Raw genomic sequence first — 144,179 nt, 5'->3', positions numbered from 1 at the left:
CGTCAACCGCAGCCCAGCAGAAGAAAAAGTTGAGGAGCAACATCCAGGAGATCCAGGTCATAGTTCCTGTGCGCAGTGGTCGGCGCGTCCCTGTGTCAGAGCCTCACATCACTATAAAGTTTTGGGGCCATTTGTGCTCCGGAGCTGATCTGAGTCCAGCGCAGAGGAGGCAGATGGAGCTGCGTTCTTCATCATCACAGACTCTCGAGTGCAGAGTCTCCTCTCGGAATACAGGTTTGTCAGGAATGAGCCGTGTCACATCTCCGGGAGCATCTCTGCCTCCAGCGCGCGGACACAGTCACAGTCAGAGAGGAAGAAGAAGAAGAAGCGGCCACTGGTCCACGCGATGGAAACCACGAATCCGTCCAAAGTCCCCTCAGAGTCCGTTAGACAAGTTGTTATTCTTCAACGAGCCACGAAGGACACATCCAGGGACTTTTAGGACAAACCTTGTACTTTCCATGGCAGAGAGTCTCCAACTGCCCTCAACATTTTTTTGTAATGCTTTACAGATTTTTGTTTTGTCCCCCTCCCCCCCCCCCCCTCCCGCTTCAGAGGCGGAGGTATGGAGGCAGAGGAGGGACAAAACAAAAATCTGTAAAGCATTACAAAAAAGTGTTGAGGATATAAAGATTATAATAATTAGTTGTAAAGTGTAAAGAGAAACAAAAAAATCCAAATGTTTTTGTTTATTTTTCACATCTCTTTATATATAACAAATGTTTAAATATATATATATATATATATGTATTGATTGATTTTTTTCACAAGCAAATTGTTGTATTTGAACACTTAGTTACCACAGCTGTTTTTCAAATGTATAAAACTTTATGTTTTAAAGGGGCAGTGTGTAAGCTTTAGGGGAAAGGTAGCCTGGCTGCCAGACGAACTTAGCCCCGCCCACAACATTTTTTGGTCTGGAAGTTCGGTCTGGAGTCGCTCCGTTGGCGAGCTATTATCTCCGAACAGAAGCTGTACGGACCAATCACATTTTCAGGGCGGGCTTTATACGATGATGGACAGATGATCAACAGTTACGTAATCAACTACGTCATCAAAGAGCACTTGGGTTGACTTTGTTTTCCACAAACATGCCTGCTGCTGGAGAGCTGAGATGTGTAGATGCTGCCATTGAGTCTGTAAGTTCTCTGTGTATCCTTAAATTATTTTACAAGACCGGCAAAAATCGTTCTTCATCTTCTTCTTCTACTTCTTCCAGCGTGCATGCAGTTGAGTTCTGTTGACAACAACTATGCGTCGCTCAACATACGTCACATACTATGTTGCTCTGATTGATTGTCTATCCAATTGAGCGAAGAGGCATTTTTTTTCCTGATGCGGTTGAAACACGCCCCATAATCACAGCCCAATGGAGCAGTCTCAGACTCATATTCTGACTAGAATCATGAGTATGACAACGTCAGGCTAGGGGAAAGGGATCTAAAGGCAGAAATTGAATATAAAATAATCCGAGTGACGTTTTCACAAGTGTGTTTCATCCAAATTTTACAAATTGTTTTTTTCTTTACCAAGAGAAAACCCAACACACAAACTCCACCCAGAAAGACCCCGGCCATCCAAGCTGACAACGGACAACTTGGACAGGTCTCCTACGTGTCGTCAGCTAATATAATGTAATAATACATATAATATTTTATACACATACAAAACACTGTTTCAGCAGATTGTGTTTTCATATTTGTACGCTCAGAAAAGAAACACATGAAGACCTATATTTAAACCTTTTTTTAATTCATGTTGACTCTGTTAGCAAAGATTCATGAAGCTGATTACAGAGGATGAGATATTCAGATGTTTCCTGTTCAAAACTACGAAAGTGAAGAAAGACAGATACACACGTAATGAACAGATGTAATTCATCAAAACACTTTATTTTCAAAAGAAAATCTCTGTCTCTGGGTTTATTCCTGTCAACCGTTAACCAAATTAAGCAGCAGATGTTGTCAGGTGCAACGCTCAGATGAAGATCTGTGAGATCAAACCTGTCAATACATTTCTTTTTGTTACATCGTCTCACACGTATGGTCTGCTTCCAGGAGACATGAGAGGGAAGTGCCCCTCACATGTTAGCACACGCTGTCACATTTGTTCACCTTCTTTTTTCGAATGAACATTGTGCATTTATTTCTTATTATTGTCCCAAAAACCCAAAAGCCTCCATCCAGTAAAGCAAAGAGCCTGCCTGGTGACTAATTGACAGGCTCATGCATTTAGTGCGTATGCCAGCACATGCATAACACAGTGCACAGCTTCCATGGATCCTGAGCATGTAATAAGCGTGTAGAATAAACCATTTTCCAACCTCACAGTCATGAGTAGAATGGAAAACACTCTCATTGCAGTGTTGCAGGAATAGAAAAAGATCCTGAGAGCCTGTGAATTCTCACATGAAAAAACCTCTTTGAATTGTCCGTGATTAACGTATGATTTTACACCGAAGCACTCATAATTATTTCTCTCGGCACAATTAGTCGAAAAGATCACCGCCTTGTGTTTTTCATCATAGGTCTCCACACAGAGCCGGAGCGATGGCCCTGGCGGGTTCAATGTATCTGAACCTGATGAAACCTGAAGTGGCGAGAAAACTGTAAACGAGTGTTCGTGTGCGACTGCTCCTGTAAAGCTCCTTTAGCTGAGACCCAAGCCTGAATCGCCGCTCGCCTCTTTTCACCAGCAAATTACAGGTTATCTCTAAAGACGCTCGCTCGGTGGGAGAGGGGCTCTATGGACGTACAAAGTGAGGCAGCGCTGTCAACACTTTATCATAATGCTGGGAACACAAAATAATCCAGCAATTTCAAAGTTGAGGAACTCTCATATTGTAAGAGCAAAGAGGCAAACTTCGCAGAACTTTTTCATTTATGTTCCAGTGAGAGAGACTATTAATCTCTCTTTCTCTCTTTCTCTCTCACCTGGACTGTGATGATTATAGTGAGCTTTGTCTATTGGGCATCACTGAGATTCCATGTCTGGGATCTAAGTGGATGCTGCTTCATTGCCTGTGGTTCTCCCACAGTTACTGTTCATATGGCAAGTGATTTTTAAAACTCTATAAAAGAAAGATACATATGCACACACATTCTTTCTACATATATTGCTGGGAGACACGGCTCCGTTAACCCCAATGCAAACTAGTGCAGTACATTTAATGTCAAAGCTAAACAGCTTTAAGGTAGCTGCCTGGATTTAAAAAATAATAAGTGATGAGGAAGGTGTAACTGTTACTGACAAGCTCCTCAGCGAACGCAGCGTTGTTTTGCATCTGAGTAAATTGGCGTTCAAAGCCTGACAGACACCCAGAGAGCGCGGCTGCTCGGCTGCTTAAACTTCTGAGTGGCTGAGATGAGAGAGGAGCTGATTGAGGCAGAGTGCTCGCTCGCCTCGCAGCATGGGGGTTGTTTTCCAAAGATATAAATTAACATGGTGGTGGCGTGTGCAGGAGCGTCTGTTTGTTGTCGCAGTCGTGTGACTGAGGCATTATATAAAGCTTCTTAAACATCTTGCTGAACCGCAGTGTAATAATTATTTTTAATTCTTTGTCAGTCAGCGCGTGAGAAGCCAGGAAACAAACACTTCATTTTCAGCTTTGAGGAGAAGCAACACCGGTTCAGTTTTCTCACCTTCCAGAGAACACCTCATTCTACTCAGTGGTTGGATGATCACCTGGAACAATTCTTATTTCAAACATTTCCACACATAAGAGATAGAGTAGATGGCTGTTATGCATCTTGGCCAATAAACCGAACAGAGAAGAAGAAGATGCACAACAGGTCTGCTCTCAAAAAGTGAAACTAAAACATCTTAATCAACCCCTGGTGGCTAACTACACTACAGTACAGGAATATGGACTGAACTATTGATAATCTCTGGACATTACACGTCTGAGTTACACACTCCGGATATTGTCCAAGTGAGATTGCAGCCGGAGAATCTCTGCAGGATTCACAGAGGAATTCATACCTTGTGTCCTGAGATTTCTGTGTTGTTGTGAAAGCATCTGAGGAAAGAATCTCCTGCTTCGTTGGTCATGTATAAAGAAAACTCCCGAGAGAGTTTGGCCCCAAAAGTGTGGATATTCGTCTTTAATGGACGGGACATGATGGAAATAACTGAGTCAAAATACACATAAGAAATACATTTACTTGATAATGCTTTCTGAGATAGTAGGCAGCTGTTGTCACAAGTGTTTTCCTGGAAGTTTGTATTTTGATTTGAATGAGTCATTCTGTGGTGTATCAAGATCAGCACTGTGCAGAGTCTGGCTCTGGATGATGTCCCCAGCACAAGAGTGTTTGCATCTGGGATGAATCACTGCTTTGGTCCTAATGAGATCCGCTGAATAATAAAAAACACTGCTTCTAGTTTCCAAGAAATATTGATTTGAGGTCAAGGGGGACATGGTTGTAGATACTTGTTTCTCCTCTTCAGCTCTGTAGACGCAGCTCACTGAAGAGGCCTAATGGACGAGAGGTGAAGTGTATCAACCTCATGTGAGCATTTCAAATATTGGAATATAAACCTGTGGCCGGTATACCTACTCCTCCTCTTTCTTTCTGTACAGTGTAATACAGATAGGATCCAGTTATGTCCATCTTCGAAATTGAAAGACGTCGGTTCACGAGAACAAAGATAAGCTGCAGACTGAAAGACGACAAAGCCCCAGAACAGCAGAGGGTGAAAACCACTCTCCTCCGGAATCAGCTCCTTCAAATGTCACACAGCGACGAGCGGAAGACGTTAAGTGACCTGCAAGAAGAATGGCAGCAGGGGGGAAGTATACATTGATATAGTGCTTTCCCAGTCTTATTGAACACTCAAAGCCCTTTAAGCCTATTCATCCATTCACACACGTTTCTATTTGCAGCGCTTTCTCTATTACACACCACTCACAGGCGGTCGGCCCGACTGTGACGGACAAATTGTGGGTTCAGCCTCCTGCCCAGGGACACTTTGCAATGCAGAAGAAGGAGCAAGGGATCAATACGCCGACCTTCTGGTTAGCGGACGACCCGCTGTACCCCCTGAGACACTGACGCCCCAACTGCTCCTCCAGGGCCGAGTCGAGGACGTGTGGTGCTATAAGAAGTGCCTGGACTCTCTGATATGATTTACATGTTACATTTTATTTTTATTAACACATTTATAATTGTATCTATATTGTATGTGCAGCACTTTGAGCTGCATTTCCTGTATGAAAGGTGCTATACTTTACCTCTATAATATCTATGTGCAGCATTTTCTCTATCACACATCAATTTAGATAATGTTGTTTCTGCCCAACATTTCTAATACAGAGGACTTCTTGATCCCTTTAACTGAATTATTTAAACAGCATCCATGTTGGAACGCTTCTGTCCCAAGCTTTGATCAATACAAAAGATTGATCACTGTATCCACTGTAGCTGGACTGGGTCCAGGAGAGGCCACTGGGAGCCCTGGTGAAACCTGAGATGATCTAGGTCCGTTCAAATGTGCTGCAGCACATGTTAAACAGGATTTTTCTTTGTGTGGGACTTATAGTGTTTCTCTTTAAACTGTTCGTCAGTATTCATGTTTTTATTCAAGTATTAGTAATGTTATTTCTATGGAGCCCCCCAGGGGACACGGGGGGGGGGGGGGGGGGGAATGATGGGTGAAAAAAAAAAAAAAAAGGCCGGACTTTCTCGAGATCTCGAGAAAGTTTAGGACAATGAACATCCGGCGGGGCGCCACAGAGCAGGGAAGTATTATTATATTATATTATATATTATATTATAATGACTACGACATAAAAAAACAAAAAAAACATTCTGCCTGCCAATCATCACCCTTCATGTTTAACAAAAATATATATATGTACCAGCTGTGATGGAGTGAAGGAAGTAATTAAATAACTGATTATCTCTAAGGTTTGTTTATGTGACAGAAAATAATATACAATTATATCATCATAAAAGATTATGCATGTGGATCTTATTTGCTGCTTTGGTCGGCTGCAATTAATTTTTCCTTAGACAAAGTGATGAGAGTCTTTTATAGGATGAAACAATTCAAGCTGCTGCACAGAAACTAATTTTCTCAACATTTACCTGACAGTCGTCTTAGTAATGTAATTCCAGTCAATCACACCCTCTCAATTTAGAACTATATGATGGAACTACTTGAGTCTTTTCCTTTTTTTCATTTATGTTAGTAATAACATCTAATTCGGAGGAATTCATTTTACTTTCTTATTCAAAAACTTTAGTTTAACGCTGATTTGCAAATTCCCTGATGCTCTTCAGACCATCGCAACTAATAAAACACACAGTTGTGACACCATCTTTGACTGAATACTAATAACATAGTGTAGATCCTGATAGAAAGAAACACGTTTTATATAGTCTAGGACAAAGTGTGTGTGTGTGTGTGTGTGTGTGTGTGTGTGTGTGTGTGTGTGTGTGTGTGTGTGTGTGTGTGTGTGTGTGTGTGTGTGTGTGTGTGTGTGTGTGTGTGTGTGTGTGTGTGTGTGTGTGTGTGTGTCTGTGTGTGTTGCTGTAAAGTGCATGTTACGATAAGTAAGAGTCCAAACCTGGATTACATGAACACATGTTGGGGTCTGTTGCACAAACCTGAAATATTGAGCCATGCAATCACTCACAATAGATGTTACAAGTGCTTTGATTAGTGATTGTTGCCATGAATCTACCTAATTGTATTATGCAGTCTGTGTATGACATAGGAAATATTTTCTTGATTATAAATGGAAATAAATGAACATGATTGTAAAGCTTTCAGTTTGTATTTGTGTGAGATTTTGTTTCTGTGTAACTGTTTGATGAATAAAGTGGCTTTTGTCAACCATGTAAAAAAAACTGAATCCAAATGAACGGACAATATCCGAGTAATATTTACGTGTGTCTGTTCCACCAACACATGCTGGGGAGTTGATTTGTTTAGTAAAGGTTAGGGCCAGACAATACATTCTTAAGATCCAAATAAATTCAGATAAAGCTCTTTCAAAAAGTTATAAAAAAGAAAGCAAGGCTGGCAGCTCTGTGATGATTTTGCTGTAAAGGTTCTGCTCCTGAAAAGTCTGCCCATAAGAGTCCGGGCAGCGTGTGGGAGCTTGTACAGGAACACAATAAATACACAGCAGAACATGTTTTACCCCCCATGTAAAGAGAGAGGACATTTACAGTTTTTCACAGTTGTTAACACACAAAAAGCAAAAATTCAGCACAATTTGCACAACATTCACTTCATGTACCAATAGCTTGACCCAATTTGGCACTACTTCACACTCCCTTATCTCATTAGACTCTGACTTTCCTTCTTTACACTCTGATTTCAATTACACATCACCTTGTTGTCAAAACACTACACACAATGTTCAGTTGTTGCACACACTTCTCACCCTAAAATATCAAAGCATCAACCTACAACACACAAATACTCAAATCTCTAAACATTCAGGTCTGTTGAGCAATTTGCAATCAGGATTGCAGCATAAAAGTGCCTTCAGCCTCTGTTTTGTTTGATGAACAATAGAATAGAATAGAATACAGTGTGCTCACAGTATTTATATTTTGCAGGACTGAAAGAGAACCACACCGTGGAGGAAGAACACGCATGTTCACAGCCGAACAGGAGACTGAAATTGTAGATATGGTTCATGAGAACAACGCTATCACACTCAGACAAATAAAAACTAGGATCCTGGCTGACCATGCTACATTTAGAAACGTCCAGACCGTCAGCCTCTCTACATTGGACGGTATTCTTCACAGGAATGCCATGCGGAGGAAACAAGTGAACAGGGTCCCATTCAAACAGAACCCAGACGCATCGAGGAGTTACGGAGAGAGTTTGTGCTTGTTAGTACCAAACATTCAGCAGTGACACATGCATGTATTGTACCTGTAATCCAATATTGTTCCTTTTCTACAGTGTCTCACTGTAGCCCACTGTGTTGACCTCTCTGTGTCCATACTGTAACTTGCATAATCATGCTGTCTGTGTCAGTACTGTACTGTTCTCTGTGTGTACTGAAATAAACCTTTTTGTGTGCTGTTTTATGTTTGACTATGAAAAAAGTAGGCCTACACTGAGACAGTTTACAAAAGGAGAAATGGCTAATTCTCCAGAGTCAGTCATTCATATGGTGTGTTCCATTTTGATGATTGTGTTTTCAATTTTGCACTTCAGTCTGCTGTAAATGCTTGGAAGTGTGTAAGCAAATGCTTAGTTGTGTGTTCTCAATAAATGGTATGTGTGTGTCATTTGAAAACATGGCTGTGTGTACCAAATGAAAACACGAGTTCCATTTTGATGGCAATGAGTCATCTTGCAAAGGGAGTGTCAGGTTTAGCATTTTGTGTGTGAGGTTTTCAGTTTTCTGTGTGCAGTTTTGAGAAAGCCGTTATTGTTTTGAAAAACGTGTGTTAACAATTGTGAAAAACTGTAATCTATAACGTGCTGACACCTAGTGGTAACAACCTCAAATTGCACTGATAGATGGCACAGAATCACTCTCTGTGTCACATTATTCCAAAGGTCATACATGAGGGGGTCCCTGGAATATTTTCTATTTTGTAGGGGGTCCATTGCTGAGTAAAAAAATGTAAGAGCATCTGCTTTAAAGGTACAAACTTACTTCATGTGACTAATTCATGTTTACATCCTGTTTGTTTAGGAAATTTAACGTTTATTTCATCTGTCTCTCTGCTGCTCCTCAGTGATGCTGCATATCCCACATTATTTATTCAGGTAACTTTTCTGATTAAGTTATGGTTTGATCTAAGAGCTGCTTCAACTTTCACATAAACAACAACGTGCAATACCAATTACCCTAGACAAGTGTTCTGCTGTATTTAGTTTATTTAGGCAAATTTCACATGTTCTTCCTTTAATCCCTGGACTTCCATAAATCTTACAAGCTGATTTAAATAGATCCACTTTGAAATACGTAACTTTAAAGTTAGTAAAGTACTTTCTTTTGACAGGAAATCAGATCCATCTACTTAGTGACACCTGAACACCACCTGGCAGCTCTTGATCCTCTTCTCCTGCTCAGCACCTCACTGGGAAAGAGGAGTGAATGTAAATCCAGCAGCACAGATGCAGGACCTGCTCTCGGTGCCTCGGCCTCGCCTCACTTCCCCCCGAGGGACTGGAATCAATGAGGCAAAATGGAGCTTTCAGCACTCTCACAGTGTCGAGCTCAATGGAGCCTGACAGCGCCGGAGATTAATGAGGGGAGCTTCTGCTGAACAAGCAGGTCGCCCCTCAGAAACTACGTGGCCATGTTCAGCACAGCTGTCGAACACGGCTCAGATAACGAGTCCGTGTGCGTCCCTGCATTTTAATGTCATGTATCCACACAAAAGAATGAAGCAAACAAGCAGTCACAATACTTGTGTGTTTTTTTTTTATTGAAATATAGTCGAACCCTGAGGCTAGAGAAAAAGGCCACAGTTTGTTTGTGCCTCGTCTAGCTCCTCAGTCTGACACAGTCAGTTCCAACACAACAGACCTTTATCCAAAGACACACATTACACAACGGGTGGGAAACTCCAAATGGTGTTTGTTTGTTTTGTTCATGTTGCCGTTTACATTGGGCTTCACATCTTGACAAAGTTCCAGGATAGACACGACTCCAACCAGTTCAAATCAGTCAAGAATCAGTTTCTGTTCGAAAAAGTCACGCTGTCTCTTCGATGACTGAAAACAAAAGTGCTCAATTTGAGCTCACATATGATCCAGGGTCAATTAAACGGTTATTTACAAACCTGTGCATCAAATCAGAACGTGTGTTTGAACGGGAAGGGGAAGTGTAGGGAATTGCTCAGTTAGATGAGAAGAGTAACACTGTTCTCCTGTTAAATTATAAGTTTGAACTTAGTCACTTATCTGCACACAAATCATTTCACCGACTCTTTAGTGTATTTCTCAACATCCTGACAAATTGAATTTCCCACTGAACAACAAAACATTTAAAACTACAAGTAGGATGACTTTTCTTTTTCCCTGTTTTGGTGTTTGGTCGATTACGTTCTCATCCTGAGGCCGACCACATGAGCACACATCCTTATGTTTTCTCGTTTTTTTTCCTTTCTGGCTCAGGACCCATTTCAGTTTCTTCATCACAAGTCTTTTCATACAGGGGTTTGAAGGAAAAGGCCTTTCAGCCGCTGAGAGTCTCAAAGAAAAACCCAAAAGGAAAATACAAGGGGGGGGTTCAGTTATTTTTTTGTTTTTTTTTGTCCAGGTATGGGACACACTGAGGTAACATAGACAGTAATAAATTATTCAGTCGTTTAAAAAACACTTTGAAAGAATCATATCAATAATTCATATCAATAATACAAAAAGGTATCAAACATACATAATGCAATATTTTCATCAATCACATTTTTTTTTTGTTTTATACTTTTTTCCCCCTCCCCCATGGTCCAGAGTTTGTTGCTTCATTGTTCTAAGCTCAGTACTTCATTGTTTTCAGTCCTTCTCTGGAAACTCTCTTTGCAAGTTCCCTTAATTACCAGTGGGAGCAGATCGATACCTCCTTCTTTTCTGCTGAGGTTGATTTTTCCACTTTCATGCTGAGGTGAAGTTGTCCGGTATTCAATGTGTGAGCTTCTTCACACTCAACCTCCTTCACTCGTAACAGAGAACCCTTCAAATGGTTCCCATGTACTTCATCTCCGTTACAGCCAAGGCAACAGGCACACACAGGCACACAGGGCTACAACGCCAGGCGCCTATCTGCTCGTTTGTGTCATTCGATTTTTTACATTCAAATCATTTGTTTTCACCGTGTCTATTATTTCACCTGCGGATTGGAACCAGGAGCAACATGCCAATAGTAAAGTCAGAAATTGTATTAAAAGTGCAAAAATTTATATTCTTCCTTCCAAGAGACAGTTTTCATCCAGACGAAATAAAAGAATGCACCGAAAACTTTAGTGCGTTAACAGTACAAGCCATTTCATAGGTTATTAAATGGTACATTCCTACCCACCTCACGACTACAAACATGAAGACACTGAATGTTTTGTTGTGTGTGGTTTTCCTACAACTATACATGGTCTGTAGCTGGGTTAACATGGCTTTGAGCCCCGGGAGCATCACATCTGCCTGTTCGGGAACCCCCCCCCCCCCGACTCTGCTGTGGTCCCGGGGCTACAGTCTACATCCCCTCTCTGGAGGAGTGTCGTCCTTTACTGAGCGAGTTTTCACACATAGTCCTGAATTCAGTGGTGCCGTCTGAAAAGCCCCTAGATTGAAATAAAGTGACATCACATTATTTTGGTTAGTGGCCAGTGCAAATCAGCTTCTCCAGCCAGTTTCAGCTCTGAAACATGAAGCTCTCATTATTAAACCTCATCTATTCCATGAATGATATCCTACAGATTTGTAAAACAGCATTGACTTACATTGCCACCTATAATTCGATTTTTATAGCACAAATATAATTGTCTCTACGTTTAGATAGAAAAAGAAAACATGGAAAGTATATATGTGTAGACAACTTTTCCCATTCTGCCCATTCACTGGAATGGGAAAGTGGTCTCAAGACGTTTGGACCCCACTGTATTTCCCAGGGCTGTTGTTCACACAGTACTGATGACGACTGCACACGTCATGCCATTGAAGAGGACTGACGAGGCGAGCTGAGGCCCGGGCCACACTGTCTGCTGCACGCCTGCAGCCGGGCTGCTACATGAGGTTTCTGGCGTGACTGAAATGAAAAACAAGACGTTCCTTGTCGTTCCTGCATCCAGTGCAACCCAGACGTAAACTTAGATACTGTCTGTGTGTATGGGAGAATAATCCATGATACGAGTGTGTGTAAACATGGTTGCTGACACATCAGTTTTGATAAAAACCCTGTTACGTTTAAAGTTAAACACCATACACGACCGATCAGACTCTGCTCTACAATTAGAATATTCAAACACGTGTTAAACAAGTTATTATGGCCATAGCATTCACCTGTCAATCATTTCCTCAGCATCACGTCACGTTTCTTTCACTTGCTACAACACGTTCTTTCCAGCCTCTCCTAACTGACTCAAAGCTGGAGCGTCACATGACCACGAGGAACACGCTATGCTCACAGAATTGTCTGCTCACCCATCGACAACACCGCACAACATCTATTTCCATCACGACAAAAATCACCGCTCCCGTGTTGATCCCGCCATGCTCTTATGAAGACAACCCATCTAGAGATCACACAGGTGCTTTTCTCCAAGAAACCGTAAGAGTGTGAGGACAGACGGGTGGTGACCAGCAGGTTGTTGGACGTCCATAATATATGAAGCGCCATTTTTGAGCCAGTTCCTCCCTTTTCAATCCTTTTATCAAGAAGTCAAAAAATCACGACATCAGGGTGATTCTAATATCCGTAGTTCCACTTCAGAGTCTGTCGCCTTGTGCCGCATTTGACGATAAATTCCGAACTTACACTTGATTGAGAAACAGTTCCTCTGTGTTGAATGCGGATGGACAGAATCATTAGATCTTCAGAAAGGGACTGTGATTGAGAAGGTGACCTCACTCATTCCAAGGCATTGTGAAGGGCTGAGGGGACATCGGTCCATTGTTTCACATCCACATGTCCGTCTGGATCCATCCAGCTATTCATCGTCACCCCCCCTCTCCCTTTTGTGCTCCAGTAGCTAACCACTGCTGAGGAGTTCCCTGACATCCAAAGGTACAGTCTGTGGGTGTGTGTGTGGGTGTTCGAATGTTAAGAACGATTTAAAGGAACGAGGGAGGTCACAATATGGCACACTGGAACCTGTGGGCGCCTGTGGAACGTTCTGCTCTCCACTTCATCTTCTTTTTCTTCTTCAGGTTTCGCTCCGGGACCTGTTGTCTGTTGGTGTAAGTGGAAGGAAAATAAAAGCAGAAACAGTTTGAATAAACAATCTTATATCAAGGTTCACTAACTTATATAACAATCCAGCCATAGTTATCATGTTGGCTCATAAAATTGTATTTATAGGGAAACTATTATGAAAGACCAGTGCACATGTTTTCATCTACTCAATATAGCTTTCTACAGTCTGGCCACAAGAAGGCAGTGTTGATTCATCACTCTGACAGAAGAACAGTTCCCTCATGTGTCAGTTACACAGCTGGCATTGGAACCACGAGGACTCTCCACTACTCTGTGGTTGGTTTTCTATTAACAGATAAAGTGGTGAACAGAGCAGTCCTCTGCTGCTGTGCACTTGAGTCCTATAATACTATGACCAGACAACCTGTTGCTGACTGGTTCTTGCAACAAGAGACAGCCTTAAATACGGGATGAGACCACATAGAAAGCTTAGACACGAAACCAAATTCTTCTGAAATTACATGTGTGTCAAGACAGGAAATAGCTCTGGGATTTTTATTTTCCTTTTCCACTCTTCCTTAAAACAAGTTCGCTCCCCTCACACACCAACCCTGTCTCAGTGCCTAACCTCTAAATACATTGGAAGAAGGGGAAATGGATGCATTGAGACTATTGTTGCTATCCTGGAACAGTTAGACTCATTTTAAAGCAAAGAAATCGGTCTCACAGTAAGTAAAATAAGTTCATTATCTCCTGGAAAAAGGTGACAAATCAGAAGTGAACCTGAAATTACCTTATGACGCGGACGAGCTCATGAAAGGCTTTGTCCACATTCATTGGAGGATCCTTAGCACTGGTTTCAATATAAGTTATCTGAAGAGGTAAGCAAAAATACCCAAATCAGTTCATCACTAAACCAATAACTCCATTAGAGTGCTGCATAAATCAGAGGGATCACAGAACAGCAAGATATAGTAATAATTAGCATTTAAATACTATATTGTTGAGAAACAAAAGGGGACATAAATAACAGCTGTCTGATGACTTGGAACTAATAGAGAATTACATGAAGACATCATTAATTAAGTCTCACCTCAGACAAAGACTAACTGGCACAATGCCAGACTGCATGAATACTAATTACACTAAATTAGAAGGGCCCCTTGAATCCAAAAGAAAAAAAAAACAGCATGAGATAAAAAGTCTGAAGTTTATGTGTGTTACAAAGTGTGTGTGTGTTATTAAGCTTTCTGTTAGCTACAGATTATGTGCTATTGTGAGTACATCATTGTAGATTTGTAAAAATCACATGGAGATTTAAAAGTAGATTTCAATTTGAGTTTTAACCTGGCATCAGACACAAACCATGTTTTTTTCCTAACACTGCCTTTAAAAATTAAACATACACACATAACAAAAAGAATCAACTGGCTGCAGAAAAGAAAAGGAGAAGTACTTAAGGAAACTTTAATACTTACATTATGTTTTGCTGCCATCTCTTGACCCTGTTCACTGGTGACCTTTCTCAGGTGGACCAGGTCAACTTTGTTTGCCACCAGCACCATGGGGAAGGCCTCCCTGAGAACAACACACAAGGGACACAGCATTGGTTTGACAGGAGAGAGAACGAGCATCATGTGCCACACGATCTGTCTATAAAACGTCAGCTTTCTGCAGCACTTAAACGTTGCAGAGGAGCCAGCTACAGTTGAGCAGCACCAAACAAGGACAGACAGCACCTCGCTTTGTCTTTGCCTCTATTTTTGTTCCATCTCTAGCTCACTTTTATTGGCTGCTGTCAGAGAACAAGCACTTATTTTCTCTTTCACTACAAATTTGATGTTTGGCCAAACTGGTCTGCAGCTTAAGAAACCTCGGGTGAGGAGGAGACTCTGATCATCATTAAACATTCTTATGCAGAGCGATATGACAACCAGTCATATGTTTCAAGTATTCCTAAGCCTCTGTAAAGCTTTGACTTGCCTTGTCTCGGACCAGTGCTATATAAATAAACTTTCCTTGCCAGTTAGAGCAGACTTTTCTGCCGAGTCCACAAAACTCCAAACTGTGCTGACTGAGGCGGAGAAAGTTTGGCTTAAATGTCTTGCAGGCATCATCAATTTAACATGTTAAGAATTTCAGTGTGTGTGTGTGTGTGTGTGTGTGTGTGTGTGTGTGTGTGTGTATACCCAGTTTAACTAATCGGTCAATTTGGACTCAGGTTTGACTCAAGTTTGCCCAAACAGATTTATTCAGTAAAGATGCTATTAAACAAACAGATGTAACTAAATGGGAAAAAAAAAGGTTCTTCCTGAAACAGGAAGGGGAAGTCAAGCAGATGTCATTGCATACTTCACATCTGCAGAGGACTTTTAAGTGTTTAAAATCTAAATCAAAATGTCTGATTAGCTCGACAAGTTGAATTCACACACCACATTTTTCACACATATTATCAGCTATGTGTTTGTAGTGTGAGCCCTCCTACACACAAGGCTTTTCAACTGGTTTCCATTGGCTCAGGTTCTTGATTTCATTGTTCTCTTCATGGGAACAATTCAAGATAATTTCCTTAGATCTAGTTTTATATTTGTGCATGGACTGACCTGTCTTTGACCCGTAGTATAAGTTGATGGAATCTGTCAACGTGTTCAAAGCTGGCCTTGTCCGTCACAGAGAAGACGATGAGGAAGCCGTCTCCTGTCCTCATGTACTGCTCCCTCATCGCACTGAATTCTTCCTGGCCTGCTGTGTCCAGCACTGGGTAGAAGGAGGGAGATACATACATAACTTTGGTTCACAGACTGGGACAATTGGTAGAGCTGTACACGACACAGACCAGGAAAAAAGTTACATCGATAGGTTAAGATCCTCACCTTCTTTTTAATTAAATATAAAGGAAAACGACACAGGGTACCCACAGCAAAGAGAGATATCTTTATGTGAGCTTTTACTCTATTTTACTCTATTCTCTAGTATTCAAGTAATTTCACTTAAAAAGTTATTTTGTATGGTCTGTTGATATTTTGGCACTTTTAACCCAAATTTTAACTACAACAGGTTAATTTTACTGTTGTCGTGTACTCATTAGAGTAAACATTTTAGCATGTGTTTAAATAGAATGACAGGCTGATATTTATGATGCTTATTTTCGTGACTCAGACATTCTCAGAGAGTCTTTCAGTTGTTTATGCAAGTAGGTCTTTCCTTGTTTGGAAGGACCTTTGACCTAGAGAATGACCTCTGACCAGCAAATGGATGGAGGTGAAGGGAAGATCCTTGACCACTGTATTTTCATCTTCATGTACAAAACACGTCCTTATTAGGAGGCCTTAGGTGGGATGACATGTTACCCGAAGTCGTGGGTGGAACTAACCTCTCTATATAATGTGTGTGAGACCACAGTTTTCGAGACTTCACCATTTGGCCAGGGTGATTTCTCCAAGTTCTAGAGCTTGTCTTGACCTGTACTACTTTGTGTAATAAACATTGTTATACTTGTAAGTACTGGGTCCGCGTTCCTTTCCTTCATCATCAACTTCTACAACAACACGGCGACCTCTCGGCTACCCAGAATACACTTCACTGTATTTATTGCATCCACCCTCTTTTTATGTATGTATGTGTGAACGCCTGAATGGATCTATGGTCTTTGTCAAGTGCCTTTTTAAACCTTTTTTGACATGTGCTTTGCAGCCACAGACAAGTATTGAAAACCTCAGAAAAACGCATTGAAATACTTATTTACTGACGAATGTAAAATGACTCTGAGTCTGAAGGAATCATTGCACAATGAATTGTGTACATTTTTGTTATTGACATCTGTTTCAATTTTCTGCAGACGTAAAATGTCAGAAAAGGAGGGTTTTGTTTTCTCCTCCAGGGAGTTTGTGTTCTCGCCCCTTTCTTTTGGTCTGTTTGTTTGTTTATAACACAAAAAATAAGCGATTACATTTTGTGGTGGATCTGGACAACAACAATCTTTTATTACTTTCTTTAACATTGCCAGACTGCGAGGAAATGCTTTGAAAATTTCCCCCGAAACATTTATGGATCTAGATGAAAAAGAGAACTCATATCTTCGAGTCTGAGCAACTCGGTACAGTTTGATTGAATTCATGGGGGCTGTTGGGCCTTGGCGGTGGTATGCATTCCACTGAATACCAGTCTAGACTCCCCGGTGACTGTGTGTAATCACCTCCACCCACACACTTTCATAACTGAGCAACACACTAGTAGAAAGTGGCGGCCTATTACCACAATCAGTGCCACGTTTCAGCCAAATCTGATGTTATAAAACAATTATGTCCACTCCAAAGAGTTCTCCGGCCTTTGCAAGGGGTGAGTAGATTTCAATGATTGATAACAGAGTTGACACAAACACGCTTTCACAATAACTGGGAAACTGTTTTTTCTAACTCTTTCCAGAGTTTTGTGTTTGCCGCAAAATTAAGACTTCATGGGGGAAATAATACATAATTTCTCCCACATGCAGCGACCATGAAAGTGCTTTCTGTCTTTAAATGTCATCAAATCTTTCAGGGAGGAGTTTGCCATTTCATAGCTTACTCAGCGTGGGAAACAGCAACATAGAGTATGTTTGCTTATTGGTCAGCCAAAATGAAAATATATATAGAATAGTATATGAGCATTGACAGATAAGATCATGTGCAGCTGCAAACGTGCACACATTTCTCTACTCACCATCCAGTATTGCCCACTGCCCATCGATCTCTGTGTGTTTCAGATACGAGTCCTCTATCGTGGGATCGTAGTCTGGCACAAAGATCTTCTGGAAGAATTGGATGGTGAGGGCGCTCTTCCCGACACCACCATCCCCCACCACCACCAGCTTGTATGTTGGCAGGTTGTCACTTGGCACGGCGCTGGTTGCCATGGTGACCTTGACAGTGGCGGTAAAAGGCTAGAAGGTGGCTGATGAGACACACCTGGCTGAGATGGAGGACAGAGAGAAGGAGAGAGAGATAGAAAGACAAAGGGATTGACCACAGAAAGAGGAGGGAGCAACAGAGAGACAGGGGGAGGACAAGAGAGAGAGAGAGAGAGAGAGAGAGAGAGAGAGAGAGAGAGAGAGAGAGAGAGAGAGAGAGAGAGAGAGAGAGAGAGAGAGAGAGAGAGAGAGAGAGAGAGAGAGAGAGAGAGAGAGAGAGAGAGAGAGAGAGAGAGAGAGAGAGAGAGAGAGAGAGAGAGAGAGAGAGAGAGAGAGAGAGAGGTGTTTTAGGTTCTTTGTTACAACTGCTTTTTCATCACCATGGTGATAACAGACCACAGCTTGGACTTGCAGAAAAGCAGAAAGAAATAATACAAAAAAAATTGCGAGGGCCGGAGACAAAATTCAGCAATATTTAGATTTTTCAAATATGTAGACATGCCATGATGCAGATGTCCCAAATGCTCCACACTACATAAGTATTGGTTCTGCAGGGTCACAGAGGGTTTGAAACACTAGATGTCGTCATGAAACATGATCAACCCAAAAATGTAGGCCAATATTTTGATGAATGTGATAATAAATGTGAAATCAAAACAAGCATTTATGCTTTCATCATGTAAAAGTCGTAACATTTTTGTACGATTTTTTATAGCTGTTATATAATTTTTTACAGTTAAAAAAAAACACATTAAATGTGCAGTACCTGTTTAATGATTGGTTTTGCTAATATGATTGTAAATGTTTGTGTGTGGTGGACATCGGCAGGCACAATGGGTGTAATCAGAGAAAACTATCGTGGCTTGTACTATTGTACAGTAACCAGTTCAAAAACTGAACTGGTTACGATGTCGGACATGAGACAGAGTTGACACCTGATTTATTTTTCCATAGAGCTGTCGTACTCCAACCAGAAGGCCGTCCCCATTTCGCATGTCAAAATGTCCTTGGGCAAGATACTGACCCCAAAAAATAGAAAATAGATGCACTGTACGAATGTGTGAGTGAATGTAAAACTGTACTGTAAAGTGAGTGGTCATCCAGAGTAGAAAAACAGTACCGGTATTTAAATACACACCATTAAGCAGTAAGTAAGACAAGCTTTAACATGAGCAGGAGTTGTGATCGTTTGCGTTTCTGCTGTAACTTTAAAGCAGAGGAGTCTCACACTTACACTGCTGTGTTCCTCCTCTCCCTTTCAAACAGATAACAGCCTCACTGTTGTCCCATCCACTCTCCTTCAGCTATATTGGAGCCATATGCACTTTCTTAAGATGCTGCTAATGCAAACCCGAACATTTCCTGCAACTTCTGTTTCATATTAGAAGCTTCCAATAGACAAACCGCAAAAGGATTTTATTGTGAAACTGCTGCAGGAAATTAATCATTATCTGTCATCAAATCTATTGTCTAAATGTCTTTTTGAGGAAATACAGTGGCCAATTCGGATTAAGCATTTTTCAATGTTTAAGGTAGAATGGAAAAGCTGCAACAATAAGCCGGGTAATGTGAAGGTTTGTCACCAAGAGATCTTATTTTTAAATCTATATTAAACTGCCAGCACTTAAATCATAGGTATTGTAACATCTGACATTGGCATGTTGTCATCTTGGCTATTGTATTTGCTAAATTTATTTAATAAATAAAGTGACAGAAAAAAAAATGGCTTTCTGTTTGAATGAAGGAAATGAAACAACCGGATCTCTTCATTCATTTTGTGGCCACTGCAATATGATTATGGTTTAACTACCAGCAAAATGATGTCCTCATTGTTCAAACGCAATCCTGTCAGCCTCCGTCTTTAAAGCTGTCTCAACTTCCTGCAATTGTCCGGAAAGTCCGAACTATCCCCCCAAAAAAGGTCACACTGCAAATGATTTGGTTCGTGGTTCTTTTGATCAAGACCGAGACCAGCTCTGTTGAATTTTAGTCCGTCCTTTCTTTGACTATGTTCCATCCAAGTTTCATGGAAATCTGTTCAGTAGTGTTGGCGTAATTCTGCTGCTCAACCAACCAACCAACAAATAAAAATAAACAAATAACCTCCTTGGTATAGCTAATTATTTTAGTCAAGCCTTTCACAGTGTTGACACTACCACCTTACTTTGAAAACCCTAGTTTTATAGATTTTACTGTAGCAACAGTCAAAAGCCCAAAAAACAAAAAAACAAACATATATTCCCCAACTGCAAGCATAACAAACCAACTCCCACCCACCCACACACCCATTCCTCCCTCATCCACCAGGAAACAGCTGTCAGCTGGCTGAAGTCCATCCTTTCCTGCCCAGCACAAAGAAGGGAAGGAAGATGTTTCCTTCCTTTCTGAAGCCAGCCAGCCTATCAATCAGTCTGCAGCAGTCAGCCTGCCGGGTTGGGCAAATAAATTGAAGCCAAAGAAGCCAAATTCCTGATGTTAAAAAGCATCTTCTGTCTGGTAGTTGTGAGGCTGTCAGAAAGTCACTAAATAGACCTCCTAGCCATTATTCTTATCAGAGGATTTTCAATACTGTACAGGAAAACCAATACAACAGCTTGAGAGGCTCTCTGAAATCACACAGCCTACCCGCGGTTTTCACACCAGACTGGCTGAAGCCAAGTCAGGTCACAACCTTGTAGGGTGTGTCAGCATTTCCCCCTGCAAGTCTCGTTGGTGGGGTACACACAGTTCTCTGAAAACACAGTTGGTTTCATTCTGTGAGACTAAAATAATACACACCAGTTTGAACCAGATTCCTTTGGGAGTGGAAACTTACTAGAGGAAATTTACTATGTGTCCAACCAAAGTTAGTCATATAACCAATGTGGCAGCTATACGGCTTTACAAACCACAAAAATTCAGCATGCCGACCGAGGCTGCGCAGTGAATACTCTCAGCATCGTGCACAACACTCAGGCTGTGTCCACACTAGTGCCTAAGGATCTGAGTGTTTTCCTGCAGGTTTTGACCTTGAATTCATATCAAACTGGCACGTTCCAACACTGACAACTGGGAGGACAAGTTGGAAATCTCCAGTCTCATAAATCTGACACATACAATATGTCCTCGCTCTACGGTTAATAATGTTTTTATTGTGCATGCGGACGGTCAGACATCATAGTTTCAGCTGCTGCTGTGGCCTGCAATGCAGTTCTTTCTCCAGCCACAATGGATGAATCAAATTTATCCACAGCATAGACTGTATATAAAGTATAAAGATGGACGTGGTGTCTCCACATCCAGAGTCTGCGCACTAGCAATTGGGGACGGAGCCCAAGTAGGGAGGCCCCTGAAGATACATGTGCTCAACCAATCTTTATATCCACTCTAGATCCACAGATGACTCTCCTTGTTACAAACTCAATGTTTATTGATCAGACATCTTCATTTTAAATTCTCAACACTACGTTCCACCACCACATTAGTAGAGAACACATCACAGCTATTATGCGGAGTAATTGGGCTTCATGTTGCACACACACTGGACGTGTAACAGTGATGTCAACAGGACCATTAAAGATGTACAGGATTCTTTTGTGTGTTCTCTCACTAAATTCCTTACCTACAGAGCTGATCTCTATGGCTTTGGTTAACCAGGAAACACAAGTTTCTTTATATCCACTGATACAGCTACAAGACCAATGAAGGGCATCATCCTTTGACATATTTCGTACATTTTCAGAAAACCTGTCTACGCTGACATATGATTATCTTATGTGTGAAATACATAAAACAGCTGAAGCGGGTGTGCTTTGAAGCTCGTATTTATCCTCACAATGACACCATTAAAGGCTCTTGGGGCACTTGAGTAGCGGCGAGTTGCTGCCTTGGGAAAGGATAAAGGAACTTCCCTCTTCACATGGGAACAAAGCAGCAACAAAAGTCACAGAACAGGAATAAGGAAGGACATGGTACACACTGTACTGTAGCACTGATAGCAACACTCACACTTGATCATTCAAAAGGAGGTGTTGAGACATAAGTTCACTGAGTTCACAATGTACCTTAATTTTTAAACATGGATTGTGAGCAGAACAGACTGTTTTAGATGGTTTATGATATAATTTCTAAACAAAGAGGTACTTTTCTCTTAATGTTGTAACCCTGACTTTTTGTAGGAACATGGTTTTGAGTATTAGTATAAGCACGGCTCTGGTTTTTGTCATTATGACAACTGAAGTGTCAGCAATAGTTCACCTTCAAGGCATGAGAGAACTGAGGGGAAATATAAATGGATTCAAACAGTTCCATACCAGTATGGGTATTTCTTTTTAATGTAGTAGAATGATAAAATTATATATTTATTATTTCACCATACTTTCCTGTACTAATCTGCCCATCAATTACTTGTGTAGCAGTTGGCCCCTCAAACGACTCTGTGTATTCAACACTCTTCTTCAACAAGCAATTCAAAGTGTAGTGTGACAATTGTGAAACAGGAAGTCACAAATACAAAATATAATTTATAATACTTCATATTAAGTTAATTTATTCCAGAAAACGATGTTGTTACATTTCCTCCAGTGATGACAGACTTCACACCAAGATCTTTAGCACCTTGTGCAGCGAGAACAAAGTACAAGCAGCTAAATAAAAGGCTCTGCGGCTGATCACATGATGGTGGGTCATCATCACCAATGACTAACTCGACAGTTTTCAGTCTCACAGCACCGCTCAAAAAAACTGCAGTGATGTATTTTTCACAGTGCACCATTGCTTTTAAGAATGTCTCTGTAAATGAGGCTGCAATTCACACACAATTATCATACATAATCCAACTATCTCACAAATGCACAGTAACTTTCAAGGGGCATTTAGACCTATGACCTTACCACTCATTAATTTAGATTTACTTAACACTGATTACTTAAAATTGCCTGTTTTATGTAAACAGCTAATTCCCAGTTGCATTTGGTGAAAGAGCAGATGCAATGAGGTAAGCAGATGAAAACAATGAACCCTATCTTACAGTCCACGAAAAGTTGTAGATTTGTAGTTGTTAGTTCCATGCTCAACTATTATGAATCGCTAACCTGTTTGGGTCTATGGCCGTGTTAGTCTTAAAATGAGGTGTGGTCAAGCACATTAAGCATATCAATGAATAAAATAATTTCCAATACCGTTATATCAGCCCATATATATATTAAAGAAATTACAATGATTGTTAGTGTTGTTAATGTTAATGAGAACAGGAAATGGCACTCTGATTGGTTTGTTGCATGCGCCCGGTGCAATGGGCCTTTTTCTGCCAATAAACTTGCAAACATGGATCTTGACCAATTCTAAAAGGTACTAACCACATTAAACCATGTGCTTAGATCACTTTTATTAACAATAAACAAGTTTTCAAGTTGATTGTAAGATACATATTTCTGAATGAAAACCACCACATAACCCTACGATTACTTTTATCTCATATGTATTAGACCCAGCTGAGGGCAGTCGTTAACAACCAACAAAAATAAACCACATAATAAAAAGTAGAGACGTTTTGTAAATATACGATATACACACTGCATCAAAGTTATTTCCTGGTCAGGTTCAAGCCCCAATAACTTCTATACAGATACACTATATAGTTACAAACAATAACACTTGAAATGTATAATGTCTTGTCTTTTTAGCTCTTGATCATTTCATGGGATAATTGCTGTGCCTTTGCCCCGAGCTAACTCTACAAAAGCAAAACATCATCCATCATTTCTAATTTATTTTGTTGGCCAGTTTTGTCAGGGCTGCCAAATGACTGAACGTGCAACCTTGTGGTCACAGGCCAGCTTTTCCACTCTGTCAGTGTTAAATGGCGAGATGACACACATACAGTAAGAGTCCCCAGCTGAACCTTGTGGGGATCGATATCTAATAAACCAATCGCACCAAACGCTGCATCGTCACATCATCCACATGGGCACTTCCTCCTGGTCAGAGGTCACAATTAAGCCATAGGAAAATCATGAAACAATGAGCAAAAGTCACCTCACAGGCAACATCTTCATCCTCCTCATCATCATCATCACCATCAGCAGCAGTGTTTGACATTTCCATTAAGTTGTGGTGGAGGGATAAAGACACATCTGTCTCCAGACAGCCAAATTATCTGGTGATTTCACCTCGCTATTAATAGGGATGAACGTGTGTCTGTGTGTGTCAGTGTGTGTGTGCGTGTGCGCGGACTGACTGGTGCTCCTGAATGATCTCATCCTATGATTTGACAGATAAAGAATCCCTCTGTTCTCTCGTGCACCAGCTGTTTAATGTGCACACCACCTCCTTGCACAGCTGGACGCCGCGCCACCGTTTGAGTGTGTGTGTGTGTGTGTGTGTGTGTGTGTGTGTGTGTGTGTGTGTGTGTGTGTGTGTGTGTGTGTGTGTTTGTATACAGCTGCTGCAAAGTAGAGGAAAATGATGTAAACACATATATGTATATAAATCCATATACAGCGAAATAAAAATAAAATAAGCACTGTGTGTTTTTGCTTCTTCCCAACGAAGACGCTTCACACACAGAGGCAAGGCCCGTCTCTCTCTCTCCCTCTCTATATGTGTGTGTGTGTGTGTGTGTGTGTGTGTGTGTGTCTCTCTCGCTCTCTCTCCATGTGTGTGTGTATGTGTGTGCCTCTCTCTCTCTCTCTCTCTTTCTCTATGTGTGTGTGTGTATGTGTGTGTTTGTGTGTGTGTGTGTATGTGTGTGTGTGTGTATGTGAGGCCGAACTGAAGACCGACAGTAGCCGCCCCTACATAACGGTTCCCCTGAATAACGGAATCCTGCGCTCTCTCTCTCTATCTCTCCCCCCCCCCCCTCCCCCCCCCCCCCCCCCTCTCACATTAGCGTGATTAAAAAAGAGCTAGCCCCCCCGTTAGCATCTCGTCCCCCGGAGGAAACGAGGACAGCTAACTGTCCTCCACTAACTTCTCTCTCTCTCTCTCCTCACACTACTTCGCTCATTTTAGGTTCCCCCCCCCTCCTCCCCTCCTCGTCCACTCACCACTCGTCGCTTTCCGATGGGGGGGCTCCCGTTGACCGTGAACACACACACACACGGACACACAAAGAACCGTGTCGTCCTCCTCACGCCGTGGTGTCCCTCCTCATCTCCGGCCGGGTCTCGGCCTCTTCGCCCGCCGCCCTGTCTCCGCCGCTGGGACCGAGCTCCCCCACATCTGACGAGCTAATCTCCGGGTTGCAACAGTTGAGGCTATATATAGACGAGCCGCCAGGGGGGTGGCCGCGGTCTCTGTTTCAATCTAACACGATTAAATGTTGAGTTTTGTCTCATAATTTCCTATCTTTAATTTGTTCTAAGTGTTCATGTATTTGTGTGGTTATGTCGTTTTTGTGTTACAGTCCTGAAAGCTTAGGGAGCATTTTGAGAACACCCCCTTTTTTGCTGGAATGGACTCTTCCCCCTGTGTAGCGGACGGCTTTAAAGGGATAGTCCTGTCAAATGATCCCTTCCTAATTTAGGGGGGAGTTAAAGGGATTAATTAGCGTTGGGGGTGTTATAAATCACGTGTTTGTGTGTCGCTATGTTTCTAAGGTTAAATCAACTTTATATTAATCTAATCCATCCATCAATGGATTATTAAATAAACAAAAATCAGCAGTACATTATATGATTTGACATATCTTGTTAGATATTTATGTTCCTGTTTCTAATTGAGAACACCATATGTATATAAAATACAGAGACCCACACATTTAATGAATACATGTGTAATAACCTGGTAAGAACATGTAACAGGTGGAGGCTGCAGAGAAGGTGAAGAAAAGTGAAGTTCCAGCTCATTAGTTCACGTTCCAAGGTTAGATCGATGTCACTTGATCCACTCTTGTGGGTCACTGCTTCAGGTCACGTTAGTTGACTTCTCCATAGCTTAAAAAATGCAGCCATTTTAATATCCTGACTACTAATGTTCATTCCTACACCCAGCAGTGTCACAGGAAGCCATGGCACAGTAACAGCGAGCCACGCACCCTGAGGCTGAAGCAGCTAAATGGAATTCAACGATCATTAATCAGCTGTTATTATTTTGTCTACAACAGTGCTTTCCCTATTGTGTGTGTCTAAATGTCTTCTCTGAAAAACACAACCCTTGCTTTCAGGAATTTTACATACTGTATGTAACGCACATTTCCACATGTTTGTCACGTGTAAAGGAATACAGCATGTAGAAAAATCCATATTGCGAAATATGGACTCATTAGATTTTCATATGTGAAATGTCAGACAATGCATGTGTGCATGTGACGACAGCAGCCACACATGTAATGACAGGGAAGTGAGTAATCATATGCCATTTTAAGCCATATATAGACATGTTTTTTTACATTATTCATTCAATTAGAAGGAAAGAGTAACTATAATCATTTTGTGAAAAATCCTTATGTCATAATTAATGACTCAAGTTTAAGAGGCAAAAACTCTTGTTTTTCTTCTTGGGTGAGCGGGTAATGTATATTATTTATCAACAACATATTGTATTATAACACAGTCCTATTACACCTTTTTCATGTCCAGTAAAGGAGGATATAGTGATGGTCTCCTTGTTGGTTTGAGCTAGAGGTTAAGGAGACAGATAAGGATCTGATCAATCAATAGAATTGAGAGAGAGAGAGAGAGAGAGAGATAGAGAGAGAGAGAGAGAGAGAGAGAGAGAGAGAAATAGATGCTGTGGGCCATAATAGTGACTTATTAGTTACTTACTCACACAGCTGGGGGCCACTTCAAAGACCTGCTTCCCAGAAAAACCTTGGGATTTATGATGTTGTTTGCCAATGGATGAGTGTATTCTGAAAATCCACTACAGCCACTGAGGACTTAAGTAATCACATGAGGTATTCCTTTACAGATAATACACACACACACACACACACACACACACACACACACACACACACACACACACACACACACACACGTACACAACAATCATTATGTGTTGATACCAGGTGTGAACAGGGTCTATGTATTGTATGTGACCAGGAAAACTAAATACACATGCACACCTTTCCAACATTACTTTATAGACTGTTTATGATGAGAAGAATCCAGGCATTATATGTTTTTTATGTCACGTTACAGTGTCTACATGTTGGGAAACAAAGTGGTCACCAATCATCCAAACAGTAATTCTCTCCCTACATCATACGTGATGAAAGAAAGACAAGGTCTTCAGGGTTGTTTGACCCTGTTTGACATAAGCTACTATTGATTTAGGCTTTGGAAGACTTGTAGGCGGTGAATTGATTGACTGGGTTACAGATTTGTTCATTCTGTGAGTGTTCACCCAACGGGATTGGACGGCAAGTTAATGGGATCTTAATTTCAGAATTGATTTCCCCTGAATACTCCTTGTTTTTCTTCACATGCTGCAGGTGTTCATGAGGCAAGGTCAGGCAGAGTGCAGCGTGAGTCTTTCTGATGGCAGCCATATGCCTGCAGTCACTCACTGCACACATTCATAGTGGGCTAAATGTCTAACTTGTTTATCCTGATAGGAATAATTTTAATCTTGAGTAATCGACACTCAGGATCACGGATCATTAAGCCCCAGTGGCGATAACTGATGACTGACATTGGTCCCGGCCTAATTCTTTCCCCAGCCTCATTCAAAAACTCTTAAAATATGTGGTTTTCTCCCAGCATGCATTGTGCTAAAGAGAACCATGAAATGCTTCTAGTTCACCACAGGTCTGACACAGCTCTATATGGTCTTTATTATGATAATGGAACATGAATGTTATGAGCATTGAAAACTGAAAACGTTCCCTTGTATGACTGTGGCTGCTCATCTGTAAATGGTTCACATCTGGTTATAGAATAGGATATAAAGAGTATAGAATAGAATAGAAAACTGGATTTTTCTATGTCTTTCTCTTCAAACACACACACGTTCCGCACAAACACATAGACACACTCTTCCATTGCCTCTTGCCTGTTTCCATGGAGACTGCAGCGAGCTCTTTCTTTCTGCCAAGATCAGACCGTCTGACATGAACACAAATGTTGGGACATGGTTTTTGTGCAAAAAGGCAGGCCTCTCTTTCAGGCCTGTATTGGAAGTCAAAACCTGAGAGCACATGGCCTTTGTCTTGAGAAAGCCACAAGCCGCATGGGCTGGAGAATACTCAATCTCCCAGAGTGCAATGTGTTCTCTTTGTACTGAGAAGGTCAAATAACTCCGTCTCCCAGGAGGCAACATGTCCCCTTTGTTTCAGCATCTTCGCACATAGGTGCGAATATCTACCAGGGTCAACTCCAATTGGTCAGTCTGGTCCCATGACCAAGGGGCAACCGGGTCTATAAAAGATCAAGGCTCCCCCAGAGTCACTCTCTTTCTCCAACCCCTCGGAGGGCCGAAGGCTGCTCCAGCAGCGCTCTTCTCCACCGACCACCACTGAGGACAGCAGGCCGCTGGCCTTTCCTCCTGCATCGGCGAGTGGAGGAACCGGATTCCTCCAGCTCAAATATTCTCTTTCCAACAACTGGAGGTCAAAGGTCGAGCTTCCAGCTCATCTTCTCAAGAAAACCTCCACGCATCTCAAGCTTCTTCTAAACTCCTTGCAGCGACTCGGTGTCCTGCAGGTAAGAACTACGGCTTCAATAAGCAACTGAACTGCACAGCTCAACAGAACCGCGGAAGCAGAGACCACACGAACCAGAGACTCCAAAAGCCTGAACTGCTAACCGAACTGCACAGCAACTTTCTCCCTGTCCTTGGACTGGTAACATAATCTGGGCTTAATAATTTTACTAGGCTAAGCAAGACTGTTTATTTGATTCTGTGTGGAGTTTATAAGTTTGATATATGTGGTGATATTGTGTTACAAGTTAAATCAAGGTTAATGTAAGTCGGGCTCAACACAGACCCTGCCATTTTCTGATTAGCATTCTCACAGACCCCGCATATCTCTTCACCTACTTAGCTACGTCCCCCGACCAGAAGGAGGGGGGGGGGCCTGCTAGCTTAGAGATCTTAAAAGATCACAGGAAGGTGTGACTCTCTTTGTTAGCCACCAGCGAGACCCTCACACACACACACACACACACACACACACACACACACCCACACACACACACATCTTTATTAGTTAGTATATTGTTTAGTAATTGGTGTTTTATACTTATTATGTTTATAATAAATGCTTTCTTTTAACCTTGTCCTGTCATTAATGTTGCATAAGTGAAGTTTGCCAACCTCTACACTGTCAAGAACTCTATAAACCTTAACTGTTCATTATATAGTCTTTAATAGTAAATATTAAGATTTCTAATTGAACTAGATCTAAATGAGACTGATCTTAATCAATAAATTGGCTATCTTTTCCCTTCTATGAAGGGTGGTGCCCCGCGAGAACTTAGTCAAACTAAAGATATGATTTAATATTAATATTTTAAATATTAATGTTTTATTTTTCTATTTTTGATAACCAAATTTATTGAACGCCTAAAGGCACACTAGCTTATGGTATCACTCCTAACCATTATTGCACAACATTTATGGTGCCCCGTGTGAGGCAGAGTACAGTTGGCAAAACTTCATGACTATGCAATATTAATGTGTTTTTCAGTTTTGGCCAACACCAGAAAGAACTGAATTTGGAATTTGCAGTCAAGCTAAAGGTTTGAATTCAATTCCACTAGTCTGCCACCGGAGTAGACATTCAACCGTATTTACAAACAAGTGCATTGTGGTCTAAATTTAATTTACTCATAAATTAAATGTTTATTAATAATTAATTATTAATAACTACCATTTCAAGTCCCCATACTGTTACACTAAAAGATTGCCTGTTGCTAATAATTCTAGTTGAATGTTCGTTGTTGAAATTTTGAGAATTTCTTTTAACATTTGAATATCACATATTCAATGTTAACTGGTCAAGCTGCGAAATTTCCTGTAACTATTAAATGCTTTTGAATTAAGACATATCGTGCCACCGGCCATATGTAACAGAGCTTGTACCTAGCTGCTACTGCCTAGCATATCAGCCAAAGTTGGATAAAGAGAACCTGAGAAAGAGCCACAGCGTGCTTCCAGCCCTGTGAATTTATAGAATCCCTAACTCTTACTGCCTTGCATATCAGTTAGTGCTATTAAAAGTTTGGTGAACTATTTAACACACCATAGTTTCGGTTAGGCTTGTGTAAGATAGAATCCACACTACAAGGTGTCTGCCATCGCGACACAAAAGCCAACCACACGCTTTTGATTTATAAACTTAAATCTAATCCTTAAATTTCAGTTTCAACAATGGAGAACCCCTGTGTTGAACAATTTGTTTTTTCCCTAGCACAGAGCCTGACCCCTGGCTATCCTGAATTCATCAGCAAGTTGAACTTCAATGAGTGCATTAAAGAAATAGATTCACTTCTTAATGACAGGTGTGATGCACAAACAGCATCAAAGGGCCCATTGTTGAGATGTATGATCCTAAATTTCCACAGGCAAATCAACCTTGCCTGTCAGAGCAAAGCAGCCATGGAACAGGAGGTAAATTCCCTGAGAGCACAAAATGCTTTTCTCCTCCAGGAGGTCCAGACTGCTAGTAAGAAAACTCTGCACTATTTGGAAGACCTGCACTCAGCAGAGTCAGATCTAATTTCACACAAGGAGGAATTGTTAAAACTTAGAATAGAAGGCGCGGCCTCACATCAGTTTTTGAACCAAAGTGATTCTGGTTATTCCGATTCAAACTCCTCCGATAGTGTACGGTTAACTCCCTCTTCACTCCCAAGATGGGACAGAATCCCATCTGACCCGAAGTCTTTGGGAATTAAGTCACCTTCTGATCCTCCACTGACAGGAGGAGGTAACAGCTTCCTAACTTCCCATCTCACTGACTCTGACACTGACATTGATGACACATGTAGTTTATCTTCAAGAACACATTGTGCCTCATACACTTCTCATCCACTGATGCATGACACATTTTTCCGTGCACAACTCTTGAAAGGGGGGACTTCAACATTCCAAAATGTTTCAGCACCTCCCCCTCAACCAGAGAGACCTGTAGCAGGTGATGCACGCAGCCGGACCCCACAGTGTCCGCGCTTCGAGTTGCTTGAGTTTCTAGCTAAAGATATTGAACAATTTGATCCAGACAACTGTGATAACAACATTGACAATTACTTTAGGGAACTAGATCTCAGCTTAAGCGATGTGCCAAATGCAACAGAAAGAGAGAAGGTTAGACTTGTGTTAAAAACCAGCTCTACAGCTGTTCACAAGTTTATTCAGTCACTTCCTTCCAGCGTCGCATGTAACTACACAGAGCTCTGTCGAGCACTAGTCGAAGAATTCTCTTCTACTCCTGATGTGATAACAGCCATTGTTACAGCCTCCCAAATTAAACACTCACGTCGTGAAAATCCCAAGGATTATTTCAAACGCTTGAGGCATGTTTATTTTCAAGGAAAGAACACACCAGGACTAGAAGAAGATCCCACCTTCAAGACTATTTTCTTACGTAACTTACATCCATGTATACGCACACACGTTGTACTGATGACACAGGAAGGAAAACCTTCAATGCAGCAGATCAGGAAGATGTCACAGGTGGCTTGGGAAACTGTTGTCTCTGTCAAGGCAGCAGTTGGTGCAACCGAGCCTGTCAGAACAAACATCAAGGTGTCAAATTTGTCTGCAGCCTCAAAGCGCCCCCCTCACAACAAAAGAAGGGGGGGTGACAGCAAACAGCGTGGGGACACAGAGTGCAGGCGCTCTGTTCACCACCTTCCCAGAGATCGGCATTCCCACAGTAGAAGCTGCAGGAAGCCGTACTCTGACATTCTGGCCCAGACATATTACAACCACTCAGAAGATGACGACAGCATCTCTGAGTACAGCTCAAAATATGGTTATGACCGAGCACACAGTGACAGCGCCTCTGAAGTCAACTTAGAGTCTGGCCCCGCAGAGCGTTACAGCCCCGAGCCACGACACAGGCGATCCAGAGCTCGACCCTCACGCTCATAACCAACACAGTTAAACACTGTACTGACAGTCAGTAGTAAGTTTAATGCAGTTAAAATAGGAAAACTGTTTTGTTAGCAACAGCAGCAAACTCAAAACCTTAATTCTGATTAAAACTTACATACCACTGCCAACTTTGTAAATATGTTTGGATCGACTACTTTCATTCCTCAATAAATGTAGTCCATACCACACAGGTTATTACATTAGCATATTATTACAGAAACAATGATACAGTCATTTGAATTTTGAGATTTTGAAAATTATGACATCCTTCCGCAGGAAAATTGTTAAATCTAACAGATACGACTGAGTACTACATTGAGTAAGACCCAATGAGTGAACAAAACTCTTGGACATTTCAAAAATGACCTTATCATTGTACGCGTCTCTCTCTACATCTTATCTTACAATTTACAAATGTCACATTTTCTGTTTTCTCCTTAAACCTAGTGAAGAGCACAGGTTATTCATTTTGTACTGTTACTGTAACTCTGAATGATTTGTCTAATTTGAATCTTGCTTAGCTAACTAGATAGTGTATACAAATGCCCAGATGTTACAGTCCAAATGAACTGACAATTGACTTTTCCAGCTTTGCACTAAACATGTTCAAGTACGCCCTCAGGAACACACGTCAGGTGCGATCCTGACGCCGCAAGGGGGATGTTGGGACATGGTTTTTGTGCAAAAAGGCAGGCCTCTCTTTCAGGCCTGTATTGGAAGTCAAAACCTGAGAGCACATGGCCTTTGTCTTGAGAAAGCCACAAGCCGCATGGGCTGGAGAATACTCAATCTCCCAGAGTGCAATGTGTTCTCTTTGTACTGAGAAGGTCAAATAACTCCGTCTCCCAGGAGGCAACATGTCCCCTTTGTTTCAGCATCTTCGCACATAGGTGCGAATATCTACCAGGGTCAACTCCAATTGGTCAGTCTGGTCCCATGACCAAGGGGCAACCGGGTCTATAAAAGATCAAGGCTCCCCCAGAGTCACTCTCTTTCTCCAACCCCTCGGAGGGCCGAAGGCTGCTCCAGCAGCGCTCTTCTCCACCGACCACCACTGAGGACAGCAGGCCGCTGGCCTTTCCTCCTGCATCGGCGAGTGGAGGAACCGGATTCCTCCAGCTCAAATATTCTCTTTCCAACAACTGGAGGTCAAAGGTCGAGCTTCCAGCTCATCTTCTCAAGAAAACCTCCACGCATCTCAAGCTTCTTCTAAACTCCTTGCAGCGACTCGGTGTCCTGCAGGTAAGAACTACGGCTTCAATAAGCAACTGAACTGCACAGCTCAACAGAACCGCGGAAGCAGAGACCACACGAACCAGAGACTCCAAAAGCCTGAACTGCTAACCGAACTGCACAGCAACTTTCTCCCTGTCCTTGGACTGGTAACATAATCTGGGCTTAATAATTTTACTAGGCTAAGCAAGACTGTTTATTTGATTCTGTGTGGAGTTTATAAGTTTGATATATGTGGTGATATTGTGTTACAAGTTAAATCAAGGTTAATGTAAGTCGGGCTCAACACAGACCCTGCCATTTTCTGATTAGCATTCTCACAGACCCCGCATATCTCTTCACCTACTTAGCTACGTCCCCCGACCAGAAGGAGGGGGGGGGGCCTGCTAGCTTAGAGATCTTAAAAGATCACAGGAAGGTGTGACTCTCTTTGTTAGCCACCAGCGAGACCCTCACACACACACACACACACACACACACACACCCACACACACACACATCTTTATTAGTTAGTATATTGTTTAGTAATTGGTGTTTTATACTTATTATGTTTATAATAAATGCTTTCTTTTAACCTTGTCCTGTCATTAATGTTGCATAAGTGAAGTTTGCCAACCTCTACACTGTCAAGAACTCTATAAACCTTAACTGTTCATTATATAGTCTTTAATAGTAAATATTAAGATTTCTAATTGAACTAGATCTAAATGAGACTGATCTTAATCAATAAATTGGCTATCTTTTCCCTTCTATGAAGGGTGGTGCCCCGCGAGAACTTAGTCAAACTAAAGATATGATTTAATATTAATATTTTAAATATTAATGTTTTATTTTTCTATTTTTGATAACCAAATTTATTGAACGCCTAAAGGCACACTAGCTTATGGTATCACTCCTAACCATTATTGCACAACACAAAACATATGCATACACACACACACACACACACACACACGCACACACACACACACACACATACTCTGACGCACACACACTGTAAAAAGTGTTACATTCTTCAGTTTTACCCAATCAGTCTTTACTACGATGACTGTTATAGCAGTGTCCTGCTTAGAGCTCATATCTACATATACAAGGTTATTACATATTTGTAATATATTTGTTCTGTCTGCATATTAAAAGAGCATCACTTTTCATATTTCTAGAAACAGAGGGTGAAACTCTGTCAGACAGGAGTGCAATGACTTCTGAGGGGGATTAGGGTTTAGGAGGATAAAATATGTTTTTGGTTTTGTTGATGTTGTCCACCTTCCAACTATTAAACATGCTATTGTTCAAGCACTAGATTCAAATTACTGTTATTAAAGTTTGCATGCAGTGAGATGATCAAAGATAATGACACTGTTATGTCACAAGTGTCTTAAGCAATAGCACAGCTCTCACTTCCCCCTCAACCAGTGGACCATGTGCAGCCATGTCACCAATGTGACCATCTTAGTTTGATTTTAAAGATGTTTTTAGTGACATATTTTCACCCCCACTGTTGGCCACAATGCAGTTGGTTTGGTTTCCATCGTGTAGAATAATAAATTAATAAATAAAGACACTGATGAATAAATTACACAGCAAATTATTCATGGTTGTGAGAGCTTATTTCCACATTTTCCATACAATTTACAATTCATGAAGGCTACAGCTTCATGAAGACATGAAGACAAGAAGCTGTAGCCCCTAACACCAAAAAATAAAGATGACAGTATTTTGCATTACATGAATTTGCAAACGGGTTTTGTTGTTCTCTGTGAGGTTTACCTTGTTAAACTTTGCAGGTAAAAGTTCACCTTTGTCTCAACAGAAAAAGTTATGATGCATGTACTGTTTGAAAAAGGAGAAGTCGGACTGGCAGTGTGCCATAACATCGTTTTGTACAGTGTTACCAACAGACTACAGTGTTGCTCAATAACAATCTGCTAAATAATGCATCATAATTATTTCTTTTACTGGAATGAAGAAAATGGGACTGTACACTGAGAGAAATGTCTTTGAGGCTGTTCTCAGAATTACCCCAAATTCATTTTTAAAAGTTTTCATCATTAATCAAAACTCTGAACAACAGCAGTATGTTCTTCTTCCTGTCCTTCTCAAAGTAAAATAGACCCATTATTTTTAATGGGTTTGACCGTACTGATGGCAAGCATTTGTTATGAATCCAGGTTCCTGCATTAGTAACTGCTCTTCACTGTGCTTCAGGTATAAAACAGTATCTACAACTTTCCAATGTGAGTTGGTAATCAACAAAAATCTAAAACGTGACTGTAGTATTAGTCAGAATGTTTTAACATCAGCTGCTTTTGGATATTAACGATGCATCTGACGCCTTGCTATTGAGATGACAACAACTAGACTGACTGATGCTTCTGCAAAGGTGGAACGTGAGTTTACTATTACGTCTGTATGACACAGCCTGTAAGAGGTAACACTGTTCCCTTGACAAATCCAGAGCTAGAAGTGATGGTGTGAGCACTAAATATTTAAAGTTGCAATACACCAAGCGGGTCATTCTAAGATATCTGAAAAGCAATGAACCTCAAAATAATTAATAATGGTTCAACACTATCGCAGAAGTTGCCTCCTAGAGCTTCATTTATATTTGTTTATGGGTAATTGAGTAAATTAATGTATAATTGAAATATGCACTGCTTTAATTTTTCAAGTAATCATGAGAGAAGTGTCCTTTTTTTCACTTGAGCACTTGCCTCCCCAAATGTCTGTGTATGGCCCTGCCCATGACCTTGGGACTGACTTTTCACAGCCATGATAAAAACAAAACTCACACTGCAATATCAGAGTGTGTATGAGGTTGTATACCCGTGTGTGAAAAATGACCCCATGACCTCTGAACACGGTTGAGTACATGAATAATCTCAATGTCGTACTTGTGAGCCAGAAAATATCATCATACGTCAAAGCCAATGCATCATTAGGCAAGAAATTTATTTTGTAAATGGCCATAAAACACAACACTGGTTTTGTAGATTTAAATGAGCCCAAGTCAAGACTCATGAGAAATGTTGTGAGGTAAAACCCTCTTAAACTTTTCTTTCAGTCATGTTTATGACAATAGATTAGTTTTATTCATTATTCAACATATTTACTTGTCACAGTAGAAAGCTTCTTCAAGGCAAAACAATCTGACACAGGGCTGTCTGGTTCTTATAGTAGAAATATTACAGAAAAAATGTGGTTATAAGTTATAAATTATTCATTTGTCAAATTTCACTCAGCAACATGACAACCAGGGGTGCTGCCGGATATGCTCCAGTGTTGCACGTTTGTTAGGACGTGGAGTCAGACACACGTTCAGCAGATCCCGGCACTCTGAGGAGAGAGACGACAGAAGAGAGAGGAGTCAGTTTGGAATCTGCAGTGATCTACTGCGACAGAGGGAACACTATCACTGCACACTAATAATACCAAAACACAGCTAGTGTGATTTTACCTTTGGACAGCTTGTTGTTGATTTTCTTCTCACTGCAGATGAAGGCACAAGAAGCAAGATATACGAATAGGTTAAATATGGTGGTTGTCAACGTGAAACACTTTACTTACATTTAATCACGTTCATATTCTCAGTATGTTGAATATTTGAATGATGCAAAAACGATTAAATTGAATAATACTTAAAATTACCATCAGAGAATGAAAATGATTCAAAACGAATAAGGGATAGAATAAAAAAAAGAATTAAAACATATATCCAATCTGTAAATGGCTTTAAACGAGCACTGTCGTAAAACGGTTGTGCAACCTCGGTTACGGCAGCTAAAGCGCTTTACGGCCGCTGCCTCTGTGTGGAGCTGAGCTGCGGCTGCCCTTGTGAAGATGTCCACAACTTGTGAGTGTTTTAAAGGGAACTTCTGCCCACAGAGACAGTGAATGCTCTTATGTTCGAATCCCTTACTATTGATCCAGGTAGTGAGTTAAAGATGAGCTCAACAGCGGTTGTTAAGGGTCGTTAGCTAACGTAGGAAAACACTACACGCTGCATTTATCAACTCAATGTTTATTTATTTGTGTTTTAGCGATGATTAGCGGCTTAATTTAATCCCTGACATGTTCAGCTAGGATGAGACTCCACTTATTCATATAACCCCCATGTTCCCTCGCTATGTGTGAGTTGTATAACTGGACTGAACTGTTACATGTGTCCGCTGTTCTCTCCCCATCTGGTGTCACTGTTGTTGTTGTTAACCTTGAAGACATGATGGCAGCGGACTGTTGTTCTTCCCTTCTGAATATGATCATAAATATGTAGTGGTAAAGGTGATGTTACTGAGGCCAAGATGTGAAGAGAGAAGGTTTCTTCCACAGGATGACCAGGGTTCTAATTCCTGCCTGGAGCTTCCTGATAGACAGATTACACTCCAATCTGATTAAAAGTGATTTAAAAGTGTAAGTCTGAATGCATTCTGAGATTCGATCACTCAAACTACATCAGGAGGTCGTATGAGACGCATATGGCCGCATTCCTTTTGCTGTAGTAACGATCTATCCTCTTTAAAAGTGAGGGAGTTTTGTTGATTGTCATGTTTCTATTGGGAGCAGATTTCTTGGTTTTCTCATGAACGTCTCTTCCTTTTTCACAGATCCTGCCTATTGACTTCTGCATCACCTTAGTTACATTTAACAAGGACAGAATCGTGACATGGCGTCTCAGTTCCTCAAGTACGCGGTGCTTCTTCAGAAGTACCGCACCCCCCTGCTGGTGGTGAGCTGTGGGGGGGTGTTTGCAGCCAATATGCTGTACCATGTCTTCCCTGGCAAGTCCTACCGCCCGCTGTACCAGGCCTGGTACAAAGGAGAGCCGGTCACACTGTCGGAGAAGCTGGAGGGGGTTTTCCAGCAGGTAAAGTGTGTGTGTGTGTGTTTGCATGATTTATTGAGCCTTTTTGTTTCTCTCTTTTATCTCTCTCGTAAAATTATTTACAGGTGATGCAGATGAAAGATACAAAATATGTTACAGAGCTAAATAATAGCACAATATCTGTCTAAAAAATAAAGTTGAATCAATTGCACACAGATGTTACATAGTTAACTGACAAAAGATTTTAAATTAATATTTCATGGGGCATCAATGGGATTTTTGGGTTTGGGAGTAAAGCAGATTATTACAATTGCAGTGACATTTCAATGTACTTGTCATCCGTAGGTGTTAAAGGATTATGGTATCAGCTCAACCAAGAACTTTTCCTGCTTTGCCTCCTTCGGGTTCCATCCTGTCGGCGCCGGTGTTCCTTGGCTCCCTGCAGGGGCACAGATTGGAATCCCAGCAAACTTCAACAGCACCACCGATGACTTGAGTGGCATCACCAACCGCAGCATTTTCATCAACGGCCAAACGGTGGACTGGAGCAGTGATACCGGCTCTGCGCTAAAAGGAGCACTGGTGTTTTCCCCTGAGGCACAGAAGTTTGCCATGGCACGGGAGGTGGCCCGTCTGCAGTCCGGAGGACCGGTTCTGAATGCTGCTGTGGCCCCGGTCTGCCTGGGGGGGGTTTGGGTTTACAGTGTCCTTTTGAAGCAGGTGTTGGGGATCCACGCCGGGCCCCTGCTGTTTCGCGGCGCCGCGAACGTTCTGGCGCTCGGCTTTGGTGCCGTGTCTTACCTCCTCACCTCGGATGCTGTCAGCCAGTGGATTGACTACAGCTCAGACAGACGTGCTGCCAGGTTGTCACATGATTATGCCAAAGGAGGGGTAGAGTTCTATGATAAGATTCTGAGCAGAAACAAAACTTTGCGCACTCTGATGGGTCAGAAGGGAGAGGAGATGTATGCTTCCAGTGGAAACTTGTTTCCTGCTCACCTCCATCGGCTGAAACACACATCGTACACATCGAGGAGGGACGGGATCCTCTCTCTGCTCAACAAGGAGAAAGTTTGAAAGGAGACAGGAGGGGGGCTGTTGTGATTAGAATTAATAAATCAATGTCTCCGGGGCTCACAGGAACAACTGTATTGATTAATGTGAATTGTAAATGTCTCTGAATAGACTGTAGAGACTTACAGGGGTCTCAAAGCTCTTTTTTAGAAGTAACAAACAGGCCAAATAAATTATTATGCTTCTCGTTCTGTGTATTTTCTGTTATATTTTATGAATTGAGAATCCTGTTTGGAATGATAAGTGTAGAAAAACAGTTAATTGAGCGGTTCCTCCAGAATCATTCATCAAAACCTGAAACCCCTGAAATCTGCTCCTCCAGCAGTTGGTAGTTTCTCTACTAAGAAATAATCATGCAGCACTGGAAGCTTCCTGTTGCACACCATGGGCCCACATTTGGTCGTGGTGTTACAGCATCTGAATCATCCTCGTGTACAGTATCACTCAATGAAAGGCCAAAAAAATTCCATTATGGAACAAAACATGTTGAGTGTCTGGGGAATGGACGAGCACTTAAAAAAGCACTGTACAGTTGGGGTATGGCAGAAATGTGGAGCCTTATCAAAGCAGAGAATCCTCTCACAAAGAAGCAGCTGTTTGTAATGTTGAAAGAAACCTCGATATTCACAATATGAAGCTGGGTAATGTAGTGTTTTCCCAGTTCGCCTGTATACAAGCTCCAGCTTTTTTCGTTTGTCCTTATATAAATAGATAATCCAACATCACCATCCACTGTTCTTTCAGCTCAGGCCTGGAATAACCTTTACTGAGAGCAACACTGTGTACCCACACATCATTTGCATGACCCTAACTAATTTGTCGGGGATAATAATCTTAATATGCAGCTTATTGTGACGCAGAACTCCTCATATACTGCAGCCCCCGAGTTCCCTTAGGTCATCCGTCTGCATATTAAAAAGGTTCAGATATGGTTTTTTAATTACATTTCTAATCTTGTACCCGGTGGATTAAACTAAATATAGAGGCCTGTAATTATAGTGTTGCAGGCAGACATATATGGACACTTTTTACTTCATAATCCTCAGGGACACTGTTTAATAGAAATAATTGTGTTTGCCAGTTATTTTTTTCTCTCTCTGGCGAGAACGAGAAAATGCAATTTCTGATTAAATCTGGATCTTAAAAGCATGCAAACAGCAGAACCTGTGGAGTAACTCGACTGTTTACATGTGTGCCTTTGAGCAAGATACTGGATTTGTTCTATATCCATGCTTATGTAGCAGATGAGAACTTTCTGTAACCTTCATTGAGAAAGTTGTTTTTTTCCCCTCGAACTAATTATTCTCATTGTTTCAAATCAATCTACTTATCATCATAACATGGGAGAAAGTTGGAAAATGAAAAGTTGGGAGAAAAAAGGAACGTTCCTGTGAAGAATAAGAGAATGAAATCAAAGTGTTGGCTGGATTTTGAGTTTTACTTCATCATTTCCACGACTACAAAGTGGCTTTTGAGATGTGCACATGAACAACACTGGGCTTATTGTCCCGCTCTCGCCGCTCCGCTTCATCTGCTTACTTCATTGTTTGCCCCACTCTGATTCAACTGCACAATGGACCATTGTTTGTCGTAATGCAGGCTGTTTCTGTCAGGAGCCACTAGAGGGCAGTACAGCCCACATTACCGCTGCCACAATTTGCTACCATGTTTATTTTACAGTGTCTATGAATTACAGATCCATTCAATGTGAATGGGTAGAGTTGGACTGGAAGTGAAAGGAAATCAATTATTAATTCAGAAATTCTGCCATTTATAGAGACACATATTTTCTTAATGAAATTCAAGTTAAAAATACAAATATTCTCTCTCTCTCTCTCTCTCTCTCTCTCTCTCTCTCTCTCGCTCTCTCTCTCTCTCTGTGTACTTGTTTTTGTTAATTCATTTTGCAAGACATAATTTCCGAGCTCCTGCTTGAGGTTAGGCATGGACTGGTCATCTCTAAGGTTAAGGGCTGAGGTATTGGTTTAGGGTTAGGCATTTAGTTGTGAAGTTTGAGGTTCGTGTTATAATTATAATAACAGCAATTAAATAGCACTTTTCAAAACACAGTGACAAGATGTTCTACAGGTGAAGGGTTAGGGAGTGAGTTAGTGTCCTCACTGAGATGGAAGTCCAAAGCTGTGTGTGTGTGTGTGTGTCTGTTTGTGTGTCATGAGTAGTAGGCAGCTGCAAATATCCTACAGCTCGTGTGGCCAAATGAATTCAGCCTTTATTTTATTAGTGTATTACCATTGAGTAATGGTTTGGCCCCATTCAGAAAACTGGAGCGTATACTTACATGTGAATTATTTGGAAAACACATATCACAACACAAGCACACATGCACTTGTGCAGTATATTACAATGTGTATGTCTTTATATACAGTCTGTGGTTTGTGTGCATTAAAGTGAACACAAGTTTAAACATAGATTTAAACGCAGTGGGTTTAGTTCTTTTAGGGATCGCCTGTGTGTGTGTGTGTGTGTGTCTTTGTGTGTGTGAATATTAAGATTAATGGATCGCATCCCGCAGCGGGCTTCTCTCCCTCTCTCGCTCTCTCGTGGGGGTGCGTTCCAAAAGCAAGCAGCTCGCCTCCCGCTCCCCGCTGGCCCCGCCCCTGTGCGCCGGGTCCGACGCCATGACTCCGCCCGCCGCTCGCAGCCCCCGTGCAGGAGCAGGAGCAGCTGCAGAGGAGCAGGGACCGAGGACAACCACGGACACACTCCCGCTCGCGTCTCCGGCTGATCTGACGTCCCCCCTGCCCCCCCCCAGCTAAATTTTTTTGATATTTATAACCCCCTCCCCCCTTCACCCCCCCACCCTGGTGATTGCACATTTTTTCCTCCTCTGTTTTGATCACGCATGCGTGGGGATTATACATTTCGCACCGCGTCGACCTGACATGACTGCCGCCGCCGCTCGCCGGGTCTAGCCAATGGTTCCTGCGGGGGCTCCTCGCCTGTGGATCACCCGTCGTCGCCGAGCCAGTCGCATGGTCGAGCCCGGAGGAGGGCCCCCTCTGCTGGGTGTGGATGTGAGCGAGGCACCGCCGGACCTCGAGTGCTGAACACCGGAGGATGATGCTCGCGCTTCGTCGGCAGTGGGCGAACTGATCGTTGGATGTTCGGGCCACAGCAGCCCCCCCACCGACACACACACACACACCACCACCACACTCCATTTCCTCACACGGAGAAAAACATTGAATTGCTTTAAAAGCTGGACGCCCCTGGAGCAGTTGATGACGGTAAGAGAGAGGGAGGGAACCGGGGAGAGGAGGGAGAGAGCCCGCAGGCCAGCAGCTCCACACCGCCGACTGACGTTAGCTCGCTAGCTAGCTTAGCGCTGTCACTTTTAACCCAAGTTGCTACAACGTCGGCTAACATTGCGAAACAGCAGCGACACAACGCTACTCCGAAAGGGGGGGGGGGGGGGGGGGTGTGTTGCAATTGCACTCGTGCCTATTTAAGAGCGACCCCCCCCCCCCCCCACACACACACACACAAACCCCCCCAAGCAACAACACACACACATTAACACACATTTCCCCTGAATTAGCCTGTGCTTGTGGTTAGCTTGTGGTTAGCTAGTTTAGCCCATTCAATATCTCGCTGCTGACTTTAACATCCAGTGTGTTATTTTTTTTTTAAAACCACGTTTATTGAATCAGCTCAACTTCCCCACGTAATTCAGTTAACCAGCCCCCCCCCCCCCCCCTTGTTAATGGCTCATTCATTGTACAGTGCACACAAGGAGCCCTTTAATGACAGGGGGGGGGGGGGGGTCCCAGTTGGCGTTTGAATGGAACCAGTGCTTCTGCTGCTGTGGCTTTAAATGTGACATCGCTGTTATCACACACACGCAACAGCCATTGTTGGATTTGTGATCATTTTTTTGGGGGGTTGTGTTGTGGTGACTGACAGCTGATGCGGGGTCAGAGATTCTGCCTCATGTTGCTAATCAAGGTTTAAACCCGAAAACACACAGGGTCCGTCAGAGGGAACGTGTCCGGTCATGGAAGCAGATGCGTTCACGTACGTGTCAGATTCCAGAAAGAAGCCGAGGGCCTCGCGGTGCATAAGCTGCTTATTCCGCCTGTGCACGGAGGATACTTCATTGTTGTGTGAACTCCGGTGTGCAGGGTGAGCAGCTCCACGGATCAGGTTCATGGATGTGAGGGTTTATTCTATCTGCTGTGATGAGGCGTCCTCTTCTTCTCTTCTCTCTCTCTCTCTCTTGAGATGACGTAACCCTCCACCATCCGTGCCACATCTTTTTGGGTCGCAGTCGGTTTCCTCCGCTGCCTGCTGCTTGCCAGTCTGCATATGGTCCAGGCTCGGTCCTCCCATCGCTCCCATTGCTGGTCCTGCTTTAAAACTGCAGAACCACTTTAGAGACATATCCACTGATTTGCTCCTGAGCTGGATCTCAGATACAGGGGAGGAGGGGGGGCAGCCAGTGGATGAAATCCTGTAGCTATCTTCAGTTTCCCCCAAAAGCTGTGTGACCCCCAAGGATCTGTGCCCCCCATACCCGTCCCCTCACGCCCGGAACCCACCGGACATACTGTGGATATCCTGTGTAATTTCACTGACTCTTCAGTTGTAAGGTGAGACAGTGCGAATTGTTTTGACAAGCGCCGTCCACGTCTGAAGGAATCCATATGAACACTCAGTTTAACAGACACCCCACCCCCCCCTCCATCCCAAAATGACTTTGACCTTATGTTAGTGGCTCTTCTTGACCTGGATACATCTAGGATGGGGGGTGGGGTGATGGGAGCGGAGGCTGAACTACTTATCTTGGGAATTAGGCCTGCCATGTAGCACATTTTTAATATGGGACACCACTAAAGCTGCTGCATTAAGGATTATTCTGCATGAGATTACACTACTGGAAAAGTGTGACTGGCTCTTTAGCTTCAGTCCTCAGACATGTGAAGGGCTTGATACTCTGTGAAGGTCACTGATGCAGCTTTTTGTTATCAAATGCTGGTTTCGTCAAAATGCTGTATATTATATTTACTGGTGCAATTATTTACAGTGAGAAACACCCTGAGGAGTTAAGTGAACTCCACACTATTGTCTTCCCTTAATTATATGTTTTCAGCTACATCTTTTTATCTGATCCACCTGTTTTCTCGTTCCACACACTAAGTGATAATTATACCTTTGAAGGATGAAATGCATCATTCCTGCCTGGGCAGAACTGCTTCTTGCTTCTGTTGAAACCAACAGAAACACGGTGAAAGTCTGCAACCAGAGCTTGGACATAACACTGAGAGCAGAGTCCGGTTCTCTGAAGCAACCATCTTTAATGAGTAGTTTACAATAATCTGATTATTGGTCTTATTCTGAATAAGACATTATTTCAATAATCACATTTAAATGAGTTGCTAATAGAACATTCCATTCATATTCTTGTTTAAATGTTACAGAGCCTAGTTTGATTATGACTCACATGAACATTATTTCCACTACGTTATACGCCCGTCGTTCCCGCCAGAATTTAAACAGTCTAATTCAACTCAGGTTGTTCCCAGTATGATGTTATTGACATGATAATAATCAGAAAATGCTGCTTACATAAGAGTGGCTTATTCACACTACTGTCTTAATCGCTTTAATATCAGAATATCGGTTAGAACGACAACGTTGCTAGTGACAAACAGTGGAACTCATCTCTGTTAGCTGAAACACAAAGTGAGATCAAAGGCTGTGCTCTCGGTACCTAAAGATGAAAGTGAGGCTGACCTTTTTTCTCCTGAGGCATATTATATATCCTTACATGATGTGCTGAGGAAAATCCTGGATTGAAGTAAATTTCTTTGCTTGTTGTGCTGTCCAGTCCTGAAGAAGTGGACTCAGCTGGTGAAGATGAAATTGCCTGTGGCAATGGCCCCTCTTTGCTTGAGCTGTGCACCTGAACCAGCCCTCCCCATGGTTTACGACAGACGTGTGTGTGTTTGAGACGGAGGTAGAGAGGGCAGGGAGTAAGAAGCGATGGGAAGGGTGGGAGGGATGGGGGAAGAAAATGGAGGGGGTCACAGGTAATTGGAATTAACTTCCCCAGCTGGCAGAAGGCTGGGGTAGCCCATGGGAGCAAGCGAGTAGTCAGGGAGTATCATTAGATCCCGAGGCAAATTGGGAGTCAATTTCAACTGTGGATATGAAGCAGGGGCAAACTGTTTGTGACCCCTATCTCATTTTCAACCATTCAACCTCAGGATAGTATTTTGTTTTTTAATAACAATGATACAAAAAAACTATTCTGTCTCAGGGCATAACCTGCAGGCCTGTAATACATGCAGCATGAGCACTGCTAGACTCTGCGATGACAACCAGGCCAAACATACTGTAGTTGGATTAGATTTTGCCGGTCAGTTTTTCATCCCTAACTTGATGATATTCTGTTGTATCAAAGATGAAGGATGTGTATATATATTGAATAATGCTGTTTTACTGCCATCCACCAAACCCTCAGGGCTTTGGTGGATGGCTGCTAGAATCTGACTGCTCCATTACATCCTCCAAGGATTTTTTTTTTTTACCCCTGTATGTTTTCTGGTTGGTTGGTTTGTTTGTTTGTTAAATTTTGGTGCAGATTCAGGAGATTTTTTTTACTTTCCTTAACATTGCGAGATATGTTTTTTCCTCAACATTTACACAATTCCCCCACATAATAATTAATGGATATTAATCATGCACATTTAAGGAACTGATTTCAATGTTGTTAAGTGAGTTCAAGGGGACTGATGGGCCTTAGTGGGGTTATGTGTTCTATTACCATTCTAATTGAGGATAGAAGCGAGGAGACGCAGCCAATTCATGTCCACTTTGGCGTCCTGAGACCTCTCGCTAGCGATGAATCATTGTAACTCCAAGGGTTTGACGAGTGCCAGTCGAGAAGATGCAAAGAGATGACAGCCATCTGCTTAAACATCATAAACTGGGCCACATAGCAACGTGGTCAAAGGTCAACCATTGTTCTCGTCAGTTTGAGAGGCTGAGAGATGTGTATACACTGTGGGATGGGCTCAGAGTACAGAATGTTAGGGAATGAGTAGAACACTGTTTGCCTAAAGATCATGTGTTTTAGGTCTTGTGCAGAATCAGTGGATATGGGCAATAGAATAATATATAAATGTGTGTTATCTTCATTCACAGAGGTTTTAGCTGCTGGCTGATCTTCTGTCCTTCCAACATGAGTTCCTTTCTTGTCTGTTCCTCACTCACCTATTTCTTTTCTTTTTTTCTGAAACCCTATTTCTGGTTGGTCTCAACGTTATAAAGGCACTCGCTGCCACTTAGCATGGTGCTCAGTAGGGCTGACCGCTCAGTGTTGGGTGCTGCGGGCAAGATCAGAATTTGAAGATGGTAGCATTTGCAAATCTAATATTAGTTGGCTTATCGTTGCCAGAAGTGTTGTAGAAAAAGAAATCCAAGTAGTATTAGTGAGCTATCCCTCCTGCCAATTACAGTGTCTGACTGTCGATCTTATTCTGCAGTGGTTCATTTTATCTCCAGTTGAGTGTTAATAACATCCTCCTGTTTAACCAAGAGAACCAGCTGTCGGCCCATTTCATTCTAACCCAATGGAAAGATCACAGTACTGTATGCAGTCAAGAAGAATGTAAGCTTACTCATTAATGGGATCGGTTAGTTCGGACTTACAGCGGGAAGACAGCGACCGTTTATTTCTTGAATGTAATGCATCCTGCCAATTGCCGCATTCAGAAATATTCCTAATGTGGATCAGGCCAACGCAATTATGATTTAGCATAACATTGCACAGGGTAACATAGCACTCACAGATCACCATGATTGTCCTGAGCCACAATTCTTTCTGGCAGCACTTAAGTAAACATCCATTAACATGAATATCCTGCAAGGTAGCTCCCAGGAAGGCAGCTAGTCAGTGTGGTGTTGCTGGGGTGGATATGACACATGGGTCCTCAGCAAAAATCATCTAGCAAGTCCCAAACACAGCTGTGTATACCCTGCACGAGACACCGCAGCTACCGAATGCCAGGACTAAGGTGCCTCCACAGATCCAGGCGTCCAAAATAGAAAGCAAGTAATGCCATATTAATAGGGACACATTCAGACTGGCTACAAAAGAAAGCTATATCAAATATGGATGCATCTGTCAGGCTAGTAGCACAGACGTCTCAGTGTAATTTAGAAAGTAAGGGAGAAGACTTGCATGTTGTTATTTGCTGCCTGTGAACACTGGGACCAAAATAACAGTGGCCTTGTGAATAGCGTGTAAATGATTGGTGGTAGATTCACTTCTGTCCTATTTTACTTTGGAATGAAGTGTTTATTCATAGTCGCACAGTCATAGTATTGTTCCGTCTTGTTCCAAGATTTTATTTTGGATGTGATATTGTCAGATCAGGGTCACATTCTCTCTTTCTCTCCCTCTCTCATTCAAAAAATACACAACATTATTAGAGAGAATTGTGACTCTACATGCATGCACACCATCAGAGTTGTATCTGAATATTCTTGACTTTAATAATCATACCACTGTCATACCACTCTGTCGTCTGATCCAACATGTGCAGAAAGAAAACTCTTTATTACCTCTGCCAGGGAGCTTGTGTTTTTGTTTGTCTGTTACTTAGAAGGATTTAACAAAACCTCTCTTCTGATGTCCATGCAAGTTTGTAGAGGGCTGCGGCACAATGCAAGCAAGGACCTGCTCAATTTCAGTGTCAGATACAGGATTTCTCTATCACTTTTTTCATTCATTCATGGATCTTGAAAAAAATCAAGCATTTTTAGGGGAATGATATTTGTGTGTGCAATTTGGCGGAGATCCAGATCATAGTGAATTTATATTTGGTTTCATAAGGGAAGAGTTGGGCCTTGGTGGAGGGACGGCTCCACTGAGTGCCCTTCTAGTTAAGCTGTTTTTGTCATTGATGATTTAACAAATGACTTGTGCCTTGTTAGTGCCTTCTCAATTGTTGCCTGTATGGTACAGTTTGTACAGTATATCACATTCTAATTTAGTCTTTGAGATCCACGTAGTTGTTAGTGGTTGAGACAGGTATCTGTCCTGACCCACCAGACCATCTCACATTGTGAAGAAACAGTCCTTGTCCTGTCACACTAGGATCTGTAAAATGGAGTTAGCCCTCAGAGGAGCATCCAGTGAAGACAAAATATTTTAGGTGTTGGGAAATCCAGGGGGATGTCATGCAACATGAAATAAATTATGAAATTCTTTATGTTTTAGGAGATAATAGAGAAATGTGCTATTTTTGCTACTTCATTCCTGGCAAATAATCACAGGAAAGTATAAAATAAACCTCATCTGAACCTCATTTAAAAGATGACCCCACACAACACTTCTTTACTCCACTAGGCAATGGCAATGCAAGGAGTGGCTCTAGATATCTGTTGTAATTAATCAAGCAGTGTCGTCCTCATAATGAGTGTTTTCTAACCCAAATTCAGGAAAATGCAGGGCAAGATTATACCAACATGCCAGGAGATAAAGCTAGATTATGGTTTATGAGCTGTGAGTTAGACCGAGCAAGCCATGCAGGGGTTGGATTAATAGAGTAGAACATAAAGCGATTAGGGATTGAAATGATCATTCATCATTCATCACCAACAGGTATGAGACCACAACAAATTAGACATGTATGCAAGTTTTTCCTCATTTAATAGTTTGACCATTTTCATTGTCTCTGTCAAACAAACCAATAGTCATGAAAAGAAGAACCTGCATGCATTACTTGTTTCTTGTATATTTTGAATACATGCCACTTGTTGAAATGTCTTTACTGTGTCATCTTGTGTCAATTGTAACCGCTCAGCTCCACTCGTTCCTTTCCCTCAACATATCCACTCCCTCATGTCTGACTTTCTCCTCAGCATATCCACCCGGATCTCTGTAGCCTGCAGGGGTTGGTCTCAAGAGCCAGTTTTAACCAGTTTATTGCTGTAATGATAAGAACTGAAATACTGACAAGCTCCTGGTCAGTTGATGCTGCTATTGCTCATCATCATCATCATTTTGTGGTTTGACCATGGGTATTTTTGGTTTGCTCTCTGTTATTTCCATGGTTTAAATGGACAAATAAGTAAAACTTTAACATTTGTTTCATCTGTCTGCTAATACATGTTAGCAAGCAGCTCAGACAGTGATATGAAGTTGTGTGTTTGAATCTGGGCACAATTCAAACCCACATATACATCTCAAATGTAGTTGGAACTTGGCCGCTGCATGTTTTGATGGGAATTAGTGCAACAATCTTGGTCTTCAGACTGCGACTTGAAACAGTGGGATAAAGATGATGAAGTCAGTCCTTTCTCACCACCACATCCACGTCATCATATTATTTAAAAGTGTTTCATGTGAAAGAGGACTCCTCTCCTCTCCTGTGCAGCCCCACCCCCACCTTTACACTCCTCAGGTATGTGAGTACAGCTGGCTCTTGACTCTTTACTCTAGAGTTATGCTTGAGTGCGTGTTCTGGCTTGTCCTTCCCTTCACCATCAACCTTCCCATTTTCTCCCAAAGTGTGTACACTCTGCAGCACTCGCACTCCTCTGCACTTTTAGACATACCCACACTGCTTCCTAAAGGTGCCTTGTGCCCATTTTAATCTGTTGCTTGTGCAACCTGAGCTTAGCGTGCACGCACATGCGCGTGTGTGTGTGTTGGCTTCAGATCCTCAGGTCTGCCTTTCAAACAGCTGCTTAAAGAGCCATGAATATCTCAGAGGGTCAAAGGACACAGTTGCTTACGAGCAGTGGGTCAGAGCCAAAAATGGACGAGGTTCCTTTTTCTGCTGTGTCCCCATTAGAATTAGCAAGGTTTCACATATTTATTTTATACTGCCTAGCAGTGACTATATTAATATTTGGAGTTGGTGCCATAACAGGCGAAAAGACATGTTTCCAGCTTTAGGTAATCAACTGTTTTATAAACACTGACAGTAAGAGTTACAGTTTCTGCAGAAAATTGTGCATCAATTTCCATGATTCTAATCCTGAAATTCCCTGCCCCCCTTTTCAAACATGCAGTGTTTTGTCAATTGACGTGGTTATTTCCTGGAGATCAACAGTTTACACGGTAGAACCTAGTTTAATCTGCTGCTTGTTTTGCTGTGAGATCTGGAGGAAGCGCAAAGGGACTGCATATCCAACTCCAGCACGAACAGACAGAGCAGTCTAAAAACATAGGGCATCAGGGCTTCCTCCACTGGCTTGTTCTCTTTTTTTCTCTCCGTTTCATATCCTTACTGCTCGTGAATTCAAAATTTAGCCTCTGCACGATTCCCTCTCTTTTTTTGTCAACAGATGGCTGCTGGATTTAGACGTGTGAGCATGTCATCAGCGTACATGTGAGATGAGTAGCGAAGAGAGCAGGAGGGGACAGGGTCAACGACATGCGTAGTGATATCTGGTTACAAAGGCTGACAGGCTTGCTTTTTAGGAGGGTGTGTCCACCCACGTGATCTTTGATCTGAACAGTAACCACACAAACTCTTTTGACATCTGAATCTTACATCATGACTATCGCTGACCTAAAGCAGACTTTTGTTTTTGTTTCGATCTGCACCAAATTGCACACACTTGCCTAAACAAGCCAAATTTGTGGATTCATAAATTCTTATCTTAGAAATAAAAGAAAATGTTGAAGAACACAGCAGCTCACTTTGTAAAAGAAAGTGAAACTACATTCCTGGATCCAGCATTTGATCTGGATCCGGTCCAAAACCTGCATTGATCCATACCACACCTTTCCACCGAGTTTCATGGTATAATCTGTCCATTAGTTTTTGTGTAATCCTTCTTACCATCAGACAGACAGACAGATAAAAGCAGACAGTCATTTCCGACAATTTCTCAAACTGTTTTGTGATATTAATAAATAGATTTTCCAGTATCGATATTGGCAAATTTATGTTTATATAGAACATTACAGAAAAACCTTATCTTACAAATTAACAGTCATTTTACTGGTTTTTTTTCAGCAGACGTACAGGAAATAACAAAAGGACTTGAAATTGAAACTGAAGAGTCTCAATTAGTTAAATGACAGCTAACAGCTGTAATATGATTAAAGTAAAGTAGTTTGTTAACTAGTGAGCATGTGAGGTTGTTAAAATGTACCTTTCCATTGTGCGATCAATTTATCGCACTTTCAGTCTATTGATCTGTTGTGTGTGTGTCTGGTGACAATGTATGTACCGTATCAGCTTGTTTTTCTGTGGGTATTTGTGTAGATGTTTCTATGTGTCTGATAGCCTTTGGTTGGCAGCCATTCTCAGTAGGAAAAACAAATTGCAGTGTATGTGATTTTGCACTGTCAGGTCCCGTGTGTGTGTGTGTGTGTGTGTGTGTGTGTGTGTGTGTGTGTGTATGTGGGGGTTTGTTTAAAGAGAATATTTGTGTGTGCAGAAAGAAAGTGACCAAAATGGACAGTCATACCCGCAGACAATCTATGTGTTTGTGTGTCAGATGAGAAGGAGAGCACCGAGAGAACATGAGAACAAGATTGAGTGTGTGTGTGTGTGTGTGTGTGTGTGTGTGTGTTGGAGGAATAGGCAGCCTCGCTCCTTCTTTCTGGGGCAGTCTATCAGGCAGGGAGGCAGCAGGGAGGGATAATAACAGAAGCTGTTACATTCTTGTGGTTTCTCTGATTTCAGCATGAGGCTGGGGGGAGGCTGGCTCCGGCTGACTCATGGCTGCTCTGCATGCTTTGTCTCTGTCAGCCTCTGAGCCGGCATGGACGCTGCTAGTACAAGGACAATACATGACATTTCTCAGACCCTTTAATCCAAGACACATTAATTACAAGATCATGAATCCCTGCAGGTTTTGTACCTCTTGCTCAAGCATCAACCTGGCAACTGATGAACACTGGCCGCGCTGCCACCGTGAGCTGCAGCAATGATTTAAGTTCGGAGTTTGTCATGTGAGGGTTGTTCCTCAGCTTCAGATACTATACTTGCAAACTTATCCTGCTGTGTGTTGGCTTGTGTTTCAACACAGTTGCAGTTTATGGATTTCTAGAGGAGTTGATAAATTGCTAAAGCTACATGAATGCAACAAAGCACTCACACTTATCATCTCTCATCATTGATCAACTCCAACAACAGCAAGCCCTGTTGAAAGACCTGGCTGTGTATATTGGTTGGAAGCAAATGGGATACTTTTGTGTTTATGTTAGGGCTGGGCAATAAAACAATATCAATAATCGTCACGATCAAGTTTTCATCAATAGCAATACAACAAAATATAATAATATATATATCAATACATGGCTTATACATTGTCCACAGTAAATGTATTAGATATTTTGCTGTTTTAAGAGTGTTTGTCATTCTCTGCTCAAAGAGTTTAAAACTACCACTTTCACCCAGGAGCTAAAATCAGTCCTTCCACATAAAGAAATACATAAAAGTTGTTTCTGATATTTTGCCCAGTCCTATGTTCAGTGGAAACAAGGTGACGAAAGGGAATCGTAGACTGATTTTACAGGAAGTAACCAAATGACAAAATCCGGTGTTGATCTGGAAGTATATATCTTAAGTATGTGAACTGCAAAAAAATAGTTCAGTGACTTCTGGACATACAGATGCATAAATACAGACATAGATTAAAAATGTCAAATGTCAAAATTTACAACATTATAACCATTATAACCATTGTTTTATACCCAAATCAGTACATTTGTTTCTTGACCATAGTGGGTATCGTTCCATAGTCTGGGTTTGCACTAATCTTCTTCTGTAAAATCAGATTAATGTCGAGCTGGCATACCCTTTGTCTAACCTGGTTTTTGAGGTTGTTGTATAAGGCCAGCGCTGCAGAGGAAATGCCATCTGCCAACTTATCACAACCACAAATGCATAACCTGCACTGATGCAACCATGAAAAAAAGCCACAGTGCAAATTTCAATTCACACAGCAATACATTTATCCTGAATACATGACGTCAGCCCAGAATAGCTTGACGTTTGATAAAATGTTTAAACGTGCAAATACAGAGGTTTGCATTGTTCCAGCTGATCACATGACAGTTCTTCAGAAAATAGGTTTAGTTAGTTTGGTAAGCTGCTTTATTGTGACGCACTATTCTGTATGAAAGCTGTGCCCGTGCTGTCAGAAGACAAAACGTCACACACTCAAAAAGCCTGACGTCGGGAGGTTCACTATCGGCTGTTTGAGCTATAAACACAGGTATTCTGCACAAAGCACACTGCCGCCTTTTCATTTGGATCAGTTCAGTTGCATATTTCAACCTTCACTCGTCAGGACATGTGAAATAGTGGACAAATTGCGGCCTGAATATTTTTGCTCTAGCAGCTAACCCTTTTTTCTCTGGTGTGGAAACGTTGTACAAAGTATGAGGCGACTGTCAGGTGGGCCCACGCTTTCCTGTTTTTGCTCTGTTTACCAACCACAATGTGTTCCACACACCTCGATCTCTTCATCCTCATCTCGTCTTGCAAACCTGTGGTACAGAGACATCCCCTAACACCTCACCCACACTCATGCTCTCGTTATACGAGCCTTACAATACATCAGCCAACTGTTTAATCATCAGCTCCAGTGTTGAAGTGCCTCTTGCTTCTTGAGTCACCTGTGTTGCTACAGGGGCTTCAGGCTGTTAACCTGTGTTACTAAATAGTTTGTAGTTGACCATAATCCTCCCTACAGACATGTTTGTGTCTGTATATATTGTTTCCTATCTAGATATTGTATAGGTCTTCTATCTTGAGCTTTCTTGGTACTGCTACCCACTTCCCCTGTTTGTCGTCATTGTTCCCTCGCAATGTTTTTGCCCTCCTCCCACTCATACCAGTGATTAACATGTGTTTTTTGTGAGCCAATCACAAACTGACTCACAAACTGGCTCCAAGTGAAGGTGAGAACGCACTCCGATCCGATAGCAATCCGATCAGGCCAGACCCAATTTCGGAGTTTGTTTGAAATGCTATGGAAACAAACCTGGAAGTACACAAATATTTCATGATGGAAAAAGAGGTGCAATACTTGAAGAAGATGCCAACAAAGATTTTGAAGACCGTGTTGATGAGTAGACAAAAAGTGTGCTTCCTGCAGTGGAATTTGTATGACCTATCCTGCCTTCATCATGCTCTACCAGGGGCCACCCCTCTCCTGAATGTTGTGTAAATGTTCCTGTTGTTATGAACATGTAGAATCCCATCTACTGCTGCGTTGTTCATGTATGAAAAGCAATCAGGACACAGTTTGCATTCTCATAGTCAATGTCTGGAAAGGGCCCCAGAGACAGAAGTGTTTATTCAAGGCTACTTCCAGTTTGTGTGAGGGGGAAACAGATAATGGACAGGGCCGGTTGGAATACCTCTTTCACAGTTAGACCTGTAGTAGCTCCTTGGTGTATGCAGGCAATGCTAAAGCTGCTTTCACATGATCAGCATCATAATGCTTAATGTGTTACTGTGTTGGGAGTATTGATCCCCCAACTTAGCACCTGTGTTAAACTTCCTTTTGCACCAATACTCAAAGTTACAATCTATCCCATTTCTGCGTAAAAGGCATACATACATTTGTTTTGTTGCACCTATGCCATTATTGTCCTTGAAAGACTCAAATTAATTCAAAACATTGATCTTATTTAATTTAATTAATCATGGACATTAATTCAGAACCAGATACTGTTGAGTTGTTAAAGATGGTTCTGTGGGAGGAGTTGATGGAAGACCTCTACAAGATATTCAACACATATATGTGTGCGTTGCTTGTTCTTTATGGTTTATGGTGTCAAGGGAGCTTTTACTCCCTAATGAAGAGAGGCTGATTCACTTGCTGCTTATTGATCCTGCATGCTGTTAAACACACATTCAAACCCACTTGGAGTGGTGGTGGTGATGGTGGTGGACCTTTTATCAAAATTAAAGTAGCTGTAGATCTAGTAGTGCTGACTGGTGGATGCTGGAAACTGTCGTATGTTTCCACTGTTAAGTTTATGGAATAAAGATGCTGGTTATCATTACCTCTGCTAAGCTAAGGAGTCCTGGACTTTTTCACTTCCTTTAACATTATGAGATCGGACCTTTTTTTTGGTATTTTCACCAATCTCCAGTTTTATATTGGATGGCTCTTGATGGAAAGAATCTGACATATTTAGGGAAGTGTTATCTATCACTGTGTGCTATTTGGTGGAACCAGCACCTTTCAATGGCACTGCATCAATGCACCATCTAATTCTCCGGACAATGACCCTTTCTATTTACTCATTGGCTCCATGGGACATGACATGAACTTTGTTCAAGGGAGCTGAAAAAGTAAAGTCTGTTTAATATCCGGTTTAACTGATTTGGAAATTTTCCCTCACACAAACATTCATGTCCAGAAAATGTCAGGTGCATAGCAGCTAACCTAGCAGCAGCAGAAATGGCGGTGTGCTTGGTACGAAACACCTGGCCTCCCTGCTGGTGGGGCAGGAATGTGCCGGGCTGAGGTGGATGCGGGTGGAAATTTGCAGCGTTCTCAGAACCCCCCCTGGTAACATTTAAAGGTGCCAGTGTCAGCAGGAACAGCACAAAATAAATCTGGGGAATGTGCTACTTTAATCAAACCATCATCACAGTTTCTCTCTCTCAGCTGCATTTTTATGTCTGTGCGTGTGTGTGCAACTGCTTGTATTGTAAAATCGCTCTGACTTGCTCCACTGATCTTTTATAGCTGGAAAAGTTGACATTTAGTTAAGCAGCTTTTTACTTCTAAGGAGCCTATCGCAACTTAAATAAACTGAGGAAGTCTGAAAGCTCTGCAGCAAACAAATTCAGAAAGTGTCATAGCTTAGTAATAACTGTCGCCTATCAATCATTGCTGCATGCTGGTAACAGGGTCCATCCCAGTTAACTAGAATAAACCTTTGTGAGACGACCCTGAGAAATTAAAAAGAAAATATGGTGTTTTTTGATTTCAATCAATTATTGAACCAACCATGTGCCTTTTTGTATTATATTTCTCTCAGTGGTTTGACTGCAGGTTGAATAATTTCTAGGCCTGACCACTGTAAATGGAATATTTGGATGTTACTGTATTTATGGAGCACCGGCAAGTTGTCAGTCCCAGAGTTGACTGAAAGCAGGATACTTCAAATATCTCCACCACTGTGAACTCTCTGCTACTGTATATGTTAATGCAAATCCTCAGCTCCAGTCAAATACACTATAGGTGTGTGTAACTGCAAACAATGTAATCAAATATAGTTGTTTTTTTTACTGCAAGTTTCCATATTTCCAGAGGATGTAACGTTTCTCGTGGTTCGGACCTCGTTTCTTCTTTAATTTGTTGACTCTAATGTGCATTGGGGTTTTCTAATCTCAAGGTTATTATCCATCTTGAGTTTATTAAACTGCTACTTAACTAGTTCCAAGGGCGTGATCACCCAATAATGGTTAGGACAAAGCCGTCACATGACACAATACAAGATGTGTATTGAGTAATACACAAAGCAGCAGCTTTCCTACCTTTTATCTAGAGTAATCATTTTGTGATCTACATGTGTATATAGTGTTAATTGTAAAATGAAAAGGAATTTTGTCACATTAGCCTGCAGCGGCGGTAGCAGGCTCTAGTTAGGGTTCTGTGTTTCTATTGTTCCGTAGCAATAAGATATTGCAGACATGTATCTCGGTTTTGGTCTCAGATTCACAATTGTTACATCCGGACTGATTTGTGGACATACTGAACTTTAATGTGCACTATTTAAATTAGTGTATGCTTTTGCGTTTAATATTATGTCAACTTGATCAACCATAGAGAGGAAATAATTACATGCCTGCCTTCTATATAATCCTGAGCAGCTGTGAAAGAGTTTTAATTCAGCCTGTGGAGGACATATTGAGAAGCACAAGGTTTCACCTCAAGAGGTCACACAACCATTTATAATCTCTCTTAATGATATAAATAGCTGGAAAAGCCAGATGAAACGGTTCAGAATGACACATTAGGAAGAAAACATGTTGTTGAGTTTCCGTCCCTCCGTGTGTATTTAGCTCTGCAGCTGGAGGAAATGCATGTTAGCAAGGTCAAGAGGGGGAAACGAGAGCAGAGGTAGAGAATGGAGAAGAGATGCTCATGTACGGAAGAAGGGACACAACAAGAGGGGGTGGGGCCAAGATGACGGAGCGGTGTAGCAGCAGAGGAGGAAATGGTATGAGAAGGCACACAGAGGATCAGGGTAACATGGAAAGAACATAGAAGCTCTGTAAGGGGTGAGGGGAAGAGAGCAGGATGTGGATTGGATGATATGGTAATGAGGACATCATGACGGTTGGGTGAGGTGCATCTCGATGACACGAGTGCCACAGAAACATTGTCCAGAATGAGCTGAAAGAGCGGCTGCGGATGTCTGTCAGCTTCCATTATCATCTGCATCTTTGATTCAGGAGGAATCTCTGTGACTGGTCTAACGTAGTATAAATGGCTCTTTGTGTGCATGTGTGTGCACGTATGTACGTATGGAGAGGGCTGCTCCTTGCCACTGATGACTGTAATTTGCATAATGGCTTCACAGGCCGTAATGACGCCTAAAGACAGGAGAGGAAAAGAAGAAAACTGTTTAAATGAAAGCTGAGATCAAGGAAACTTGATTCAATACCAATTTTTTAATTCCAAATTTCAGAAATGTAGTTGTTACGGGTTGGGTGACGTGAAAAATATGTCATCCTCCAGAGATTGTGCTTCACTGTGCTTATATTGAGGCCATTGTGTTGCAAAGTCAAACACAAGCATGAATCAAAAAATGCTCCATGAAGAAACAATAATGCGCTGATGCAATAAGTTCATCAGAATGAATGAAAAGATGCGTAGTTTTCATAATATGTCAATAAAAAAGCTAAATTAAGGGGCCATTTTAACATTTATATGTGTCATAGTTGTTTATCCATATTGTCAACCGCTAACCTTTAGCTTCCTGACTGACTCGCCTTATTTGACCCTTGTGGTATCAATGTTTATTCCTCTGTAACAGTAAGAAACCTTTTTAAATCCACCTTGTTATCAGCAAAATTGTACATTGAGTGTATAGACTTGGTAATATTGTGCACAAAAACCTTATCATTGAGTTTCAGCCTCTCCTCAGAAAGGAAACCATACTGTAGCAATCAGATTACAGCCACCACTATATGACATCGCCGTTAGCCAGGGCCACATATGGCCACCCCCCCAAAAGGAGGTCAAAGGTCAGTCGCTGCCCACATTCCTAAAGCTTGAACTTCCCTGCCATCCCTCCTCCCCCACTTTGACACATGTTAAATGCTTTGTCTAAATCCATCAGTTACACACACACACACACACACACACACATACACACACTAAACAGCGCTGTCTGCTGTTGTTGCCCTACATAAGAGATCATTAGGATTGTGGGCTGTGGATGGGGGTTAGGGGGGTAATTGGTGCACTATAAAGAAGAGTGCAACACCAAATATTGGTGTGGTTAAATTTGGTGGTAGGTGAATGCAGGTGAGTGAGGTCCTATTAGAAAAAAAAAAAAAAGCACAGGCTAGGGTTAGGGTCCTTATTTCAGATCCGGAACTTGCAGTGTTAATTCCAAGCGTACGTCTTTCTCTATGAAGACATGAAGATCTATAATATGACACTGGATCAGGCCATGTTCGTGTTCGTGTCACGCAGATCTCTACTCTGTGTACAGTGCGTATTTTATCCCTCTGTTCTTATTTCAACATAAAACACAGAAAGAGAGACAGATTTACATTGAATTTTAAGCAGTTTTTCCCCCCCTGGTCATTTATAATGAAAACTCACGACGATCACAAGCTGTCTGCAACATCACACACACACACACACACACACACACACACAGGCAGTGGCACACATCTGTAATTGACCACCTGTTCGTCTATGGCCTAGTTTATGCTTTATGAAACGCTGTGGAGGAGCGATGCACCATTCCTTTGGGAGTCCTTACTGCTCGCCTATTATTTCAATTGTTCCACAGCAACACAAAGGGACCGAAAAAGAACAAAAATAACCCATATTTTCTGTTTCTTTTGAAGGAATTATGGGTATAAATAGAAATGTGTGGGGCAAATGAAGTTCAGTCTTCAACCCAAATTTGAACTGGGAAAGGCCGCTGTCTCTGGTGCAACTTTCCCTTTTGAAGATTTTTATTCGGTTAGTATGAATGAAAAAGTATGGGGAGAATCATAGTTCACTATAGTTTGGTAGTAGCTTTACAGCTTTACTTCTGTGTGTGTGTGTGTGTGTGTGTGTGTGTGTGTGTGTGTGTGTGTGTGTGTGTGTGTGTGTGTGTGTGTGTGTGTGTGTGTGTGTGTGTGTGTGTGTGTGTGTGTGTGTGTGTGTGTGTGTGTGTGTGTGTGTGTGTGTGTGTGTGTGTGTATCCTGATGAAGTGGAGCGACACCCAACCTCATGTTGATGTTAGATTACCTCTGTGTGCGTGTGTGTGCATGTGTGTGTTGGTGATATGTATTGGGTTTGTTTATATGAAGGGTGTGTATTCCTGTGTACAGCCGGGAAGACTGCAGGAGCATCTGTGTTTGCAATAAGCTGGAGGAGCCCACCAGTGAGGGGAAGCTTTGGGGTCAAGAGCCCTCATGCGCGCACACACACACACACACACACACACACACACACACACACACACACACACACACACACACACACACACACACACACACACACACACACACACACACACACACACACACACACACACACACACACACACACACACACACACACACACACACACACACACACACACACACACACAAACTGACACACACACAAACTGACACACACACTCTCTGGCCTGTTTGTAAGCTCTGCTGACTGCAGGAAGCAATAATGGTAGCGTGTTTCCGGAGTTCCGGAGGGTTCTCTCAGGGGAGTGTGGCTGTCCTGTACGGCTCAGCAGAGCAAAACTGAAAAGAGCACAGCCGAGCAGGAAATTATTGCACATTGTGAATAGAATGCAATAGAGTAATAGAAAATGGTACAGTGAAGAACATCACAGAGAAAGGTAAAACCAAAATTGTTTGAGCATAATGAAATGTATCGTATCGTAATCATTTAAAGTCCCAAGCCGGTGAGAAAGCACATTGTAGAACTGTAAGTGAATGGTTCCATACTCTGCTCCTGTGTCTTAAAGTCGTCTTCAGCTGGATGGCAGGAAAGTGTGAGGAAGGGAAAAGAGGAGGGACGGTGATGCAGCCTGTGGAGAGTGTCTGTGTGTCAGAGCTCATCAGCTGTGTGTGTGTGTTTCCCCCCCCCCGAGTATGAGCCGGCGTTAGGAGCTGCGTCCCTCAGTTCTTCCTTCCTTCCTTCCTTCTGCATGGCTTCGTCCCTGCTTCCCTTTCTGCTCATCTCACTGGTCCGTTCGCTCGACTTCCCAAGCTGGCGGCGCTGCAACTAGCATGTGTGTGGCTCGCAGGCATTCGTGGTCGTGTGTCTAAACTTATGCTGTTTACAAATATATCGTTGACCTAGAGTATGACCAGCTTTACGGCCAGTTGGATATTACCTGCGAGCTGTCAACCAACACTTCCTGTAATGCTTGAATACACTTCCTGTACTAGAGCCTCACCCACTGCACAATAAACACCACCTTCGTACGAACCCCACCTACGCTCCAAGTTGCTACACACAGGAGATTCACCTTGGTTTAAAAGATGATGGTCTAATAACCATTGGCAACTCTTTTAAAACTTTTTTTTTTGTTTAGTTATATATATATATATATATATAACACTTTGTGGTTTGGCTTTTTTGAATCTAATGGAATCATAATTCTTGCTGTTCTGTGTTTGAAACCAACCTTGAATGCACTTATTGTTGGTCGCTTTAGAAAAAACCTCAGCTACAGGATATGAAATGCAATATCATTTAGCTGACGTCACTAAATGACAACATAAGCACCCCCCCCCCCCCCCCCCCCCTTGTGGCATATGTTTGTGTGTAGCCTGAGTCTCCCGAGGTGACAGGATGGCCTGTGGTGGCCTCACATATAGATTTGTGTACATGCACAGTGTGCACACAATCTGCTCTCGGTCATGAGGTTAGTGCTGATATACAGTGACAAGCAACTCAGACATGCAGTGCCCTCCAAAGATCTATCCACACACACACACACACACACACACACACACAAACACACACACCCAATGGGATCACATCGGTACAAATGCAGTGGCTCTCGATGCCGGGGCCGTAACCCTTGTGGAGTTATTATGTCTCCTGTCGTACTAGATCACTGGAGAATAACAAGGGAAATGCAAGGGCACAAAACCCATTGAAATGGCATATGTTGCCCAAAAATAAATATATATGTATAGAAAAAATGAAGACACTGCTGCAGCTGCAAAAAAACACAGACAATAGCACGACTCTGTGTTTACGCATGGTCACAAAGAGTTTGACATGTATTATTATTATATTAAATATATGTGTACATTATATATATCAAACCTGAATCACATACAAATGACTACTATAAAAGATTAAATGAAAACATACAATATATGCTAAAACCATTATGTCTCATCAGACATTTTTCTGTCCGTGTAAACCCGACTTTAAGCCACATTTGAGCGGTTTCCAATCTGGGCAGTCAAAGGAAAGCAGTGAGGCGTGGCGTCATTAATTATCGGCTTTGGTTTGTTCTAAATGGAGCGGCTTCAAATTGAGTTATTGTTATTTATTCTCGCTGATGAGCAGACTGGGGCCCCCTCTGCCCCTCTTCGTTTCCCAACTGATCACGAACAGCTCCGGCCAGGCACGCTGATGGTTAAATGATCAAATTGAAGGTATTGATCAAATTGTGACCAGAGTAAATTTGTTTTCAGAATTAAGTATAAATGAATAATTTCCAAAAAATGCATTAATTGGCTTCTATATATCGAACCAGGCTGCTGAAAGTGGCGATTGGGTTATTGCATTTACTTTTCACTCTGTTGTTGTTGTTCATGATAATCGCATGCTGAAATAATGACACATGGACGGTTGCAAACCCTTTCCTCTCATCAGGTACAGTGTCTTGTGTGATAGAGCCGTGCTGCTGTGGAGTTTCCACATCTCCTCCTAGGGAATCTCCTACTTGCCTACTCATTGACATTCTTTTCTCATGAAGCCAGTCTTTCTTTGCTGTTCCACTGCGCTTGTACAGACTTGTTTTACAGTGTTGCTGCCCTCCAGAGAAATCTTTTTGTACTCTAAGTTGGCTCTAAGTGTTCTGTTCAAACAGAAGGGGATTTTGTTACCTGTGTCATATAATATAAAAAATATAAATATAAACACATTACAGGTAACATGGTCTTATTTTTAATGGATTTCATAGATCACTGACATTAATGATGCCGCATTTCATGTTGCTGTGTCCTCTCTTGTGTCCGATCCCTGACTTCCTTTTCCTCCTCTGTGTCTTGGCCCCTTGCAGACCCTGGTAGGAGCGTGATGAGCGCGCGCTTCCGCTTGCCTGCTGGCAGATCCTACAATGTCCGGGCGACGGAGCTGGAGCGAGACAGGCCGCACACACAGGTTGTGTGCAACATACTGCTGCTGGACAACACTGTCCAGGCGTTCAAAGTCAGCGTGAGTACCCCTCCTCCACTCCAGTGTCCTACTGTTGATGCAGAGCCTGTGCGAAGTGAAGCAGGAACATTTTTAATTACAATCGTTTCCTACAGACTGCAGGCTTGCGGTAACAAAGTAAATACCTGTGAGACGTGAGATGTGTGACAAAATATGTTCCCCCTGGGGATATGATTCAGTCAAACCTGAACATACAGATCTATTACATGTATCTTTTTGTCTCATTTAGACCTAAGGGGGTGAATAAAAGAACGCTCTCAAACCTGAGCATTGTTTGAATTGATCCCTTAAAACCTGAGGGCTTTGTGAAGAGTTGACAGAATTTGGCAATGTTCGAAAAAACCTTCAATTTCTCAGCCTCTGAAGCAGATAGACACATGAAATATGAAACATTTTATAGTGTTAACATTTGGCTCTAATTGTGAATCAAAGGTTTTTCCATTGAGTTCATGACACATTTTTTAAGGCAATAAAGCTGGCAAACTCTTGCTCCTCAAAGATGTCCCTTACCTACTAAGCCTTGATGAGCAGGTTAGCAGTCACGTCATCTGGGTCTGAATCATCTTCAATCTTTTTGCCTTCTCCACAAGTATGTCAGCAAATCACAAAGCTTTTCTTCAGTCACGTGTCTTGGAAACACTGTCATTATATAAAACATGCACACGTCTCACCTGGCTCCAAATGAACAATCACACACATGTCTCAACCAATCTTAATGTCCACACAAATGTTCTAGCAGTTCTTAATGGCTTACTTAAGTGTGACTTAAACTTACTTAAATAAACATCTGTGAATGAAGATGCTCCCTAAAGCTGCAGAGTCTGATGAATCAACTCATTGTTAAGTTCTCTTCACCACTAGAGAAATCAAGTGATAGCTGTTATAGATTCATTGGTATGCTGCAAACAGGAACCGCCGAAATGTACAGAATCACGTCCTTATGTTTCTATAATTGTACATTAATCCAAGCAAAGCCACGAGAAATGAAAACAGGAAACAGTATTGTGCCCCCCTTCCTCCCTCTCACCCCCTCCTCTACTCCCATTACTGTAAGTTTCCCCTCAAGCCCACCTCAATTTAACTTCACGTTGGTGGGGGAAAAGCCTCAATGTGTCTCTACATGTTTGCAGACGTTTAGAAAGCAACCCACACTATATACATTTTTTCTGGTGGTACTTTGTTTGTAATTTCTTTGTCTCCCACTTGCTTCAGTATTCTCTCCTACTGGTCCCCGTGCTTTGATTTCATTGGTTGATCGCTGAGGTTTTACGAGCATCCAGTCGGTCACATGACCGCCAGACACCTTGAGAGGACAGAAGGAGAGAATGTGTGATTGAGTGTGTGTCTTTGTCTCAGTGTCTCTATGTGTGTGATTTATCTTGTGCCAGGTCACAAGTTGGCTTGTGACTGGCGTTACATTTGTCTGTCACTTCATGTGATAACACATTTCCTTTTCTCTCTCTGTCTATCTCTCTGTCTGTCTCTCTCTCTCTCTCTCTCTCTCTCTTTGTGTCTGTCTTGATGTCTCCCTCTGTCTGTGAGTGTTTGATCAGCTCTGTCAGCGCAGGGTGGGAAATTCCCTTTGTGAGTCAGAAAATACAAAATCCTCTAATGACGTCCCCTCCGACAGATCATGTCCTGTTGGATCGGAGTTTTTTTGTGTGAGTGTGAATGAGGAAATATGCCCCCCCCCCCAAAAAAAATGCCCAAATAATAATATGCACATTATGTTTGCATGGTTCAGACTGCAAAGAAGTAACGTGAGAGAAAATCTCACTGGGTTGTAGCTGGTATGCTTTTCATTTCCTACCACTCTTTTCTGGACTGTTGTTCCTGTGACTCAAACCAAAACTACCTGAGAGACAAACTTTCATATGAACCTTGTGAATATTATTCCACCTTTATACCAAACTTATGTGAGTCTTTTAACGGTCGGTAAACCAGCAAAAACAGGTGATTGTCTCCTTTCCCAATCGCCAGTAGAGCAGTTTCCCCTGATGTGTCATGTCCGACGCCACTGATGCACCAAATACTAAATTTGTGTGTTCACCCGGTTGTCACGTTTCTATCACTGCCGATTAAAACCCATGTTTACTGCCGTCCTTTGACCGCGGAGTGAATGCCAGTTGTATCCAATCCCAGTGCAGACCAAAGTCAGTGGACTGAACCTGACAGGCATTTTGCTTGTTGTGTCCAAGCTGCACTGACTTTGTGTTACTCTGTCCCTGACATGCAGGGTTATTTCTTGTTTTCAAGATTACGGATAAATTCAGTGTAAAAGAATAAAGTTGGCTAGTCCAGCCAACAGGACTGAACGCGTCCTGATGGATCTGTTATGCACACTCTAGTGTATAATATAATCTTATCTCAAATATAATATGGGATAAGAGTATAAGATAATTGTTATTCTGTTGTTTGTGTTTGTTTTTTGTTAAATTTGCACAGTTGCAAAAATAATCAGGATTATCCCTCCAGGGATGGATCTCTGTCTTTTCTGTAAAATCGTTCCTCTTTCTTTACATTCCTCCCGCTGACTTCTCTCCCTCTCTGCTTCCGGCTCCAGACGACCCCCCCCCCCCCGCCTCTTGCTGAATGAATGACTCGGTCTCTGTCAGTCTCTGTGACAGTGTCATTGATCAGACCCCTGCAGCAGCAGTAACTTCCTGGAAAGACAAGGCGTCCTAAGAGCAACAATACTTCTATTGATCCTCTCCCTGGCCGACTGGCCTTGATTTTTAGCGGCGAGTGAAAATCCAGAAGCAGTCACTTATCGTCATGGGAACGGCGGCGCTTGTGGTGTGCGGGCCAGGCTTGTATTGATGATACCTACAGATAGGGAAGTCTGTGGCAGTTGAAATGATACCAGCATAATGCAGAATCTTGTGTCTCTTGAAACATGATAGATGACCAGAAATTTAAAAAAAAGGCCTGTCCACCACTGACCCACCTCTCAACCAGAACAAAAGCAGGGTCAGAGGCAGGAGCAAAGCAGTCACCATAGAAACGACTGCACACCACATAAACATCTAGCTGTACGAGGCGTTAGGTAATCAAGTAGCTCCTCATGCTGTGCAAGTAAAAGCAGCGAGGGGCAAGGGATAAATAATCCTGCAAAACAGCTTTTAGTTCAGTGTGGAACGAGACCACTGATAAAATACAAATGGAAGTTGCATGGAAGAAGGGATTTAACAATGATGAGACCATTAGATATTTTTCCTCATGCACAATTATGTTTTTTTTTTTCTAGCAACTGAACCCTGTGGCCGCTTTTGTTCATCTGTGTGACATTTTGCATTGGCAATTACATTTTGACATTTTGTTTCCAAATTCTTTGTAACTTGTCTTCATGAGCAACTAAAAGTGTTTGTGAGGAGGCGTGAGAAGAACACAGTTCACGGTTCAAGTCAGCATTGACTTAATTTAGTGCTTTACTGAAATAAACCGTTTGCGTGTGCGTGTGCGTGTGTGTGTGTGTGTGTGTGTGTTTAGCTAGTTACAAGCAAAACCAGAAGTAAAAGTAAAATGTTTGAATGTTTATTAAGATTGTCATTGAGTAAATGCTACTGGTTTATAATGCTGCAAGGGTTGATGCTGAAGAATAAGTTTGGTGACATAAAGACATTTTTTATCGGATGCTTTACATTGAGGAGCAAAATAAAATGTTGTGCTCAAATGTGAAAAGCTTCAACATCAATGGGCTTATTCCCTTTCGTTGCCCAATGAGCCATCATCCCAAACACTAGTGCTCGAGCAGTTGACGTGCCACTGCCATGTCTGTGACTGGGTGAATCAAAGTGTAGACTGCAGCCGCTCGGTGTTTGGGAAATTATTCCATTTTAATTACGTGTTAGAACGAGAATCTGTGTGAAAAGCGCGTAGAGGCATACTTGTGTGTGTGCGGTGGGACGGGTGTGGCTGTGGGAGCGTTGTGCTCTTGGAGTTCTTCTCCATCCAGGAACAGGGAGATGGCAGAGTGTCCTATGGAAAGCTTGGGTGGGATATGGAGTAGGTAGTTATTTCCTTGGTATATTTTTCAACTGACTCAAAACCAATCTCTGCATTTAAAATATCCAAAAGCTGGTTAGAATGTGATATGGATTGGAGAAAGCTATATTTGTATATGAGTGCAGGATTCCAATAATGCACTTGAACTGTGGGTTTCGTGATAGTTGTCGTCTTTTGAACACAGAGTGAGACAGGGGGAGAGGTGAAGAACTCCTCCTCTGTGGAGCTCTCTTCCTGTCTGGACAAGCTTCCTCAAGCATTCCTGAATTTCCATCATTCTTTAACTCAAACACACACATGCACCACATTCTGCTGTGTGTCCCGTGGAAGGATGGGAAGAAGTGTCACAATTTCGCCTTTTTTTTGTCAATCCCCCCAAAAGATCTAATTGCTGATGTCCTGGTGGCTGTTCCCCTCTTCCCCTCCACATAAACCCTCGTTTTCAGGGGGGGTGTGGGGGTAAAGATTATCAGAGCATCTCCCTCTCACTCCCTCTCCCAGTCCCTCAGCCTGTCTCTTGTGCTGGGACTTCTCTCTGTCACCGAGTCTCCCTCTTCTGTCCTCGCTCTCATGCACACAGACACTATTTCAGTCAGTGGTGCTGGTGGACTGCACAAAGAGCGTTTGTTTCAGTCAGCGCATCGTCAATCACCCCTTTTCTCCTCTTCTCTCTCTGTGACTCCCTCTCTTCCTCTTACTTTTGTTTTCGCTCTCTCTCTTTTACTCTTTTTTTTTTCTGTCTTTACGCTTCATGACTTCACTGAGTATCTAGTCCACGAGCTGTCCGCAATATGGAGTTGTCCTCGCTGTAGTGTGTCGTGTAAAGAGATAGAATGTGTGAGTGTGTGTGTTAATCCTGGCTCAGTTTAACAACATATAGTGGTTTGCTCCTGTAGTGGCAACGATCACACATTTGGCTTGCACGCGTTTCAAATACCAGAACAGACGAGTACCACACACAGACACGCATATAGAGAGAGGCAATGGGTTTCCTGGGAGCACAGTATATAAAGTGCACAGAGGGCGCCCACATCCAGCTTGAAAAGCAGCCCTATACAAAGGGGAAGTAGATGAGACACACACACACACACACACTCTCTCAGAGATGTCCGTGATGAGCCTTGCATGACGAAGGATCAAACTGGAGTGCTGCAAGTTTTCTCACTTCTCCATTTTGTCTATTCAAACCCAGTCGGTCGGTTACATCATCAGACTATTAAGATACTAAAGGGACAACGACAACCACAAGTTGGTTTTCAAACCATTTTAAAGAAGAGATGTTGTGACAGTTCGATGTGACCTCAATTTCTTCAGATTGTCACGTTAGAGAGCAATGACACATTGTAAATACTTGATTTAGTGTCGATCGAGAACCAAAAGTGTGAAAGACGCACTGCAATTTAAAAATATCTGATTTTTATGCTAAGAAACTAAGACTTTTTTCGTCATTGCCATGATAGTTAAGATATAGGGAGGAGAGTGAGTGGGGAGGGGAGAGGGTATCAGAGTTTCAGATCTGACACACACTTAACAAGGCTCTGACAGTAGTAGAACTCAGACACAGACACACACACGCACCACAGCACTAAAAGGCTGCTGGTGATCCTAGAGGGCTGTCGTGTCAACTGTCAACTATCATTGCATGTGTTCCCTGCGCACACACACACAGACACTCTCTGACCACATTTCATCTACACAAGCTGGACTGTAGAAGTGTGTCACCGAGGGAAAGGAAAGTGTTGGATGAGAGCTGTGTGTGTGTGTTTGTGTTCTCCCATGGGAGCTCTGATGGAGTTGCACACTATCCCTCTCTCCCTCTCAAAGTCGCAGCGGGATCAGGTGTGAATTTCTGCTCCACTTGTCGTCCCACAGTTTATCCTCTTGCCCTTTTACTCTCTCATGAAACAATGTTATATTTATATTCTATCTGATAAATTATTCTTCACTTTTTTCAGTTTGACCTTTCATCCCCTTTTCATCCGATCCCTCTCTCTGTCCTGTCCTGCAGTGCTTCTCTTTTAACTCTGTGTTAAAGGGACATTCTTTTTTATAACCTGGTTTATATTTCTCTTTTCTTGTTTCTATCATTGTTATGACATTTTATTCACACAAAGTGCACATCCTCTTCTCTGATTGCATATTTTAAGAGCGTTTCCTTCAAATTTTAAGTTTTTTCTTGTATTTTTGAAATTCATAGCTGATGCTAACAACTTTTAGACTTTACAATGGGATCCTATTTTCCTATCAAAATACGTACACATACTTTTTACCACCTGCTTGACCATAGCAGACGATTATTACATAAATCCTCCTTGTCTGTACCAAGTGAACAACACATAGCAGCGCAGAACGCTCCCCACCTCGAAGCCTTTTGAAGTAACCTTCAGAAAGCACAAGTTAAACCCTGTCAAAGCTTGTGGTCGTTGATTAACTTGAAATAAATAACTGTCTTGGCGTCTTACTGTTTTTCTTTCCATGTCTTTCCGTTATACAAGTTTGACCCGAGACAGATGTTGGTTTCAGGGTTAAACTTTAACACATTTCTTTGCCCACCCACTCGTTAGATGTACATTTTTGTGCCTGCAATATTTATAAGAGCAATGTAACGTCTCTCGATTGCTAGAAAGCTGTCAGATGGTATTATACGCTGTACCAGAATAGATAAATATGTTATAGCGTATGCGGTTGGAAAGATATTAAATATGTCTCAACACAGGTTAATCTCACATGAGTCTGAACTCCAGAAATGTTTCTGGAGCAGTAAGTGTTTAAATCATTTAAACATCTGTGGTGGGAAAAGTGGATATCGGCGTTTGAGGTGGTTTAATCAGTTCCCATTGCTCATTCTCGAACTCTTACTGTTCCCTCTGTGAACTTCCACCGAGAGGAGTAGCTGAGAGCCTAGAACAAGATCCCGAGATCCAGTTTGTCTGCCGGAGCAAACCGGGTAACGAATTCTGTATTTATTCTCTGTTTTGTGCCTCTTCTCTCTGCAGAAGTCGGACCATGGCCAGCTGCTGCTGGATGCTGTCTTTAAGCACCTGGAGCTGACTGAGAGGGACTACTTCGGGCTGCACTTGACTGATGACTCCTCCGATACACCGGTCAGTGTCAGTTACGTTAAGAAAATGCTGCCTGTCCCTGTCAATCTGCATGTGTGTGTTTGTGTGTGCATGTATATGAAGGTACATGTGTAAACCTGTAGGAGGACTCTAGAGAGGCTCTGTATTTGGATCAGTCTCATAAAATCAGATATATCCTCTCTGTGTGCATATACCTATCTAGGTTGTGCATTTACTTTGTCAGTGAGTGTGTGTTTGTGTGTGTGTGTGTGAGAGGCTACTGGTGAATAATTTAGCTTGTGTAGTCATGCTTTGGAAGCGTTGCTGTGTCTCTAAGTGTCTCTTGATCAATATTTTACAGCGCTGGCTCGATCCCAACAAGCCCATCAGGAAACAGTTAAAAAGTAGGTGAAATCCACAACACTCCACTTTAACAAACCAGTTCAGTCCATCGGAAGCAGACATCACAAAGTCTTAAAAGACACTATGCCGATAGAGGGGTGGGGTAAAGTGTTCGGGTCCACACAACACTTTTGGAGTTTCAGGGGTAAACAGTGTTGCAGCAAAACAGTTAATGTAATACAATTAAAGTAAATGGCGACTGATTCTTCAAACGTACAAAAAACAACATAAAAAAAGCATAACGTCCGCTGTGATCCACGTGCGAGGCAGGATATCAGAGGACAAATCAAAAACTTATTTGTTTTAGAGTCGAATTTGAACAGAGAATGTGCGTGATTCTGCAGCTAGGTGCAGTTGCTACTGACCACTTTATCCATCTATGCAAACTTTGTGTTGCTCAGTGCGATATGTGCATGAACATCCCCCTTTCTCCAAATCCTTCCAATCTGGTTCAACTGCCAAGAGGTTAACCTCAGCGATGTTTAAAAAAAACCAACATACTCCTCCTACCTTAAGCAAAATTGTCCAGTGCTTATGTAAGTGTGATATAAAAATCTGAATCTGCCTTAAGCAGTGATTAAACTTCATTTCAACTCAACTCTTGTTTTTTACGAGTAATAGAATTTGTAACATGTAGAATTAAGAAGTAAGATCCCAGTAAGATCTGCAGTCGTCCTCCAGCAATGATTGAACTGAGCTTCAACTCTGTTTCTCTTCTGAACGAATGAGGATTTTGTATTATACACCATGTAAGAATGGGCCGATGCGTTGTTATGTGTATAAATGTAGACTTATAAGAAAATACACATTTGAGCTACAGGCATTATGCCAGTAGCATGTCTTGATATGTGTGGAAAACGAAAGATAACATGTGCATACACTTTGTCACCACAGCTGCGTTTGACTGTAAGAAGAAATCCAGTCAGCTTGTACATTATATAAGCTGACATATAGCTTATACAGCTTACAGGGCATATACAGTTTCTGTTCATGTTTCATTCCACTAACTTCTTATCATTTTTCCTCAGGAGGCTCTCCCCACAACTTGAGCTTCAGAGTCAAATTCTTTGTGACAGACCCGGGCAAACTTCAGGAAGAATACACACGGTAAGAGAGAAGTATTGCACACTGGTATCGATACTGTAGGAAGAGTTAATGTACTTCCTTTCTGTAGATCGTAAGTAAATCAGGATAAAAAATTGATATTCCCACAGGCTCATTAAAGAAAACATAATAAGCTGCTATGTTTTGTATCAAGGGTTTAGTCCAACCTCGTGTTCTGCAAACATAAGGTCTGCAACGCAATGCTCGACATAAACAACATGCAGAGGAGGTGTCCCGGCGCCATGTCGTCCCTTCTGCTTGGTGTTTATTTCAGCCTCTCAGCCGCGGTCTCGCTCCTCGAGCCTTATCAACACTTTGCATGCAGCTAGCAACAGTGAATACTGGGCCTTCAATCTGAGTGAGAAGCTACATGCTGCAGCAAGCCAGCAAAACACAGAGCTACATATTTATGGTGTTATTATGAGTAGAAAGTGGTTTGTTATGAAACTCTGATGGGAGGAATTTGAATTCAGAGAGAGGCCACATTATTGATAATTAATCTGTTTTTAATTCCATTTAAACAGAGATGGTGGTTAACTGGTCTCTTGTTTCCCCCCCTCAGATATCAATATTTTCTCCAGATCAAGCAGGATATATTAACTGGAAGGTGAGTATCTGGAGCCTTTGTGTATTAGATGTTGCCATGTGCCCTCAGAGGGGATTATTGCACAAGCATTGGTTTCAATTGAGTTAAAGGTTTGTGACTTGAGGAGTTTATATACAAACAATTCTCACAAGGTCATTGGGCAGTTGTAAAAACACACAACATTCTTAGTATTATTTTTGTCAATGGAGATACACACTACTATTTTTCCTCTCTCAGTTCTAATCCACATTTCTGTATCGCTATTACTCTCTAAGATGTTTGATTTGTTCTTTCTTAAATGGAACTGTATAGTCTTTTGTATTGATCCAAGGCTGAGTCATCTCTCTGTGTGTGTGTGTTTCCGCACGCGCCCGTGTGTTGTCTTCCTGCGGCTTCCAGATTGCCCTGTCCACACAACACAGCCGCACTGCTGGCGTCCTATGCTGTTCAATGTAAGTAGTGCTCCCCGGATACACCCAGTCTACATAACAATGAAGAGGCAATTCATTAGGCCTCTCTGTAGCTACACACGCTGTTAAATGTAATGGCTGTGGTTGCTAGAGTGCATTTATAGCTGCTGCTCTGAAGCCATTATGATTCAATTAAGCCGTGTTGTGATATATGATATTAACTTAAGGGCTATAAATATTCTATGAGATTGTGTCTTGTTTGTTTCTGCAGTGTAGGACTGGTGCTATAAACCAGATACTGTACAAGGATGAATGGGAAAGATGTGAGGGTGATAGCAACCCGAGCCCAGTGGATTTTGTATTTCTACACAGATATGCGAGTCTCTTATTGTGCTTCAGTGCTGAAAGAACAAATAACTATAAATAATATCAACACTTCATTTATAAGCAGCCCAAAATCCCTATGCTCCTCAAGCAGTTGGCAACCAAATAGAATGTTGCACTACACTGTTCTATCACTTTGTGTTTTTCCAAACCCACTGGTTAAAACACCAGCCTGTACCGGTGGAGGTTCAGCCTGGGCGCTAATCTCATCTACTGTTGTGATTTAGCGTTGTGGGTTAAATGCTGACTGGGCCCCTCTGTCATCAGAATAAAGACTCCTGACACACCGGTGTGGCACACTCGCGTTTTCTCTTTTTTGCTGCTGCTCATTGTTTTCACGCAGCCTGTTTTTTGCCCTTCTGTCTCTTTCTCTTATCTGTGTTTAGTCTTCCTCATCCCGTTCTGCTTATCCCCCTCATTTTTTTCACCCTCCCCCACTCCGCTTTCTTTCTGTCCTCCACCTCGCCGGCATTATTTTGCAGGGAATTTGCACGGCTACAGCACTGTATATAGGTCACAGAGGAGATTTGGCCCAGACTACCAACATCATGACACCACTGCTTTTACACACACACAGCCGCTCACATAAACACTAACACACAATTACACACATCGTCTGCAGAGAAGATCCATGTTGTCAGTGCCAGCCCAGATTATCAAGATAAATGTTTGCTTTTGGATAAAAGAGACAAACAGCTTGAAGCAGCTGCTATGCTGCTAATTCAGTTGGCTCGGCCCGAGTGCCAGCGCTGATCAGACTAAATCCCAAACTAAAGCTTTGCATTCTCAAAACATTACAAATCCCATCCAGTAGACCTACATTCTTCTTTGAAATACTGTCTGGAAACCAAAGCCTTTTTTTCAGAAATGTAGGTGTTAGAAGCAGTAGATTTGGGCTGTAATTCAGCTTTGATTTAAAAAATATGTTAGCATCAAACTCTTTATTTCACAAGGTGTTTTTGTACACTTGCACTGTGTTGCTTCTTTGGGGGAATATTTTATTTAGTTTTTTCAGAAACATAAATATACATTAACAAACAGTATATAACCAATGATTGACAGGACAGGACGACAAGACATAAAAAATCAAATAGACTCTGTGCACACTTAAAAAAACACAAAAGGAAAAATAATAATTAAAACTAAATAAATGAATGAGAGTAACAGGGCATCACCTCATCATGTCACCTCAGGGGTCAAGCACAACCTCACTATAGGTGAGGAATAAACATACAGTCAAGTTTTTTCTCCTTTGTTAATTGGCAGTAAACACATACACAAACATGTGCACAATCGGATTAAAATACTATGACTGAATGTACAGAAACTTCCTCACAATTGGTGAGATGGACATGTTGTTTGTGCTCTGTTGGTCAATAGCATCATTATAAGGAGCCTGAGCTCAAGCTAATCTTGCCAATCTGCAGCCGAGTATGGATTTCACATCAAAAGGCGAATAAAAGGAGAGATCAGATTGTCAGCTTGTCTTTGTAATTCATCGTCCTTAACGTTAAAAACTGTAAAAGTAATAACCGCTGCATAAAATAAAACCCCAACATTACCCTGGTGTTCTGAGACGTCAGCTATTGACCATACATATATTGCTCCCTGGAGCCGTGTGCGCATCAATACGCGGGCGAGCTTGGATTGATTTGTTGGTCGATATGCTTAGGCTGCCGGCCGCTAGGTTAGTCCAGGGACTACTTGAGTTAACTGCTAGCCAGTGAGCTAATGGCTTTGGGGATTCACTTTGAGGTTTCTGAAGGTGCTGAAAGCTATCATTTCACTGTACGTCACTTTTGATGGTTTTCTCCTGTCACATATTAAAGCCTCTTGTCATCTTCTATATGAAGCACTTTTTCATAAGAAGAAAAGAGCCAAAACCTGAATGGAAATCCTTATATATCTTTAGTTATCATTTATAGTTTGACCTGATTATTTCATATATTGACACACTATCGTATCCTATGTACTGGACCGCTTTGCTTGATGGATGAGAGATCTCAGTATGTTAAAACAGCCTTCTAGCTCTGCTGAAAATTTGCAACATGTATTAATGCACACACTTGTATACAAATGACATTAAAAATAATATGGTATTACTGCGTTACACAAGCAGCAATCGGCTTTTAATCTCCTGATGTCGTCAATATGCTTCTGTGCTAAGTGCACTCTGTGTCTTTCCGTGTGGTGTTTGTTGAGGTTTGTGCATGCTCGATTCAAAAAGGATTGTCGGAGGCTGTGAGAACATTTTGCAGCTAAGGTGTGAAGATTTGTTTTTTCTTTCCCCGCTAAGTGATTTTTCTAACGTCTTCCTGAGCCAGCAAATGCTGAATTAGATACAGGAAGTCTGCACGGTGTGAGATGAAGATGTTTGAGGAAGTGTAGAGAAGGAAACAAAGATCAAGTTCCATTTTAAGATGACAAAAACATTCATATCCTGAACATGTTGGTCAGAAAACAAACTTTGGCTGATCTGCATTAAAGTTACATTTCATATGAAGCATATCTGTGTTCACAGAGTTAAGGCCTCTCTGTTGTCCTAACGTCTCATCAGTCTTTCCTCGTTTGTGCTTGTTAATTTGACAAAATGTTGAAACATTAATTTGATATATTCCTTCTCTCCCTTTGTCTCTGCAGCTGAGATAGGAGACTACAGTGAAGCGGAGCACAGTTCTGGCTATCTGTCCGAATACTGCTTCATCCCCAACCCCCCACAAGACTTCCACAAAGAAGTCGCCAAACATCACCAGCAGCACAGGTATGCTGACACACACACAACACACACACAAAAAAATACAGCTGTAATATCTGACACATGCAACTGGACCTGAAGATGAACTAGTGTGTTTATCTTCATTAACATCATAGCCACTGTCATGTTTAATAATGTTTTAATGATGCTGTTTGTTGCATTTAATTAATTCTGACAACAGTGTACATCATACTGAGCCCTGTAGAGTTCCTACAGTTTATGTGAGCTTGCACCTACAGATCTACACGTGCACAAACACTAATAGATCACGTGCTGCAGTCGATCTGACCTTTTCTCTGCCATTAATGCATTTTATCTCTGATTTTAATATTCTTTGTCTCTCCACCTCCCTCCCTGTGTCTCTGTCTCTACCTACACACATTGTCCCGTCCCCGTCTGTCTTTGGGCTCCCTCTCCCCTTCTCTCAGCGGTCTATCTCCTGCCCAGTCAGAGTTTAATTACCTGAACACAGCACGCACGCTAGAGCTCTACGGGGTAGAGCTGCACTATGCAAGGGTAAGTCAGGTTTTATTTCATGTCTGCTGGTCTCTTCTGGTGTGTGTGTGTGTGTGTGTGTGTGTGTGTGTGTGTGTGTGTGTGTGTGTGTGTGTGTGTGTGTGTGTGTGTGTGTGTGTGTGTGTGTGTGTGTGTGTGTGTGTGTGTGTGTGTGTGTGTGTGTGTGTGTGTGTGTGTGTGTGTGTGTGTGTGTGTGTCTTATGGAGAAATCTGTTTGTGTAGTTTGTGCTTGTGTGTGTGTTTCTATGTTGCAGTTTATCCAATGTGTGATATGATTTTCCTAAAAGCCGAGCGTCCAGTTACACATATCTGTGTATCTTTGATATCTCTCCTCCCCCTCCCCCATCCAAACCCTGAGCAGTGCAAGCTAGCCAAATCAATATCCACCTCCAACAACTGTGATTTAAATTGATATCATGTTGTCCCGAAGTGTGAAAGGTTGTCCCTCCCCCACCTTCACATCGAGGTTGATACGACACTGTTTTCATTCCGCTAGCAACATATGGAGCCCAGCATCTCGGTGCTGTAAAAGGTTGGAGGTGATGTGTATGACGCCAATGATGCCCACACCCTGTAGAAGTGCTGCTGTGGCATACAGCACCCATTATAATAGACAGATACAATGCAACAAATATAATTTAGATTCCTTCAACCTAGCTACTCAGAAAGTGGAGGAATCTGAGTTGAGGCTGGTTTTCCAACTTTGTCTGTTCATGATTTCTATTAAGGCAAAACTCTTAAAAAGTCAAGTTTCATTTTCTTCTTCAAGCTGCACCAGAAAACATGTCATCATCAGTTTCACAAGCAGCACCAGTGGATATCCAAGAGAATGACATTTCTGAATTAGATCATCAATCAGGACGAAAGTTTAAACGTGTTGCACAACATCTTGTTTACTATAGATGTTAAGTTCACGCCGGCCCAACCCCTCCCTCACAGACTCTATTCTTATCCCCTGGAGATTCTTATTTATGTCTTCTCTTGGTTTGAGTTTCAGTAACCTCACCATGTTTTGTAGCAGTGAGGAAGCCTATCCAAAAAATTACTTGGCCCATTATTTTTTGTTCTGTTGTACTCTCCCACTCTCTGTGTGTCCCGTTAGTCTCTACCCCCCCGCTGTCACCTTCACTAAACCCACACACCCTCCTTAAAACCCAGTGTTCCCCTCTCTGCAGGACCAGAGCAACACGGAGATTCTCCTCGGGGTGATGTCCGCTGGCATTGTGATTTTCAAGAACAGGGTACGGATCAACTATTTCCCATGGTGAGTGACACACACTTCCAGAACATTACACTGCACGGGTTATGAAGTACCAGGGTTGAGATCACGTACATCTTGGAGTTCAAAGAGCAGTTACTTCCAACGATTACTTCAAGGTTGCAGTTGTGTGGGAGGTAGAAAGCACGGAGCTGTTGATAGTGAGAGAATATTCTCACACAAATACCAGATTTGTCACTGCTACGTTTTTCGGAGTTGGCTTGTCACCAGGATTTAATTTCAGTGAGGCAGTTTGGTCAGGGTGGAGCGAGATGCAGTGGTGATGGATTCAATAAATGTGTAATCACCGCCGTGGCAGCAGAGACCATGGTGATGTCACTGAGGGCAGAGGAATTGGGCGACAAAAATGAAAAGGATGGAGAACTTGGCCTTGTGGGACGCTCCAGGAAAACATTCCCCTCACGAGTTCCAGCTCACCAGGAACATTCTTAGTGTGAGAGGAAGAGAGAGAGGTTCCAACTGAACCAAAGTTTAACCAATATGTTTACAAGCAAGTAACAAAAACTGCTGTTTCAAAGACTTTGTGTGAAATGTGGAAAAAAGAAAGTGTGTGATCAGAAGTTCAGTCACACCTGCCAAGAGGAAACCTGGCAGCGATCAGGTGTGGAGGACAAAAGGAGCATTGCTATAAAAAGGTGTTGTTTTCATTGATGCTAACAAACTTAAAAAAACAATTCCTTTGAGTAGCTTCATTTGAAAAGGTGAATCTTTACCATCTTGTTTTCCGTGGTCCGAGCTCAGAGGGATCGCTCCTCTGTTGTTTCGGCCTCAGATAGATTTGCTTCTGAATGAACCTGTGGATGTCCCTGTCACAAACTCATCAGCCTGCAGCCGGCTTCACTTGAACGGCCTCCAGGAAACCTCTCTGCCGAGAAATGTGCTTTGTAATATTTCTCCTGATCTCTTACATTCTGATTATTGATCTGTGATTTGAATGTTTAAGCCTCATTTGATTGTTTGGAGAAATATGCATTTGATTAAACAGATTTCTCGTGGAGTGGTGAGGTTGGATTCATGTTAAACAAGGTTTCCTGGAAATATCACGGGCATCAAATCTGCTTTTTCTTTTTAGCTCTAATTCACATCTCTCATCATGTCTCTTGCTCTCATTTTCTCTCAAAAGCATTGATTCTTGGAAATCGCCCATACTCTGCTGCTATACTGTGGGAGGCTAAATGTTAATGGTGCCTACTCATACCCCCAGTAACTCTGAAAGATAGATTCCCTCATGTGGAGGCTTAACACACACACAGACACACACGCCACACACACAGCCCAACCAATTGACGTAGCAGCTGGTGTGTGTGGACATCAGTGTGTGTCCGACAACAGTGAGATGTTTGTGCTAAGATTAGTTTGAGTGCACGTGTCTCTGTGCTCATGTAGGGTTTTACATATTGAAGGATTTTGTCTTAATTGCAATGTGGGGACATATGTCACAAACCCCGGGACCTGGTGACAAAAAGACAAACAGTTAAATTTCAGGGTTCAGAATTTGGTAAGGACAAAGAGTGGGTTGAGCAAAAAAAACAAACTACTTCAGCAAGTTAGCGTGTGTGCATATCCAAGCCGCTGAGCTTAATATAGAGAGCAACAGTGGTGTCCCCCGGCAGCTGTGTGTGTGTGTGTGTGTGTGTGTGTGTGTGTGTGTGTGTGTGTGTGTGTGTGTGTGTGTGTGTGTGTGTGTGTGTGTGTGTGTGTGTGTGTGTGTGTGTGTGTGTGTGTGTGTGTGTGTGTGTGTGTGTGTGTGTGTGTGTGTGTGTGTGTGTGTGTGTGTGTGTGTGTGGGAGGGAGGGAGGGAGGGAGGGAGACAGAGAGAGAGACAGAATGGTAAAGTGTCTCTCAGCTCCTGCACTCTGCTGTTATTCTTTCTGCTTCGTCTTCGGTCTTTTTGCAGCCTGCACTGTTTCTCCATGTGCATGTCACTTCTCATGCTGTCTTCTTTCTTCCCGTCTCTCTCCCCCCCTCTCTATTTTTGTCAGTTGACCTGTAAGACATGGAAGGGTCTGGAGAGTAGGGGGGGGGGGGAGTCCCAAAAGAGACATTTAGATTTTTTTTGCTGCTTTCCTATTTCTGTTCACAGCAGCCTGACAAATAAGCCACACTTAGATCTGATGACTCACACCCTGCCTAAGCATGTGTGCGACTGTGCGAGTGTGTGTTCGTGCAAGTGTGTGTGCACGTGTGCGTGTGTGAGTAAGTATGTAAAATATATTTAGCGGGGAGCAATGAGTCGTAGCAGAAACGGAGCTCTTGAAATGGATTATGTTTCTCTGCTGCTCATCAGCTGGCTGCGCGTGTGCAGTGTCTAACATTATGTCACTAGCTCGACACATGATAACACACTGAGAGATGAGAACACTCCCTGAAACACTGGGACACTCCAGTGCTCTGACCAGTTCCCTCCAGCGATGGAGGGAGGAAGAGGTCAAAGGTTAAATGAACAGTTGTCATGTGACACATGGGTCAGTTCGCTTGAAGAACTGCTGATTCATTCAGAAGTCTGCTGTTCACGTCTGGTCATAGATTCCAGGAGGAGATGTGTCATCTAATATGTATATTCTGATGTATGGTGGACTGGAGCGAGTGTGGCTGAGATTTAATTTGTTTAATTGAATGCAAAATCAAACAGATAATATTGTATTTTATATTTTAACCTCAAACAGATAATATTGTATTTTATATTTTAACCTTTCAAAGACAGTGGATGTGCCGGAGGGTCAGTCATTACAAGTTTTTGCCGTGCAGCCATAAATTGCTCACACTCTTTAAGAACCTTCATTTACATATTAATTTTAATTCAGAAGTTTCTAAAAAGTTACTAAATATGCCTCATCCAAGTGCTACGAACAGATTTGTAAATTTTTTCCCAGGGTTCAAGTTAACTTTAGTGTTGTCTTCAATAATGTCCGTTTCTGCTTGTTTTACACAGTCAACCAATCAGAGCTTTGCAGGCAAAAAATGTTTCCTCCTGCATCGCTGTTAAATAGTAATTATCTGCAAAATGTTTTAGCAGTCATACAAATATAATATATATACAAATATAATAGTCGAAGGTTTAAAATAAGAGCAATAAATGAAACTAGCCTTGACACTGCTCGACTTTATTACATATGCACATCGTGTTTTGTCGACATTATACTAGATATTTACATTTATCTTATATAGTGTAAAGATTGAGCACCTGTCTCCGTACGGATGATGTGTTCACCAACTGTGAAAACACTAACTTTCTTTTTCCTTTTTCCTGCTTCACAGGTTGAAAATAGTGAAAATCTCCTTCAAGTGCAAACAGTTCTTCGTCCAGCTGAGAAGAGAGGCGGTAGGTGTACACGCATGCTTACACACACACACACACACACACACACACACACACACACACACACACACACACACACACACACACACACACACACACACATTGGTGTTATGAGTATAGTCTGACTATGTATTTAAATTTGTGCATTTACAGTAGGCATTAGTATTGTCTGTGTGTGTGTGTATGAGTGTTAGATTACCCCCCCTGCTGTCCGTGTCCTGGTTGACTTTGCTTTGATCCCTCACTCCATCCTTTGTTCCTTTTTTGACACGCGCTTGCCTTTACTGTTACCAAGGCAACAAACAGTTTTACTGATAGACGACCAATCAAAGTCAACCTTATGTTTATATCCCCCACAAATATTCATAGTCATCAATTATAGACCTGGAAGTCATGTGTGAGTGGGAATTCCTACTGAATTATACTGAATTGTGTGAATTGTTGTTCATTGTCCCGTCTGTTTGTCCCCGGTTACAGACCGAGACCCGGGAGACGCTGCTGGGTTTCAACATGGTCAACTACCGGGCCTGTAAGAACCTGTGGAAGGCCTGCGTGGAGCACCACACCTTCTTCAGGCTGGAGCGGCCCATCCCGCCACAGAAGAACTTCTTCGCTCACTACTTCACGCTGGGCTCAAAGTTCAGATACTGGTGAGGAAAAGATAATTGACAAAGCATCGACAGAAGCTCTGAGACGATTTGCATTGATATTCAGACGCTCGCATGTACATGGGCCGACTTGTGTGTCTTTCCCCGTCACTCCAAGCATCAGTCCCACTCCCAGTAAACACCAACAGAAGTACATGTTTTTACCACTTGTGAAGTTTATGCACTTGTTTCATTCAGGCTGAGACACTGGGAGAGTAGTGGGAGCCTCTCGTGCTGCTAGGCCTCAGCAAAGCATAGTTTTAATTATTCATGGATTACCTCCAAAAATAAGAAGCACCTTGTTTGTGTCTTAGCATGAATCGTTTTTTGTGCATGGACTAGCATCCTGTGCAAAGGACTAAACAGACACGCAAACACGCTGCGGTTTCAAATTAAACAGTTATTTTAATTGGCGATACACAATACGTGGGAACAGGGACTGGGGGCATCGAATAATACAGACATTTACCACCTTGCTGGATTATGACGTCGCCTCGTGACATCTTTGTTTCACTTGGTCGGCAGCACATTATTTTAAATTCCTTTCTCCATGAAATATGAGGGCGAAAGGAACTGAACGTCTGATGTCTTGTGATGTATTATTAACCAGCAGCTCTGCAACATGAATGAGCCGAGCTCTGATGTTGGCCCGGCCTGTCTGTGTGTGTGTGTGTGTGTGTTTGTGTGTAGTTGTGTTTGTGAGAGACATTGGCTGACATTTGAAGTCTGAATTTTGTGTTGGTAACAGTGTATCATGGTATTTGTGTCGCCATTCTGTGCTCAACTCAATGTTGGTCATTTTAAGGCCCAATTCTACACAGAGATTTGAGGAAGTGTTTCTTCTCCATGTGACATCATTATTGCAGAAGAATCTGGATTTTCACTTAAGTTGAAGTTAGATTTTTTTTTTAGGTTAGTCCACTGACTTGTTTTTGTTGTTTGTGTCTGTAGCGGGCGAACAGAGGTGCAGTCTGTGCAGTATGGGAAGGACAAGGGCATCAAGGACAGAGTATTTGCCAGGTAAGGGCATGTTTTCTTGATTAGTTTAATCGAGACATTACAAGACTCTGAGGGGGAAATAAAATCCACATTAAATTTAATGTATCATCAGTGCTAGGAAAGTTACGACATTGCTCATTGAAATACTTAACTTTACCAATTACTTAGCAGCAACGGTGAAGCATTACATTACTCCCAACTTTAACAGATTTTGTTTAAACTTTATCTCAGGTTGCATCTTCTCTATTTAATATGTACAACTGTAGATGAGGACAAAGAGCTTTACATATTACTTTACTCACCATCAGAAGCAAAGTTACACACCATCCAACGCTATATATCCAGCCAACAACACACAACATTTAAACAAGACAACTTTGGAATCCCTCCACTCTTATTTTAGCAGCTAAGGCCCCCCCCCCGCCGCCGCCTCTTCATCCTCAAAACACTGAACAAAAACTGATTGCTTATCATTTGTACTAATATTGGCCACAAATGAATTAATGTCTTGGTTGGAGTAGGTCTCCCAGCAAGCCACTGTCCAGAAGGTTGGTGGGCGGAATGGACTGGGAGTCGGTCAGCAGGAACAGCCTATCAGATGAGAGACTGGAAACCCAGAGCCTGCCCACCCGCTCGCCGCCTGGGACGCCCAATCAGTGAGTCCAAGCTGCAGGCTTCATACCGGCTTGAGGTTCAGTTCAGCTCCACTGCAGAAGATTGGCAGTGGAAATGTGAATTAAGTCTATTTAAATCACTGTTTTAACAATAAATGTATATATCTGTCCAAAATAGTTTTATTCTTTCAGTTGAAAAATGAAGTGAATTGTAGTTTTAAAGTAATAAATATAGATCAAAGTGTGAATTAATATTGCTAGAGAAGAAATCTAAGAAACGTGTCTGGTCCTCAGAATGCTGGATGCTGCAGAACAGTTCTATTTGCAGTCCTCTAACATTATGTCTCTTCACGTGTCTTTGACAGAAACTCGCTGTTTGTCCAAGACGGCACTCGGTTACGCCCCTCGTCTGTGGGACACCTGGTGGACCACGTGATTCACGCCTCACCCAGCCTGCCTGTCTTCTCCTGTAATCACAAGTCCGCCTCGTCCACGCAGGCCAACAGCATCAGCCTAGACTCCACACCGTAAGTCTCCCAGCTGCCGGATGGTTGATGAAATTCAGATGTATAGTCGTTTTTTTGATACACATCACACCCACTTTCTTTAGAGTTGTTTTTCTTTGGGGGAAAACTCCAGTTCTAAGGCGGTTGCAGAGCAGCCGATTTCACTCTTAATTCACTGCCTCATAAATAAAGCACCCCTCAAAAACAGCCGCCCTTTAATTTTGAAGTTAAATTTTTACTCATCAGTGTTAGTGCCACTCTGTCTGAGCCCATTGCTGAGTTGACTGCTTTTTAAATGTCTGTCTGTGTCTGTGGCTTCTCCCAAAAGTTTACACCCTCTCCCAGTGTCACTTAGCCCGCCCCATTGGAAAGATGAACCCTTTGAAAAACAGCCTGTAAAATGTGTTTATGGCGGGTGGCAGGGCGGAGAGCTTGTTCTGTACAGCAATGCTTTCCTTATTGTGCTCACACACTATTAAACGTGTGGTGGATTCCTTTAACTAATTAAGTTCCACGCTGATGTTTCAGATCCTAAAAATTAGAAGAGTAGAAAAGAATCTTGGGATTTTAGCTGGAGTTTAGTTAAAGGAAAGAAAAGGGGGGAGGGAGTTCAGCTTAAAGTGAGCTGTGGATCTATAACGCACACATGCTGAGGGCCTGGACTGGTCTGTACTTGTGTATGGCATGCATCCTCTGTTGACACAGAAGGTGTGTGTGTGTGTGTCTCTGTGTTTGCACTTGTTTTTGTTACCTCTTTAGGACCTTTTCTAGCATAAACTCTGATCTTGTCAGGACCAATATAAAGCCCAGTCCCTATATGAGGCAAAACATAACTCCTGAGTTCCTTGTTGAGTTTATGGTTGAGATGTGTTAGGATTAGGCATGTTTTGGGCATGGTTAAAGGAAGGGATAAGGTTTTAGTTAGTCTGTCCGAAATTAATGGAATATATTTAGATTTGTATGTGTGTGTGTGTGTGTGTGTGTGTTAGAGAGTGTTGGAATACCATTCAGTTGGAAATCAGAGTGATTAAGTAACATGATAGTGGTAGTTCAATTGCCTACACCAACACACACACACACAGACATCCAAACGCCAAGTTGTTAGCTCATCAGTTTGTTACAGAGCCAATAGATGAACACTCTCGTTATCCGTGCATGTTTTTTTTTTCATATGCATGATTTTGTTTATTCACGATCGCAGTCAATTATTTTCAAAACAGCATATTTTATGATTAAATTGTTCTCTTTTACAAATTAAATTAATAACACCTTTGTAACAAACCTTCTCTTCATAAACACACTTTATTATCATAGTATATCATCCACATGCTGATTAACCCACAACTGCATCCAGCTTGAAGCACAAAATCTATTCACCATGATATGTAGCAGAGCTGTTTCCATGATGTTTAAATTTCTGTAAATGGGATTAATTTGGACAAGTACTGTTCATCACACAGAGGGAACTCGGTTAAAATGAACGTTTCACTTTCTGCTTCTCAATTTTACAATTTCTCTTGTTTCTTGCCTAAATCCTGTTTTTTCTCTGTTGAGTGGAATATTTTTTTCTTTATCTGGGCCCTGAACAACACTGGGACGATTGCAGAAATCCTTCAGAGACTCAGATCTGTGGGTGGACTGTTCTTTCCTAATCTCAGATACTACTACTTGGCTGTAGAAATTCCCGAAAATAGTTTACTGGTTGCCATTTCAAAAAGGGATTATTTTCCATTGAAAACAAAACAAGAATCACGTTATTATAATCATCTCTCTTGATTTTGTTTGCTCCAGTTATCTAGAGCCCCATTGTGAAGTCTCAATCAAGATTCCATTTTGGTTTTGGCGAGCGATCCATTCTAAATCTTCCATGTTATAATTATCTCTTTGCCCCATGTAGATTAGATTCAGTGAGTCAGACCTCCCTGATTTTAAAGATTTATGTGCCATGATATATTTTTCATCATATATTTTCAGGTCAATCACTTAGTTCTTGCAACATTTTCCTCCAGTTTAAAACTGCATTAGAATCAGCCACATGTCCCACATAACCCGGCAGACTCGATAATGTTCTGTTTTTAGATGTGTGGAGGGAAAATGATCCGTTAAGAGAACCACTGCATATTACATCTCACGGACTAGAAATGTACAATTATACAAAGCACTGTATCACATATACTATGTTATGATAAATTACTGTGTTTGCTGTAATCAGACCCGTTTCTCCAAAGATGCAAAGCAAATGCGATCTGTATAGAATCATTCAAGTAAATAAAACTGAAAATGTTATCACTTCTGCCAAAGTAGGTTAATACTCAATCTATGGAAAGATAGAACATGGGTCAAGACGGAACCTATTAAATCTTGGTGTTCATCTAGGACTTTTCTTGTTTTGAACATTGCGAGATTGGACGTTCTCAATGTAATAACCAGAAAAAATCTGGCATATTTAAAGATTTACAATCAAAGTGTGTAATATGAAATAGGCCTCGATTATGTTGGGGTGGGCAAGTTTGAATGTCCTTATTCCAGGGTCTTGGCTAAGCCGTGCTCAGGTTTGACGATCCTTTCATATCCGTTTCACTCGTCTGTGTCGTGTTGAGGAAAGTGAGGATGTGCAGTCGTTGCTGAGGCCCGCTGCGCTCGGCCTCCTGCTGAGAGCCTGACCTGCTTTTGACCCATAACAAATGTTAGTTTGTGTGTGTGTGTGTGTGTGTGTGTGTGTGTGTGTGTGTGTGTGTGTGTGTGTGTGTGTGTGTGTGTGTGTGTGTGTGTGTGTGTGTGTGTGTGTGTGTGTGTGTGTGTGTGTGTGTGTGTGTGTGTGTGTGTGTGTGTGTGTGTGTGTGTGTAGTTTAGACACAAAGTGGCACCAGCAGCAGCAGCCACAACATAGGAAATGCTCTTTGACTGGTGATCCCAGCCCTAAGGAGTACCTGTACACACACACACACACACACACACACACAAGGAGAGAGAGATGCAGACATGGAGTGAAAAGATGGGCTTTTACCCCCCAGAGAGTGGGAGCCATGATGCTGCTGAAAGCATTACCTGACTGACTGTGTTGTTCCACCTTCCACACCGACTGCCTTTTATTGTCTGCATGAAGGCGGGGGATGTTTCCCTTCCTTTTATTGAGGTTAATGCATTGTGACTAACACAGCGCTATTAGGCCTCTCTGTCTCTTGCAATCTCTTACTCCCCTTTATCTGTTTTGCTCTTTGCGTCTCCGTCTCCCTCTTTGAAAGCCCACCTCTTTAACAAACAGGGAGGCCTTCAGCTCCGTTAGTCATGTCTGGATCTGTACCTGTGGGTTTGTGGCATCTATTTTGCACCATCTTTAAAATACCCTTCTTCTATTCGCATAAGGTGCAAGCGCTATGTTGTGTTCTGAAGAGGTTAAGAAACATATCAACACATCCAGAGCCGGTTGTTCTCCAGTCAGATTATCTGGTCAAAGAATACCACCAACTGTCATTTCGATCGCTTTTCTTTATTTCCGTTTCTATTCCTCTGACTGTGTTTCCTTCTGCCCCGGTCAGGTCTCCGGAGGGGCTAGACGGTCTGCCTCCAGCTTTGCCTCCCAAGCAGCTGAGCAGGAAGACCTTGAGCCAGATCATCCAGGCCCACTCTCAACAGAGCCTCCTGGACAACCACCTCAACGAGATGTACGACGTCCCCGTCAACGCTGACAAGACCACGGTCAGTGTGGACGCACGAGACACGAATAATAATGATAACATTTTCACATATTTTAATGAAGTTATAAAGAAGACACACATTAACCGGACAGTCAAGTCTCAGTAGCTGTCATCCCCCCCTCTCATAGCCAGCAAACAAACCCGTACAAACATAAAGTCACTAGGAAATTTGGCTCTGAATTCATCATATGGCCATAACCATAACTCCAATCAAAAATTATTTTGTCTGCTGGATATAAAATTATATAGTTTATTTTTTATAAAACAGTTTAAACTCAAATTCAATTCAAACCAACTTAATTTGTCCCTGGAGGGCCAATTCGTTTAACTGCCGGCTTTAACTATTAACTTGATTTTTTGTCTGCCCACTAGTGGTCATGAATACATAATTGAATCTCTCAATATTAAGTTGTAAATGTTTAATCGAGAACATTCCAACCGAAAGCTCAGCTATTACCCAGTGGTAAAGCTGCAGTAACCACCGTTGAGAAGGAGGAGGATGATATGGAAGAAACAAGGATGTGAGTTTGACGTGTTTGTCTGTGTTCTCACAGCTGAATGGAGTCGTCCCTCATGATAATTTGGTCCTAATCAAGATGAGACCCGACGAGCACGGACGATTCGGCTTCAATGTGAAGGTGAGAGCTGCTGTTCTACGCTTCCTTTGCCCCTTGGCACAAATCATCTTCATCATCCACACTCCTTATCTAAAATGTTTCTTGTCTCTAAGTGGAATGGACGGTTGTGCTGTTAACATCTGTGTGTGTTTCTCCAGGGTGGAGCTGACCAGAAGATGCCTATCATCGTGTCGAGAGTAGCTCCGGGAACACCAGTAAGTCAACAAGCACCTCACACGAGTCATGAGTCAGAAGATGAGTAAACACAGTCCCTCTCCTACTCGTTATTTTCACTGACTTATGTTGAGTAACAGCAAATACAGCATCACGAGGAAACTCAACTTTAGCCTTTTTGAATCTGAAAACATTTGCTGTTTAATTTAAATACATTTTATTGAGCTACGCAAAAATGTGTCACTTTGATCTCATCTCCATTTGTGTCTTTTCTTTCTTGTCCACCTGTCTTCCCTCATTCAGGCGGACCTTTGCGTGCCCCGCCTCAACGAGGGCGACCAGGTGGTCCTGATAAACGGGCGGGACATCTCTGACCACACCCACGACCAGGTGGTCATGTTCATCAAGGCCAGCTGTGAGAGCCACTCTGGGGAGCTCATCCTATTGGTCAGACCCAACGGTGAGTTGATCCCATTGGTTGGGTCTGCTGTGGAATGTTCTAACGCTGCCGTCAAATGGGGAGTCTCAGATGAACAGGTCCAGTCGTGTGGTATTAATTCAATTTTGTTATATTTGTACAGCACCAAATCACAACTGCATCATTAACTCATACATTTATCAGAGTTCTCTCAAAGCTCAGAGTTCACAAGTTGCGACGTGTTTGCTGACAATCTGAGAAATAGCCTTTTTGGTATTTTTGTTTGATGGTATAAGTTGATATATATATATATATATATATATAGCTACCAGATTTAGATATTCAGTCACAACTCATTTCTATGAAAAAGCTAGTTTCTTTGGAACAACCTGTTTTTATTTTAGCCATGCATGAATCTCCACTCTGTAAACACGAGGCTAACGTACAGACAGCCGGTGCAGCTTCACGTCTGATCACAAGCTTTGCCTCTGCTCCTGCTTTTCCCCTCGGGCGGCTCGCTCTCACTTTTAGGATTGCAAGTGAGATTTATGAAGTCGTACGCTTTGCTTTCTGTGCATCTCAGCTCTATACTGTGTATGTGCACTGTGTAGGGAGAAGGCAGCGAAGCATTAGCAGAGCAGGGGGGGGGGGGGGCTTTTAAAGATGATGAAACATGGAAATTCTTGGTATTTTAAGTGGGTCAAAGAGGGATTTGTGCATTTTATCCTGTATTACATCAAAGCTGATATAAGATGGCGTCAATGTAAGGAACGCCAGAAAATCCACAGGGTTTGATTTATCTGTTATTAGCTCACATGTATAATTGATAAGCAATGACATATTTGTGGTGTTGCAGGGTGTTGCCATTTTTCTTTTTTAAATACTTAAAGATAAATAAGTCCCCTGAGGCCTCCAGTTGCACAAACAGCCACGTGTGTGTAATCTGTGACATGTGTCTTCCCCTGTCCCGTTCAGCCATCTATGACATGGTGGAGGAGAAGGCGGATTCGGAGCCAGATTTCCAGTACATCCCTGAGAAGACCCCTCAGGACCCCACCCAGCTCGACCAGCATGCTCTGAGGGACTCCATGGTAGCACTGAAGGACGGCCTGAGCGGCGGAGCCATACTGGCCCAGTTTGATGTGAGGAGAACGACACAGAGATAAATTCACACTCACCCAGACGCACACACGTTAGTGGAGGTGCAGGTTTGACTCTTTGATTGATTGCTGGTGGATTACTTCAAGTACTTTACTCTCTTCCTCCACAATCCCCCCAAAAAACCCTCCCGTCTGTTATCACTATCACTTGACAGCTTCCTGTTTAACTGTGCTATTAGCAGAGAGGAATGTTAAATACAAACACACACACTACCACACATGTCTAAATGGTCAGTGCATACATTAGCTCATACACATGAAAACTTGAATACTGCACAAGCAAATTGTAGAAAAATCAATTCCTTCACCGAAGATCTTCTGTATTCCTAATGATTGATTTTTTTTTATGCCACGACTTTAATATGAATCTGTATTTTGTTTACCTTACAGCAACTGTACAGAAAGAGGCCGGGGATGACAATGCTGTGTGCCAAATTACCTCAGAACGTTTCCAAAAATCGCTACAGAGACATCTCTCCTTGTACGTGACTACACACATTTTTCTGTTTGTGTTGTGTTGTGTGTTTAAATACCGTATATACCAATGTTAACCGACGGCCTCTCAACTGCCCTTATCAACTTCTCCTCTCTCCTCCTCTCTTCTTCCTGGCAGATGATGCCACGCGGGTCATTCTGAAAAACGCAGATGACTACATCAATGCAAATTACATCAATGTGAGTTTTCTTTCCTCCTCACTTCTCTCTTTCATCGTTTCATCGGTGCCTCTGCATTTAGCTCGTTGGAGACGTGGTGGGTGGGTGGTCTGTTTTGCCAACCATCCGAACACATGTTAATACACTCGTGGTCTTTTACTGGTGAATGAATTAGCCACAGTAGGAGTATGAGCAACGTGACATTGTATGTTAATGTATTTCCTTGCTTTTGGGTAATCTGGATGCTCGTCTTTTTAAGAACATAATCCTGTGGATGTTTACAGGGCACTTTTCCTTTTTTTTTATAAACATAAGCCCTTTCCAGACATTTCTGACATTACTGGCTTCATCTACGTGTTTATATAATGTTATATGTGATGTTTATAATGTATTTAGGGAGTTAGCCCTCAGTCTCTGACCTGTTATGGCTGTACTGAAGAATCCTCACTGAGTTGCACAGGGAAAACAGCAGTGAATTGGAAATAATGATACGAAAATTGATTTAGTTTTTTAATTTCTATTCGTGGTGCATGTGAAGATCAGAGGTTTTAGTTGTGGAAACTGGTGGTATCTATGAAAGTTGAAGATTGATCTGATGGTTTTCGTTTCTTGAACTTAACCACAAGGTGAGAAGTAAAAAGTGACCTGATTCATTCTTTTATGGTAACAAAAAGTGTAATTGAAAATATATTATCATCTGAAATTCCCATCAGCCTGTTAATTGCTTATATTAACAGATGTATTTAATAGGAGATGAACTGCAGTTAACTTGCCGTACAGTTATGAAGTTGTAAAGAGATGTCACTTAATTATCAGCCAACTTTTTAGTGCTTTTATAAAAAAAAAAAAGGAAGGTAATTGAATTTTCTGCACTGATGAGAGCACACAAATCGCATATTATATATAGAACAGAAGAAGAAGCTGTAAAGTGAGATGCTTGTAATGTGTCACCTCGGTATCCTGATCCCTGTGTCTCTCTTTGGTAGATGGAGATTCCAGCCTCCAGTCTGATAAACCGCTACATAGCATGCCAGGGCCCACTGCCCAACACCTGCCCTGACTTCTGGCAAATGACCTGGGAACAAGGCTCGTCCATGGTTGTCATGCTGACTACGCAGGTCGAGAGGGGACGGGTACGTTGACATTTTCTTCCAACACAGGACTGGAAACCATCTATGGACGGCAGCGTGTCATTTCTAATGATACAAACACCTTTTATTGACACCTTATATATCTACACTGGGAATTCTGTGCGCACATAGAGGATGAAGTCTGAGCAGCACAGCAACACTCTGTGTCTGATGCATTCAGGCATTGATTCTTAGGTCATCCTAGTTTTTTTTGCAGTGCTCAGATTCCATTATACAATCACTGTATTACACAAATGCAATGCAGAAAAAAAAGACTTTGAGTTTTAAAAAATCCGCTTCCAGTGGTGCCTTCAGGCTTATGGCGCAAATAAAACGTGTTTTGCAGCGTGTGTAGGCAGCTGGATTGATTTTTAAAAAAGATAAAAGAAACTTTATCTCTTTTAAATGAAGCTCTCCTGATGGAAACAAGGCTTTTATCTCAATATGTGGAAATCCACAGTTCTGATCCTGAGTGAGGCTGTTAGGTGTCATAACAATGCTCACAAAGCCTAATCCAGCCACAAAGTTTTGGAAACAATGGATTTAAGACTCGAGAATCGAGATTCTAAACTTAATTGTCCAGTGATTTTTTAATTGTTAATGGTACAAAGAAGAATATAATACTATTTTAAAACAAAATATTAGTGAACCCGCTGAGCTCCTTAAATTAATAGTCCTTAAGTTTCTCCTTTCTTGCGATAGAAGAGCATAAGGGGGGATAAAACATTTCTAAACCACTCTTCAGTAGACAAAAGAGTCCTGAACCTTTGGATCTAACATATTTTATTCATTATATTGTGAATTTTCAAATAAAATTAAAAATATTAAGACTTGAAATATGTTACATAGAAATCAATGGTTGAGTGACAAGAAATTTTAGGTTTTACTGGCTCCAGATACACTGAATATATTGAACATGCTTTAAATGTGAGTATTAAATATAATAGTTGGGTAAGTGAACTGAGTGAAGAAATGTGATTCTGGAGTAAAGAGAATAACAGTGATGACTGACTTAATGAAATGCTGAGTTCTAAAAGTAATGAGTTTGTGTTTAAAGGTAAAGTGTCATCAGTACTGGCCCAACCCCGACAGCACCACCACCTACGGAAACTTCACAGTCACGTGCCACAACGAAGAGGGCAACTCTGCCTTCCTGGTCCGAGAGATGACTCTTGCGAACACGGAGGTAATCGCACACACACACACAAACACACAGTCACCTGCGTCTACAATAATAATATCCGAGGAGGAAGAAGGGAGAAAGACGGAGGGAGGAGCAGAGGAGGAAAGATGAGGCAGTGAGAGGGCGTGAGCTGACGACCAGAGCAGGTTAGGACAGGAAAGAGAACGACCCGGGGTCCAATCACACGAGAGGCACAGGGAGTCTCAGGAAAGGATGAGCCGCCGAGGGCCCCCTGGAGGAGGTGTGTTGCCATAGTAACCGATGTGGGCTGTTCTTTTTCTGGCTCCCACTGCTTACATGCGGGCCACGTATTGGGATCTGGTTGCCATGACAACCCAACCAACCCAGTCAGTCACACCGCTGAGATACAGAGGGAAAGTGCAAGAGAAACAGAACAGAGAGTGGGACAAAGATAGTTTTGAAAAACAGAAAAACGAAGAGTGTGTGTTTGTTTTTCTGTGAAGCTGAAAACATTTGATGCTCTCAGTCGTTCTTCAACTTTCATGTTGTTCCTTCTACACTGACAGCGTATATTTGTTTTTGGGATTACAAACAGTGCAGCTAAATTCATCTTTGTATCTGAGTTTATGCTGTAAACTAACAGAAGTGAACATGTACATGTAAAATACCAGCTAATTAGAAATTAACATATACAACAGTATCAAATGTTGGTGCTGTTGCCTCATTATCTGCTGCCTGTGTTTCCTCATTACGTCCCTGCGTGTTGCCCTTGCATCCTGACCTTTTAAGTATACGACTATTGGAGGAGGCAATTAGCATTCTCCTCTGCCTGTGATTGTTGCTATGGAGATAGATGTGTTACCATGGCGATGCAGCAAGGCAGTATATTAAAGAGGGGAAACTGGGGCTCTGAGTCGCACAAGAAACAGTGGTCAGAAGTTGTGTGTGTGTGTTCACAGCATGTAGTTCCTATTTGGATTAAATATCACAGACCCCATTTTTATCTGATCACTCACGTTATCTTGCTACAGTTGTTCTACATCATGTCAGATTTCTTCTTCTCTTATTTTGGATTGAACACAAGAGGAAGTTTGTCTAGTCTTTCTTTTCAGAATTATCAAAATAAAAGGAAAATAGTGTCACTAGTTTCTGGGGTTTCCTGAAATAGGAAGCAGGGATGTGAATCACCAAGTGGTCCAGCGGAGTGGAAAGAATAAAACCACTGTTTGTTATTCACACAACCTGTTTTATAACGTGGTCAAAGGCCATAATCACACAAACAAGGTGCCTCGCCGCCTCCTTCCTGAGACACAGAGCTCAATGAAACAAGCTGGGAGGTCTCCCACGTGAAATATAGTGTTTCGTTCAAGTATTAGAACAGTCAATTCCCTCATATGCTTAGGTCTCAACTGAGGCAACAGAATATCCTCAGTTTGTTTTCGAAGGCCTTAGATTGTTGGGGTGATGGTGGGGTGGAGCATTCAGGAGGCAGGATGCAATGTGTACAGATGTGGAGAAACACCTGGTTCTGTTTATGGACCCCGGCCCTTATCGCCAGCAGCTCTCAAATCGCATTGACATTATCTTCGATGTCTTCTGTCTGACTCCTCTTTTTCTTCCTGCGATATTTTAATTCTTTGTTTTTTGTTTTGCATCTGTTGCGTGTTAGAAACGTCATCAACACGCCCACTTGGACCTTCATGTTGTCACATACAATACCCCTTGATATCTTCAGGATATTATCCAGAGTTCAGTGTGTGTCTGAAAGCAACTTGAGTTAGAAGTGCATGAAAATGAAAATTGAAGTCATTGGATTTCTTGGTCTGTGGGTGTGTGAGCAGAGTGAGGAGGAGAGAGAGCTGACCCAGATCCAGTACCTGGCGTGGCCTGACCACGGCGTTCCCGATGATTCCACTGATTTCCTGGACTTCGTGTCGCTGGTTCGGACTAAACGTGCCGGACAGGACCAGCCGATGGTCGTGCACTGCAGGTACAGTGAAGTCATTTTGTCGATTACGTTGTTAAATACAACATAAAGAAACTCAGATTCCCTTCCTACACCATCTCGCACTAACTTTCCAACTTTCTGTCCCTGCTGCTTTTTCTCCAAGTGCGGGAATTGGTCGGACGGGGGTTCTCATCACCATGGAGACGGCATTGTGTCTAATGGAGTGCGGTCAGCCAGTGTATCCTGTAGACATCGTCAGGACTATGAGAGACCAGAGGGCCATGATGATACAAACACCTGTATGTAGCCACATCGGTTTGTGTGTCCGGCTGCTCTCGGCAACACTCCACACACCAGCTTCACACATCTCTCCTTTCTCTTTCCACAGAGTCAGTACCGCTTTGTGTGCGAGGCCATCCTGAAAGTCTACGAGGAAGGTCTGGTCAAACCACTCATGACCGCCGTCTACCTGCAGAGAGAGAAGGTGACTGACGAGAGGGGGGGGGAGCAGCAGAAAGCGACAGAGGAGATGGACGAGACGATGGAGGAGGACGAGGCGGCCGGGGTGGAGCTGCTGGAGGGAGAGCTGGACGAAGAGGACGACGATGACGATGACGAGGAGGTGGAGGTGCTGGACGTGGGTGAAGTGACAGAAGATGGGGAGGAGGAGGAGGAAGAAGAGGAGGAGGAGGAATTGGAGGAGCCGAGCGTTGCGAGCGCCACCAGCATGACCAGCGAGACCAGCGTGAACCCTGAGGCCGACTCTGCTAACCTGTGATGCTTTGACCTCCAGGGGTCGTCGGGGGGTCACCAGGCGTGCAGGTGGTCGGAGTGGAGAACAAAAAGCACTGTTGCACTTTATGCTGATTTAAAATGAACAAAAAAAAAAAAGGACAAACAAACAAAACGTGAAAATCAAGGACATGTTAGAATTTTTAAAAAAAGAAATCCAGCTGTGTTGACTAGGTACCATTAGGGAATATCGTCTGTTCAGGGTATGGAGAAAAAAAGAATACAAAGAACGAGAAGGTAAAAGTACGAGAGAGTAAAATGTGGACGGGGAGTTGCTGTAGTGCCATAAGTATGAAGGGGAAGGGCCACCCCCCCCCAAGGATGGATGCCCCCCTCCCCTGCCCTTTTCTCCTCGCCCTGTCCCCTTCTCAGCGAGTCTGCCAGACGGACCTGCCTTTTTTTTAGTGTCCTTTTAGCTGATAAAGAGATATACCTTATCTTTTGTTCTTCAGAAAGAGTATTTATTGTGTTTTAGTTTGTGTCAAACCCTGTCCACTGAACAAAAAAGTTGTATGTTTTGTTTGTACGAGTCTACGGCTTCACGCTTTTCCTGATTAAATCTTAGGTAGTAAAGTGATTCCTCTTCTTCTAACTACTTCTTTATTTCATTTTTTTTTTAAACTTTTTTGTGGAGAAAAAAACAACAGTGATTTAATTTATTGTACTATTGTTTTTTTTTGTTTTTTTTTTATCTTTCTCGGCTTTCTCTCGTCTGAGTTTGGGACGGATGGACGGCGCCTCGTGCTTCACCTCTGGAGTCGGATCCCTCTTCCTGCTTTGTGCTGTGTTCTGATCTTACAGACGCTTGTGTGCTCTGAAGTGGCCGTGGTTTGCTGCGGTGAGGAGTTGAGCTGGAGTTGAGCTGGTTTACAATCCTCAGGGCCCGTGTCTCCTGGGCGCCTCCCTGTCATATCTCGTACTAGCCACAGCATGACTGTACGCTGAGCTGGACATTGTTCATAATCTTGAGAATTGATCAATTACTTCATGATATCTATTGATCTATTGAACCTCCTTGGTGTTAACACAAGATGGTGTCCCAGAAAGAGAGAGGCTCCAGCAGACACATGGTCGCACTGAGATACAATCTAAGCTATTTTCCTGATTAAGCTAAGAAACGACGCTGAGGTCAGTTCTTTCTTCAAAATCCTAACCCAGTATTCTTTTTCTCAGAAAGTGTTTTCTTGGTGAGCTGACAGGGAACTGATCTCAACCTTTGTTTGGCAGAACCTGAAACCTTAGCAGCTCCATCGGCCTCCCCTTCTTTTTTTTCTTTTTTCCACATCCAGAGACCAAGACTTTTGTGACCTGTAGAGCGGAGCAAACCCACAGACCTGCTCTCGCTGGTGACTCACTGCTTTCTATGAGCGATTGTCATTAAACCCAGTAAGAGTAACTATTTGTTTAATGTCCTAATGGAGTACCTTGTTTTTGCTAAGCTCCACTGGCCGTTGTCGAAGAATCTGATCTCAACGTGTGTGTGTGTGTCTGCCACGGAACAGTTGTCGGTTCAAGGAAGCGACACAAACAGATCAGTTAACCAGAACTTTACCTTTTATTTTAAATACTGATCCTTCACAGTGGTACTTCATCAGTTTCAAGGCACATGTTGTTTTTAGACGAATGACGTGTTATGATTGATAAGTGACGACTTGTATTTCTAATTCACAAAACCCAGCATCAAGTTGCTCGTTGAGTCTTTTTTTAATTGTCTTAGGACGGGTTGAGCTGTCAATGTGTTTTATCGGGATGGATTGGAGTTTGAGCCTCTTTACAATTTGAGATATTTTCTCTTATCCACTGCTTCACTTCCTGCTGCCATTGGCTCCTACAATGGACTCTGCTGGAAAAACCTACTGCTGTGTGTGCGTGTGCGCGTGCGTGTGTGCGCGTGTGCGTATTCAAACTCTCCCTCTCTTTCTCTGCCATTCATGGAATATAGTTTATCCGCTGTCTGGTCTACGCCTGCTTGTTCGTTAACTGGAATGAAAGGTTGTGCCATAAAGCCATAAACCTAAACTAAACCTGATCTCAAGTTTTTTTAGACGAATGCGAAGAGCCTTGGCGAAGAGTCATATCTTGTTTGAGCCTAAATTTCAAAACTGTGCTCGTACCTCCCCCTTTATAAACCAGCTGAGTCCTACTTCTGCCACATGTAGAGGTGGGAATAAGAGCATTTAAAGCTGCTTTCCTCTATTTTCAAAAAGAAACCTCTCCTGTATTGCGACACTCCAAAAAAGAAAATTCCCCTCGGTCAACATCAGTCATTTTTGCACAGCCCACACAACATCCACAGTCCATTCTTCTCATTGTGCCCGCCCCCCCCCCCCCCCCCCCCCCCCCGCCCCCCAGATGCTGTTCTCTCTGTTTTTGGATCATTATACACGGATCCCACTCTCTGCACGGCCTCCAGGCAAGTGACACATCGGAGCAGATGAGCACGGGGTACAGTAGAAGCAGTTTCAAGCAGCTTGTCTTCCACAGGAGGACGAGCTGAGGCTAATGGCTGAATAACTGGTTCTACATCGCGGATATCTACATGCCGGAGCTTTTAATCGAACGAACAAAAAAAAAACGATTTAGCCTCTAGTGGCTCAATTCCATCAGTTTTGTTTTGGTACCCGGAGACTGGGCTGATCGAATCAGAATCAATCCACTCTTCAGTTACAGTTCAGAAGAATTGGCACCGCAGTGAAAAAGTTCTTAATGGATGAGTCGGGGCGGCTAGATTTTCCATCTGCACAAAATGTCCAACAATGAGGTGTCTGTGTTCAAAGTGTTTCTATGTTGACTCCTTGGTACTGTCTGTGCATTTAGGGTACTGATCAAATGTAGTTTTGGAGGGTACCAGACACGGAAAGGCTCGGTTGGGTTAGTTGTATTTTTGTAAAGATGAAAAAAAAAACAGTTCTAGTCAGGTAGGGAAAGGACAGCACTTTGTAGGAGGCTTAGTGGCAGGTAGTGCTACTGAAATAAACGAGAAAAAACAAAAAAGTTGGAGACATAAAGCATTGTTAAAATGAGTTGTTGATGAGTTGTTTTTTTTCTTTTAATTTATCATTTTTCTTTTTGTTTTGAAAATAAAGACACCTGTAGGGAAGCAGAAAAAGAACTCCTAACTACACAGTGCCACTTGTTAATTTTGTGTAAATAATACTAGATGTAAATACAATGTTGTATATGAAAAAAAAATCTTTAAAATAAAAGGGAAAATCATTTGTGAGCAGAAAGATTTTGTTTTTATTTGATTTTTGGATTTTGTTTTTCCCATCTCCCTTTTTGAATGATTCAAATGTGACACAAAATGGTGTGTGTTTGAAGACTGCTATTTCAAAAAATCTTCTGTTTTATTTGAAACATAATCTATAACAGCGAGTGTATATATAATGGAACACAGAATAATGAGAAATGTTTTACCGTATTATACCTTTGGTTTAACTCCTTACCTGTGTCATAAAATCCTTTGTCCTCAGTTGCTTGTTTCTTTCTGGTATTATGATTTAACGGCACTTTGGACATGTCCATAAGCTTGATTGTGAACAATTAAAGCTCATCTGTCAAAGCATGGAGACGTGGCTTCAGATCACCTTGCTGCTCCACACTGAAAAGTGAGGTTGGGCAATGATGAAGAGCAGCTGAAGAGCTCCAGAAGAATCACCTGGGTTTACTTTTTTCTAATTGTATTACCATAATTTACCGTCAAGAGAAGACAGTATTCAACTAAAATGTAAATTTTCTGAAACAACAGCCTCTAAAGAAAAATTAGAAACACGCCAAGACAAGAAAGCAACATAAAGGAAATGGTAGAGAGTTGTAGAGAAGTTATTGCAAAAATTTGATTTCCAGGGGAAATTGCTGAATAAATATCTTCCCCTCGCTGTTGCATGTGATTCAACCTTTAGGATTGTATTGAAATGTTAGAGGATTTGATAGAATGAGGTATTTTTTTACAGTTCTCAATGTATTTGTGCACAGATGTCAAGTACAGCTGGGTTGTGCACCAACATGAAGCAGCCTCACTATAATATGAGACAATGACTAGTGTAAGCACATTTACATTAAAATATGAGCAAAAATAACACTTCTAAAGCACTTTTTAACTTTAAGAAAAGTGCTATACAAATAACGAATACACAATAAATACACATTTTAATAAAGTGAATAAAAGACATTTTTAAAAGAACGTTTTAAGAAGGAATTTAAAAGCAGTACAGATTTGACCTTTCTTATGTGTTTAGGCAGTGTAGTGACATTTTGAATGGTAACAGTTTTTGGTTTATTGTTTAAAAAGCTTTCAATTTGCCTAGATTAAAAGGCATAGATATATTTTTTTTATGAAACAAAATATTGAAATGAATATATATTTCAAATTTCATTTCAATTTAGATCAAGAGAGCCGGATAAGAGAGCTGTGTCTCTGCCTCTGGAATCAAAAGACACTCAATCAATCAACCAATCACATTTTATTTGAAAAGCCCATCTTCACAAATCACAATTTGTCTCATAAGGTTTAACAAGGTGCCATAATTAATAGCCTTGACCTCAACAAGAGTCAGGAAAATGTACCTAAAAACCCTGAGAGCCACATGTGAAGGATCCCTTTCCAGGACGGACAGAAGGGAAATAGATAAACACATCAACACAAACATTTATTGAAGGAAACTTACTTTGAATATATATGTATATATATACTTTTTAATATGTTTTCAGTTAAATATTTGTGCATTTGTACACAGTCTTTTTGAAAAATGATCATTGGTTATTGAACTCAAAACCACAGTTTGGCTATGGCATCATTTGAAAACCATTATTCCAAAACTCACCAGAGGAGGGTGCTGTTGTCAAATGATCATTGACCGCGTTGTATGACTTATATTTATTAAAAAATAATACAATGGCCACTTTTTTGACATCGGAAGATTTAAATCACCTCAAACAATATTTAATGAATGTGTAAGTATTAATGTACTTGGCTTGTGTTTATGAGCCTTTATACGTGCGGATAACAAATGACAAGAGTCATTAAAATGTTAATGTTAGCAGCTAATGTTAAAAAACAACACACAAAAAATATTGTGGTGTTTTTCTTGATTTAGAAAAAAGAAAATTCGTAATTTGACGCCAACTCTTAAAACGTGTCTCTTGCTAAAAATGCTAATGAGGTTTTGTTAAGGGGGGCTTTGCGGTGAGGTCACATCCGGTGCAGAACTCCGCCCCCTGGTTGTTGTCTGGAGGAAATGACGCCGCAGCTGTGACGAGCCGCAGCGAGCAAGAGCAACAGGGTCGCGAGCGCGCTGCACACAACATGGAGGCGTCCCGGCTCGGTGCTTAGCTCCTGCGATGGTTTCCCGGTGAACTGGACCGAGCACGACGCGGTAAGTACCCGCTCATCCTAACCCTAACCCGGGGCAAGTGTCCGTCCTATGACCCAGCGCCCAGGAGCTGAGGGAGGACTTGTTTTGGCGAGCGGGGGACACCCTCGCACGGGCGGAGTCGTAAAGTAGTCAACCCGCCCGGTGCCCGGTGAGCCCGTGCGGCAAATCGAACGCACACCTGTTGCTTTTCTCCCTGCACCAGGTACCTCGGGCCCGAACTGAGGAGAAGAAGCTAATGGTTGTGTTGTGAAGTTTGTTCTTATAGCGCAGCAGTTGTGTTGTGTGGTTTTTTGTGTGTTTGTTGTTATATTTTCACAGTTTGTGTATTTGACGTCCATCACCGTGCGCGGTTTTCTATCTGATGAGAAATCAAGTTAACGTTTAAAAACCGTTATCTGACTCCTTCAACTAACCGTGTTTACTTCTTACTTTTGTTAATCAAGCTTTTAATATGAGACAAACAGATTTTAGAGACTCAATTAAACTTAATTAAATTAATCGGTTGTATATTATTTATTATTTACCTTCACCTCAGCAGAGCTACTGTGTAAGAAGTCATACACGTAGTTTGAGATCATATTTCTAACTTGTTCGCTTGTCACAGTCAACTTTAAACTTCACTTTACATCTTGTTTACTGTACTAAAGGCACATTTCAGCTAATATATGACTTTGTTTACATTTTGTGTCCCAGTTATGAGGCTTCGGCTGTTTGCATGGAACAATGAGAAATCTGGTTATATCCCAGTATACAAATGCAGTACTCCAGCTAGTAAAATAAGGTGTCTTAAAAAAATGAGATAAGGTCTTATCTGGACACTGATATCAGGATATGGAGTGTAAATGCTTATACACAAAAATGATAATGAGCATAGGGGGATATTAATAATTAAAAACATTTCTGAAGCAATTGGTCAATTGGTTTGTACCCTCGGGGTTGAATGCACTTATTGTAAGTCGCTTTGGATAAAAGCGTCAGCTAAATGAAATGTAATGTAATGAAGCCACGTTCAGATCCCAAACCGTCTACTTCCTCACGTGTTTCCAATCTCTACTCCATTTCCTCACAGGTGTGGTACTGTGACCCCCCCTCTCCCCCATCATGCTGAGTTTCCTGCGCAGGACGCTGGGGCGACGCTCCATCCGGAAGCATGCAGAGAAAGCCCGGTTACGAGAGGCCCAGCGAGCCATCACACACATCCCTGCTGCCGGGGACGCCAAGTCCATCATCACCTGCCGCGTGTCCTTACTGGACGGGACGGACGTCAGTGTTGAGCTGCCGGTAAGGAGCCATGCTAGCATATGTACTTTTTTACGCTCTTAATCTGCAGGGTTTCCACGGGGTCTAAAAATAGTCTGAAATTAATGTTAATTAATAATATTTTGAATTTTTAAATGTCCATGAACATTAACATATTACCTGGCCAGTTATGAATATGTTCATGTCAGTTTGATTATGTTAATGTTCATTTACAGTGACCTCTGTGTTACTTAAAAATGTGTTCTTCGGGTTTCAAGGTTATTTCTCTATTCCAATTATCTTTAATTGTTGGGAAGTGTAAGTAGTTTGGGGATTCGGATATTCCTTCTCAGGTGTCAAACTTAAGAAAGATCTTAATATTCTTTCATTATGGTTTTAAAAAGATCTTAAAGAGTTAACACCTGCAGAAAACCTGACCATTCACTTTTATCGAAGTTTTTAATCTTGGCAGCCAGTGTGTCAGAAGAATAAATGGAGAGAAAGAGATCACACATGAACTAAAGCATGCATGATTTACAAGGAATGTGTCCACTGCATAGTTTTCTGCTGTTGTTAAGAAGACAGACAGCATACAATATTCATGTGAAACCTGGAGAACAAAAGTACAGGAGGTGTAACAGTGACAATTGTGTGTCTGTGTCAGAAGAACAATCCCTTTAAGCCCACATAGTGTGTGTGTGTGTGTGTGTGTGTGTGTGTGTGTGTGTGTGTGTGTGTGTGTGTGTGTGTGTGTGTGTGTGTGTGTGTGTGTGTGTGTGTGTGTGTGTGTGTGTGTGTGTGTGTGTGTGTGTGTGTGTGTGTGTGTGTGTGTGTGTGTGTGTGTGTGTGTGTGTGTGTGTGGTGTTCCTGATCACCTGTAATTCCATGATCCTCTCTTGAGAACACCCATAATCACATGACCGCATCATGTGACACGTTGGTCTCATCGAGTGGACACACAGCAGAACGTCTCTTTTCCCACCACCGACTCCCATCTGTCCTTCTTTCCCTGTCCTCTACCTCTTTCTTATGCTGATCTACTTAGTTTTTTTCTCTTAGATTAATCAGACTATGCTTAGAGAAATCATGATTCAACTTATGTAGCAATTGAGTAACTTTAATTTTAAGGGAATAAATAGTTATCTTTATTTTCCCCTGGATTTGAATACTACACTGGGATTCCCTCTTTCCGACCCACAGCATTCCAGTGAGGCCAGCCTGGTTTCTAACTGTCCTTCTTGACTTGTCCCATCCGTAAATCTAACAGTGGGGCTTATATTCCCAGGGAGTCTTGCTGAAGAGAGCACTGCTCCTCACTATTACAGTATTTGTTTTTACTGTTTAAAAACAAAAAAATGCACAAGAATACAGACAACACAAGTCCTTTATGTGAGCTCAGTATTTTGTGCATAGAAAGTTCAGATTGTATTTGTATTCTTTCTTCTGGTGGAATGTTATCTGCTTGGACTGTTCTCTACGTTTGTCTTCCTCTCGCTTGCTCTTTTGTTTGTAGCCGAGCAGAAATAATCACTGGAATTTTTACAAGGCTATAAAATAATAAATAATAAACTTTCTTTATATTGCACCTTTTAAAAACAGAGTTTACAAAGCGCGTTTGACAACAAAGGGAAGGAAATAAAAACTTGAACACATAAAAGCAGTAATATGACCATAAAAATAAGTGAGCAAGTAAAATAAAAGGTGAAAATAAAACTATTAAAACACGGTAAAAACATGACATCACATGAAAGCAAGTCTATAAAAGTGAGTTTTAAGAAGTGATTTTATAGGAAGTTACTAACTTGGCAAGTCTTATCTGCTCAGGTAGGCCGTTCCAAAGCCGAGGGGCCAACTTTAGTTTTCAACCTCAACTTTGGAACAGCGAGCAGGGCTCCACTGGAGGATCTAAGGCTGCGTGCAGGGCACATTAGGGGTCAGCAGTTCTGTGATGTAGCTTGGGGCCAGACCCTGGTGTGCTTTATAAGTTATCAGTAAAATCTTAAAATCAATTATAAAACGCAAAGGGAGCCAATGAAGAGAAGCGAGGATCTGAGTGAAGTGATGTTGCCTTTTAAGACCAGTGAGAAGCCAAACTGCTGCGATCTGAACTAGGAGACTGACCTTTGGCTTCTGCCTGAGAGGAGGGAGTTACAGTCGTCCAGTCTAGCGAAGACTAGAGCATGAATTACTATTTCCAAGACCGGGTGTGAAAGTACGGGTTTGATTTTGGAGATGGTTCTGATTTGTAGGAAGCAGGACTGGACTGCTTCTTTAATTTGTGGTGAGGGGTTAACCCTAACCCTTAACCAGGCACCAAGGCTACATTCAATGTGGTTGATGGGGTTCGGTGGATTGAATGATATTATTTCTGACTTTGAGTTGTCGAGTTTTAAGTAGTTTTGTACCATCCAGCTGTTGAGATCATTTAGACAGTCTAGCACAGCAACTAGGCCGTCTCTGTCCTATCTGTGTGTCATCTGCTCTGCTGAGCAGTAGAAGCAGAAGTTGTGGCATTTGATGATTTGTCCAAGAGGAAGCATATAAATAGATGAAATAGATAAATTAAATTGAGCCTAAAATTGACCCTTGTGGTACACCACAGGTAACTCTCGTTGTAGAGGATGTGTAGTCACCATCTGGAATTATAGAGTAATTCATTAAAATCAAGTTAGAAAAGAAGGAAGCTTTTGCATCTTTAACTGGAGTTTGCTCTATTAGTTGCTTTTTTTTTATTTCCTATTTTGCTGATGGTGATAATCAAGCACAAGTTTACTTTCCCAACTTAATAATCCCCAGGCATCGTGCACCTGAAGAAAGTTTTTGTGTTGAGCTGGATGCATTCCAGCAGAGTTCTGGCCCTTTTGGTTTTGCTTTAAAAATGAGCTTCCTTTGTTTTTCCCCCTCCCCCCTGATATAGGTAGCTTCTGCAAACACTAGGTTCTTATCATCCAACTCTCTACGTGATAAGGAAATAAGAATAACACAGCAGTTAGGAGCACTGCTTTGTTTAAATGTTTTACATTTTACTTTAGATATCTAACGACCGCAGCAGCAACTATGGGAGAAATGCGAAAGAGTAAACATGACTGCTTCTGGTTTAAGATGATGACGGGAACAGTGTGAACTATTGGTCAAACCTTCTAAAAGTGAAGATCGAAGTTGGGAAAGTTTGCAGGGAAACATAGTAGCTTCCCACTATCAGTGAATCAGCCTGACAGTCTGTGAGAAAAAGTTCTCAGAGCACAAGCTGTCAATGGTCTGACTCGGCTCTTAGTGGAGAGTACAGTTTTCTAGGGATTGTGCAGTAGGTGTTATGCAATATAAAACACACAAACACACTTGGGTTGTCAATTAAAAAACAGACTATAATCCTCCCTTTGTTGTACTTTGGTATCATGTTGTGTTGTCCTGCAGATACAAAGTTGTTGTCTCGACTTGGTGGCAGAAATGTGGATAAGCGCCACTGCTAAATGGTGCAGTTTGTTTTTTCTTTCTATGTGTTGAAGTGGTTGTAAATACACAGCCACAATCGGACACTGAATAGGAGTCATTCACTCACTATGGCTCCCCAGCTGTCTGAGTTCCTGGTATGTAAGGCCACCCAAAGCTGTCTCCCGGGGTTACCACTGTTCTGCAGCATCCATGTCCACACATTAATCCACACGGCCCCACATTCTTAGCTTTTTATGTATTTACAGGCCTGTTTTTTTTTCTCTGTCTCCCCCTCACCAGCCTACCTCAACTCACATTATACACATTAACAGGAGCACCAATATGCGATATTGTCCGGATTAAGAAAATAGTCTGGATAAGACACTGTGATGTAAACAGCATTACCTTAATCCCAATAAGGTAATTCTTGGAATACACAATAATCAAATTAAGACGTTACCTCAGTCGCAGTACAAAGACATGTATACGTCTTAATCACATTAAAATATCCTATTTGAGTTTTCACAGCATTTTGTTACATCAGTATAAGCCAGTTAACTAACTACTTAACAGGTATTTGAATGTAAAGCTGACAAGTCATAATCAGACTCTGCTCTCCAACATATAAACAGGAATATCATGTAAACGTCATAATGAGAATAATATCTTATTCAGAATATGGTCAGAGGACTGAATATTGCTGTCCATGTAAGCGTAGTAGCCGTCAACTCCTTCGTTTTTCTCTCGTTGATAGATTTGTTGTAAAAATGCTTGTTTTTTGTAAAGCTGTTCAGATATAATTTTCTCTTCTGTTTATAGATTCCGATACCTATGGCTGATAAAGAGTATAGATTAAAAATATATTTATATAATGTATTTTATCAGCTACATCCTGCCAACCCTGTATGGAGCTGATATTATTGTTGTATGGCCTGGCTCACCTTTTGAAAAGCAAATACAAACAGAGGATGAAGGTTTTTTAAATTATTATTTAGTTTATCATCTAGTTTTAGTTTCTAACAATATTATAACATTTTACTTGTGGGACTTTCCAGTCGAAATATTGCCAGTTTGTGGACCTTGTAGCTCGCTCTGGCTAAACGCCACACTGCCGTAAATCTCTTCTTCTTTACCTCTCTAAAAGCAGTTTGTTGCTGTTGGCAGTAAAACACAGCTGCTGTTTTGGAATGGTGAAGAAGAAGTGGCTTTTGGGAAAATAAAATTGCAGTTTTAATTAAGTGAAACTAATATACTTTCAAGACACCGGATCTGATCTTTTAGAGGAGAGTCAGGTAAAGAATTATCCAGCAAACTGAATCCTTTTTCTTAAAACCCCTGAGCCCTCTACCATTTTGGATGGTGTGATGAGGCTTTGCTCTAATCGATGTGTTAGAACATCGGCTGTTTTGTTGCCTACAGATAAGGGAATCAGCTCAATTGTAACATTAACATTACACTACTGTCTGAGAGAGCGAGCTCTGTCCTCAAAGGCAGGTGGAACGACTGCAAACAGCCAAACAATACTGCAAGAACTATAAAACATGCACACACACCCACACACACACACACACACACACACACACACACACACACACACACAAACACACACAAACACACAATGAGTCCTTTGTACTCTCTCCCTGGGTACCGTCGGGGTGCGGTATGCCTCCTCAGCAATGCCAGCTAGCATGGGGCCAGCCTCCCTACTCTGCCCAGCAGCTCTCTTGGGGCGGGCATGTGTTTGTGAGTGTGTGTGTGTCCAAGTGTGTGCGTGTGTGTGTGTGCGTGCGTGTGTGTGTGTGTGTGTCTGAGGAGACCCAGGGAAACGTCAAATGCACCTGTGGTCTCCTCCCTTTACTCATCCATGTTTTTGCTTCTTTTCAGACACTACATATTCAACATAGTTTGTGAATGAATGCTTAGAATGACAAATGAAACTCACCACCATTAAAATACAACTGAGTCGTTTCATTAAAATATGTTCTTGTTTTGAAAAAGGAGACATATGCACAGCTTAGACAGAACCTGAGAGCAAAGATTTCTGAATGATTCATTTCTCTATTGACAAAATTTAAATCTTTGTTTTCTTTCACCTGACAGTACATGAATGGCGTGACTGGTTTTTATTCATGTTTCTCTGGTCCTGCTTCAGTATTTTACTGGTTACCTGTTACCCTCAGCAGGCCTCTCACTTGATTGATAGATTTGCTAAATGCTGTGGATGTTGTGGCTCTCCAATGCGCTCCAATGAGAGAAAATAAAAGTCGTGTGAAAGTGAATATTATATTTGTTTGCAACTGTAGTACCTGTGTGGAAGAGTATAAAGTCTGTTGTATATTTGGTTAATTTACAACAAATGTAGTAAAGGATGTTAAAAAAAAATAGAATTACAGCTGCTGGCTGATCTTGGACGGCACCTTTTTCATCGAGCCAGCTGATCACATGATGTGTTCAGCCACCCCACTTCCCCGTGCTCCTGGGCGTCTGGGGCACTTCAACCCCAGTTACTGTGGCAACCCTGTCGCTGTGCCTCATGGTGGGGTTTAGAAGTCGTGTATGTGTGTGTGTGAGAGAGTGAGAGGGAGATCTCCCAGTTCCAGGCCGAGAACAGGCAGTAACTGGTACGGCTTTGTCAGAAAGGGCAACACCTATTCACATACTTCATGTTAATATTTTCTTGTCTCAATTCAAATCCATAAAACACAAATCAGCAACTCCAAACAGTATTTTGGAGCTGGTCAAGAGAGAAAGCTCAAACCACTTTGAAAGGAACTTTTGGTCTTGTGAACTTCTGTATGTCTATTTTTAATGACAATTAATCAAAAAAGTAATGAACAGAGAAATTGACACGAATCTGTTAAATTATTTGACAGAACAAAAATCTCATATGTCATAAGGATTGCAAATGTATTAGATTTATTTATCCAACGAACGTTCTGTATATTATTCTCTCAGAAGAATGTTAAGCATCTAACTGTAAACATGATGAACATTCTTTTGTTGTGATGTAACCTTAAGGTTTTGGATGCCACTTTCCTTTCCGACTACAGATGGTTGATATATTAACCAACCTGAGAATCATCTTAACTTCCTCACCAAGTTATTTGTGTTGACAATGCATGACTGGGAATTTTCCTTCAATATCTCCAGTTCAAACTGTTTTTGTCCACGCCTCTGCAGACAATTTGTCCATCAGATCTCTAAGTCCTCTGTTTGTTTGTGCGTTTCTCTGCTCAGAAAAAAGCCAAAGGTGAGGAGCTGTTTGACCAGATCATGTATCATCTGGACATCGTAGAGAAAGACTACTTCGGACTGCGCTTCATGGACTCCGCACAAGTGCCGGTAAGACTGGAGATGCACTGTTGTTATCCTATACTGTACTCTTTATTTTTCATGCAATAGTATGTTGGGTTGAAAGGTGAAGCCAAATTTTTCTAGGCCTCTTGTAGTGGCTGGCTGCAGTATTGGTCCAAAACCTATTCTACTCCATGTAAGTTTATAGGACTTGGGTCAAAATATAAAGTCAAAGTACATGTCAGATACATTTATCTCAAAATAATGTTATATTATATATTAAGTGCTCATTTTTCTCGTAAGTTTGGTTTAAATTAAGTTATTTGACGCTATTAAAAAACAGGGTGAAACATCACATACACTTTGCACTCATCTACTTTAGTGAAAATATCTATGTCGTTTCAGTTAAGTTATTATTGAATGCTTCACTAAGTTCTTCAGGCAGCCACTTCTCAGCCAGACTTTAAGTGTCAGTCCACCGACTTGGTGAGAAGCTTGAGACGGGGACTTTCCCTCTCTGTGAATGGGCTAAAGGGATTGGTTATGGGAATCTTTTTGGGAGTCAGGCCGTGCACTAAGACAAAGTGTTTAAAGTCACTGGTCTGCTTCCTTCACACTGATCCTCTGTGAAGGCCATGGAAGGACGCAGGGCCAGTGGGAGTGAAGATGAAGCAGAAGGGAAGGACAAAGAGGAGAGGAGTGGAGCCAGAGAGCAAAAGAGTGGGAGAGCGTATGAAGGAGCGAGAGGGAGAGAGAGAGAGAGAGGGCTGAAATAAGGAATGTGGGGGAGAGTAGACTAGAGTGTGCGTTTTCCTCTGTTATCTTTTACTAACTTAGACACACACACACGCAAACGCACACGCACACGCACACACATCCACACACAACCACCCCTGACTCTCCTTGACATTGTTCATGCCTCATAGAACCAGAACCAAGAATAATTACTGTGTGTGTATATCTGCACACGCAGGACCTTCCTGATTTAGACTTTTCCTTAACAGAACTACTCTTTTTTTTATTCATAAAACAAATGCAGTGTCAGTGTTTGGTAATATTTATATAATTTTCTTTTTTTGTACTAAACCTTGAATATGAAGATGCTGTGTTTTCTTGGGCAGACATGTATATATATTTATATATATATAAGTATAAATTAATATCCATTAAATTATGACCAACTTGCCGCAATAATTAAATATGTTTGATAGTAAACTACACCTTTCTGAAGATATTGAACTTTTTTAATTGTTAACCTTCATGTTGTTTCAGCATTGGCTCGATGTTACGAAAAGTATAAAAAAGCAAGTGAAAAGTAAGTAAACACTGGCCTCTACCTTTTCTTTATCTTCCCCAAAACATTCATAATTACTTGCAATCATCACATTTTTATGTCATGTATAAGTATTAGGGATGCACCGATCCGATATTTGTATCGGTATCGGTACCGATATTAAAGAAATTTCTAGATCGGGTATCGGTGACAATGGGCCGATCCATATCGGCTGATCTATTCAGTGTAATTCTATGCTGTGCGCTGTGAGTGACGTCATACGCAAACAACACGCCGTGCGGAGCCGACAGTGCCCGGCGCCTCTCCCCCGGTTCCCGGTGCAAGCCGAGCCGCCTCCACCGGGGCCGCGGTGCTCCCCGGAGCCAGGCTGACGGCTGCTGCCCCGGTACCGGGACCCGGAACTTTGCCCACTCCGCACGCCGCCGCCGCTAGCTTCCCCCGGGCGGCTGTGAACCCCGGTCCGGCTCCCGGTCCGGGTCCCGGTCCCGCTCCGGCTCCCGGTCCCTCCGCCGGCCCGGTGCCGGACGGGGCCCGGTCCGGATCTCCCGCCCTGCTCAGTTTGAACGGAACCGGCGGAGCTGCAAAGTTGGTGAACTCGCCCGCGGGTGACTAACTGGTGCGGACCAGGGGAATCCGACTGTTTAATTAGTATCGGATCGGTATCGGCCGATACTAAACCTCAGATATCGGTATCGGTATCGGAGGTGAAAAAAGCGGATCGGTGCATCCCTAATAAGTATTCGACAATTTCTCTTCATCCTGTTACTTTGCTTATTATAACTTCATGGTGGCTAATTGTATTGTTAAACCTGATAATTCATCTGTTTCTCAGTCGGTCCACCATACTGCCTTCACTTGAGGGTGAAGTTTTACTCTTCAGAACCCAACAACCTGCATGAGGAGCTCACCAGGTGAGTTAAGACATTCAAATGTAAACTGTCTACTGTAGCGCATTTTATCGTGTACAAATTAATCAAACCTCAAGTTTATCTAATCTTATAAACCTTCAGAAGTCAGTGTGTTCTGATGAACCAGCCATGGACCAGCACTTCATCACTGAATGTCTGTGACTTAGGTTTAAATTAATTCACTCTGATCTGTCGTGGCCCTTTTGCAAACCCACTCTGACAACGAGGAACGAGACACAAATCTCTAACAGTATTGTCACAATTTGATGCTCAGAGCATGATACACAACACAAAGGTTGGTTTGTAATATGCAGCCCAATGGGAAGTTGATCTTTCTCTTTATTCCTTTAGCTCGTTCCTCCCCCTCTGGTTGAGGTTGTTTCTTAAGCCAAAGTTCAGGCTCTTCTGTTGACATCAAGGTTTGGCATAAATGCCCTCGTGTAGGGAATCAGGCCAAGATTCATTCAGTCAACAAAGGTCACATTGTACAGGATTCAACATGATCAATGTTTTTGTGTCATGTCCCATAAAACTGTCAAATCTAGTGAAATTCCATCACTATATTCAAGTGTATTGTTATGCTTTACTTTCAGATACCTATTTGTGTTACAATTGAAGCAAGACATCCTCAGTGGCAAGTAAGTAATCATCACCTCATACAACTCACACAATATTATGGTATAAGTGACAATAAATGTTCAGTTTGAGAAAGGGAGAGACAGAAATATAATCCATTAGTTTATGATGCACATCAGGGCTCCACCCTGCCAGCATAGACCACACAGCAGCACATTAGAGGCCTGTGTAGCCAGTTCTAAGATTAAGTCTTGCCAACAGTTGTGTTATATTGTGGATTGCATTAGTAATTATATTTAACTAAAGTGTAAACAACTTGAATCATGAAGATGTCGTAACTTCTCATGTTTCATTTTGAAGTTCTTGGTATCTGCTCTCTGTTTTGTTCAACACCTGCTGAGTGTGTATCCAGGCTGATGACTAATAGGAAGTGGCAGAGTCCAGTGGGTCCCAGTGACGGTCCGAGGGGAATGTTGGTGGCTTGTGTCAGCGTTTCCTAATTTTAATCTGTGACTGACTTTATGTGTGTCTGTGTTTTCAGGCTCGAATGTTCCTTTGAAACAGCGGTGGAGTTGGCTTCCTTCTCGTTACAGGGTAAGCACACAGCAGGTCTCCAGGATCTGGTTTGGTAATTGGAATCACCTCTGCAACACCTGCCATTCCCAGTGTCGTGTTTGATTGCAGTGCGAGCTGCAGTACACAGTTGAGACGTCTGCTGGCTTTGCTGCACTAAGCCCCAAAATTCTTGTCAAGAAATATAGAAACAGAAACAGTTAGTGTAGTGTGAGTCATACAAGCTGTTTTTTGGGGGGTAGTTTTTCCTTCCTCTTGTTGAGGGTTAAGAGCAGAGGATGTCGCACCTTGTTAAGCCCTATGAGACAAATTGAGATTTAGGAAAACAGGCAATACAAAAAATATTTGATTTATTGATTGATTGACAAGCAGTTTGTCAGTTTAAAGGTTGAATATGCTTGTAATCCAAGAAGTTTTTCCATCTGCACTGAACCTTTCCCTTTTTTCTAAGAACTAGTTTGTTTTTGGTCGCATACCTTGAATCTGTTCTATCCCTCCCACACGCCCGACACACACCACTCCCAGGCCCTTCCCGTACTTTGTAGCTTTCAGCTGATAAAAATGACCTTCCCCACTTCTCATGTGAGCTGTGTGTAAAACCAAGATGTCCACCAATCAGATCCATGCGCTCTCTCAAGTCCAATTGCGGGAATGGACCCTTGTGTTGCTGCTCCCCAGGAGTTTTCCTTGATCTTTTTTCAGACCAGTCATGCTGTCGATGTGAATCACCATCGGCTCTGAGTGATGTTCCCGGTGCTGCAGTCACTGAGGCACACAAACCTCAACGCTACAATACGATTGCAAATCAGAGGAGGGATGTAGCATTGGATGGAGTGGTGGAGAATGAAATTGCTGACACATGGGGCTGAGAAGTGATTTCCCATACAACATTAAGGGGGGGGGGGTAAACTCAGACTTTCAAAAGAACTTAAGCTTTGAGCTGTTGCCTCTCAGGCTTTTTTTTAATATATGGACTAAATGGCTGGGTGAGTGATGCGCTGCTATTCATCATGAGTAGAACCTGGCAGCTCGACACTGCCTGCTGTGCTACAGAGATTTGTTATTATTCATATTACTATCAAACATCTTAGAACGATGCTGATGATTTTGTGTTATAAGCTGCTCTCGTTGGGCTCATTGAGTGAGGTTAACGGAGGATTTGTTTTTGTTAAAAGATATTTGTTTCAGTGTGACATCTAGTGGCAGCGAGTATTGATTATATAACCTTTTAACAGAAAATGCGCAGCTGCTGAAAAGGTGTATTTGGGTTTTTCTTTCTGAAAATGGACAGACACTTAATCATGTAACCATGACTTAAATTATTTTGTTCAGAAAACTGTTTACTTGGGTAAATGTATTTAAATAATCAAGTTGTTGTACTTTTCATAGGACAAAGAAATTCTTCCATTCAATTCTACCATCCTCACCTTTATCAATCCCACTGTTAGTTCCTTATCTACTGTTTGAATTGTGTCAGTCAAACCTGTGTATAAAAGCAGGAATAGTCTCCACTATTATTGTCTGCTACACAGGCCTACATTATATTGCAAAAGCATTAATTGAGAAGATATTGATGGGACTTACTATAGCAGTATACACAATTTACTGCTAAATGAGGAATATACCTGTAAGAGCCACATAAATAGTCGTGCATCAGACGAACAAAAGAATGAGTCAGTAGAGTTTTTATGAAATGGGATTGCGTGCACAAACCCGTGGAGACACACACACACACACTCACTCAGTCACTGTGGGGTAAATGCCAGCTCATTAGTGCTCCATCCTCTTCAGAGGCCCCCTAATCCAGTACGCTTTCTGTCTTCTCTCTTTCCCTCAGCTGAGCTTTCTCCCTTTGTCTTCCTTTTTTTCTCAGAATTATGTTGTTAGTCCACTGACATTTACTGGGACAGGGAGAGAATGAAATTACCTTTTTTCCCTCCTCTGAATCCTGAATCTTTGCTCACATCTGGGTTCACTAAACAGCGAATAGCTCCCAGCAGGTCCTCGTGTCTCCTATCGACTGAAACTATCAGAACCAAGACATCTCAGTCTCTGTCCAATTTCTCCATACAACAGAGATACGGTTTTCCCCATTGTCTTGTTTTCAACATACAACTCTCGTTCTTATCTCGTGGAGATTTATGTTTTTTGCCTGTCCAGCCCTCCCTTTTTATTTAGCTTTTTGCTCTGATAAAATCTCTGGCCTGTAGTCCAGAGAGATCAGTCCCTGACCTGATGCTACACAGAGCTTTGTGCACTGGGAATAAAGGGAGGGTTTGTCATTTTGTCCATTAGGGTTTTCCTATTTCCTACAACGCAATATAAGACGCGTGTTTTTCTCCAAGAGGTTGAAAGTGAGAATTTTATTAACATTTATCAACTATGAAGTGATTTTTTTAAAGAATATATTTAGTCTTTAGTTGAACTGTACTCTCTTACAGTTCATTAGATAAGACTGTACAGTCTCACGCAGTCCATGATTTCAGCCATTCAACACAGCTGCTCATTATCTGGACATATTCTGCTCAGGGTTTGAACTGACAAGTATTTCTATTCTATTTTATTATTATAACTTTATTCTTATTATTTGTCTGTGTGTTTTCAGCTGAGCTAGGCGACTGTGACCCATTAGAACACAATGCTGACCTGGTGACAGAATTTCGCTTCGTCCCTAACCAAACAGAGGACGTGGAGCTGGCTATATTTAATGCATGGAAAGAGTGCAGGTAAGCTTTTCACTATAACTAAAGTCCTGTACGAGTGGGCAGTCAATTAAACGTAATATTAATGAAGAGGGATCTAAAGCAGTTCCCAAATCGCTGCTCATTCACTGTGAGTAGGTGACGTCACACATTGCCGATCTGAATTGTGGTTCCATTGTGTTGCGTTGCTTGCACAGCGTGAATTAGAAACTGAGTCGAGCTCAACCTTTCATGAGGCAGCTGAGGCTCCAGCTAATCAAATCATGTTCAAACTAATTCTTTAGCAAAGGCACTAACCAATAAAATCACTTAAATGCAAGATACAGATCCTGCTGTCAAAGTTATTTGGAAGAGGAGGCAGCTGGTGAACTTGAAGTGTGATCATCTGGTTTTGGACATTTTCTCCTGTGTACATTGGATTGATGTGTTTTCCATGTGTTTATTTATTTATTTTTCCATCTTCTGCAGTTGAAAATTGGCTTTTCATTCTCTTTTTTTAATCTGCTCTGTTTTCCCTACTCTCCTCCAGAGGTCAGACTCCGGCCCAGGCGGAGATCAACTACCTGAACAAAGCAAAGTGGCTTGAAATGTATGGAGTGGACATGCACATGGTCCAAGTAAGTGTCTCACTAGCATGGACTTTATAAGCTGTCTGAATCTTAGAAAACAGTCCACAGCAGATCACAGCCTCTGTGGGTTAAAGATTGATTATTTTATTTTCCTACCCTTCTGTCCTGCAGGCGAGAGATGGTAATGAGTACAGTCTTGGTCTGACACCCACTGGAGTTCTGGTGTTTGAAGGAGAAACAAAGATCGGCCTCTTCTTCTGGTACATTTGGTCATGACCTCATTAACTGAAACGTTCATTTCAATACTTTATAAAAGCATTTTAAAGTTTGTGTGTTTGTTTGTTTTTTTGCTTTAGGCCCAAAATCACCCGACTAGATTTCAAGAAGAGCAAACTGACACTTGTGGTTGTGGAGGATGACGAACAGGTGAGCGTAAGCAAACACTGCCTTACAGTGGAATGTTCACAATACAGGACAGTCCTATCTAAGCCCTCTATGTACTGTACCTAGTTAGAACACTTATCTGTTTCAAATGGGGCCAGATTCATAGTTTGTATTTCAAGCACTCAATACCAAGGCTGCTCCTGTGAACAATAGTTTTCAGTTTCACCACATATAAACGTTTTGCATCATATTTTACAAACTAGACCATGCAAGCCATGTTTAATCACTTGAAAGAGAAAGTATGAACATACAGCGTTTGCTTTGTTCATAATAAAAGCTTGTCTGAAGTCGTGCCTGAGCCTTGAGAGAGGTTTGTTCCAAACCGTAATGAAACAAGACTTTGTTTTGTTGTACCCAGAGGCCAGTGTATATGAGAGAAACATAGTCTGTTTATGCCCATCCTGGAGGTCTGACTGAGGTTAATAAAGAAGCATGCCCCCTCTGGTATTTCTGGTATGCACCATTCTCCTACGCACATACACGCACATACACGCACACACACACACACACACACACACACACACACACACACACACACACACACACACACACACACACACACAGAGGTTTAACCTTCCAACTCTGTCCTAAACGGTTATATAATGTATGTAGTTTTGTCACCATATAAATTTACTGTACTTTTTTTCAAGCACAGAACATTTTTTAAACCTCTCACAAGATTCTTGTCTGTCACACACACACGCTCAGCAGGAGCTTTTGTAAACCGATGGAGAAAAGACGAGCTGTGATTCTTGTCAAAGTCTTCTCACAGTTGCACATATTAAAGTAGATTGTGTAAATTTGGAGAAGGTGACCCATCTTAAAGAGAGTTTCTAAGGACAGGTGGCCAGTTGGAAAGTACAGTGTGTCCATGAGCATGTCTGTCTGCCTCTGCCTCTGCCGCTCTGGCTCCACTGGACCTGTGGAAGTCTTACTTTCGAATTCATCTTGATGGTCCGGTCGTACTGTTGCAGGTCTCCGTAAAACTTTATGTTAGATCTATAAGAGCATTAGAGGATCTGTGGCTTTGAGATGATCTGTTACTGGACCAGCATTTTCACTTGGAGGAATCCCAAATACAACCTCAATTTTTTAAACACAGGTTTTATGAGCTTACTTTTCTCTTGCTTGTTTAGAACATTAACACCTTGAGTGCCCTGTTCATATTCATATTTATATGGTAATGCTGTTGTGTTGAGGTAAAACCTGGAACAGATTGTATTTGTTTTATCTGTTTAACCTTTTTTGACCTGGATTGAACTGAACTATGTTGGACTTGTGGTGGAGACTGAAACAGAATTTGTAAATATACCAATCAAACTCTACATGTTGAGGCTGTGGGAGACACAAACACACACCCACAGCTCTTTTCTAGTCTTTGTTTATATTTGTTTACGTAGTTTCACGTGAAGTCATGTTCAACATGTTCTTTAGTGGTCTTTTTCTTTTGTCTTTATCTTACGTGCTCACTACAACTCCCTATCGCCACAGCCCTTAAAGAATGTGACTGTGACTCTGGAAAGGCAATGCAGGTTTTGTAGCTGACTGTGGTGTCAGTCAGACTTTCATCTACTTTGCAATTAAAAATTCAGATTACCTTCACAGCCATAGAGTGCAGCCATTCATTCTTCACATATCAGCCTCCTTCCACAAGAAAGAATTAGCACATGGGCTAATTTCAAATGAAATGAACTTGTTATAGTTCCCAGTAGATGATTGTACTACACCAGGCTGTGGGTGAGAGTTCTATTACCTCTGGAGATGCTCACATGAGACGTTACTCTACTGAGACCAAGTCCTCTTCTCTGTGTCATCCCCGTCTAACTCCGTGTCAATCCTTGTCAGGGTAAAGAGCAGGAGCACACCTTTGTCTTCAGGATGGATCATCCCAAGGCCTGCAAGCACCTGTGGAAGTGCGCCGTAGAGCACCATGCTTTCTTCAGGCTCAGAGGGCCAGTGCAGAAGAACTCCGCGAGCTCCGGGTTCATCCGCATGGGCTCACGCTTCAGATACAGGTAACGGGTGGACGTTGGGGCAGGTCAGGGGTGAAGGATGCTTTTGAATATTCAAGTTCTCTCTGAAGTTTAGATTCATAAAATTAAACCCATATCAACAGTTACACAGTTTGTTGTGAAAGAATGACTGATGGTCATGTTTAGCCTTGTTTCTAGTGCTGCTCAAATAACAGTGTAAATATAAAATGTGACTCAATCAACACAAAATCTGACAAAATGTAAGCACAATTTCAAAACATGAAATATAGAATGTGACATCTGTTAATACGGCACAACTTATCTGCTTTTCCACATCTCAAAATTGCTTATTGGAAAAGATACCGGAAGATGCTAATGAATTTGACGCCACAAATTTCAAAGAGCCGTGTTTGTTTCTGTCTCTTGTGTTTTGAACGCACCAACAGAGATGAACCTAGTGTGTTACAGTATCATTCCTCTGTACATACAAACCGCACACATGTGTACACACCGATACTTGCAGTGGTTCAAACCAGGCACTCAGTGTCAACTGGCTGTAGTCGCCAGCTAGTTCCCTCCTCTGTATGTTTAAACATTACCCAGTTGGATAAGCACTGGCAGTCACGTTGGTTTAACACAGAGGTTAGAGGGTTTGTTGTTAATAGAAGGTTACCGCCTGGATGGGTCCTGAGTTCAGCAGTGGTCCTCACAACGCCTGTTGTTTTTAGGAAAATAAGATTTAGCAAAAACTAATCCTGTAAGGTTGTCTATATGTTTTTAAATATACATTATGTGTTTGTCTTTGTTTGTGTTACCAGTGGAAAAACCGAGTATCAGACGACCAAGGGCAACAAAGCGAGGCGGTCAGCCTCCTTTGAGAGGCGGCCTAGTCGACGTTACTCAAGGAGAACCATGCAGCTCAGAGGTCATGGAGGTCAGGACAACCCTCGTAGTAAGTAACCAGCACAAAGGAATTTACTCACAGTGTACCTGACCATCACAGAGGACAAGTATACACAGAAAAGCTCATGCATACATAGAATAGCTATATTTTTATTAACATTACACTTTTGTGATGAAACAGTCTGTCATGATATAAACCTACCCACATCTATACATTTCAAAACATGTATTAATCTCTTCATTTTATATGTTTCTGTATAAAATACTGTCTTTTTTTTTTTTTTTACAGGACCATTCAACACACAGGAGTGAGTACACTGATGTTCTATACTACGTGATTGTGTAATTGTCTGTTAAAGTTACCTTCTTGCAAAGGTTAAATTCAGGTTGTAATTTAAGGTTAACCACAACAATTGTAGTAGCCTAGTTTCTGTGTGCGCCACACCTTTAAAGCATGGTTGCTTACTGTGCTCTCTAACACACACATGCACACGCACCATTAAGCTCGGCTATAATCATGTTACAGCAGCAGCCTTGTGTGTGTGTGTTTGTGTTAAAGTCATGATGTCAGTGATAGTGTTAATCTGTCCTGGGACCAGAGGATCTGTCCTGACTCAAAGCATAGTAATGATGATAAACATTCCTCTGACTTTAATCACACCTATTTGGACAAACCTACACTTCGACAGAGCCAGTACTTTGAAGCAACATAACAAATCTGATGGGGATTTGCTAATTGGCTCACAGGCACCCTGATAGACTTATTAAAATTAGCATTAAGGAAATAGTATAACCATAAATTGGTCCAAAGAATGACAGCAGGTTGTTTATTTTCATTATAAATCCATACAAACTGTTTATGTCTTGGTGCTTTGTGCTTTGTGATGTTTTTTGATTTAAATCTCCATTTCTTTCTTCGCTCAGAGCTCTTTCCTCAGGCAACGGAGTCAGCTCCAGCAAAGAGAACAAGGTGAGGAGCAGAATGGCTGCATTGTTTTATCCCTCCTCTATTATATTGAGAAACAATACCGAGTAGCACAAGAGACTCAGGTTGTTCTTGAACTCTGACAGACAAGTACAGAGAAAACAGTTCCTCTGTGTGACCAGTTTCAGTTTGCAAATGTAAAACAGCTGGGTTGTCCTAGTGCCTTAAAGGGATAGTTCACCGAAAATGAGTGAATATAATTTTTTTAATTTTCAATACGTCCACATCTTGTCTATTTCCTTCTGTACACCTCTACCATTTATTCTCCTCAAATAGTTTGCTCTGTTTAATATCATTCTGTCTCTCCCCCTCAGGCTCCTACCAGAAGTGCATGGTCTAGTGTGCCTGTGGTCACCCCAGTGGCTGCTTCTGTCTGTGGACCAATGGAAATCGAGTCCCTGCCCAGGAGTCCTGGAGTAGAGAAAAGGAGGTTTGTTCACGGCTAATTTGAGTTTTTAGTCTTCTCTTCTGAATGTCAGCGTGTCTTATTTCATTTTGTTTTGTATTTGTTGAAATGCTCTCCAGCCCCTTGTTACTAAGACAGACAGTTCAGAAAGAGGATGAATCAACATTTTAAATTGAATGACAATCAATTTGTCATACGCCAGTTGCAGCTGATAAGAAGCAGGGCCATGTAAAGGAAGGGCTGATCCCTGTTGGATGCTGAAAGATTCAGTGCAATCAGAAAGTATCCAGACACGTTTTTGCATTCAATTATGATTCAGCCTTATCATCTCTACACACTTAGTAACACATGATGACAAAGCGTAGATGTTTTTGCTGATATAGGAAAAATTGGAAAAACTGCCCTGAAAGAATCAATTTTAACTGCTTTCACATAAGGCTACAACCTTAAAAACAATGTGAAGATAGAGAAAAATAGATATTAGGTTTTGTTTGTATTTGTTCCTGTGTCCCTTTCATACTTGCCTGCTCTTTTTCCATATTTCCAAGTTCCTGCTTGTTTTTGCGATTGTGCAATGATATACAGGTTGTACTTGTACTTGTGATGCTATGGGAGGTGTTCTCTGAAACACAATGGTGGATAATAAATGCAGTTAGACAAATATCTGACTGACTGATAGTGACAGTTAACAGTGTGATGGGCCTGTGGATTGAATCAGAGGCCGACATACTCTTTAAGACTTTCTCCTTCTTTTAGTTGTAGTCATATTTCTCACATCTTATGGTTGTCTATGGTTCTGCTATATTTTAGCCCTTTTTGTCCACTTTCCCTTGTGGTCCCAAAGTGGTCTCAGATTTTTAAACCTCACTGAATGCAAGCTCCTCAGTTATTAACCTGCCATGTCCCCATGTGTGTTCCAGTATTAACATGTACTGAGGAGTAATTGGTCTTATCTGGAGCCTGGTCAGGTAGGTACCACCCAGCACTGAATCTTGCTGTTGCGCTGGCTTTAACAAATCAAACGCTGTTCGGTGACGGGCTCCGTGATTTTGGCTTCTAGAAAAGAGGGGCTGCCTCAAAGTGCATTCTGTCTCCTGTGATTCTATGTTTGTTCATTTCTGATCAGCATGAAATCTCAACCTAATCGGTGCAGGGTATGATGTGATGATTGTGCTTGGATCTTGTGTTTGGCATCGTGAATCAGTTATGTGATGATTTTTTGCTTTGGATCTGCTCTGTTCCAGAAATCGGGGCGTGTGGAGGTTTCTCTCCTTTCATTTCATTTAACACTTTGCATCCTGTGAACCTGCTTACTTATCTTCTTAAGTTTGAAATAGTTTCAACAGTATTTAAGAATTAGTGTAAGTTTGTTGTAAGATATAAGATTCAAGTAGCGAAACATTAAAAATTATATTACTCACCTAAATGTGTTTTTTTTCCAGCCTAATGTAAATATTCCTATTTTCCTAACAAGGCCACTTTGGCTTCTGCATGAACAGCTCATCCAGATTTGCAGCTAAGGCTGATCCTGTTTCTAGTAAAGCACATTTCTGGTCAGCTTCAATAAGAGGATTGCCAGTCATTTATGTAGAAAACAGGAAAAAATACTGACTTGCATCCGGAATAGGAGGGTGCACAGATAAGGCCAGTTCATTGACAGCATGATGACGTTACACCACCTCTTGTTTATACCATCAACCCATAGAAACCGTGTACACTGGTGTCAGTGGACATGAGGAAGATTCTTTGAAAGAGACAGTTTCATCACTAATGCTTCAGAATAATCTGTGGAGCTCTTCTTCTGCTACATCTGGTTTTTAGTACAATGTTGATTTTGCCACCTTCAGCTTTTCTTTCCGATAAAACAAGCAATTAATCTCAATATTTCTGTATCTGTCATTTTATATACTGTATATATATCTGATATCCAAATCAGTGCCAAGAGTGAACTGCACTTTCGAGAAGAAATCGTACTTTTAAAATCAAAATAATTAACAAATGATCATTTAAACCAACTAACATAATAAAATGTTAATAAATACCAATCTATTAATTATAAACTGATTTTAAATTGCTCAATATTTGTCTTTTTGTCTTTTTTACAATGTTGCTTACGTCTTCAAGCTGCTTCTGTCTCATTTAAAAACTGCCATAGTTCTCTTTCTTTATCTGTCGTCTCTCTTTCCTTCACCTCTCAGTCCTCTAAGTTTTTCCTCCTCTCTGTAAAAGATCATCAGTGAGAGTAAGTAGGTCTTTGTTTAATGTCTTTGCAACTACCGGTAGCTAAAAAAAAATCTCATCTGTATTGCTAGGAAGAGACATGGAAGTTAATCTGCTGACCATGTAGTCACATCACATTAGTTAGTCGCTGCTTTAAAGTGTCAGTGGGAAGCCGTGCACTTATTCTCCCAGTGGTGCAGCATGAATAAAAGCCTCCAGCACCGACTATAAGCACCAAAATTTGACATAAGCCACCAAACCTCCGCCATTGGAGGTGAAAAGCCACATCTCAGACGTGCCAGAGACATCTGCTCCACTTCACTTGACTCAAGTGTTCGTGTCACAACACTTGTCAACGTGCGCTTGTATACACGCCAGTGTACAACGTAGCAGAAGCAATGACGTGTAAGTTGTGAGGCTAGTTCAGTGTCCCGACTCTGCTGGCCCCACCACAACCCTCGGTTTTATTCATGTGGTTCATGTCCCCTGAAGCAACGCTTTAGTGGTAGTACTCTAAAATGGACAGATGATGTCATATTAAAAAAAGATAAATGCATTAGCATTGACAAAGCTGTAGAAAACCTCTAAGAAACCCTGTTTATCAAACACGGAAGGACAGCAAACAGAGTTAACCCTTGAGATGATCCGATACCTTTTCCCTCTCTTCAAAAGGGCATGCAAAAAAACACACTGCAATGTATTTTAGCAGCTTAATAATATTAACCCTTTTTGGAAGTAATGAATTCTATCATTGATTTTATGGCCTGGCTTTGGTTAAATCTTGAAAATAAATACATTTAGCGAATGAACGTCGTAGATCTTCTTAAATGATCTAGTTCGACCATCATAATTGGAAAATAACACCAAGGAGAAAAAATAGCAGTTTTATTTAGGTAAAACTAATAAACACAGAACGTGTGGTTCAGGATCGCTACATAGATTTGGAAACTTGCCTGTGCCTGACTTGACATTTTCAGCAGTATCGAAAGGATTTCTGCTGCTGCTATTAGAACATCTCTAGTTCGCTTGCATGTCAAATCAATTCCCATTAATTACAAGAATGAATCTTTCATACTAATGTTTTTTATTTATCATTATACCTTCTTTCTTTTTTGTTTTATTAGCTACCTGCTGCCACACATTCTCTTCTGCTGCCCTCTGCTCCTCCTCCCTTGTATCTTCTCTCGCCCTCTCAGTCATTTGCAAATAATCTCATCCCCCGGTCTCGCTCTTTGGTTCATGTCGTCTCTCATTCACTCCCCATTTCCTAACACCCCCCCCCCCTCCTGTTTGTCCTCTTCCCCTTGTCTTCCTCCACCCTGTTCTCCTCAGGTCTCCTCTTCCCTCCATCCTCCATCCTCCCTGCTCATCTCTCATCAAATCTCCCCAAAAGGAGTTTGGCAGATCTGACCACCCGACGACAGTCTCTCCGTCTGTACTGACATGAATTGGACAGCACACTTTTAAATGGGAATGACACAGCAGTGGCTCGCCCCATGAAAAGCTCCTGCTGTGAAGGCAGTGGCCGTCACATTGAAGAAAACACTTGGCGTGAATGTCCATATGTCTCTTAGGAGCTGAAGTCTAATAACACTAGTAACACTTCTTCAAGAGGTCACACTGGAATATTTTCTCTCAGTGTCTCTTTAATCTCGAAAAGTTTCATCTCCCTTTGCTCCGTTCACCTTCTTTTTCTCTCTCGCCTTTTCCAGTTCGTCACTTTCAATACTTATTAACTCTCCTCTCCTTTCTCTCCTTTCCCCTTTGCTCCTCTTGACCTTCTCTCCTAACCTCGTAGTGAAACTGCGTGGCCGGGGTGAGATGGTTTCATTATGAGGGGAAGGAATTCAGCTCTCGATTCTGAAGGGAAACAAAAGGTCACATAGTTCTGAGGGTTTAGAACCAAACGCTCGACTTCTGTGTTACACTCTTTTTAAAAAAAACTTAATGTTTTTGTAATACTCTAAACATGGTTGCTTTATGAAGTTTTACTTCCGCCAAATGATTATTTTATATATAAGAAAATAATTAGATTTTTCTCTTTCGTATTTAATTTGTTCTGCACATTTCATGGATCTGAAGGTTGATATTCTTCTCATCTGTCGATAAATGTGTCTGAGAGATTGTTAGATTAGTTTAGCACGGGGGTGTCCAAACTACGGCCCGCGGGCCAACTGCGGCCCGCCATCCATTTTTAATTGGCCCCCATCAATGTCTTAAAATATAATGTATTAAAAAAAAAAAAATTTTTTTTTTTGAAACTCGAAATTTAGTAACGCTCAAATGGCACTCACTTAAAGCACTTTGTCTTGCTTTATGGGGCCTGGCTTCGTCGACAGGGGAGAGGCCAGTGCATGCTTCTGCGTTTTCAGAGACGCGCAAGAAGGGGCACGCAAGAGCCCCTTTCGTGCTTGCGTGCGTTCACCAATTTTTGTAACTATCAGCCCGCAAGGCTGTGATTGGTCCGCTAACTACATCCTTTCCAGAGTCATATTTCCGGTTTCATGCCCCATAATACCGGCAGAAACCAAGGAAGATTTAGAAGAACGGATATGTACCTAATAGAAGAGCACTTGGCAGAAGAGATCTGAAAGTATGACAACTTGTATAACCCGTCACTGACTAAATACAAGGACAAGCAGATGACCTGCAATTCCTGGAAGGAGATCTCGGCTGACGTCAGTTTGCAGGTCGACGAGTGTACGAAGCTGTGCAGAATGATCAGGGACAAATTTGTCCTTCAGAAAAAGTAATAAACAGTCGACAAAGACTGCCACACACAAAGAAGGTGTCTCTCAGGTTGTCTTCGACAAAAAAACGTTACTCCACCTAGTGGTCTGGCGGTGAATTGCTTTGCTGACTTGCTAGCTGTCCCTCAGAACGCCACCACGCCACACCCCCCCACCCTGAGCGACGCGACTGTCAACAGACTACTCAAGGGCAGGGGGCGTGGCGGCGTGAGTGGCCCAGTCCTTGTTATTTTTTTCTGTATGTGGCCCTCCGGACAAAAAGTTTGGACACCCCTGGTTTAGCATAAAACAAAACCCGGGGCCGATAGTTGGCTAACTTGGCTCTATTAAAGGTGCATTTCATACATTTCCAAGTACATACATTTTGCACATTCTTGTTTTGTCTCTCACATTATGGACACTATACTCAGAAATGTAAGTGATATGACCTTCTCATCCAACTTCTTGGTAGAAATATAATTCCCTTAATATATTCACAAGTGAATCAGACTTTAATTTATCTGTTGTTAGTTCACTGCAAGTGGTTAACGCCCAGTTGGGTGTTTTATGAAATAAGCCAGCTGTCAAGCTCAAGATGGATTTGGCTGATAAATCCAAGCAGTGTGTCCAAGTTGTTATCCTATGAAAGCTTAACTACACCTCAGCTACAGTTGCTTAGTTAAATGTTAACAACAAACCTGTGACCAAAGGAAGTACACCTTCTGTGTTCCAATCATTTCATAGAGTAAATACATGATTGCTCTCGTCACAGAAGAGTGTGTAGCTTTAAATAGCATTTTTGAAAGTATGTTTTATCTGTTTTCCTACTAAAAGCTAGGGTTGGTAATCCTGGGGAAAACAACACTTTGAAAATATGCAACCATCGTCCTCATCAAAGCTTTGCCCCGAAACACATGAACTAGCACAACCTTACAAATGGACTTTTCTGTGACTCGCTCACTAACTTCTGTGTATGGTCTCAGCTTCAGTGGTGTTTGTCTCTCTGGCTTCAGACTCTGGTCATGTGCAGTGAGAGCACGGACAGGCTGAGCACAGGCAATTTGGTTAGTGACAGACAGGTATGCCTGCCAGTGTTTATTAGAATCCTGTGAGGGCCACAGACAGGAGCCTTGTTTCTTTCTCTTTTTTTCTTACTGATGCCTTATTGATTGCTTCTGGGACGTGTAGAGGATTTGAATAAATTAAAAAAGTGTTTCAGGAAAAAGTTACCAACCCTATCTTTTACAGAAGGATTACCAGGATTTTGATTGAGGATGTAACTTAATTACTGATTATTATTGTGTATCTTCTTTTGCCGTCATTCAAGTTGTGCGTTGACGACTGCACATGCACAAAAAAACACAAGCATGCAAGGAAGTAGTTACTGTTAACTATATATATATATATATATATATATATATATATATATATATATATATATATATATATAAATCTCTCTTTTCATTCACTCTGTGAAATCTGTTGCCATTTTTACACTTTTCTAGTATTTTCTTTTTACATTGCTTTGTAACTACTCAGACTTTCTGTCAGAAAACTGTTGGAGGAGGAGTTGAGTCGTGTAACTGGTGTAAATAAACACTCATGTATGAGAACTGAATGAAAACTAAATACAGTTCTGTGCTTGTCTGGGAGGAGGCTGTACATCCTGGGAATGTGTATCTTGCCTTGTGTCTGTGTTTTATTGCCAACATCAGAGGTTTGTACATCCTCACTGTCCATGCTGTTTCCTTAATAGATTTCCCAAACATGTGGGAGCACTTTATATGTTTGGTTTGTGAGTCCTCTGGCGGAGCATTTTCCTTTTCTTCACATGTAAGTGTGGTGCTCTCTCCAGGCTGCATGCACACCACCACTACTCTGCTTCACTGTGTCTTCAGGCTACAGAAATATGAGGTAATAACCGGGCTGCTGAAGGAGCTTCAACCAAAACCCGTGTAGAAAACATTTTGCTTCGGGACACTGCAAATTCTCAGAATATTGCATCACATTATTCCCGACAAAAGTTATTACCTGCTTTGCAGACTTATTGCTATTGGCAGAAGCATGTTTCTGTGAAGTGTTCCTTTACCTCTGGAGAGGGCATCTGGTTTTGGGCATGTTTATTTTTTTGTTTTTGTTGTTTTTTGAGAGCTGCATCTTTCTGATAGAAAGTACAGCCACTTCTTTTTTACTTTCTTCTTATTCTTGTTAACAATGATTTACAGTGGATGCTCATAACTTCAGATATATGATATAGATATATATAATCTTTTTTTCATATTTCTCCTTAGCCAAAATGGAGATTAAGTTTATTTTTGTTTTATTTAAATTTTGTTGGTTTGTTAATGGGAAATTGGATTCATTCTCGGATGTGTTCTGATACACTATCATGGACCAGAGCCCATTCATATCTTATGGATGCTGCTGGTAAGTTGTACAGCTGTGATAACCTCAATTCTTCTGTTAAAGTTTTGGTTCAACACTTGCATCATCCCCACCATCATATCTGTTTGTGTTTGTATTAAAAACACAGTTGTTATAAATCCAGCATCTTTACCTGCAGCTTCTTTCATACCTTCCTCTTCTACCTTGTATTGTCTGCAGTGGGCCTGTGGTTGCTGACCTGATGGAGACCTGCATTGATGATGTCCTCGGGGCTCCCGTTGTTCCCACGGTGACGGCCACAGAGGAGGCGGGACCAAGCAATGCCTACGCTGCTGCCGCCAGCGTTGCGGCAGAGGATCCACTCAGCCTCGCTGGTGAGGTTATAGAATCTAACACAATGGGATCGGTCTGAAATAGTTTTATAAAGACCAATCCACCACTAATCCTGTAAATATATTAGGCAGCTGGTTTGTTGTGTATTTGTAGTTTTATCTGAAACTAACAACCACCACCCTGACTCACTCCTGCCTCCGATATATCTTAAAAAAAGATTTTGTTTTGATCCACCTCTTTATCCTTTACCCTTCTTCTGGTCATGCCCCACCCCTCTAGAAACACTTTGGGAAACGGTTCAGTAGTACAAGTTATATTGTAAATGCACTAAAAGATTAAAATAAAGTTGATGTACCTTTTCATTGTTTATCTGTGTCTTGTCAGAAGCAGCAGCTCGTCTGAAGCAGCTGGAGCTGGAGAGCAGTCCAGTTCTTGTTCCACTGAGAAACAACGTCAACGTCAATTTGGCCATGAACAACCAGGTGCGTGCGTGTTTGAAAATGAAAGCCCTTGTATCTTTACAAGGTAACACGTGTAAAGCTCTGAGCCAAACCTGCTCCGGCAAATTCAATCAAAAACAGTTTATTCTGGGTTATTACTGGGTTGATTGTTAAGGATGTTCCCTCAGACCTCTCAGGTAACGTGTGTCCCTTGTGCTCCAACAGGAGGACGTGTTGAAGCTCACAGAGAAGTGTGGCCTGAGCAGCGCAGGCAGCAGTCCTGTTGTGACTCCACTGCGCCTCCCAGAGGATCTGAAGAGTAACATCCTGAAAGCACAAGCTGAGGCTGCTGCCCTGAAGGTGAGGAGCAGGACTCCTGTAAACTGGAGAGGAAGAAAACCCCTGGGAAAACACAGCTACAGCTTTTTCACATGCTGATGATCGAAGCATTTTTACTTTGCTTTGATTTAACTTTATAAACTTACCTTATCTCTCTCTGTGTAAATATGTGCAGGGGCCTGTGGAGGAACACGTGGTTGGAGATAAAAACTGTAACTTGCAGGAAGCTTCTGCCAGGTGAGACCTCCCACTGGTTTTTATTACAAATTGAGTGAACTGAGTGTTAGAAATTATAAGAAAAATGTTTCTGATAGCTCTTAAATTTGACTATGAAACTATGCAAAATATTTCTATTTCGTAGCATGACTCCTGCAAAACTCCTCCTTTTAAAGTTGGTCGAGCACAGTAAGTCATTATAGAGCGAACAAGGACAGGACAAAAATCCATTAGTGCTTGTGCTTCATTGTTTTAAAACTGGGCCTCCTCCTCCTCCTCCTCCATCATCCTCCTGAGTCATACCAACTGTCATGGCATTGTCTCAGCCTAACACAGATTCACAATCCTCGCCTCGAGAGCTGATTAACCTCTTGAATATTCATGAGGATTATTAGCATAGCTCACAACATTACATCACCTGCAGCTCATCCAGATTAGCGACGCCGTACAGATCAACAGGCCTCTCTCTCTCTCTCTCTCTCTCTCTCTCTCTCTCTCTCTCTCTCTCTCTCTCTCTCTCTCTCTCTCTCTCTCTCTCTAAAAATGAATTACTTCTGAAATGGTGACACAGCTTGAAGCAAGATAATATGATGATTATATTGAGTATAATAGGATTGATTTTGATCCCATGGGTTTTCCTATCTAAATCAGACTGAACATTTCATGCATATACATGTGTGTTTTTTCTCTGGCACAAACCGTAATACATGGCGTCTTCCTCCAGGTTGAATGTGGGCTCAGGGCGACTGGGCAGTAACTCGTCTCTCTCCGTCAGCAGCCGCCCTGACACCCAGGACTCGTGGGACCTGCTGAAGCCAGCTGCACTGGTCTCGTCAGCAGGAGCCAGGTCAGTGTGTTGCTGATGCACTTTCTTTTCCTTTTGCTCTGATGTTCAAACTGCACTGGATAATATGTCAGCCAGATATAATCTTGTGTTTATTCATGACTGCAGTGAACAAGACAGTCACAGAGAGAATGAGAAATTAAAACCACAGCTAGTATTTCATTTTGTTGTAAAGAGACGTCACGGATTAAGATAAAATAAACTGATGTAGTACAAGTGAACACGAAGGCGCTTCTTGTTCTTTATGGTCTTTGCTGCCATCTGGTGACATGTCTGAGTACTGCATGTGTCTGTGTATGGGTCTGAGTGCATTGGGTCACATGACTTGAGATCTCCCTGGATACTGCTGCTGTTTACAGTAGAATGACACTAAAATAGAGATTCTTGACTTGACAATTCATCTCACACAATTTGACTCCAGGCTCATAGATGCAGTAAATGCTTACAGTGCTCAGGCTGCTCTTCTACAGTCTGGAGAATCCCACAAAATGGATCAATCATAATTATCAGCAACTATTTTTGATATACATTTATCATTTTAAGGTATTTATCAAGAAAAGGTATTCAGTATATCAGTCTCATACCTCTCATGTGCAGCTGTTTTTTTTTTCTTTGTTTAATACTGTTGTAACCCGAGCAATACAAATAATTTGAAAACATGTATGAGTATTAATTAACTAAATGTTTTTTTCTGCTCATCAGTGTCGAGAGGTTAGCTGAAGATTTAATCCCCTCCGTTCCCAAGATACCGTCAGAGTCCGCCAGTGAAGGCTCAGCTCCAAAGGTAGCATATTTATTCATAATCATATAGTTACGAAATATAATACAAATAACAATATCTGTAGTATTATGAGGCTACAGGTGCCTTTTTAAATCCTGCAACCAAGGAGCCACCCTGTGTAACTCTGACAGCTCTTCAACCTGAGCCACTTTCTGCCTGTACAAAGGTTGTTTGTGTGGCTCTTACTTGATTTACAGTATCATGTGGAACCCAGATTACAGGGTTTGTTGTGGTTAAAGAGTTTTGTGTCATCCAACAGGTTAAAGCAGAGGAAGTAGACCTGACCAACGCTGCGCCGCTATCTGACAACCTGATCGACTTCAGCGATCCAACTCCTGCAGTAAGTCCCAGCCCACTGTGTGTGCAGCCGTTTGGAAATGGCTGCAATGATTTTAAATTTAACCAGTGTTTGAACTACACTGTTGCTTTCGAGGGAGCCTTATTTTCGGTGGAACTGCTTCATGTGTCACTTAAACATTCACATGGAGCTGAGCGGCAGGAAATCTTCTAAAAAATGGGCATTGTTTCAGTTTCCCCTAATTATCTCAAAGTAGGTGTTCAGGGGAACTTTCTATCAATTTTCTGACAGTAGCAAGAAACACATATTAGCCCATTGCTCAAAACAAACTGGGTCTAACCACCAGATCAATTATTCACCCTCATTCAGGTACATGATGGTAAATATTTACAGTATTTACATGTATAAAAATGGAAGAAGAAGTAGAAAAAGGTGTGTGTGTGTGTGCTTGTTTCAACATTTCTCAAAAACCAGTGTGTCTGTGATCTGGGGTCAATTAAGAAATTAATGTCAGATGTAACTTAGTCAGATCTGTGGATGGTTACTAAGTTTTTCTGGTCCTGTTCCAGCTCCCACTAGTGCAGCAGCCAAAACCCGTCATCACGCCTCGCTGGATCATTCCAACAACTGCTGTGAGTGTTCAGAATCTCTTCAGTCCTCAGTCTTTGCTCTTTCTGACATTTTGTGTCGACCTGTTTCTTACTTTCCACATATTCTTTGATAATCTTTCAGAGGGTTGTGACATCGGTTTGTGTTCACTGTCCCTAAACTGTCCCAGGTTGTTTTTAACACTTTGCCTAGTTGCTGAACTTGTTGGCTGATGTAGAGGCTCTGTAGAAACTGACCTCCTGCTTTCTCCCTCGTCCCCTTCTAATGCAGCATCCCGGCGTCTTTACTAACGGCCTGCTCGACCTTGACCCCCATGCTAAGGTCACCCCTCTTCTCCCTGCAGACGGGGGAGCGGCTCTTACCCCAGCCCTCCCCCACCTCGCTCACACACGTAACACCAACTCTGCCAGGTAAAATCTGAACCAACACACTAAACAGGTTGTTTTCCAGGTGTTGTAGCATGCTGACCCCTGCTGGCCAAACAAAAAAATACTTCCTTTAGCTATAATCCCAAAATGAAACTATTGTCACTGGACACAGTTCCAACAGAGAACATGAATATGAAGACTTCAGAATGATGTCAGCTTCTGTATGTACCTGACCACATGGACGTTTTACCTGATTGATTATTCAACTTGTTCTTAATCATAGGTTTGCTTTTGTATGTTTTATAATTATAGATTTATTATTCAAAAGCAGTGTTTTCCAGAACCAACATATTCATAACAATAATGATCATGCAAGTGTCTGTTTTATGTCTGAACTGGTAAAGCCTAGTTCGCAACATGATGTTCAGCCCAATTTGCATTCGCTAGACTCCAGATCACAAGACAGAAAGTCATGTTGTGTGAACTACGCAGCAATCCAATGACTTTTAAAGGCATGCTGTCTTAACTCGGGTTAAAAGTAGTCTCTGTCCATGATGCAATAATGTTACCTGCCACTCCTCCCGTGTCCCACAGCATTGGGGGTCAACCGCCAGCCTCGGACGATGCGGCAAAACCCAGAGGTCTCCTGACCACTGAGCTCTGATGAGGAAACGAGGAGACGGCCTTCATCTGCCTGACCGCTCCCCCGTCTCATCCCATCACCCCCCCCACACACACACACACACACACACACACCCACAGGACAGCTGGAGCGGGTGAACACTGTGGGCTGAGAGGACTACAGGAAGCAGGAGGCAGCTGACCACGGTGTCCAGAACCTACACTGACACAACGTTCAGTTTTGTAAAACTGATTAACACAACATTTAGCAGCTCTGTTAGCGACCTGCCGTTTACTGTGATCCATCCACCAGCACCTCTTCCCTGTAGAGTTTAAATCCTCTCAGCCTGAAAGGTACATTGTATAGAAGCACCAGCCACTGGCTTGTATCGTGGAGGGGAGGTTGCCTCTTCTAGAGCTGCTCCTCCATCCCTCCTCTCTTGTTTTAAACCACTGGATCCCGGCTCTGAGCTGCTGCGTTACACTGGATACAGGACTGAAAAGACACGTCTCTTCAAAAAAAAAAAAAAAGAAATGTTGACTCTAAGAGATGAAGCAGCACCTGGGCTGCTCACATGATGAAACACGTGGATATGATGCTGTACTGAACTTGTAGCACACTACAATATCATTTTTTTCCCCTTTTTGAAACCCAGACAATTCTACATGTGAAACTTTCGACTGGATACAAAAATTGCGGCAACACTGGACCTTGAAAGAATTCTTGGACGAAGATGATGATGATCAACTTTTTTTTCTTTTTTACCCTGCTCTTAAATGTGTCTATTTTTGCTGTTTTTATGTGACATCTGCACATGTTGGTTCCGGCGTTACGAGGGAACCAACATCTCAAACTCCCCTCATGGGTTTTTAATATGAAGTTTCAACATTTTGTCCTATAATTTAGTTTTCCTCTTCAAAACACTTTCTCTCATGACTGGATTTTTTTATTCCCACACATTAGTGTTAAACGTAAATGCAACATGTCCTTGCTGGATTACATCGTGGACAGTGTGTCCAAGGTTTGAGTCGTCTTCTGTTAATAACTGAGTTCACTAGACAGTATCTCCATCCTTTTATAGATGGTGACTTTACAGTATCATGTGGAACCCAGATTAGCTATTACCCTGCCTTATGTAAATGAGCGTTTTCAAAATGTGTCATCTTATCAATGCTTGAGATGCAATAGAACACATCTATCACTTTCTGATGCTGATACGTTGAAAACCTGGAGGAGAAGTTTTGTACATGTGGGTAATTGAGGCCTAATTCTACACATTGTTAATGACGTCTGTCACACTGACTCCTAAATGGTAGCGTTGTAGCATTTCTAAGAAAACAACCACATGGGTCACGTGAGTGTGGACCCTCGTTCAAGGTGTCTGTAGTGTTTGTTAGTGCGATGTTATGACTCCATTGAGGGAAGCAGACTCTCTGACACTGTCTTCTTAGCCATGACAGTTATTTATGCTACTACTTCCCTGTCATTGTTCGAATATTACGTGTTGTCCACAAGTGTTGTAGCGCTCAGTTGCAATGTATTGTCGGTGTAATGGCGCCACCTGGCTGTAGATATGAAGTAGACCTATATATATTTTTATTTTTCTGAAAATGACGTTGGAAGTATTGTTACTACGTGTTAAGGAGAATTTCAGCATCGAGGTGTTTTCTAATTTCAAAAGAAGTATGAACTGTGTTACTGATCAAACTGAATAGGGGGGAGGCACAGTGTGACATCTCAAATGCATTTTTATATAAACTTTTATTGTATATTTTTTTTCTTGGAATACCTTCATCATCTTTCAGTAAAGCTTTGCTACAGTAGGAGTCACTTGTTTTTCATTCATTACTTTTAATGGTTTGAGTGATCACAGTTGTATTCACTAGATAATCTGACTTTGTAAACTCTGCTCTGGACCAGATGATAAATGAGACATGAGACAATAACCTTGATCACTTGATTTATAAAAAAAAGTGATATAGTGATCTGAGTTAGTTTCCTTAATGCTGTTAGGAGGATTAAACAAAATCTACTCAGACCATTTTCTTCAGGTATGAGCCAAGAAACAACCCATTAACTCATAGGAGCGTTAGCCTCTGCGGAAGGATTCACTTGGTGGGTCCCCTTCTATTTTTGTAGTGTCCCCAAAGGTCCAGTTAAAGTGTTATTAACTTTTATAACAATTAAGATTATTAATAACCCCCCAAAAAACACATCTGGCAGGATAAGACCCCACAGCCTGCAATATTCAGGCTGGATAAAGGTTTAATTAAGAAATCAGATGAACCAACGTGGATAGAAGAGATTCCTTTTCAACAAATTAATTATTGTTATTAACAAATAATGGTTCTGTTCTGTTCAAATGTCTGATTGAGACGTAACAGACGTTTTACTGTGTGTTACTCAATTTGACCACATGATGGCAGCACAGGACCATGTTTTACCTCTTTAGTGGGGGTAAGGGGGGTGGAGAGTTGAGCAAATGATTTTCCTCATGTAACAATTGGGTTTATAATAATGTGAGTAACTGACAGTAGAGATGTAAGACGTTGTTGAATGCGGCTTCTCTGGAGCTGAATTAAAATTATCTGCTCTACATGAAGTGGATTCTTTCTATGAAACATGTGAAATCTACACAAACTGAATCATCACAGACAGAAACAGAATTTCAGTGAATATTTCCCTAAATCTTTTAATCACATCCAGGTCTGAGATCATTCTCTCATTGGCTCAGGAAAGTCTGTTAATCAGGTTATTTGTGAGAGTGGGTCTGTGATAGAGAAAGTGATACTCAGAACACGGTTTGCTCTTTTTTCCTACAAATGAACAGTTCATCATGTATTCGGTTGTTTCATCACCGGGAACAAATCAACTGTTTCCTTCCAAACAAGACAAATGAACGACTACATGTTTGTTATGGATCAGACTGAACACATTCCTGATTCTCTGATCTGCCTTTTGGTCCAACTCTGTCTTTCTTTTCTCACACCAGCCATAAAACAGTCTTTCTGTAACTTCAATATTTATTGACACTGACCAGGCCAGAGGAAAGGGGGGGGGGGGTCAGGCGGACCTTGTGGTGGAGGACCATGGTGGTCCTGAGCCGGATCAGTTCAAACTGCTGGCCTCAGCTCCAGTAATGAACCCAGAGCCAAAATACAAATTTAAAACAACTGTTTCGTATCCCAGGCTCCTGTGAATGATACGTCCCATACTTTTCTGAAATTGATTTAAAAAAGTGCCAATCATGAAAAATCTAACTGGTGATGCTTTAATAAAACAAATATGGCACACTTAACTTTACTATGGCTAACTTTGCAACTTATATAGAACATAGGAAGGTTGTCTTGCTAGGTATAAGGTCAGTGTACATTAGAGAGAACCTGTGGCAGCCTTCAGTTGTCATGAAACTCAAAAGATGTTTAGTTTGTCCAGTTTGGGCTACTGTAAAAAACATGGCTGCCTCCGTAGATATTAAGCATTTCAAAATAAAGGAAGCATTCTCAGGTAAAGAAAATAACGATTTGTAGAATCTAGATAAAACACGTGTGAACACATCACTAGGTTAATTTTATGGTCAATTTCTGCCAATAAATCCCTTTCACCTAAATCGTACACACTGGACCTTTAATCACCTTTCATCAACATTAACAAAGAGTAAGCTGGCACTAGCAGTACTTGTTGTTTTCTTCGTTGATATGAAATTAAGACAACCTGCATTTATTCATGTCTTATTATTAATAATGATTTCTTGTGGTCACGTCACATTACACAACCTTCACTCAGCACCTCAGTGAAAGCAAGGACTCTGCTGGCATTTCTGAATCTTAATGAGAAATTGAATGACTGTGACTGGTCCACGATACAGAGCAATACTTCGTTGGACCATTATTAAAACGGGAGAACGGCCCACAGCTCAATAACTCGGCCAGGACTGCTCCCCTCAGCAGATGGTCTGACTCTCCCTCCACCTTCCAAACCAATAATTGATTACGTACACAGACCTTATGCCAGGTCATGATTGCTTAAAGATGCTCAAAAGCCCCGGGTGGATTCACAGGGATTTGGCGCCGGGAACCTGATGTCACCAACTCAGATCCATGAAAAGAAAATATTACTCCCCTTATTATCTCCCCTCTCACTTTATCATATTCTTTGAAGTTGGATAACAGAACTGCTACATCAGTATTTTCTAGTAAAACCATCACCCTTGATTTAAGACTTGAGGACCAGCTGCCTGATTTTTCATCGCTAACGAGCGCTTACCTATACTTAAAATACTTTTTCTAAACTCTTAACACAGACTTACACCTACAAAACACAATTGGCCAAATAGATCATTTTCTTCTCAAAAGCACATTTTGTTAACTATATACTAACTCTTCATTTCAAAATAGAAGACATCTTTCTCTGCACACACTAACTTTACCAAAACACTGGACATCTGACTCAAAATGAAATTATTCTTTCAAAGAATAACTCTTGTTTTCACTTCACAAGGAACATGCAGCCAATCAAAGTACACCAGGTTTCAAAATACTGGCTATTGTGGACATTACAAAACTGCATAGACTTTTATGTTTCAGTTTTACAGGTATTTGTATGCAAAACATGCAATCCACTGTTTTTTATGCCAAATTTTTTGGTTGGGAACTGTACTGTATATCCACATGTAATGTTCACATTCAAAAGCATTCCAGTAAAAAGCGAATCAGTTTTTTTTTCTTTACTGTTTACTACAGGAGGTATAGTAGAAATACTGTTTACAGTATGATACAACAGAAAACGTTTTACAGTATTGTTTAAAGTTAACAAAATATCCATGAACAAAAAAGCAACACCAAAAAGCCCAGTAAAAAGGGAGAACTAAAAAAAAGCACAAAATTCCTTTATCTAATCCCTGCGATCTTCAGGGTTAGGCCACAAGTTTTCATCCACATCGCATCTGATGTTATCCAAGGCGATACACCTTGGATAAAACTGCTTGGAATGCCTGATCCACCCTTGACAATCATCAACTGTGATGTCCCTGCAGCCAGCATCCATGGCTTCAAGGAGGGACAACTGGTCATGTGGCTGATGGTCATAGACTTTCCACCTCCATGTAGAAAAGAACTCCTCTATGGGGTTGAGGAAAGGTGAATAGGGTGGAAGAAATAAACGAATCAGTCTTGGGTGGACCTCAAACCATGCTGTAACTGCTTGTGAGTGATGGAAGGCCACGTTGTCCCAGGTGATAACGAAGGTCCTCCTGTTTTCACCCTCCTGATCCTGCTCTGGAACCAGGCGCTGGTGGAGATCATCGAGAAAAGCAAGGAGGCGCTCGGTGTTGTAAGGTCCAACCTGACATTTGTGGAGGAGTGATCCTGCATTTGAAATTGCCGCACACATAGTGATATTTGCCCCTCTCTGTCCAGGAACATCAACTGTGGCCCTTTTTCCAATGACATTTCTTCCACGTCGACGCCTTTTGGCCAGATTAAATCCTGCCTCATCCACGTATACGAATTCATGAGGGGCCTGGTTGGCCTCCAATTCCATAACTCTCTGAAACAAAATTTATGTAAATCATGCCATTATAGTACTATATACCATACAGTACTGTAACCTATTACTGAGTAGGTTACCTACTTGAAAAGTGCAAAGCTTATAGAACTGTACATTGAATTGAATATACACACTATACCTGGACATATTGTTGTCTCGCTCACTGTTCCTCTCAAAGGGAACAGTGTAGAGCTGTTTCATCCGCACTCTGTGTTTGGACAATGTCCGCGTAATGGTTGCGAGGCTGATGCTATTGATTTTGTGAAATATCTCTTGGTCCTCCAAAATTCTGCTTTGAATCTCATGCAGTTTAATTGCGTTATTTGCAACAACCATATCTACTATGGCAAGCTCTTGTTGATGATTAAGGAGCTTACCTCTTCCCCCAGAGGGAGGAAGACGTTGCATTCTTTTGAGGGACAAAAAAAATCAACATATGCATTACTGTATGGCCTCATTGACATGTCAAGTGAGAATAGAAACAATCCATGTAATGCATTCTTATACCTCTACCTTGCCCTCTCCTTAGGCCTGCTCTTCTCCCTGGACCTGCTCCTCTCACTTCTCCTGCTCCTCTCACTACTCCTGCTCCTCTCACTACTACACCTCTCACTGCTCCTCTCACTGGGCCTGCTCTTCTCCCTGGGCCCCTTGCTCTAACTCTTCCACTTCCACACATCTTTTTCGGTTTCTGTTTCCAAAAACATCACTCCTCAAAGTCCTCCTTTTAGTAATGCCATTGATTCTAAGCCACAGTGGAATCAGCTGTGGTTGACCCAATATACCCAACATACATCAGCTGTGTGTCAATTATTCAATTGTTTGTGATTGTTTGTGATTGGGCGCTGAGATATATTGTTTTAGAACTGATATTACTGTATTACAGAAGCAGAGGTTTTTATACTGTATCTAAGGTTTGGAATATTGTGTTTGCAATTGTGGGATGTTGTGTGTTAACATTTGTAAATAATACAAAAACAATCCAAATTTTTGTTTGGAGGTTTAGCTTGTCTGTTAAGAAAATGTAAGCATTATATAAATGTGTTCACTGACTGCATATTGTGTGAAAACAACATGAAATGTGTGAATGGTATGGCCACAAAGGACCGATGTTGTGCTAATCGTGTTTAGAGTTTTGAAAATGTGACTACTGTTTAGAAAAACGCTTGTTAGCGACTGAAAAAAACTGTAACAAGACTCTAATGTTATTCATGAATTCACAACAAATTCTCTAAAAAGCTTTTTCAGCTACCCAGTTTCGACTTGTGGTGTTTTTTTGAAAATGTCATAGCTCATAGAATTTACTTTATAAAAGTATTATACGTTTTTATATCTGAATGTCTTTTACTTCAAAATTCAAACACTGTTTAATTGAAAATTCAACAAGTTGCTTTTCCCACCACTTACTCCAGCACATGATTTCCTGCACCGGAAAGATGATGAACATGAGCACATGTTCGTTTCTGTGTTCCAAAAGAAACTAAGGATTGGAAATTACTCATGAGATAGAAAATCAAAAGATTATTTTTGGACACGTACGATCAAATTATTTTTTAATCTGTTGAATCTGAGTTAGGAAATAAATGAAAATCTGTATCTAGCAGAGTTGTTGTTGTTGTTTTTTGTTCCTAATTAAAACAGGTTCTCAGTCTGAGTGAAATCCAGAGGTTGATGTAACGTTCTCTCCTCCTGCCCTCGCATCTGTCTCCATCACTATCTCTGTTGTGACTGTCAGATCACAGGGAACTTTCCTGTTTCTCCACAATAAACTTACCGTGATGAAAAGTTTCATCACAAAAAAGACAAAGTAATGGTCGAACATCTGGATATGAAAATGCAACACATCCCTTTCTTACTAAATTACTGCCAGTGGATGATATCTCCTAAAGTAGCAAATAGAAAACAATATAGTGGAAGAATCACGTGTCTGTACAATGATCCTACTCGATTTATGTTATGTTCAACCCGCCTTTGCTTGTTTATACTGAACCAAACCGAGCCAGGATATCCTTGCCCCTGATTTCAGAAAACACACCTCTGCAGTTTGGCCTGAAGGTGGAACAACAACAACAACAACAGCAGCAGAGAGGTGAAACACTTTCAACAGGCTGCGTGAAAGAGGCTGAAGCTTAGAGATGATAAAGACATGAGTGAATGGTAATTGATCCCTAAAGGGCTCTGAGTAAGTGTGTACTGTAGGTGTGTGTGTGTGTACTGTAGGTGTGTGTGTGTGTGTGTGTGTGTGTGTGTGTGTGTGTGTGTGTGTGTGTGTGTGTGTGTGTGTGTGTATGTGTGTGTGTGTGTGTGTGTGTGTGTGTGTGTGTGTGTGTGTGAGTGTGAGTGTGAGTGTGAGTGTGAGTGTGAGTGTGAGAGAGAGAGAGAGAGAGAGAGAGAGAGAGAGAGAGAGAGAGAGAGAGAGAGAGAGAGAGAGATATGCCAGATTCAGTTGAAAGCCTCATTATTCATTCAAGAACTCACACACACATACACACAACTACAATGCCCTCTCTCTCAGTCACTGGCACATACACACACACACACACACACACACACACACACACACACACACACACACACACACACACACACACACACACCATGCAGACCACGGTGCTTAATTGGCAGTTTCCATGTCAGCAGAGTGTCTCTCTTTATGAAAAGCAAATTATTAATGTGTCATGTACTCAGTTTTGTGTGTTGTTGTTACACAGCAGTCTGCTGGACTGAAGCAACCACACAGATCCGGAGGTGGTTGGTTCCACACACACGGACACACACACAGACACACACACACACACACAACTATATATATTTGCTCCATCATCTGAATTAAACAAGGTTTTCTACCGTATGTATATTGTACCCATCACTGGTTAAAACATTCCTTATTAACTGTTCTAAAAAAATTCAGTAAAAGTTCTCAACAAATTATCATAGTTATTGTTTGTATTGTAAATAAGTGACTCGTTGTTTTCAGACTACTGACAGCACAGGGGCATTTCAGGGGCCAATCAGATACAGGGGTGGATCCAGATGAGGGGCCGGTGCCCCTCTGGCCCCACCTCTGGATCCACCCCTGGTACCCATGTACTACTAGCTATTAAGAAACCACACCTACAGGCCACTTCACTTCATCAACGTATTTCTGTTCCATCATTCGGTGGCAGCCCCCGAACAGCCGGAGGAAGTTGTTTATCAGCAGCTTTCAAAACCAAACATGACACTGCAAAAAAAACGGATTTATTATACATATTTCATAAATATCCAGAGCTCGTGTCTCTTTTGTGTTTCAGGTGAGGACAAAAGACGTCAGTGACAAAGTGGGGGGGGTCTCCCTGAGGTAATTCTTCCTCTTTCAAGTGAAGCTCCAGCTTGATGCCACAGACAATACAAATCCGGCCTCGCTCTCTTCTGCCATTTGCAACCGGCGTATTGAAATGTGGATCCTTCAAATGTCAGCCTGGTCTTTTCAAGCGTCCACCGTGACAAACAAGTGACAGAGATTCCCCAACACATCAAGAAGTGAGGATGCATATGAATGAGACAGACTCTCCCTGCAGAGGAGAGACTGTTGTTGCTCTTATCAGGAGACCAGGTTCAATGGCTGGCCACAGGCAGGGCTGACAGGTGTGTGTGTGTCTGTGTGTCTGTGTGTCTGTGTGTGTGAGTGTGTGTGTGCATGTGTGTATGTGAATGTGGAGGATACAGAGGGGTGTGTGTTTAAAAGATGGACCGAGCCATTATGTGTGTTTAACACAAATAAGAGCCAGTGCAAGAGTGAACGGGGAAGAAATGAAGTTGGAGGTTGATGTGTGAGTGTGTGTGTGTGTGTGTGTGTGTATATATGTGTGTGTGGATGTCTGACAGGCAGACAGCTTGACAGAGCTCATCTGTGGCAGTTGCCCTCCTGTGTGTTATCAACAATGCCCAAACAGGCGCTGCCAATCATCCCACATGCCGACAGGACTGCACATCCCCAAGCCAACACACACACACACACACACACACACACACACACACACACACACACACACACACACACACACACACACACACACACACACAAACATCTGGCCTGTGTGCACACACTTGAATACACACACACAATAGATTATGCTGCACACTCTCATCATCTCGTCTTCTCCGCTATACTCAGTCTTACCTCAGGCAGCGACCAATAAGAGCTCTCCCTGCCGCTCTGTGATCATTAGCACCTGATGAAAGTATTGGACTGATGTCGCACACGATCAGATTATCAGGTCCAGATTGCTGCGTTGCACCTTGTTAGGCCGGAGCGTTCCAGTGTTTGAATGATTCCAGAGCCGCGCTGACATCTCAGAGTCGTTAGTGAGAACTAACAAGGAAGAAGTGAAGCTCCTGAGGAGAGGAGCTCTGCGAGTGGGACACAACAGTGACTGTGTTCATCCTCTGTTACAGCAAGTCACACAGCCAGAGGTGAAGTGTTGTTCCACTGCAGGTTCAGTCCGGAGATGTTCAGTCCACAGGGAAATAAAACAGAGAGGAGCTGCACATCTCGAAAAGTGGAGAAGACACTTCTCTCACGTTCGCTTCATTTTCTAAACAACTCAAACAGATTTTATGATTTGTTTTTTTGACAGTTGACAAGTCGGCTGATTGACTTTGTGCTAATTAATTTATTAAAATTTCTATCACAGATGTTTCATGACAGACAGGTGGCCAAACAAAAAGACATAATGGTAGTACAAGTACATACTGTAGCTTGTTCAACAAAACAAACCAGCAGAGTGTGTGTGTATTTTAAGACTGTATTTCTATTTAAAAACATAATGTGTCAATAGGAACACATGCATTCAAGTGATGTTACCTCAACACATACAACTAATTGACTATTTATTGTTAACACAACTGCTGATGTCAACACATTTTCCATCTGTTTGTGTTAACAAAATAACAAACCTACTAACTTCTCTGGTTTTAAGCTCGTACTTTTATTAAAAGATAAAAATAACTGTAAATATAGTGTGCGACCACTAGTTTCACGTGTTTTTATGAGCAGGTGATTTCATTCCTACAACATGAGTTCAATATAAATCCAGTCCACCTTGGTACACACTGTACATTCAGCTTTAAGCAGCACAGGTGGTAGATGAGTCAGGTTTTCCCTCTGGACCTTCTGTAGTTTGTGTGTGTGTTGCTGGAAACTGTTCAGTACGATGAAACCATCCGGGCACTGCTGCTGATATCACCTCAGGTACATAATCACTGTCCCACAGTCAAACTGCAGAGATCCAGGTTCGAGTTTCTGGTATTTCACATGGTCCAGTTTCTACTGGTCACTCAACTCTGTAGACAGTGTTAAGACTTAAACATCTATGAATCCATTCGCTTCTCAGATTACTAATTGAGTGCTTTATATTCTCTCTGTTCAACTCAATGATTTCACATAAAGTTTAATGTCAGTCAGTAAAACACAATGAATTGTCTTTATTGCTATATTTCCTAATAGAGGCCCATTTGAGAGCAGCTGATCTTTATATTTACATATTAATGTGGATGAATCAGTCTCTGCAGTTGATGAAGTCTCTGTGTGTAATCAGGTGGAAGAACATGGACTGAGATGTTGGTTCCAGTCTGTTGGCGTTTGGTATCTATTCACTTCAGTGAATGTGCTCATCCACTGTGCTTTTTTTATTGTGTTTTTATTCTTTTGTTATTGCTCATCTTTCTATTTGCCAGCGCTTCCTCCGGATCCACGCGTGTCCTTTGTGGTTTGCCGTACGCAGATCGCCAGTTGTGCATCTGTCACAGCGGCACAGCGTTCCCATAACAACCATTAACGATACTGGCAACTGCCGACTGCAAAATGTTTATATTGCTTATTATTTTCCTTTTTCCATTTTCTTTCAGTGGACTTTTATTTACTGGAAACCTATCGTAATCATAACATACAACTAACTGTCCCTTAACCTTAAACCAAGTCTTCACCCTGAAATGTTAAGATTTGTGTCGGAGAGACTCGTTTTATCTGCACCAAACAGAAGATGAGTCCCCACAACGTGAGCAATACAAGTAAACACTCACACACACACACACACACACACACACACACACAGATTGTCGAGCTGCCTCATTCAAGTTAATTAGCGAAGTGTAATTCTGTCAGTCTGCCGGCCTAAATGCAGAAGGGTCTCAGTTTCTCAGTGGCGGTGCCATAGAGACACCATCTGCTGGGACAACAGAGAAATGGATTCTTTATATTTTACTCAGTTTGATCTAAAAAAGTAGATATTTACGTAACAGCAGTGTTGGGATGGATACTTTCAAAACGTATTCCGTTACAGAATACAGAATACATGCCCAAAAATGTAATCTGTAACGTATTCCATTACATTAACTAATCTGAGTAACGTATTCTGAATACTTGGAATACTTCCGGTTTGTATTGCATTTTTTAAGTGTATGATTGCGGCGTTGTTCTCTCTCTCCGCCGATGCGGCGATCGCTTCGGCGTCGAGTCTATTTTTTGCGCTTGACGCGAGCGTATCGCTCTAGGAAACACACTGAAAAATGATTTTAAATGATATTGATGACATTTTATATGATATAAATGATAAAGTATGCATCCCATAGTTTGTATTCCCCTTCTGAGTTTTAATTTTACCAATTTTACCGATCACATTATTAAATGCCCCCCTCTGCCCATCCACTACAGACACACAAGCAGTCATAAAGATAAAAAGAGAGGGGGGGGGGGGCGGAGAATACGTAATTTACCCTCGACACCCGACATTGAACGGAGCAAACAGCGGAGAAGTTCTTGAAGATAGATGACATTAAATTGGGACGCTGTTGCAGTTAATGTTGGAGCAACAAGTGACCATATGCTTTTATACTTCTGGGTCAACGGGTGATATTATTAGCGCTGCCCGGCGCTTCAGCGTCCGTCGTGAACCCGGCGTGCCTCGCTGGCCTCCTGCAGAGCCATGACAGCGGAGCT

General features: G+C 41.8%; 4 protein-coding genes across 4 annotated transcripts; 3 read left to right on the top strand and 1 right to left on the bottom strand.

Annotated features, from left to right (window-relative positions):
* Nucleotides 1-9,392: 9,392 nt before the first annotated feature.
* mrasa (muscle RAS oncogene homolog a) lies at nt 9,393-24,911 on the bottom strand. Its single transcript, XM_061088436.1, has 6 exons — nt 24,743-24,911; nt 17,531-17,779; nt 15,433-15,586; nt 14,308-14,407; nt 13,623-13,702; nt 9,393-12,865 (listed from the first exon to the last, which is right to left on the bottom strand). The coding sequence occupies exons 2-6, from the start codon at nt 17,721-17,723 to the stop codon at nt 12,766-12,768; spliced, it is 627 nt and encodes a 208-aa protein (XP_060944419.1). The 5' UTR covers nt 17,724-17,779; nt 24,743-24,911; the 3' UTR covers nt 9,393-12,765.
* Nucleotides 24,912-36,772: 11,861 nt separating this feature from the next.
* On the top strand, nt 36,773-39,055 carry tmem177 (transmembrane protein 177). Its single transcript, XM_061088800.1, has 3 exons — nt 36,773-36,825; nt 37,577-37,836; nt 38,140-39,055. The coding sequence occupies exons 2-3, from the start codon at nt 37,636-37,638 to the stop codon at nt 38,869-38,871; spliced, it is 933 nt and encodes a 310-aa protein (XP_060944783.1). The 5' UTR covers nt 36,773-36,825; nt 37,577-37,635; the 3' UTR covers nt 38,872-39,055.
* A 2,643-nt stretch (nt 39,056-41,698) lies between these two features.
* On the top strand, nt 41,699-95,791 carry ptpn4a (protein tyrosine phosphatase non-receptor type 4a). Its single transcript, XM_061088239.1, has 27 exons — nt 41,699-42,116; nt 62,319-62,473; nt 69,475-69,582; nt 69,902-69,944; nt 70,971-71,049; nt 71,609-71,653; nt 72,032-72,084; nt 75,067-75,187; nt 75,610-75,697; nt 76,873-76,961; nt 80,235-80,298; nt 80,773-80,945; nt 81,894-81,962; nt 82,463-82,597; nt 82,921-83,082; nt 86,601-86,760; nt 87,314-87,397; nt 87,535-87,591; nt 87,854-88,010; nt 88,944-89,110; nt 89,519-89,609; nt 89,742-89,803; nt 90,769-90,915; nt 91,970-92,098; nt 93,898-94,046; nt 94,168-94,303; nt 94,393-95,791. The coding sequence occupies exons 2-27, from the start codon at nt 62,336-62,338 to the stop codon at nt 94,780-94,782; spliced, it is 3,096 nt and encodes a 1,031-aa protein (XP_060944222.1). The 5' UTR covers nt 41,699-42,116; nt 62,319-62,335; the 3' UTR covers nt 94,783-95,791.
* A 4,244-nt stretch (nt 95,792-100,035) lies between these two features.
* On the top strand, nt 100,036-133,474 carry epb41l5 (erythrocyte membrane protein band 4.1 like 5). Its single transcript, XM_061088086.1, has 26 exons — nt 100,036-100,171; nt 101,241-101,452; nt 108,080-108,184; nt 109,409-109,451; nt 110,263-110,341; nt 110,932-110,976; nt 111,456-111,508; nt 114,093-114,213; nt 114,719-114,806; nt 114,930-115,018; nt 115,115-115,184; nt 117,048-117,217; nt 117,994-118,127; nt 118,368-118,386; nt 119,003-119,048; nt 119,378-119,493; nt 127,023-127,177; nt 127,521-127,618; nt 127,802-127,936; nt 128,091-128,152; nt 128,856-128,978; nt 129,678-129,759; nt 130,016-130,096; nt 130,624-130,686; nt 130,934-131,073; nt 131,626-133,474. The coding sequence occupies exons 2-26, from the start codon at nt 101,273-101,275 to the stop codon at nt 131,693-131,695; spliced, it is 2,367 nt and encodes a 788-aa protein (XP_060944069.1). The 5' UTR covers nt 100,036-100,171; nt 101,241-101,272; the 3' UTR covers nt 131,696-133,474.
* The last annotated feature ends 10,705 nt before the right edge of the window (nt 133,475-144,179 follow it).

Source organism: Limanda limanda, chromosome 16 (genome assembly GCF_963576545.1).
Source record: "Limanda limanda chromosome 16, fLimLim1.1, whole genome shotgun sequence".
NCBI classification, from domain to species: domain Eukaryota; kingdom Metazoa; phylum Chordata; class Actinopteri; order Pleuronectiformes; family Pleuronectidae; genus Limanda; species Limanda limanda.
The sequence above is the reverse complement of the archived record's forward strand: the minus strand, read 5'-3'. Positions and strand labels throughout refer to the sequence as shown.

What these genes read in the sequence shown, in the direction of transcription:
- mrasa (XM_061088436.1), bottom strand. Translation starts at nt 17,723, where the DNA reads ATGGCAACCAGCGCCGTGCCAAGTGACAACCTGCCAACATACAAGCTG. An exon ending in ATACTACGGGTCAAAGACAG is followed by an intron (nt 14,408 to 15,432) that starts GTCAGTCCATGC and finishes TGTTGTTCTCAG; the next exon opens with GGAGGCCTTCCCCATGGTGC. An exon ending in GAGCTCGTCCGCGTCATAAG is followed by an intron (nt 12,866 to 13,622) that starts GTAATTTCAGGT and finishes TTACACCAACAG; the next exon opens with ACAACAGGTCCCGGAGCGAA.
- tmem177 (XM_061088800.1), top strand. Translation starts at nt 37,636, where the DNA reads ATGGCGTCTCAGTTCCTCAAGTACGCGGTGCTTCTTCAGAAGTACCGC. An exon ending in TGGAGGGGGTTTTCCAGCAG is followed by an intron (nt 37,837 to 38,139) that starts GTAAAGTGTGTG and finishes TGTCATCCGTAG; the next exon opens with GTGTTAAAGGATTATGGTAT.
- ptpn4a (XM_061088239.1), top strand. Translation starts at nt 62,336, where the DNA reads ATGAGCGCGCGCTTCCGCTTGCCTGCTGGCAGATCCTACAATGTCCGG. An exon ending in CAGGATATATTAACTGGAAG is followed by an intron (nt 71,654 to 72,031) that starts GTGAGTATCTGG and finishes TGCGGCTTCCAG; the next exon opens with ATTGCCCTGTCCACACAACA. An exon ending in CGGATCAACTATTTCCCATG is followed by an intron (nt 76,962 to 80,234) that starts GTGAGTGACACA and finishes CCTGCTTCACAG; the next exon opens with GTTGAAAATAGTGAAAATCT.
- epb41l5 (XM_061088086.1), top strand. Translation starts at nt 101,273, where the DNA reads ATGCTGAGTTTCCTGCGCAGGACGCTGGGGCGACGCTCCATCCGGAAG. An exon ending in GCTCCAGCAAAGAGAACAAG is followed by an intron (nt 119,049 to 119,377) that starts GTGAGGAGCAGA and finishes TCTCCCCCTCAG; the next exon opens with GCTCCTACCAGAAGTGCATG. An exon ending in ATTTGGCCATGAACAACCAG is followed by an intron (nt 127,619 to 127,801) that starts GTGCGTGCGTGT and finishes GTGCTCCAACAG; the next exon opens with GAGGACGTGTTGAAGCTCAC.